The sequence below is a fragment of the Phodopus roborovskii genome, unplaced genomic scaffold, assembly GCF_943737965.1.
Source record: "Phodopus roborovskii unplaced genomic scaffold, PHOROB, whole genome shotgun sequence".
NCBI classification, from domain to species: domain Eukaryota; kingdom Metazoa; phylum Chordata; class Mammalia; order Rodentia; family Cricetidae; genus Phodopus; species Phodopus roborovskii.
Window position 1 is genome coordinate 4,425,737 of NW_026125506.1, and position 114,745 is coordinate 4,540,481.

Consider the following 114,745-nt stretch of genomic DNA (forward strand, 5'->3'; position numbering starts at 1 on the left):
TCCTGCTCTGTTTTATTCAGGGTTCAGTGGGAGCAAAACCGTTGGTGGGAGAGCCTCAATAATTCCGTGGGTCATCCCTGTCACCAGGGCTCACACCACGACCCAGAGCTCCCTAGCGCCCCATCTAAGACATAAAAGACACACTGGGCAGGGTGGCACATGCCTTTAGTCCCAGCACTTGGGATGCAGAGGCAGGCCAGCTCGAGCTACACAAAGAAATCCCATCTCGAAAAAAGGAAAAAGAAGGAAAAAAAAAAAAAAAAAGAAAAAAAAGAAATTAAGAGGAAATAGTGGTTCATTTCAAGAGCCTGGAGTCAGCGTCAGTTCAGGACGAACGCAGAGAGAGCACCAGACCGCTGGCTAACGCCTCCTAGTCCAGCTGCCTCCACCTAGACTACAGTGAAGAGAGATTCACAGCCCAGCTTACCTAATGACCTGCAGATGTGGCAGAACCGTGTGTCTGCAAAGCTTAAAATAAACAAGATTGTATGACGCAGAGATGAGCACACGAATGGTCAATGTTGACAAACAGCACCCTTGACCCTCCATCCTCCGCCTCCCACGTGTTGAAATTATGCGCATTCTCCACCGTGAGCTCTTTTGTTTTGTAGTCTTAGCTATCCTGGAACTCTCAGTAGACCAGGCCAGCCTTGAACTCACAGAGATCCGCCTGCCTCTGCCTCCCGAGGACTGGGATTAGAGGCGTGTGCCACCAGGGCCTGGCTCACGACTACTTTGATGACGTGGAATGGGACCCAGGGCTGTGTGCGTGCCGGGCAAATGCTCTGCCAGGAACCACATCCCCATGCCTCAAGACCATCTCAGGTCTTGGACTCAGTGTGTCACAAGTTCAAGGCTACATACTGAGTTTGAGGCCAACCTGGGACACATGAAACCCTGTCCCCAAAACATAACCCTTGGAGAGAGAGAGAGAGAGAGAGAGAGAGAGAGAGAGAGAGAGAGAGAGTGAAGAGCCAGAGTAATGGTTCACACCGGTGATCCCAGCCCTTGGAAAACAGATAGGATAATCATGAGTTCAAACCAAGACTGGATTAGACCTAGACGTTGTCTGAAGACGAGGGAGGGAGGGAGTCTGCACTTAGGGTTAGCCAGAAGCATCAGATCCTGTATGATCTCCCTCTCTCTCTCCCTCTCTCTCCTCCCTCTCTCTGAATAATTGCCTTTAATCCCAGGGAGGCAGGCTGGCCAGGTCTCCATAGTGAGAACCCGTTTCATAAAAAGGGGGTGAGAAACTAACAAGTTTCAGCAGATTTAAACACCCGAGGCCACAACACAAGCAAGGTGAAGTCAGTGACAATGGGGATTTCCTTTCTGGAATAACTGACTCTCCAAACACTGCCAGTGTCCTTAATGGCCACTAAAATGGTTAAAATAGTAATATTCCCTTCTAAAAAAAAAACTATTTTTGTGTGCGCGCCACATGAGCGCTGGTGCCCAAGCAGTCCCCTGGCGGACCCCTGGTGCTGGGAACCGAACTCGGGTCCTCTGGAAGAGCAGCAAGTGCTCTCCACCCGCCCCACACACAGACACGCAGTTTTAAAACACAATACTGACAGTCAGTCAATAAAGCCAACAGCTCTTTGGAACGACGAATATAATTAATAAAACAGAGGCACTCAGTCGCACCTGACTCCAGGCAGGCGTTAATACCGCACCTGAGTCGAATCAGGACAAAGTCATCAGACTGAACAACCCTGGAGGATCGTCCACTGAGCCACCAGCCCGGATGCTTCAAAAAGATCAGAGCCACAAAAGCCAGCTGCAGGCTGACGTGCCGTCCCGTGTGACCCTGAAGCCAGAATCAGTGCTTAGTCTCAGGCCAGCAGCAACATGTAACCCTGAGAAAAGTGGCCGAGCTGAACCGAGCCCCCCACTCCTCCCCCCCCCCCCCGGAGGCTGAGTTTCCCATCTTGCACCTGCTCAAAAACTCGGACCAGGGTGTCTGCAATTGGCTGCACAGCAGTTCAGGTTCAAATGTACCCAAGGGGAGAACTCAGAACTCAAGTTCTCTAGGGAGGCAGAGGCAGGCGCATCTCCAAGTTCGAGGCCAGCCTGGTCTATAGAGCAAGTTCCAGGACAGCCAGGGCTGCACAGAGAAAACCTTTTTCTCGAAAACCCGAAAAAGAAAAAAAAAAAAAGAAAAAAAAAAAAAAAAAAAAAAGAACTCAAGCTCTAAGTGAACAAACAAGCTATGCCCTTGTGGATGCCGAGCCGCTGCCACCACCTAGGAGAGCGACAGACTATGAACTCAGGACAGCCCTTTGCAACAGCCCCGTAGTGCACACCAGAGCTTGGCTCGGTGCTAAGTTTCTTCGCCGTGGAAAAAGACACTTCATGGCCCTCCTGAGCTGCCCTGCACCCTGAGGCTGGGCACGAGTCCGGAGATGTAGAAATCCATGCTGGCCAGCTCTTGCTGGGCACAGCTCACAGCCATGACAACGCTCGGATGCAGGAGTGGCAGCTCGGGCTGCCAGGGGCCCTTGTTGCTCTGCTGACCACACACCCCATCCCTTCCTGCCCCGCCCTGACAGGAGCCCTGCCCAGTGCTAGTATGAGCTAAACTTGACCCATAACCCACTCTGCTGTCTCCAAGTCTGGCTGGTACTTGAGCCCAGGGCAGTAGGACAAGCTTCAGGGAGCCTAGGGACAGCGGAGAGAAACCTTCTGGTACTCACCTGGAGCCAGGAGGAAAGGAGAAACAGGCCTGCATGCTGCGTGGCCTCCTCCTGGAGATGCTTTCTGAGAGACAGCTGCGCCTCCTTCCCGGAAGGCACTGCGGCTGCCCGGCCCGCCCTCACCCCAGCCCACCTGCCCATCAGAGCCTGAAGTCCCAGGTGAAGCTCCTGTGTCACTCAAGGCCAGCAAAGCTCACAGCAGTCTGTATGCAACAGCTCCTGTCCCCTGCCCAGCTGTTCTGTGGGACACTGGGACTTAGATGAACCCTCCAGTCCAAGCCCCCGGTGGCCACTGAACCAGAAAACAGGCCAGCTTCCCCACACCGCACACACTGTTGCCAGGGCGCCCAGGGAAGACGGACACAGAGGCAGGGTCCAGGTGGCTTTATTGGCCACAGGCAGTTACAGCTGCCCAGCACAGCACACACCCGCATTCGCTTTGACCTCTGACGACGGCCCCAGCCATCCCAAGTCGACTCTGGGGACTCAACACTGAAATTCCTGCCGTGGAGGCCTGCTCATTCGCCCCCCCCCCCCGCCCCTACCCTGTTCCTTGTGTTCTGGCTGCTGGGCAGCAGGGCTCATGGGGACAGCGCTGTGAGTGCCAGAGTCCTTTAGCCCCGCCTGCAGCAGGCCGCTCGCTCGGATGAAAACAGGCGCTGTGCAGGGCTGTAAAAAACTAGCCAAGTTCCGAGGTGACAACTCACAGGTCACAGGTCACGGCGGCTGGCCTTTCCTCCCAGTCTGGCTGGGAGGGTACCGTCGGGGACAGGTCCCTTCATGGTCTGACCGGTCATGAGGCCCCGCCCTTGGCCGCAGGCGGGCAAGCCCCGACCCAGGGGCTCAGCTGCGGTAGCTGCGGAGCACGTGCCCGGCAATCACCAGTCTCTGGATTTCGCTGGTGCCCTCGTAGATCTCTGTGATGCGGGCGTCTCGGTAGTACCGCTCGGCTGGCATCTCTGTCACGTAACCCATGCCGCCCAGGATCTGGATGGCCTAGGAGGGAAGGCAGGCAGGCACTCACTCACACTGGGACACAGGCAGGGGCTGGGTCACAGAAGCATGGCTGGGAGAGGGGCTCCGGGCGCTCACCTGATGGCTAATGGCGGTCGCAGCCTCAGACGCAGCCAGCTTGGCCATGGCCGACTCCTGCCCACCAAGAATGGCAGTCAACACCTTCACTTTCAGAGACCTTCTGCTCAAGACCTTGGACAGCAGTGTGCACAGCCCCCTCCCCGCTTAGCACAGCAGACCTGCAGGCCTGCATCCATTTCTCCTTCAAAGGCCGGGGTGCCCCTCCCCCCACCTCAGGGTGTGCCTTGGGGGCCCCCCGCACCCCCCCAGGCACCTTGCTGAACGGCTTCTTGTTGTCCTTCAGCATGGCAGCACGCCAGGTCAGCAGGCGGGCACTCTCCAGGGCCACGGCCATGTCTGCCAGCTTGAACTGCAAGGACCCAGCCCCACCCATCGGTCAGGGGTCGGGGTGGGAGTGTTAAGGGTAAGAGAGGTAGGAGTAAGGTTGTGCAAGTCAAAAAGCAAGGCTTCCCTCCCGCAGCCCAGGCCCAGCCCCTGAAGCACCATCCCGCAGCCCTACCTGGATGTTTTGGAGCTTGGTAAGGGGTGCCCCAAAGGCAATGCGGTTCTCAGCGTATTTCACAGCGCAGTCGAGGGAGGCCTGGGCAATGCCCAGGGCCTGGGAGGCGATGCCGATGCGGCCCATGTCCAGGGTTTGCTGTGGGGACCGCCCTGTTAGCTGCAGGCTGGGCCCAGGGCCTGGCCCCAGGGAGCTGCCCTGCAGCCAGGCTCACCATGGCGATCTTGAAGCCCATCCCTGGCTGGCCCAGCAGGTTCTCCTTGGGGATGCGACAGTCCTCAAAGATGAGGTTAGCCGTGGATGAGGCCCGGATGCCCAGCTTATCTTCCTTCTTGCCCAGTGTGAGCCCGGGTGTTGGCATGGGCACCAGGAAGGCACTGATACCCTGTAAGGTCCCAAAAGTTAGGGTGACTCCCCAGAGCTGCAGCTAGAGCCCCACACAGACACCTGAGCTCAAGCCCTACCCCCCCCCCCACCTCCTCCATCCCCAGTGCCCTCTGCTGGCTTTGGGGAGGAGTATCAACTCCACTGCAGAAAGAAAAGCCCTACCTCAGCCTGAGCAGGAAGGTTCTGGAAGAACCATCCCAGGGGTGTGCTGGCCCACTCTGGGCTCCCACCTTGTTCTTTTGGGACCGGTCTGTGCTGGCAAACACCACTGTGGCCGAAGCCTCCCAGGAGTTGGTGATCCAGGCTTTGGTGCCGTTGAGGACCCACGAGTCACCCTCTTCCCGGGCCGTGGTGGAGGCAGCCCCTGCGTCACTGCCATTCCCTGCCAGGGACACAGACTCAGGAGCCAGCACACACACAGCCCTCAAGGCACAGGGCATCCAGCTGTGAGCCCTGCTGCCAAGCAGAGACCCTGACACTTGGGCTCCACAGCTCAGACCTGGCCCCCAGCGCTTTAGAGACTCATCCACGAGGATGTGGGGTCAGAACAGGCATGGGACACATTCCTGCCACCCCAAGTGCACACTGCTTCCCGGTGTGTCCAGGCCCCTCCACGGGTGCAGGCCCCGGGCTGCCTCTCCCTCTGGGGACATCTGGCTTCCGCCTGTCACCCTGAATCTGAGGTGGGGGGCCCTGCTCGAGCAGTACCTGGCTCACTGAGAGCAAAGCAGCCGATTTTGTCTCCACTGGTGAAAGGGGTTATCCACCGCTGCTTCTGCTCTGGGGATCCAAACTTCAGGATGGGCCCCAAGTAGAGAGACTGGGGGAGGGCGGAGAGTTGGAGGCAGCCCAAGACTCACTATCCCCGCAAGCCCTCCCAGGGGACCAAAGCCCCGGTGACTACAAGATGAGTCCAGGAGCCCAAGCTGGCTGTGCGCACAGGCCAGCGCCCACACATAGCCCAGGCAGCTTCCCCAACTGTGCCCAGGACCCAGGGGGGCTCACATTGTTGACACTCATGATAACCCCAGTGGAGGCACAGCCGCGGCTGATCTCCTCCAGGGCAATGGAGTAGGCCAGGTAATCCAGGCCGGCTCCGCTCAGCTCCTCCGGGACATCCATAGCCAGCAGCCCAAGCTCACCCATCTTCTTCACCTGGACCAAGGGAGATAGATCACACCAGCGGCAGCTGCACCCCCCCCACTTCCCCGCAAACAACCCCACCGTGACTCTTAGATGATGTCCCTGCCTCTGACTGTGGTCTCCCAACTCCAACCCTCCAGCGGGAGCCGGAGCCAGGCCACAGACGCTGACATTCACACGGTGATAGCATCCCCCAGGGGAGATTCAATGACAGTACCGTCCACCCCAGCCACGCAGCCTCCACACTTAGCAATGCCTGCATCTCTGCCCACAGGGAACAGGCAGAGGGTGCCCACTGGAGGACTTGGGGTAAGGAGAAGCAATATGCCACACTGACTTCTTCAGCCCCTACATGAGTGCATGCGCGAGCATTCCATTTTACTGTTTCTCCTGCTGGGAATCCTCCCTGCTTGCACCTGCTGAACCCCAGGACAAATGGCTCAGGTGCCTATGAAACGTATCTAAGCTGGACCTGGCCACCAGGTTCTCCCAGCATCCCTCAGTCCCTGCCTGTTACAGGGTATGTAGGGCTCGCATACCCGGCCCTCTACACTGAACTAGGACAGCCTGGCCCCCAGAGGCTCTTCCCATGTAACCCAGACATTTGGTTCCCTGCCCTTCTTGTGTCTCTGTCTTCCTGGCTGCACAAGGTTCCCCTCATGGCCCAGCTCAGCCTGGTCATGCCCACTGCGGCTCTTAGATGATGTCCCTGCCTCTGACTGTGGTCTGGCACACAGCTACAATAAACTTTCCCCTCCACCACACCCGGGGCAGCCATGGCCTTCTCTTCCCTCCTGCTTTCTTTCATCCTCTGGGCATCTGCAGGGCCCAGGGCTCTTAAGTGTAGCACAGCACCCCACCCTACCCCACCCCACCCCAAACAACTACCATCTCAAGGTTAAGAATGGAAGCTGTAAACACTGGCATTGTAAACTCAGATTTCTCCCCTTTGTTAGTTTAGGCATAAAAAGACTAAAGTCCAATTTGGTTGTGAAACAGCAGCCAACAAGACAGAAACTAACCCCCACCCCCAAGTCTTGCCCACTGCTCACGGAGACCCCTCGGCCCCTTGGCAAACCTGCCAGTATTATTCTGGGGAATAAAACCATTCCCCAGCAAAGAGCTCAGGAATGTCCACGCCCTGGGCTTCACTCCCGCTATAGTCCCGGAACTCACCCTCAAATTCCCAGAGCTCTAGGCGTCTCTGGGATTAAGGGTGTGTGCCACCACGCCCAGCCTGGCTCTCCCCATTTGCCTCTAGGTGAGAGAGTCTGTGCCACCTGAGCCGGGCACAGGCAGGGTTTCCTCTGTGTGTCCTGTCCTGGAACTCGCTCTGTAGACCAGGCTGGCCTCGAACTCACAGAGATCCGCCTGCCTCTGCCTCCCAGTGCTGGATCAAAGGCGTGCACCACCACCACCCAGTTACACCTGGTGCTCTTGCACAGGGCCAGGGTTCAATTCCCAGGACCCACATGGTAGCTGAAACTGCCTGTTAACTCCAGTTTCAGGAGACACCCTCTTCTGGCCTTGACGGGTATTACACACACATGATACACAGGCTGAAAAGCAGGCACGCACACAGGCATTAAATTAATAAATGTTTTAAAACCTTCTGAGCATGTACTGAGCTTCCTGCCTGAGGTCTCGGGGCCTCTGGCCACTGCCACTCTTACAAGGACAAGTGGCTGAGGCTGCTGTCCTCACCTGAGCCGTGGGGAAGAGATGCTCCTTGTCCAGCTGGGCTGCAATGGGGACCAGCTCCTTCTCGGCAAAGTCACGGCACGTCTGACGCAACATCTGATGCGTCTCGGGCAGTTCCACAGATTGGTAAACAGTATGTAACCTGCGCCACTCTCGAGGCTGGAGCACTATGAGAGGTGAACAAGATGTCTTAAGAGTTATTTCTTTTTCCGTTACGTGTGTGTGTGTGTGTGTGTGTGTGTGTGTGTGCACGTGCGCGTGCATGTAGGGGCCCATGGAGGCCACGAGAGGGCGTCAGATCCCGTGGACCTGGAGTTCCAGGCTGCCCAACATGGGTGCTGGAATGTGAACTCAGGTCCCCAGCAAATGCTGAGGTAGGGTGTCGGTTAAGCCTGGAGTTCAGGCTAGCCTAGGCAATAGATCAAGATTCCGTCCCAGGGGCTGGAGAGCAGGCTCAGCAGCTAAGAGCACTTGCTGCTCACAGAGGAAGTAACACAGTTCCCACTACCCTCGGGGTGGCTTAGGATTGTCTGTAACTAAAGTTCCAGGGGATCTGATAATGCTCTGGCCTCTGGGCACACGTGTGTGGCACACTTACACGAAAGCAAAAACACTTGTATGTACTCATAAAATAAACTTATAAACTTTTAAGATGAAAATAGAGCACTACTCCCAGGGTCCCTACCCCCTTCTCAAAAAACAAAACAAAACAAAAACAAAAAAAGAAAAAACACTTTATTGATACAATGTCAATGTCAATAGGGTTGTTACTGAAAAGCCCAGGCTAACGGAAAGCTTAACTGCTGGCCACACACTGAACCCTCAGGATAATCCCAATTACAACACCTCGGAAAAGGGTTTTAAGTTTCACTGGGACTGGAGTTCTATAAAGTGTGGAAAGCAACAGAACGAAGCTCCCAGGAGCTGATTTAGCACACATTGATTGTGACTGTGAACCTGGTTCAGGGTTGCTACAAATAAGACAAAATAGTATTAAAAATAACTTAAGGCGCCTGGCGCCTTTAATCCCAGCACTCGGGAGGCAGATGCAGGTGGATCTCTGTGACTTCGAGGCCAGACTGGTCCACAAAGCTACACAGAGAAACACTGTCTCGAAAAAAAAAAATGTAAAAAATAAACAAACAAGTAAATAAGGCTATCGTTATGGGACACCTGTTAGATGCCAACCGCGCTTATTTTATTCGTATCCTGTGACTTAAGACAACTCCGGGGACAGTAACAGTTCCCACTTGGACCGACTGATGCTGCGAGTTGCGTCCAAGGTCACAGGTCGGAGTTCAAAGCCAGGCCTCGAAACAGAGGACCAACTCACCCAGGACCTCTGCTGGAGCTGGAATGGGGATGCATGGGTGTGGATGCGGCGGTGCAAAGAGGAACTGGCGATGGGGTTCGCACAAGAAGGGAGCCGAGCAGGAGCCGGGGTCCCTGCAGAGCCTGGGCCGGGCACGCGCCAGAGGCCACCGAACTAGGGCAAAGGGCGCGCGCAGCCAAGGGTGGCGCCGTCCCGCCCGCCCGCGCGCGGCAGGAGCCGCCGCCAGCATCTCGGCCGTGCGAGCGGCCCTGGGGCTCCGCGGACGCGGCCCGAGCGCACTCACCTCGGCGGAGCGGGCCACCGGCCCGGGCGAGCAGCGCGGCGGCCATGGACGCGGACCTCCCGGACCTCAGCAGCGTCTGCGCTGCGACCGCAGGGGCGGGGCTGGCCACGCCCATCTGCCTTAGAGGGAGGGGCCCGACACACGCTTGCGCCCTAGGGACCTCAACTCCCGCCAATCCGCGGAGTGAAAAAAGTCTGTCAAAGCTCCTTTGTCAAAGTGCAAAGCTCCTTTTCCAGCCCTCATCGTTAGCAAGGGCTGCTTACAACGCAGAGGCATAAAAACCAAACAACAACAACAAGGGGCTGGAGAGATGGCTCAGCGGTTGAGAGCATTGGGATGCTCTTCCAGAGGACCTGGGTTCAATTCCTAGAACTCATATAGCGGCTCACATCTGTCTGTAACTTCAGTTACAGGGGACCCGACACCCCTTGGCAAAACACCAATGTACATAAAATAAAAACGAGCAATCAATCCTCGGTCCGCGAACCCATCCCCTAAATCCAGTTCTATACAAATAGCGCATGAACACGCGAGGGCACACACACACACACACACACACACACACACACACACACACAAAATCACCCCAGTCCAAGCCTGTAATCCTAGCGACTTGTGAGTCTGAGGCAGGAGGATTTTGAGTCCCAAGCCTCCCTGTGTTCCAAAGTAAATTCAAGGTCAGCGTGGGCAACTTTGTGGTTATCTGGAGACTACAGCTCAGTGGTAGAGCCCTTACCTAGAGACATAAGGTACTGGATTCCAGTATTAGGAGAAGAAAAGAGCTAGTCCCTACCTCTGCCCACCCACTTCTACATCCTGATAGCATAATCCCTGGCTCCCTGAGCCGCCATCTTTGCTCCAGCCATACAAGGCAGGCGGCTTTTCTCCTTCTGGATGCTCTTCATAAAGGCCATCTCACCGGGCAGATCTGCCGGCCTTCATCCTCCTCTGGGATTAAAGACCCTCCTCCAGCTCCGTCTACATCTACACGTTGCCCCCCAAAGCACTGGATTAAAGTAGTGTTGACACCACGTCTAACTCAGAAGTGTACTCACAAATGAGGTCAATTTTACTGGCACATACACTTTATTGAGCCTTCCTTTAGGGCTGGGACACAGCTCGATGGAAGAGCGCTTGTGATAGTGTACATAAAGCATGAGGTTTGACCCCCAGTACCACCACAACCCAAATACCAAGAAAACAGGCTTTAAAAATAAATATATGTGGGTTTGTATGTCTTTTCCCTGTGTGTATGTCTGGGTGCCGTGTGTGCGCCTGTTGCCCTTGGAGGCCAGAGGACAATGATCAGCTTGGTGCTGGGTCAAAATCCAGGTCCTCTGGGAGAGCAACCAGTGCTCTTACCCACCTGACCATGGCCCATCCCTCCATACCTCACCCGTCCCTCCCTGTCCCCTCCAGCCCCCATCCCATCCCTTCATCCCTCCAGCAGGCAAACATTCGAGAGTCCCTGAGTAAAACATGCAGCAGAAAAAAATGGTGAAGCCTAATTCTGTTCCGCAGCTAGAAACGAGGGAGGGTCACCAGAGTCACCAGAAATGCAATTTCTGGGAGAGGAACTGGGAGCCACCACCACCGTGGCCCAATCAGGAGACGAGACAGAGTAGACATGTTACCATTAAAAAATAAAAACCCAGAGGCAGGTTGGGTAAGCTGAGGGTCAGATAAGCAAAGCAGCCAGCCACTAGCTCTTACCTCTACCTCAGACCGAAAGAGTAATCCAGCTAGCTCCATGAATCCTGAGACAAATGCCTTCCCTGTCTGGAAATTAAATCTCCTTCTCCAATAAGTTGATCTTGGGAGATAGCCACACCTTTGGCTTTAGCCCATTGGTCAATACTCTTAGCCTCTTCTGTGAACCAGGAAGCCCATTGTAATTGTGGACCAGGCTCTAGAATAGCTTTAATCAAGTTTATCCAGTCTACAGGGATAACCCTATTATAAATGAACGTGTGTTTAACACCTGCTTCACAAATGGTGACTGCAAGCCGTGAGACTACAGCTTCCTTCAATTTCCCTAAGTCTAACACTATCACAGGCGTCCAGTTAGCTTTCACAGCTCTACCATTTGGCTCTTCCTGTGTGGCTGGCTTTCTTATAGCCTTACACTGTTCATTTCTAACCTTACAATGCAATGCTGAGCTTGGTTCTCCATTAAATTCCGGTCTGGATACCAACAATTTTATGATCTGCTTTATTGTTTTTCTAAGACCTCCATCTTGGCACTCACATCAACCAACTAACTTTAGAGATAAACCAAGAATTATCAAACTTATAATTAACAATTAACATCCCAGATGATTACCCTTTTGTTTAATTTTTCCATTTTTAAATCATCCATGACGTAATCATAGAGACCTAACTCCATTGTAATGTTTCTCAATTTCTCTAAAATTGATTTTCTTCCTTTTTATTTATATATTGTGTGAGGGTGTGCTCAACGAAGTTATGAATAGTTGTGAGCTCTGCTTCCTCTGGAACTGGGGTCTCAGACAGTTGTGAGCTTTCATGAGGATGTTGGGAACTGAACCTGGGTCCTCCGGAAGAGCAGCCAGTGCTCTTAGCCACTGAGCCATCTCTCTAGTGCCCGTTTCCCACTTTCTAATGTGGGAAAACTTTTTTAACTAAGCCCGTCCTTTAAGAGTCCTCAATAGTCTTACCAAGTCTGCAGACAGTGAGGTGGAGCACATCTCAATCGGAGCACTAGCTTGTGGCCATGAGCTGAGTTCTCAACACAAGCAGAGGGGCTGTAGGGAAAGGTCCACAACCTGGAGTGTCGGTGGGGGGGGGGGGGAATAAAAAAAAATGCACGTGGGATTGTTAGAAATGGGAGTGCCTGAAGGCAAACCTCCCAAGTTTGGGAGGCAGCTGCAGACTGCTGAGAAAGACAACAGGAAAATCCCAAGCTTGCTCAAAGATGTGGGGGGAAAAGAAAACCTAGGCAGTCTGGTAAGGATACCAGCAGGGGCTCAGACCCAGGCCCGGGCCAGCGGCTTCAAAGTGGCCTTTTCAGTGAATTTGTGTGTATGTATCTATGTATGTATGTAACAAAAATAATAAAAACCCAGGTGCAGTTGTTGGTGTTCAAGCTTCAAGCTGAAGATCAGAGAAGCAGACACTAGCTCTTACCTCCACCTCAGGCTGGAAGAGCTGTCCTGTCCTCAGTGTGGCTGGAGAACAAATATGTATAATATTGATTTTGCTTCTTCTTTTTGTATCTCTCAAATCCTGGGATTAAAGGTGTGATCCAAGTGCTGAGACACCTTAGTGTGAGCTGCTTCTCTTTAGGACTGGATTCATTTCATGTAGTTCCCTGAGGCCTTGAACTAACCATGTGCCTGTCTCCTGAGCCCTGGGATTAAGGGTGCATCACCACTGCTCTGTGACTGAGGCTGGCTTTGCTTTCTCTATCCTCAGGCAAACTTCAATAAATCATAAATAACATATCATCACAGATGTATTGTGAAAATCTTTATTACTGTCTCTTGTGGTAAAATAGCATCTTATACAAATAGTCACCAGGTTTGTTCTGGAGTGAGGGTCTTGAGTCAAGTGGAAAGGACAGAGATGTTTCTTATATTCTGTGAAAAATAGATTTATAGGGAAAATAGACTTTCACAACTTATATGACATCATGATCCTTTGTGAAACACGGGGCACCTGCCCCAACCCTCCTTTTGGCTACAAAGCTCTGGACACGGAATGTGGACATTTTCATAATCTATGACCAGTCCCAGACACTGTAAATCAGTCCCTGGAACGGGAAATACCCAGAGCCTGGAGAAGATTCACAAAGTCCGTGCAGGAGAGCGCCAAGCTAACCCGAGACAGCAGCCAATCCCAGCCTCGGGTACTGGCCGTCTTTACTCCCATGTTTGTGGCTTAGAACAGAATAAAAGCAGATAAGCTTCAACCTCCAAGAAGCAGAAAGGCAGCTCAGCCCAAGGCAGAGGGTGGGATGGAGACCAAGCAGCACCCTGTCTCTTGGCAGGCAGGGTTCTTCTGCCTGGGAGATGACAGGAGCTGCCATCTGCTCAGCTTCTGGCTCTTGACACCGGACATGGCCTCCAGACACTGGAGCAGCTCTTCTCTCCCGCCGTCACAGGAAGCCACTGTGGATGGGTGACATTCCTGAACAGTGTGACTTCTCACTGGTTACTTTCAAAGTGTGAATTCCAGTTTACATAAGTCAGGTACAAAGGCAGAAACAAGATGCTTGCAGACCTTGCAGAGGCGACCACTGACCTTCACAGCAGAGGACCGATCATCCCACCAACAACCACCGAGCCCGGCCTGAGTGCTCAACATGACCTCATGGCCCTTCTCAAGCCAGTGTGCCCAGGCCCTCCATCCTCTGGGCTCTCCAAGAGAAAGGCAGCGCTACAGCATAGCAGAATACAGGAGCAGCCCTAGCTAGGCTTCACTGAGCTAAGACCAGGCAGCTCCAGGCAGCTCATCCTAGGTAGTATTTATTTAAATACTGGAAACCAAATCACTCCTCCCCTGACTGTATCAGAGCAAGGGGCGCCCCGAAGCCGAGCTTGTCAAGAGCACACACAGCCCACCACAGAGCCCAGCAGAGGAACCACACAGAAAAAGAAGGAAGAGGAGGCGCTCATGTCTGCAGGTGAGGAGCGATGGCAGGCAGCTCCCCTGCAGAGTAGGCAGAGCACACTGAAGGCACCTGGATTTGGAGTGGTCCAGCTCCGAGGTTCACTAGAATGGTGAACCCAGAGGGCACCTGGGCTCTCCCGTCTCAGTGGGTAGATCCAGTGCAGCATCATTGGTAATTAGGGCTAGCATGTGCAGCTGTCAGAACATAGGCCCCGCCCACACTCCAGGGTGCTGACGCTCTAGAACCACACAGAGAGCACGTGGGGAGCCTGCTCTCATCACAGGTGACCTGTGACACTTGCTGATGACACTTCCACAATGCTAGATGGACCTGCACCACAGAGGAGTCCTGAAGCCACACACCTGACCTGGGCAGCCGCAGAGGTGGCAGCCAGCCAGTGAGGCTCTGAGCCTGACGCCCACAAGAGGGAGCTGTCTGACGACACAGTGCTCTGGCAGGCAACCTGGGCAGATGCTGCCCGTTCCAACAAACACCAGCGGCTTAAAGGAAGGAAGATGAGACTATGCACGGCTCAGGGCATCTGCCAGGTGGCTCCACGGAACGACTTCAGTAGAGAGGCAAACAGACAGGACGATACTCCTGAGCAGTAGACTAGAGTTCCAGAGGCAAATCCCAACCGAGGCCCGTCTTCCAGGCTCACTGTGCAGACAAGCAGGCTCTCTCCCTGAAGGATTAAGCGGGCTACAAGCATGTCTCTCCTACCGTGAGCCAGGTCAACCCTATCAGAGATCTAGCCACACCGCAGGTGCTAGAACACTGACTGTGTGAGACACAGGGCCACAAGTCTGAGAACACAGAACCCACAGCACAGCAGCCCTGCACTGAACTCAGAGACAAGTGTTCCGTGAACAAAACTGACACGGTCCACTGCAGCAGTCATGGCCGGGAGAGCAGAGCACATCCGCTCACCAGGCCTCCAGAGTAAGAACAGGAAGGTACCACCAGGCTGAGACCACGGTCTCCCCAGGACTGGCTGCGGGTCCCCGAAGGCAGGAGTAGTAACCTAAAACCCTTGTACCACCTCCCATCGCTCCCTCCATCTTCTCAAGTCTATTCCCGGCAGCTTCAGACTGTGCACAGGCTGAGGGCAGGCTGTGCCAACGCAACACCGTGGCGAGGGAGGGAGCGAGGGTCTTTCAGCTGCCCACGGCACCCAGGAACCTGCAGAAGGACTGGTAACCATCAGGCCTGCCGGGGTAACCAGAGCATAGCTAAGACTACACAGGAATAAATGGTTTTATCTGGGCCCCAGGAACCTTATCCTAATCTTTTACTTCACTATAATACCTCTTGGAACTAGGGGGCAGGAAAATACTGGGAAAAGGAACTGCTGGCCAGCATCTCCTGGGAGCACAGGCCACCACCCCAGCTGCAGCTCGCTGGACTACGTTCCGGTGCTGAGAAGCAGTAGCTGCAATTCCCCTGAGTGCCTCGTGGTGGCAGCAAAGGACCTTCGCTGTCCAATCCTGGAGCAGTTACTGGCCTCCATTATAGGCATAGTCAGCCTTGTTGTGCATTATCAGCTTGTTGTCAACAAAGTAGAAGCTGTCCGAGCGGGTCTCATACGGGTTTTCGATCATCAGACGAACTGCAAGTCGGGGAAAGGGAAGAAAGGGCAAAGACTGTGAATATGGCTCACACCCGGGTGTACAAACGGCATCCCCACCATTGATAAATCAGCCCTTGGCAAAGCCTGACTGCTCTGCCAGGACAGCAAGACATAAAACAGAAGAATCAGAGAGAGGGAGGGCTCCACACAACAGGAGGTCAGCTTCAATACAAGGGTGCAATCAGCTCTTCGGCCACCCTGCTCAGTCACAGCCGCTTGCTCGGTGCTCTTGCTGGCCCAGCAAGGCCTGGCTTCTGGCGGCTGCCCACCTCTAGGCATTCCAGTAAAAACTCAGTCCTGCCTCTCTGTATCTGTTTCTCTGGTTTGTTTTGTTTGTGGAGACAGGATCTCACTGTAACGCTCTAGCTGGCCTCAAACTCACAGAGTTCTGCCTGTCAGCCCAAGTGCTGGAGTAAAGGGAGGCGCCACTGTGCCCAAATCCCTTCTTTGGTTTTAGTTTTGATAATTTTTAAAAAAGTATTTCTTGGGCTGGAGAGAGGCTCAGAGGTTAAGAGCACTGGCTGCTCTTGAAGAGGTTCTGAGTTCAATGCCCAGCAACCACATGGCAGCTCCCAGCTGTCTGTCACTCCAGTTCCATGGGATTTAATACCTTCACACCAATGCACATAAAATGAATTTAAATAAAAACTATTAAAAATGCATTTATTTTATGTGTAAGGGTGTTTTTTGTTTTGTTTTTTGCCTGCATGTATGTCTGTGCACCATGTGTGTTATACTTTCAGAGGCCACAAGAGGGCATCAGATTCCCCTGGAACTGGAGTTAGAGACTAATGAGCTGCCTTGTGGGTACTGGAAACTGCGCCCAGGTCCTCTGGAAGGGCAGCCAGGGCTCTTACTCATCTCTCAAGCCCTTCCACTTTTTATGAGCCTGCTGAAAGCCAAAAGAATCCTAGGTGTGTGTTCAGGGGAATAACAGGGAAGCCATTCTCTAGAGAGGGCTCTGGTAGTTATTTACCTGTGAGACCCAAACAAGGCATTGAACTAAAGCCTTTGTCTGTCTGTCTGTCTGTCTGTCTGAATTCTGGACTTGACCTCCTTCCACGCTGGAAGGTAAATTAATTACGGTCACCCCCTGTCAGTTCTGATTTAATAGGCTCTTGCCATCTCCAGTGTCCTTGGGAAAGGCATCGAAGGTGTCATTTTAAGGTCTCTGAGCTCACCCAGGCCAAAGCGATTCCCTTCACATTCAGAACCTGCAAACCCTCTGGCCTATCTGGCTTCCCAGGTTAATCTATTCTTCCAAGTGTTTGCACATTCCAGGCCAGCTCAAGCCAGAGTGAGATGTCACAAAGCCCCCATATCTCAGTAGACTTCTCACCCGGGCAGTGTTTTCGTGAGTGGGGTGCGCACTGCAGAGCGCACTCTTTAAGGGCATGGGACACAATGCATCAGCCCCGAAAGATGCGAGAGTGAGGAGGAAGCTGTCCTCTCTACTCAGGCCCGAGTCACTACACTCTTCCTGAATCCCACAGGAGCAGTCAGAGTATGAAACACAAGACTGAGGTCGGACGACACCAGCTCCGCACTTCTGCAAGAGGAGCTGCTGGACCAGACGCATGGTTCGCTCCTTGCAGACCCCAGAATCTCCAGCCCTGAAGAGAGACTGAGGGATACCTACTGACATCCTCAGAGAGCTGCGGGAACTCGTAGATGTGCTCACACGTGTTCCTACTGCTGGGGATGCAGAAACCGAAATCAAAGTCAAAATTCTTCAACAAACGCTCCCGGAAATAGTGCCGCTCAATCATCCGGAAGTTTGACACAGGCCTGTCCCCCACGGTGAACTCTACCCTGTAAAACAGATCCCTATTAGCCTTCGCTTCTTCCTTGCACTGAAGCCAACCTCAACCCCACTGAGCACATCTTCCCCGAGAACAAGTGCCATGTTCTGCCTTCATACAAACAATAGCACTCACGTGGCACCGACTGTCCGGAGGCGGAGAAACGCTGGCGTGAACTGATAGCGGACAAAGCGCCCTACGCTGATATCCACGTCCACACTCTCCTCCTCTGCCCCCTGGTCTTGGTCTGGAAGAACAGTCTTGCCTTAGCATGCCACCATCCACCCGGCACTGTGACTCAGGCTCACACTAGTTACGATAGCCCATTTGCTACACACTCGCTGGGCCCACGTTTCAGTGGCCCTGCAGGGAGGGATCACGTGTGTCTCTACTTCACAGACAAGGAAACACATTCAAAAGGCTGTCCTGCCTGACTTCCCAAACACTTAAAGAAGGCAGCAAGTTCTGAGTGCTGCCCACCCGCCTCAGCCTCCATCACCCAGGGAGTGGGCATGTCTTGGGTGAAGCCAGAACCACACAGGCTGGATAGTCTGTGACACGACCCTCAACACAGACTAGGTCAGCCCTGACCACTAACCAGGAGACCGGGTCACAGAGGGCCAACAGGTCCCATGCCCCTTCAAACAATACAAATAGGAAGTCACTGGAATTTCAATAAAGACACCGACCTACGGCCTTGAGGCAGGCCTGTCTGTCCCAGGCCACCCCAGGGTGGGAGGGTGGAAACAGATTGGCCAGGAACCTGACATGTGGACCCTCATGGGGTCAACGCTCGCCTCTGTCTAGACTGCTGTTGAGTGCACATAAAGACCCAACTGTTGAAATATGAACATGGGGGGGGACTTTCTATTGTTCATACATGGGCGCCGTCAGCACCAAACATCTGTGCCTGTGACAGCCCGGCACAATGGGAAACTGCCCTCCCACCGACAGGCCAAGGGCTCTGGACCCACTGTGGTCTCTGGTCATCGGGCATGCCTCACAGAAGGACGCTCTGCCGCTGAGAGCACAGAAGAACAGACTGGGAGGGAGGCAGAGCGTTCACTCGCAGCATCTGCAACGAGTCTTCACAGGGTTCCGCGCCTTGGTCAGGCCTGGCCTCTGACAGTGGAGATGTAGGCAAGGGTGAGCCAGGGCTGGGTAAGCCTTTCCTAGGATAGTCTGTCTGTCCATCTCAGCGCTGCAGACCAAGCCATCTGCTGACCGAGTGCTCCGCTCCTGAGAGGCAGCCCCAGCCCCAGCTCGGGAAAGTCTTTTCGATTTCTCTGAGATCCCAACACCTATCTTCACAGAGATGTAAGCTTATGCTGAGTAGCAAATCAAATGAGAAGAACTTTGCAAAATGAGTTTCATTAGAAATCACAGTTGAGGATGGAGAGATGGCTCAGAGGTTAAGAGCACTGGCTGCTCTTCCTGAAGACCGGAGTTCAATTCCCAGCAATCACATGAAGGCTCACAACCATCCATAATGAGATCTGGTGCCCTCTTCTGGCCTGCATGCAGACAGATCACTAGATCACTGTATACATTATAATTATAAATCAAAAAAAAAAAAAAAATTAGAGTTGAGCCAGGCATTGGTGGAGCACACCTTTAATCCTAGCACTCAGGAGGCAGAGGCATTCGAATCTCTGTGAGTTCCAGGACAGCCAGGGCTACACAGAGAAACCCTTTCTCAAAAAGCCAACATAAGTAGTAATGAGATCACAGTTGAGGGGCCAGGAAGATAGCTCAGCCAGTGAAGTGCTGTGGGATAGCCCTTCTGTACACTGTGTGAAGTGCTGTGGGATAACCCTTCTGTACACTGTGTGAAGTGCTGTGGGATAGCCCTTCTGTACACTGTGTGAAGTGCTGTGGGATAGCCCTTCTGTACACTGTGTGAAGTGCTGTGGGATAGCCCTTCTGTACACTGTGTGAAGTGCTGTGGGATAGCCCTTCTGTACACTGTGTGAAGTGCTGTGGGATAGCCCTTCTGTACACTGTGTGAAGTGCTGTGGGATAACCCTTCTGTACACTGTGTGAATATATGTTGCTCTGATTGGTTCAATAAACAAAGTGACTGGCCAAGAGCTGAACAGGAGCAGCTAGGCAGGAGAGTCAAACTGAGGGTACCGGGCCCAGGGAGGGTGGAGAAGAGTCGCCAGACACTGAGGAGGAGGACATGCGGGGGGACAGGTAAAGCCTGTGGAGATGCATAGACAAACAGAAATGGGTTAGGGTGTAAGAGCTGTGACCCAGGGAGGGAGGGAAGGGGGGGCCAACGCGCACAAACTGTCCCCTGACTGCAAAGATGATGTCTCAAGACAAAACCAAAACAAAGAAACCCAAACAACAGAGCAAAAGTGACAGGTGCCCTGTCCTTGCACCTGAGGGCTCGGTGACTTCAACTCTGAACTCATCTTTGTCGCCACAGCCAGAAAGGAATGTTGTCCTGGAGTCTGTTGCATATTTGAATGAATGAATGAATGAATGAATGAATGAATGAATGAATGAAAGCCATGGGGCTTGAAAGCTGGCTCAGCAGTTGGTCCTTCTTGCAGAGGACTCAAGTTCAGTTCCCAGCAACCCTGTGTACAACTCACAGCTGCCGGTAACTATAGTTCCGGTGATCCAACACCCTCTTCTGACCTCCAGAGGGAAGTGTACTCATGTGCACAAACCCATAATGGACACATACTGTGGCACACATATAATTTTCTTTGGGGGTGGGGTTCAAGACAGGGTTTCTCTGTATAGCCCTTGCTATCCTGAAACTCACTCTGTAGACGAGGCTGCCCTTGAACTCACAGAGATCCACCTGCTTCTGCCTCCTGAGTGCTGGGACTAAAAGCATGCGTCACCACACCCAGCTAAAGTTTTTGCAGTTGTTGTGGTTTTTAATGTGTTTTTAAGCCTTCAAAACAAAAACAAAACTGCTAAGCCAGGCCTGGGTAGGAAGCCTAACGCAGTATTAAAGGTAAGCAAGAGCCCGAGAGGCTGCCCGGCCCGCAGGACTCGGGAGGGCTTTCCTCAGCAGAGTTTTCCTGCAAGGGTTGATTTTGCCACTGCAGGCAGTGTGACTCACTCCACAAGCCCAGGGCCTTAGGGAAGTGTCCCCTGTGAATTCTGGGTCTCAGCTCCCTCAGTAAAAAGAGGCTGAGCCACTCACAGGGACATGATAAGCACCCGGACAGTGCCCCCAAACAATAAATGTCAGCTTCCCATGCTGGCTGTGATGACATGAGCCTGTAACCCCAGCACACGGTGTGTGTGGAGGGTGGGTGTCAGGCTACACTGCAAGTTCTGGGCCAACCTGGGCTACATAACCTATCCCAAAAACAAAGCCAGGCCAGTGGGTAGCTCAGGTGTAAAGGAGCCTGCCTGCCTGCCACACAAGCCAGGCGCCCTGAATCAATGCCTGGACCCCACATATATGTGAAAATGGATAACTGACCCCACCAAGCTGTGCACATAGGTATTTACACGCAAAAATAAATGAACAAATAAAAAATTTAAAGAACCAGTCTTTTAACAAAGCTCCAAAGTAGTACAGGCAGCAGGCGAGGCCACAGGAAGTGATCTCAGTCATGGAATGGGGACACAGTGGAACCCAGAAACACATGTGCTGGCATAGGCACACAGACTTTCCAAAGACCTTTCCTTCCCCAGGCGGTGGGTGAGTCCACAATGCCCAGGCCTACCTGAGATGCAAGGCTTGGCGATCTCAAAGAGCACCGTCCCCGTCTCCAGATCTCGAATTTTGAAGCGTGTAAAATCGATACTGTAGACATTGTCTTCAGGCTTACATAAATAATCTGAAAAGGAGAGACCAATGATTGCTATTAGGTACTCTTCCAAAATGACCATCTGTTTCATCCCCTGGTTTTGAAGCAAATGTATTCTTCCCTGATACAATTCACTGAAAATGTCCCCCATTCTTTTTGCTTTTTATTTAAGATTTATGTTTATTTCCTATGTATGGTGTTTTGCCTGCATGTAAGCACCCCATTCGTGCCGTGTTGGAAGAGACAGGAAGACGGTGTCAGACCCCTAGAATCATAATTACTGGTAGTTATTATGCCAAGTCCCCTGGTTGAGTGCTCTCAACCACTAAGCATGTCTCAAGGTCCAAACACTCTCTTTCAGAGCTAAGTCTGCTATGATCATGGCGGGAACATGGCGGGAGCAATAGCTGGGAGTCACATGTTGATCTGTGGGCAGTACACAGAGCCGCTGGACCTCCTGTGAGCAGTACACAGAGCCGCTGGACCTCCTGTGGGCAGTACACAGAGCCGCTGGACCTCCTGTGGGCAGTACACAGAGCCGCAGGACCTCCTGTGGGCAGTACACAGAGCCGCAGGACCTCCTGTGGGCAGTACACAGAGCCGCAGGACCTTCTGTGGGCAGTACACAGAGCCGCAGGACCTTCTGTGGGCAGTACACAGAGCCGCAGGACCTTCTGTGGGCAGTACACAGAGCCGCTGGACCTTCTGTGGGCAGTACACAGAGCCGCAGGACCTCCTGTGGGCAGTACACAGAGCCGCTGGACCTCCTGTGGGCAGTACACAGAGCCGCTGGACCTCCTGTGGGCAGTACAGAGCCGCAGGACCTTCTGTGGGCAGTACACAGAGCCGCAGGACCTTCTGTGGGCAGTACACAGAGCCGCAGGACCTTCTGTGGGCAGTACACAGAGCCGCAGGACCTCCTGTGAGCAGTACACAGAGCCGCAGGACCTTCTGTGGGCAGTACACAGAGCCGCAGGACCTCCTGTGGGCTTGCTGAAACCTCCTAGCCCACTCCAGTGACATGCTTCCTCCCACACCACCACACCCAATTCTTCTAATGGTTTCAAAGAGTGCCACCCCTGCTGATCAAGCATACAAACACACCAGCCTATGGGGACCATTCTATGGTGTGTTCGCCTGTATCACACGGGTGCAGAGGCCAGAAGATGCCATAGCCCCAGGACTGGAGTTATAGGTAGTTGTGAGCCGTCATGAGGGTGCTGGTCATTGAGCTCAAGTCCTCTGAGAGAGCAAGCAGCACTTTGTACATTAAGCCATCTCCCCAACCCCCAAAATCCTCTTGTATAATCAACATTGGAAGATTCAAGCAAGATGGCTCAGAGAAATAAAAGATTTAAAAAAATATTTCATACTGGCTAACAAGTAATAATGGGGTTCTTTGCCAACTGTATCAGAAAACAGATCAGCAGACGTTTCTGGAAAAGGCCAGGTTTAAATAGCTCAGACTATGCATCCACACAGGGTGTGACTTTCTCACGGCCTGTGGACAGGAAGTGAACGAGCAGCTGTACAGAAAGGGAGAAAGCTGTTGGTGCAGATGGCGGGCAAGTTCAGTACCCACACGCAACACGAGTTTAACCACATGGCGGGCAAGTTCAGTACCCACACGCAACACGAGTTTAACCACATGGCGGGCAAGTTCAGTACCCACACGCAACACGAGTTTAACATCTACTTCAACCACTTAAAAGGCTAGAGCCACACTTAGTCTGCGGGCTGCACAAAAGTATGGATGCACTCACAGGGTAGCAGGGCAAACGTGCCAGTGAGGATACCAAGCCTAAACAGCACCCACGGCAAGCCGGGAGAGACGCCAGCCAAAGCTGCCCGGCACAGGAAGGCACAGGAAGGCTGTCGCCCATCTGACGCCCACCCACCCTCTCCCGCTCCAGCACTCCCTCTGCATGCTTGTTTGTGTCTGGCGTTTCACGTTTCACAAGCCGGCCGGTCTCCACTGAGATAGCAAACTTGAAAGCTACTGTAAGTCCAAAACCCTGTGGGGTGAGTTGAGAGTCTTGAGGAGGTGCTCAAGAAATAACTCACAGAAGAACTGAGTGACAAAGTCCAAAGGTCACTAAGCTCTGGTAGCAGCTTTTCTCTAAGGACGTGCAGGGTGGGCAGAGCCTTCTTCAGAGGAGGCCTGAGGGCTGTTAGTATGTCTACAGGACCAGACACATGAAATCCTAACTCACCCTTGACACCAGCAGCCGGCAAGGCCGACACATAGGATGCTGGTAGTCAGATGCTGACCATGTCTGTGCTTTCAAGTCCCCAAATGGAAATCGAGAACTGAAACAGCTTTGCACTGTTAACTATCTAAAGTTGCTTTCAGACAGGCAACCCGGAGTCCCAACCCAAACAGCGTCAGAAAACTGGGTCACCAAAGCATGCAAACGAAAATGAAAATGTTTTAGGAGATGGAGGTTCCCTTTTGCACGCACTGGACCAGCGGTAGCCACTTCCCTTGGAACTCCATTTTCCAAGTCGCCAGAGCTACCACCACCAACCTGAACTCCATCTTACAGAAGCCATCCGGCAGACACTCTGGCATCCTTCAGGGAGGCGGGTTAAGAAGTCTCAAGGGCAGGGGAGGGAAGGAGGGCAAGCCGAGGCTAACCAGGTGACTGCCAACTCCTGGGGGGCAACTAATGGCAAGGAAAAGGGTGTCAGGTCAGGGGCGGGCTTGGCAGTTCCCAAAAGACAAGAGATCATCAGGAAACAGACACGTATTTCTCCTCGCCCTTCCTTGCACAGCTAAGAAGGCAGGAAAGTGGCTTTTTATGCAAAAAAAAAAAAAAAAAAAAAAAAAAAGCCACACTTCTGAAACCCTGACACAGCTGTAAATTCTAGAAAAAAAAAATAATAACGCCAAGAGCAAGACCCGCGTGCCAGCGTGTAGGTAACGCTGGAACTTTAAAGTTTATCTTGTTTTTGCGGCACAGCTTTTTACGCCTGTAAGCAATGGCACGGCCACGTGTTTGCGGGCAGCACCAGCCCCACCTGCACACAAAGGGGCGCCGCCCGGGGACGCGGTGGGGACCCGAGCTCGGCCTGCGGGGGAGGGGCCGTCGCGAGCCCGAGCCGGGCGAAGGCGGGGCCGGCAGGTGCGGCCCGGGCCGGGCCGGGCCGGGCAGGCGGGATCTGCAGCGGCCCGGGCCGGGCCAGCCGCGCCGCGGGGCCCCGGAAGCCCAGCCCGCCGAGCCGGGGAAGGGCGGGGCCGGCCGGGGCGGCCTCAGGCCCGGGCCCGGGCCCCCACCCCCGCGGCCCGCCCGCCCGCCCGGCACTCACTCTCGGTGACCCGGTCCAGGCGCAGGACGTGCTCGGGGCGGATCGCGTCCAGCGCCAGCAGCTCCTGCTCGGTGACCGCGGCCCCGGGGCCGCCGTCGGCCGTGTGTGTGGGCGCCTGGCGCCGCGCCTTGAGCCGGTTCAGGACGCCGCCGCCCGCCTTCTTCTTCTCCTCCTTGCCAGCCGCCAGCCCGCCCGGCCCAGCCGCCGGCGCCGCGCTCGCTGCCTTCGGGTTCGACCCGCTCATCGCTCCACAGCCAAGATGGCCGCCACCTCACGGCGCCGTAACTATGGAGAGCGGGGGCGGGGCCCGGGCTGGGGGCGGGGCCGGGGAGGGGCGGGGCCTGCGGGGAGCCTCCACCAAGCCCAGCTTGGGTCCCATCAGGTGGCAGAGGGCTGCCCTGAGACCTCAGGACTCTCGCCCCTCACTGTCAGGTCCTCAGTCACCGTCGCCCTTGATATTTTGAATATATCCTTAAAGAGTAAGTAAAGGAAAACAAAAAGTGAAATATACTTTGAGTCCAGTGAAGCTCTGTAGCACAAAGTGTGGGCAGACGTTTAAAGAACGGTACTGCTTGCCGTGCAAAGATAAACTTTTCAATTGGATGGCTATCTCTCGAGGCTGGCTCAGCAGTTAGGAGCATTGGATGCCCTTCTTGAGGACCCGGGTTCAATTCCCAGCACCCATGTGCCAGTTCACAACCCAGACGTCTGTAATCCCCGTTCCAGGGGATTTGATACCCTGTACAACTGGTGTGCAGATCATGCAGGCAGAACACGCAAACCTATAAAGTAAAATTAAACAAGTACACTGCTAGTGTTAGGTCCCTGCTACGTCAGCCACTGGGCTAAGACACTGGGCCTAGGTGGGCTTCGGGAAATAAGGACAGCAATTGCATCTGCCTAGTTTTCCAGAAATGGTTGGCTGAGAGAAAGCCTTTGTTAGTTCTCTGGAACCCTCCATGGAGGAGCTCCCACTTCGCCAGGAAAGATTCAAGTCTGCCAGATATGCTGTGACTCCTCGGGAGAGGTGGGTAAGTGGAAAGGAGCAGACAGACAGACTGACTCTCGCTCCTTAGCTTAGCCAGGGCACGAGAAGTCACTGAAGTTTTCACAGACAATGGTGCCAGCAGGCTGGGGGGAAGGTATGCTCTTCTACCACAGGTGGCTCCCCCAGGGTCCTGTGTGTGTGTGTGTGTGTGTGTGTGTGTGTGTGTGTGTACACTCAAGTGTGTGTGTGTGTGTACACTCAAGAGTGTGTGTGTGTGTTCACTCAAGTGTGTGTGTGTGTACACTCAAGAGTGTGTGTGTGTGTGTGTGTGTAGAAGTTAAAAGACAACTCTGTGGAGTCGCTTCTCTCCCCCAGCCTTTGAGTAGGTTCTGGGACTTGAACTTGGGTCTGTGTGCAGGCCTGGTGGTCTCTGATCTGATCAGTGTGAAATCCAAGCCTCCCGCTGATGGTCAGCCTCCAGACATAACCACCTCACCAGACACCAAGGGTTTGGGGGTGGCCATTAGGCCTCACATTGTTCAAGGATAGAAGAAGCCTTACCTGATCCTATCCCAGCTGCCAAGTTCCTGCCGAGAATCCAGGGTGTATACCCAACGCTCAGGGAGAGTTTAATGTTTGAGAAGGACTCAAAAGTCTTTTCGTTCAGAAACAGCTCTTAAAGAACTATTTATTTATATATGACTTTATGTATATGAGTGTTCTCTCTGCATGTACTCCTTCAGGCCAGGCCAGGGAACAGGATCCCATTATACATGGTTGTGAGCCACCATGTGGTTCCTGGGAATTGAACTCAGGGCCTCTGGTAGAACAGCCAGTGCTCTTACCCTCTGAGCCATCTCTCCAGTCCTGGAACAACTCTACCTGAAAGCATACAACAGCAAGTGGCTATTGAACATCTTCCAGAATGCTATTTGATTTTGCTTTGCCAAGTAGGTAGTTTAGCATGCTGTCATTTCCCAGAAACTCACTCGGAACACTGAGGCTAGAATTATCTAGACTCTAGTTTTGGTTTCTTTTCAAGGGATCTTGACGAATGTATTCAATCCATCCCTAATTCCACACCTGAGGATTTGGATCCCTGGGACTCACACGTTGGAAGGAGACAACTGAATCCCATGAGAAAGAAAGAAAGAAAGAAAGAAAGAAAGGAAGGAAGGAAGGAAGGAAGAAAGGAAGGAAGAGACAGTGCAGTGCAGTGTACCGTGTCCGCCCAGGTGTAAGTATGAGTATGGAAGTCTAAGGTCCAGGTCTCACAGCAGCATTTTAAACAAACAAAAAACAAAAACCTCACATTTTTTTAAAATCACATTTTCGACTCAGAAAAGTGAAGGATTGTCATATAAAGAAGGTGGGACCTGTTCTGTGGCCACTGCCTACGGACTGTAGTTAAAAGGAATAGACTATGTCTTTAGGAATGTGCACATGTATAACCACAAGGAAATTAGTAAAGCAAAGCACAAATAAAAAGAAGGGAAAACACACTATTTTCTCCTCCCCCAGCCCATCAGGGTCTCTCACTATGTAACCCTGGCGGAACTAAAATAAAATCGCTCTGTAGACCAGGCTGGCTTCAAACTCACAGAGATCGGCCTGCCTCTGCCTGCCGAGTGCTGGGTTAACAGTGCGGACCACACCCAGCCCTACAGTTGCATCTTTAACAAGGTTGGGAAACTAGAGTCATGACCCCCAACCTGACTTTCCTCACTACTTTCTTAGAGTTATGAAAGGCTCTCTTGCAAAGGAAGAGTAAAAGGAAGGAAGGACAGATGGACTGACGGACCTTTGGAAATACATACACTAACAGTTTGAAAAAGGAAAGTCAGTATTACTGCACTAAATAGTAAAACTGGCCCCCTTTGGCCCCAGCACTGTGCCCCTGAGTCTTGCCAGCCACCGTAAGAGGCGTGACTGTTTTCCAATGCAGTTCCACCCACGGTAGCCGGGCAGTCTGCCTTAGCCGGGCCAGGAAGGCGCCCAGAGCTGGTGCAGCCAAGGTGAGCTAGCCATCCTAGGGCTTTTCTCTACGGGTCAGGGGCGGGCAGTCCCTCCTAAGAGCGGCTGGCCTCAAACCAGCAAGCTCTGGCTGGATGGCAGGCACACCTTGTGGTCTGGGACCCAAGACTAGTAATTACCCTGGGTTCCAAGTCACTTCACTCCCAGGCTGAGGACTGTTTTTTATTTTTTCTAAAGACACCAATTCATTATTTATATCCTACCTGTTCCCCCCAAGAAAAGATTTCAAGCATATTTCCAAGCCATATGGTACATGATTGGTTAATACAGCTTTGCGTAGCCTTGTGGAGGGATAGTATGTGTCATTGATGGGTAATTCCGGGAGAGTGTGTTACTTTGAACAATGTGTCATGTCACCCCCACCCCCATCCCCACCCTCCCCAGGCTCATATATCTGGATACTTTGATTCCTAGTTCCTAGTAAATGAAACTGTTTGGGAAGGATGGGACACCTGCCTCTGCCTCCAGATTAAAGACATGTGCCTCCGGATTAAAGACATGTGCCACCACTGCTCAGCATGGGATCTTGTCACAGCCATAGAAAAGTAACTGAGAGAGTTCTCAAGAAACACTTGCACATGTGGTGTGTAGTACAATCTGTACTGGCAAAAAAAAAAAAAAAATCTCTGAATGTTTACTGTTCAATGGGGGGGTTGGTGGCTACAATATGATCATAGCCACTGTGCAGCCCTTCAGACTGAAGGTCTCTTTGCACTAAACTATCTCTACATATCTAAGACATATTTAGAAAAAAAAAAAAAAAAACAAGGTCCAGAATGGTGTGCATACTACATTTGTTTAGTACATTATGACGGGCTGGCAAGATAGCTCAGTGTGTAAAGATGGCTACCTAACCTGACGATCTGAATTTAATACGGTAGGGAGGGGTAGCCATCTCCTGTATGTTGTTCTCTGACTACTACACAGATGCCATGGCAAGTGTAAGTGTGCAAGTGCACGCACGCACACACACACACACACACAATGCAATTAAAAATTAAAAATAGTACATGTGTACATTTGCAAATACATATCAAATAGATACAAACCAAACTGCCATCTGTGCTTTCCTGTGTAAATTGGAGGGACGGAGATAGGCATTATTTTCTGGGGGTCAGGTGTTGGATAGTGCCATGGTAAATTGCTTGCCTAGTGTGTGAGACTCTAGCTCTAACCACTAGTACTACTAAAAGTTCTATTTTTTAAATGTTTACTTGTGTATCTCTGTCTGTGGAGACCAGAGGCTGCTGCCAGGCTACCTTCCTTAATCCTGCTTTACCTTATTTTCTGAGACAGGGTCTTCCACTGAACCTAGAACTCACTGTTCCAGCTAGACTGGCTGGCCAGCAACCCCACCTGCCTGCACCACCAGCACCCCTGCATGTGAAGGCTGGGGAACCCCGTGCCTTCAAACAAGTACTGAACCCACTGAGCCATCTCCTCAGCCCCTGGATTATATGTTCTTATACCACTAAGTCCTAAAAGGTTACTTCCTTTTCAGTCTTCTGTTTTCTATATGTGGGTATTTGCCTGCATGCATGTCTGGGGCCCACAGAAGCCGAAGGAGGAACCAGTTCCCATGGACCTCGACTTACAAATGGCTGTGAGTGCTGAGAACCACGCCTGTGCCCTCTGGCAAAGCAGCAGACACCCTTAACCTCTGAGCCATCTCCCCAGCCAAGGTTACCATTTTTTTTTTTTTTTTTTTTCCACACGGGGTTTATCTGTGTAGCCCTGGCTGTCCTGGAACTTGTTCCGTAGACCAGGCTGTGCTGGGATTAAAGGCCTGCACCACCACAGCCTGGCCCAAGGTTACTTTTATATGATGAAAAAGAACGTATTTCTCTGGTCTCCTGAGCAAGTTCTAGGGCAGCCTCCAAAGCTACAGGGAAACCCTGTTTCAGGAAAAAGAAAAAAAGTGTATTTCCCTGTAATTAGGAGGTTGCAGCAGGGCTGCTGAGAACTTGAGGCTAGCCATGGGTATACAGTGAATTCCAGGCTAGCCTGGACTACAGAGTACAGCTCTCAACAAAACAAAACATACATACACATGCCACACACACACACACATACACATCTCCATGTGACCAAGGCTTCATGTTTTAAAAATTATATCAGTACGTTGGGGAGTGGTGGCGCACACCTTTAACCCCAGCACGTGGAAGGCAAAAGCCTGAGTTTGAGATCAGCCTGAGCTACAGGCTGAGTTCCAGGATAGTCAGGGCTGTACACAGAGAACCGTCTTGAAAAACAAAAACACAAAACAGAAATTGTGTGTGCATGTGTGATGGGAGATGTCATTATGTATATTTGTTTCTCATACTGGTTAATGAATAAAGCACTGTTGGCCAATAGGAAAGCAAAATAGGAGGGACTAGGAGACAAGGAAAGAGGAAGTAGGAAGGAGAGCCAAGATGGAGAGTCTAGAGAAAGCAGTATGCCGGCTGGCTCCCCGGTAAGAGAAATACATAGATCAGCAGAAATGGGTTAATACTTAAGACAGAGCTAGCCGATAAGGAACTAGCACCTGGCCAACAGCATTGTATCAAATACAGAGTCTCTGTGCATTATCTGGGGCTGGTGCAGCGGCGGGACAAGACCAGGAGGCGGGCAGAAAAACCTATACTCCTTACACATGTGTGTGTGCACATCTCACAGCATGCACACAGAGATAAACGGGAATATACTAGGGAAAGTTGGCTCTCTCCTATCTTGTGAGTCCCAGGGAGGATTTTCATACTTGGAGGCACGCACTTTTATTCTGGCATTAAAAAATACAGGCTTGAGCTGGGCATTGGTGGCATACACTTTTGGTCCCAGCATTCAGGAAGCAGAGGTTTGTGGATCTCTGTGATTTCAAGGCCAGCCTGGTCTACAGAGCGAGTTCCAGGACAGGCTCCAAAAGCAATACAGAGAAACCCTGTCTCAAAAAACCAAAAAATAAAAAAATACAGGTTTGGGGTGGGTACTTGGGAGGTGAAGGCATGAAGATCACAGGTTCAAAGCCAGCCTAGGCTGCAGAGCTAGACTTTTTTTTTTTGTCTCAAAAACTAAGAAAGTTTGGATCCTAGGGTCAGTTAGGACCAGCTAGGAGCTGTGGGACTTTTGGGTAAGCTACCCTGAATCTGGGTCCTCGGTTCTGTCGGTCAGCAGAGCCTCAAAGTTATGAGGACAAAATGTAAGACAGCAGCTAAGGGTGCAGATGCCAGGGAGGACACGGGCTCATCAGTTATAGGTAGGCAGAGCCAGCTGGGGCCAGGCCTCGAAGGCACCACAGACTCAAAGGGAGGCAGCAGGCAGCTCAGGACAGCAGTGTTTTTTCGTTTTCAAAAAATTCCTAATTTATTTCGCTTATTTATTGAGGTCTCCTTATATATCCCTAATTGGCCTGGAATTTGCTACATAGACCAGGCTGACCTCGAACCTCCTACTTACAGAGACCCACCCACTTGCCTCTGCTGCCCTAGTGCTGGGATGAAAGGCTTGAGGCACCACTCCACCTCAAACCATTTTTAGTACAAGGCCTGAGCCAAAAAGGAAGGGGGTTACCTTTTCCCACTGCATGTGGCTAAGAACAAACAAAAGTAAGACTCTTAGGATTGCCAACTCAACAGTCTCCATACTCCACCCCCTTTGTCTTGACTCTCCATTGTTGCTTCAAGAAACTTTCCAGTAACTGTTGTGTGTGTCCCCCCCCCCCCCCCCCCCGTGGAGGATGAGGTGGTGTGTGTGAGGATGAGGTGGTGTGTGTGTGTGTGTGTGTGTGTGTGGTGAAGTAAGGAAGAAGCTCTGACACACAGGCTCCAGCCAACCTGGAACCTCATTTCCTAAGTAAGATTAGTATCTAGACCCATAGAGTGGTCCAACCCCAGTTAAGTCCCTAGAGCAGTGATTTTTCAGGTCCCCATGTGGCAGGTCACTCCCATTGTGGCACTTACAAAGTAATACCTACCTGTGAATTAGTGGGTGGGCTCAGCGGAGTCTCTCTGGGCCCTGGGAACAGACTCCATCAACACTAGCTTTATTCTTAGAGCGGAGTACTGAATTCTGCCATTGAAAGATAACCCAGCAGGCGTGACAAACTCCCCCTCACCACACAAGGCGGAAACTTCCATTCCCGTTGGAGAAACAACAGGTATGTTCTGGAGACATGCCACAGCATTCTGGGGAGATGGAAAGCCGTGCAGAGTCCAGGGCTAGGCATGGTAGCCACATGTGTCCCCACCCCCTCCCTACCCACACTGGTTTGGTTTTTTTTTTTTTTTTCCCTCTCTTTTTGAGACAGGGTTTCTCTGTAGCTTTGGAGCCTGTCCTGGAACTCAACTCTGTAGACCAGGCTGGCCTTGAACTCAGAGATCTGCCTGCCTCTACCTCCCCAGTGCTGGGACTATAATGGTGTACACCACCAACACCCGGCCCCCACGTTGGTTTTTTGAGACAGGGTTTCTCTGTTTAGCCCTGGTTGTCCTGAAACTCACTTTGTAGACCAGGCTGGCCTCAAACTCCTGGTGGTCACACTTTTAAATCCCAGCACTCGGGAGGCAGAGGCCAGCAGAGCTCTGAGTTGAGTTCCAGGCCAGCCAGGGTACATGGTGACATCTGACACAAAGTAAATAAACTAATCAAGAGTCCTGTTGGGTTTCTGTTGCCATTATCTTGCAGTGCTTGGCACTGTGCCCCGCCCATTTCACAGGCTCACTCGGGACAGCTATAATTAGTCCAACCCAAGAAGGAGTATGGGGTTAGTGGTACATAAGCCTGGGTCTAAGTCATGGCTTGACCATTTGCTGACCAGCCTCAGGCGAATCATTGACACTTTGTGCTTTCCTGGACCACAGCTGGAAAAAGAGTTGATAGATTTTAGGGAGAGAAAAAAAAAAAATCCTCCCTGCATTCTATTTTTGTACCTGCCAGGAAGGGGGAAAGTAAGAGGAATATCCTATGGCTTCGTGTGTAGGTCACCTCCCAAGAAATGGTACAGGCCTAAAAGATACGGCAGAAGGTCTGAGTGCCAAGTCAGGGCTGGGCATTGCAGTCAGATTGGAAACTGCTGGTTGAGGTGGTCAGGCACGAGTAACCCTGACCTTCTCACCTTCCCAAACAGGGCTCCAGGGCCCCAGTCAAGCATTAGGCTTGGGGGCAGGGACCTTTACTTGCTGAGCAATCTTGCCAGTCCCAGGCCAGAATACCATCCACTCCCTTAACCGTCCTTGGCCACCGTCCCGTCCCGTATTACCTTGTCTACGGGGAGGAACCACAGCATGTGTGCAGAGCTCAGGTCTCTCCCTCCACACTTTGGGGACCAAACTCAGGCCATCGCTTCTCATGGCAGCCGAACCATCTGACTGTCTGGGGTTAGGGTGGGGAGTCCTCACTCACTGTTCAGGTGGGTATGGTCTTCAATCCCTGACCCTCTCAAGGGTTGGGGGATGACAGGGGTATGCTGCCACAGCCATTAAAATTCAACCTCAACACAAGAGTATCACTGCGAATTGTTTATTAAAACACAAAGCAATGGACAGTGAAAAACATCCTGATTTTTTTACTTTTTGGTGGGAGTGGGCGGGGCACGGGAAGGGTGGAAACAGATGGAGATGGCCCAGAAAGAAAGACAGCTCTATCCACCCCTACTGCTTCCCTGGCCAGCAGGTTCCAAGCCCCTTGAGTATACCTTGCCACGCACTGCTGTGAATGCACGGTGTGGCCAGTCAGCCTGGCCTCGCAGGGGAAGATGGGAAAGAACAGGAGCTACAGGAACTAACTGCTAAAGATCTCCAACACTTGGTTCCACACAAAGCAGCCAGGATCAATGCTGAGTGGCGGGGTTGGTTTCCTAAGAAGCCAGATTTGGCCAACAGAGGTTGAAGAGGCTGCCCTGAGTTCAGAGTGACAGCCGCCCTGTCCCAGGGGAACCTTGTGCAGAGGTAATATTCCTTAAACTCCAACAAAGGGACTAGTCCAGGGTCAAATTTCTTTTCATTCCCTGGGTCATGGTTCACCAGGGAAGAGAAGAGGCCATGAGTCTCTTGTGACTCTGCCACGACGTCTCTCCGTGCCAAGTGTCCCCTCCCACCCTGCACCTCGTCTCTCCTTTCCTGAAAGTCCTCAGCAAGGACGGAAAGCACACTTCAGTATGTTGTTGTTTTCCCTCATACCGAAGTAAAGCACTAAGCTCAAAATAGAGGTGAGGATGGAGCTCTGCTTTTCCCGATGCTATGTGCTCCCATCGCATAAGACTGCCTGGATGCAAGCGTGCCAAGGCCTCTCTGCCAACTTCAGCAGGCACTACCGTTCCCCTGGCTGCCAGCACAATCACGGCCCCTTGTTTTTACACTCCTGGGAAGAACCCATCCCAAGAGATCCACTCTGTTCTTTTCCTGCCAACCCAGCCAGCCCCCAAATCTGCTCTTATCAAGATGATCTCCCGCCCCGGCCGAGCAAATGAGGCAAAAGCAGGTGCGGAAGGACAGAGCAGATCAGCAGCAAGCCTCAAAGAACCCAGGCCCCCTGGGCAGCTGACCCAAGCTAGTCTTCTACGGTTGTGAAGAACACCAGCCCGCACCCCGGAAGTCCACAGAGTTTTAGCTCTACCTGGAAGAGAAAGCCAGCGTGAGCCTTCTGGTATGGGCAGTAAAGCTTCTTTGCAACTTTGATCCCTAATTACACCTTCCCCAGAGGAGAGACTGAGCCCTTCTTCAGTCTCTGAGCAGGTCCTGCGTGTCTGTGGTTTTGCTGCTGTGTAGTCTCAGCCTTACCTGAGAGCTGCCTTCCTCAGCAGGAGGCCCCAAATGAGCCCCTAAGTGTGTCTTTCGACAGCAGGGGCATTTGTTAGTGCCTCACCTGAGGAAGCTCACCTGCTCTCTTAAGTCCTTACAGTCACAGGAAAGTGTCACATGTGTTGGCCATGATTACATTAAGGTCCCTCAAGGCAAGAAGACACTTGAATTATGCCAGAGTAGGCCAGCAAGAGAGGGAAGCAGTCCCATAGCAGGCTGCAGGGCCCCTGCCCAGGCCTCAATCTAGAGGGTTAGGGATGCCCACCTGACTCAGAGCAGGGGAGGAAAAGGCACTGTGCTGACCAGGGTGGACCCTTCCCCAGTTCCCCGGGAGGGGGAGGGCCTCCTGACACCTCCCTAGACTCCGCAAGGTGAGCCGTCTCTAAGGAGAGGGGGCTGAGTGCTAAAAGGGACTCTGCTGCCATTTTCTCAGATTCTTAGCTAAGCGTCTAGACCAGGCCTTCACAGAACAAACAAGAGAAATTCCTTAAAACAGAAGCTTCTCAACAAAACCAAAGGAGCCAATGCACAGCTCTTAGAGTGTCCCAGGCACAGATGGGAATCAACACAACACTGACTTTGCCCCTCCTCATCCAGGCTCAGCAGGAGCAAGAAAAGAAGGCCACATTTCTCATGGATAGGTGACTCCTCTGACACCAAGGGTACTTGAAAACTACCTTTTAAGTCATCAGAACAGTGGGTGTCCACTGAGCAGCGTCTCCTTGGTAGTGGAGACTCTCCAAAAATATAGATTTGGTTTAGGAGACATGGATACCACAAATCACGTATTGGCACAATGTTTAAGATAGCTTGAATAAAACCCAAAGCAAACCAGTCAGAGGCCAGCTGGCCGGACGTAAATCACACTGGGCCGCAGACTCAACCCAGCCGCCTTGCCTGCTCCTCCCACAAACTTTAAGAGGAGCACCCTCAGGCAAAAAGGAGCAGTCTGCCCTTACCTGCCTGCCTGCCTCTGCCAGCTGGATCAGGGGGCTCTGGAACCCCGGGTCAGACTGTAGCTCGGACAGAAAAGCGGGCTCGCCTCCCCACGCCTAACTCTTTGCACTGGCTCAAAACCGAGAGGGAACAAGCTGGGCAAAAGGCAAGGGGGGCAATGAAGTAACTCTCCATACACACAACACAAAAATAAAAATAACGTGTGCCCCACCCGACCCTTTCAACCCACTCCTCATGTACCTACGTCTTCTTGGAGTAGGGGGAAGCTTTCAAGTTCAACATTGTGAGCTGGCTGTCGCCAGCCTTGAGCAGCTCTGACTAGCTGGGCAGGCTTGGCTCAGGGGAGTCCACCCCAGCCCCCACCACTCCTTCCGTGCCCTTCCTCTCTTCCCTTTCACTACAGAAAGATGTCCCTTCCGCCTGGACACAACTAGAGAGGAAGGCACCCGTCCCTATCCCTACGGGGAGGGCTGGGCTTGGAAACAGAGGCAGGGCAGAGGCGCTTGGCTCACAGTACCATTGGAAAGGCCCCGCCCCGGGAGGCAGCTCTTCTTATCTTGTTTACTCCGCCCACAGGTCTGTACATAGTGATGCCGGGGACCAAAGCCACTGTCAGGAGCCCAATGAGTCAGGAGTCCCTTGCCCGAGGCAGATGGTCCCCAAGGCCATGGCAGTACCTTATCCTGAAGGAGCAGGAGCTTTAGGAGCACTCCAGGGAGTGCTCCTGAGAGCAACCTCAGGCCACAGCCATCTGGCTGCCAACTCAGTACCCTAGGCTAGCCTAAGTCATAGAGAAAATAAAGGACAGTTCTCAGTGACTACATGCTGGCCTGCAGTCACCATTAGGAGACAAAATCAGGACAAGAGCCCAGAGCTACTTACTCTGTCACATAGTTCAAATATTGGATAAGGCAAAATCAAAATTTAAACACATTCCAGAAATACAGGCCTGGCCTGAGATTCTATACTGCTCCAACTCAAGCTGAAGCAAATCCTGCTGCCTCTCTCCTGGAAAATCCCGTTTAGCTTAGCTGAGTTGTACCCCACTGCTGTCTTAACTGACAATGGGATGGAGGTGACCAAAAGTTGGGGAACAAGGAGACATCATCCCCGACAAAGTCTTACTGAGAACCTGAAAGACACTTGGATGCAAAAGTTAGGTGACATTCAGAGCCTCCACACTACAGCTGATTAGGGGTCTTTCAGGCCCAGGGTAAGGAGAACTCGACCGCTTCTTGCTAGGGGCTGAGAGGGGAGGGTACAGCATCTGATGATGGTCAATAAGGAGAATGGGCTGGTGCAGCCAGGCTCAGTTCTCTGGGGTGACTCTGGGCATAAACCCAAACTAGCTGAAGTAGGACAGAGGACATGGGGATAAATGAACATCAAAGTCTGGACCCACAGTGGTCAAGTCACCTCCAGGGCCCGAGTCTCTGAGGTTGCTAACATAAGCCTTTTCTAATCCAAAGACCAGAAGAGACTTTTAAGGTCAAGGGCTCTGTTGCTGCAGGCTGGAAAGCATCCCTGCCCCGGCAGCAGGGCCCCATGGAGGGGCCAGTGAGAGCTGCCGGGGCAGGCCCTCCTGGCTGCTGGCTCAGGGATCCAGGGAGGGAGGTACCAACAAGGTGAGGAGGTGGAGGGGCAGACACTCTCTTCTCTGGTCTCCTGCCCATTTTGACAATAACTTAGCTCTATGGTTGAGAGTGAGGATTGAGAAGAGATTTCAAATGAACCAGATTAAGAGAAAAATCAACAAGAAATCAAGTCCTCAACAGGCACTGAAATCAAAATGTTTGTTGTGGCAACAAGCGGTAGGCGGCCAGAGGGCCTGATGTAGCCGTCCCGGGTACCAGACAGTCCTCGAACTGCACAGACGTCAAGGAGACAGAGGACAATGAAGAGGCTCGCGGTGGAAGCATGGGCAGACTAACCCAGAAGGGCTTCCCAGCACAGAAGCACGGCCTTCCTTTCCCCAGTTCCCCCTTGTCTTTACCACACACCCACACACACCCACACACGCACGCACGCACGCACACACTCACACACACACACCCACACACACACACACACACGCACGCACCCTGAATACCACGGCTTCTGAAATCCTATCTCACATGAATTTAGAACACAACAAACTCCCAGTGTGGGTCGTCACAGGTTATACGACATTTCCCTGCCCTTAACGCCTGACCTAGAAACAACCGCTGTCCCTACTGAGTCCAGAGTCCTCCTGCTAGGTCTGCAATACGGATCCTTGGAGAAGGACGCACTCACCTCCACAGCCCAGCGGAGGGACTGGGGGCCAGTCACAGGGACAGAGCAGGGCCCAGCAGCCCCAGGAGCAGAGGTGGAGGGCTGCCCACCATTCCGCTTTTCTCCTCTCTTCACTCGTGTGTGTGTGTTGTTTGATTTGATTTGTTTTGTTTTGTTTTGCTAAACACTGTCAAGAATACAGAAACCAATACGTTTGGTGCCCCCTCCCTCCACCCTGCTGAGCATGGCCATTTGTTCTCACAGCCGGCAGAGGCAGAAGAGGGTCGGAATGAACACTCCGAAGGCCACCAGGATGGGGAACATGAGGCTGCTGTTGTCCGAGGCGTAGGGGTTGGGCGTCCGGGGGCCCGACTGCACCCTGTTCTTATTGCTCTGTCTTCTGGGGTTAGACCCCTCATCATACTCTTCTTCCTCCTCCTCCTCTTCTTTCTTCTCCAGTCCTGGATGAGGCTGCAGCTTTGGTACATCTCAAAGAAGAAAATGCCTTTTAGGTACACGGAGGCCCACAGCGCTTCCGCGCTCCCCAGAGACCATGCAGAGCAGTGAATGAGCCCCGGGCCAGCGATCCCTGGGACCTTGCCAGGGAGGAGCAGAAACTGTCTCAAACCTGAACAGCAGAGCAGAATATGACCATAGTCATATTCAGATTTAACTAAAGTAAAACAGGATCTTCTCCAGAGGGGAGCTATTACCCTCTCCTGTCTCACTTCTCAGCCCCAGAAGGCCCGCCTCAGGCAGGTCCAGTGAACTGCATCTGAAACTTACTTCAAACCTCTTCTTCCTTCTCTGAGCCCGCATCACAGTCCTTTTGGTTCAGACCCCAAGGGCCGATCCACAAGGCTCTGGCTCCAGCCTCATTACACCTGTCCTGGCTCCTCCTAAGAAATCACGTGGGGCTGGGGTAGAGTCTCACCTTCCTAGAAGTCACGGCAACACTGAGCTGGGGTTGGGGAACTAAAGGGACAGCTTCATAATTAAGAGCACTGGTTCATCTTGGAGAAGACCAGGATTTAGTTCCCAGCACCACATGGTAGCCCACAGCTATGCATGCATAGCCACAGTTCCAGTTTCTTTTCTGAGCTCTGCCAACATTGCACACATGTGATACATACATAACACACACAGAGAAAAAAACATACATGAAATAAGCCTAAAAAGAGGGGTTGATTTCTATGCATTCAAGATGAGAAATTACACAGAGACAAGATGGGCAAGGAACACAAGAAAGACACAAGCTTTCTCTGCAGAGATCAGCCCAAGAGGCTGGCAGCCAGGGTAACCTGAACCCAGAGCATGAAATAGACAGAGGTTGAGCTCCACAGCCAGGGGACTTTAGCAAATGAACTTTATCCATGTGTAATGTAGCAATACCCACCAACAGCCAAGGGGACTCCTACTTTTATCATTTTCTCCAAAGGACTAGGGCCCAACCCCAAATGGAACTTAGACACATTTCAGGTAATTCTAGTAGATTTATTCTCTCTCTTTCTCCCTCCCTCTCCCTCCCCCCCCTCTCTCTCTCTGTTTGTGTGTGTGTGTGTGTGTGTGTGTGTGTGCGCCATGTGTGTGTGTGCATGTCTGCGCCATGGAGGCCAGAGGACAACTTGTGGAAATCAGTTCTCTCCTACCATGTGGGTCCTGGGAACCAAACGCAGGCCACCATAGGGCAGTTAAGAATGTGTCAAAGATGGGTGTGGTGGATTATCCGGGAGACTGAGGCAGGAGGATCTCAGCATTAGGGAGACTGAGGCAGGAGAATATCAAAGTCAAGGACAGTTTAGTCTATTTAGTGAGTTCCAGGACAGTCAGTACTAGAGAGACTCAACTGAGCACGCATGCACGCGGGGGTGGGGTGTGGGGGGTTGGGAGGGTGGGGTGTGGGGGGTTGGGAGGGTGGGGTGTGGGGGTTGGGAGGGTGGGGTGTGGGGGGTTGGGAGGGTGGGGTGTGGGGGGGGTTGGGGGGTTGTCAGAGGCCAACTGTTGATTAAACAGTAGCAGGAGGTATGAACACAGATCTGACCTTACTCCTTGTAGCCAGCATTAGTTTATACCTTGACTTACCTACCTGACTGAATTCCCTATAATTTGGCTTTTAATAATGCGAAGACAGCTAAACTATGTCAAGCCTTCCTCAATCATACCCTAACTTACCATCCACTGTCCCAGCCATGATGTAGAGTGCACAGACCTTGGGGTTGTCATAGTAGCCCTAGGAAAAGGGAAACCACAGTCAGCTACGTGGCAGCGAGCATCATCCCCTCCCTCAGAGGCGAGGTGTGCTGATGGTTACCTTGACAAACTCAATGTAGAGCTTCCCTGTGAAGGTGGACACCTCCCCGTGGACGCTCAGCTTCCCCTTCCTGATGCTCATCGGGATGATCTCATCATGAGCCGTGCTGTGCCCAACACGCTCAAAAATGTCCAAGTCCTTCACCACAACATGGCCGTTCAATCGGACATCAAATACCTTCCAGGGACAGGAGAGACAACGGCAACCCTGTCAGCTTCACATCTCTGCAACAAGTTGGACATTATTCTGGATACACCCCAAGGTGGCTGGAGCCCTTCACCTCAGTCAAATGAAAAGCACGACCCTTTACTGCCTCACGGGAGAAGGGAGGCATCTGCAGGGGCATACCAGGGAAGGATGCAAGGGCGGAAGGAAGTAGGAGGTTCCCGAGAGGATCACTTCTGCTAGCAATCCAAGACAGTAACGGCCAACGGGCAAGGGGACATGGCTTCTCTAGAACGGGAGGACCCAACCCTCCCTCGGAGATCACTGTCCCTCCCTTTTGAGGAGGTTCACGGGTCTCAGAGTACCCAACTGCTCAGAAGCAGCCATGTGCCACTGGTCAGGCAGGGGCCTGAGCACGCCTCACCTTCTGCTGAGACTGTGCAAAGTAGACCTCGGCGAATTTCAACACCAGCACGTAGTCCCCCTCCTCCTTTATGGGCACTTCGTAGCCAAAGGTCTCCTCATTGTACCGCTCTGTTTGATACAGGATCTGGTCCTCAGGGTTGGAACGCAGGATTGGCAGTTTCATGCCATAGTCTGAGGCTGGAGACAAACACAAGCAGAAAGCACATCAAGAGGCAAGACATAAACAGTGCACACCCCCCAACCACCACAGCCATGCTATTTCCAGGGCAATTCCAACCAGCAACTGTCCCAGCACAAGGGCTCTCCCTCTGCACCTGGTTCACACACAGACAAGACTCAGGTGGCTACTGACATGGAAGAGTAACGCCAAAAAAACCAAACAGCAATCACATGAAAATTTTTTCCCGGGACTGCTGGGAAAAGGTGGAGGCGGATGAATCTAGTTCATGATGTGAAGGGAGTGAAATGTGTCAAAGCTCCCCAAGAAGGAGACCTTCAGAGGAAACTTCCTGAATCCAGCGACACTAGCAACGGCATCAGTTCAAGTGTGCTTTTCTCAGTGTGGAGCAAACAGGCTGTCTGTCCAGGGAAGTGGCTCTCCACTGTCACGGTCTATACTATAAATAACACACTAGCTGGACTTTTTGGTTTTTTGAGAATTTTTATTCAAGAAAGTTCCTAAGGTGGCAAAGGAAAACAGGCTCGCAGAAAGAGGGAAGGAGCTCGGCAACTGCCCCAATGTAACTCACTTCCCACAGGCTGCAGACTCCAGCTGCACCACTGTTACCCAGGAGAAAAGTCCCCCAGAGCATCAATCAGCCAGCAGCCACTTGGTGCCATTCCTAAGGAAACAAGGCTGAAGTGCTTGTACGGCAGCAGAGGCAGGCCAGCCAGGCTCACCCAGGACCACTGCATCCCGTGCAGGAGCCTGCCTCAAGGCTCGAGTCTCAAGAAGCCATCTCCCCATTTCACAGACTGACAAGGTAAGGAAAACCTCTACAGCCCTTAGTCCTCTCGTGACAAGTTACAAATGAGTGTTGTCTTTGCACAGATATACATATCACACCCCCCCCCCCAGTCCCAAGAGATGGATTCTCATGCATCCTGAGGAGAACAATTGGGTTCTTTTAGCCGAAGCACACAATAAGACTTCCCAGAATTCCATAAAACCCCCTTCCCAAACTTCTCAGCAGGAACTGAAGACGTTAGACCGCCTTCCACTTGAACACGGTGACCCTGAAGACATCTGGCACCGAGACCCTTTGACAGGCCCTTCAGCCATGGCCACACCACCCTGACCGCATCTAAAGCCCTATGACTCACTCCTAGGAGCACTATCCTCCAAGTCACCACCATTTCAAAGGAGAAGACAGGACGGAAGGTGAAAGATGAACTAAAAGCCCCAGGGGCTAAGGTCAAGCCCTCAGAAAAATAAACAGGACTCTTAACAGTTCCTGTGAGTGACATGGGCCTTGTGATCAGATGCACTCATGAGACAATGAGCAGGAAACGGGCTGTAGCTCTGTCAGACTCTTCTCCCTGTATCTCCTCAGGAAATCAAAGCACCACGGCTTACAAAGGATGTGGGGCCAGCACGCCCTAGCTCTTCCCCAGCTCAAAAGCTCCAGGATGTACACCTACCAAACCTAAATGGCCATTTCTCTTCCAACTGAGTGCTAAGAACTTCTTCCTCCCAGGAGGGCCGGGACTCTTGCAAACTTGGAACATTAGCTAGATAGATTTCATGTAGATTCACAGGAAATTCTGTGCATCTGGAGCAGCCCCCTGCACTGACTGAGAGCCCCACAAGCTAGCAGTGATGTTCTCCAGTCAGGCTCAGCTCCACAGTTCAGAAAGCAGCCATGGGGACAAGAATTAAACAACCTGGGGTGACCATTCATTGCTCTCCCTTTAAGCCCCAAGTGGTCATCCTAAGAGATCTGCCACAAAGTCCCAAGAGAGAGTAAAAAAAAGAGAGAGTTAAAAAAAAAAAAAATTCCCTCCCCTCCTTAGCCTTTGTATCTGGACAGCAGAGCGGGCTTCTTTAAGGAGAACGGAAGTACAGTCAGCACACTACTCAAGCTGGCACAAAACAGCTCACACAGTTAACCAGGAAGGAAGGAGGCAAAGGCCTACATTATACCTGCTACTGCAACTCTAGATAGTAGAACGGCTCTTTGGAAAACTCAACCCAGTTTCAGAGTAAGACAGGCCTGGATTTGAACCCTGGCCCTCTACCTACTAAGTGATGCTGAACTAACCGTCTCGTTTAGGTCCATGTCCTCATCTATAGAAGAGGGCTAACACCCTCCACAGAACGGTGGTGAGGTGGGACACCTATGAAAATCTTAACAGATGACTGCACATGGAGACAGACCAAAGGTAAATATGTAGGAATGCCAGACGGGCAGACGTGCACACAGTAAGCATGGAACAGAATAGTCACCACGATGGAGTGCATGCCAGCAGTTCATGCCTGCGACCCCAGCACTGTGGACACTGGGGTCAGTTCACACCTGCGACCCCAGCACTGAGGGCACCGGGGTCAGCTCACACCTGCGATCCCAGCACTGAGGGCACTGGGGTCAGTTCACACCTGCGATCCCAGCACTAGGGACACCGGGGTCAGTTCACACCTGCGATCCCAGCACTGAGGGCACTGGGGTCAGTTCACACCTACGACCCCAGCACTGGGGACACTGGGGTCAGCTCACACCTGCGATCCCAGCCCTTAGGAGCTGAGGTAGGAGGGTTGCCACAAGTTCAGGCCAGTCTGGACCACACAGTGAGAGACCCTGTTTCAAAACAAATAAACAGATTGCTTCTTCTACCTCCCCCCACCCCCCCATGGCTCCATCCTTTTTCTAGTGAGGTTAGTTTCTAATGAAATATCCTCAATAATGGAGGTAAGGAGGCTTAACGTAAACTCCACTTGTGCTTGGGAGACCCACAGAAGAAACACTTCTGTTAAGATGGTATAGGAACCAGATTCTGAACAAACCTCACAGCCAAGAGCAAAGCAGAGCAGCGGTGGCCAATGGACTCTCCTGCTTTCCTCTCCCTCCCTCACACCCTGCACCAAGTTCTTACCTCCTTAGGGCCACACCCTCTGCCAGAAGGCAGCCTAAGAAAGGTCTGCTTTAGGGTTAAATGAAAGTCACTAGACAAGCTCAGGTCTCCTTGACAGCATTTACCCCTGGAGACACACTCTGACCTATTTTTAATTCCGTGTGAAAGGTCATCAGGCAGGGGAAGGAGATGGTGGCCCTTCCCTCTGGACAGCAGTCCCATCAGAGGAAGCTAACACACAGGGCGCACTGTGCGGGAGGAAGACAAGCCTCAGGGCACTCACTTCCAGCAGGGAGGGCTCTACCAAAGAAAGGAGGTTCCCCTAAACCATGCAAGCTCCAAGCTCCGTGCCCTTAGCTAAACAGTAAGGTCTTGTCACCAAAGATAACCAAACCAAGAACCTGGAAAGCCAGGCCTGATGGTACAAGCCTGGGATCCCAGCACCTGGGAGGCAAAGGCAGGCTAATCAAGAGTTCAAGGTTACCCTAGGCTACATGGTATGTTTGGGGCTAACGTGGGCAACACAAAAGCCTGTCTCAAAACAAACCAACAACACAAAAGCCACTCACACGACCCAGAATGCACAATATGCCACAGCACTTTCTATCTTCCTTCCTTCTTCCCTTTTTTAAAAGGTATTTTATGTGCACTGGTGTGGAGGTGTCAGATCCCCTGGAACTGGAGTTACAGACAGCTGGGAGCCACCATGTGGGTGCTGGGAACTGAACCCAGGTCCTCTGGAAGAGCAGCCGGTGCTCTTAACCACTAAGCCATCTCTCTAGACCCACAGCACTTTCTATAGTGGTGTTTCCATCTGTTGAGCAGAAGCACACTTTCCCAGGCTGTGAACACTAGCTATCCCAAGGCAGAAATGAAATTCCATAGGCATTATGAAGTATCTTTGGAAGCGTAAGCCACCACCGGGTACCCTACCCGGGTTCAAAATCAGGCCAGACCCTCACCTGGACTAAGCTGGTAACAAACACCTGGACTCACTCAGCAGAGAAACAGCTTCCCTCGGTGTGCTGCACACACGACGACAAGCATTTGGAGAAAGAAACGAGGCGTCCAGTGCCTCTGGCAATGGGCATAAATAGCTGCATGAGACAAGGGTCTCTGAATACCTGGCATGCCCTGACCCACAGGGAGAAGGAAGGGCATGTGGACAGCTGCTCTTCCCCTGGCAGGCCTATCCCCTCGCAGCACAGACCGCTGACTGCTGGGAGGAGCCTAAACTTATCTGGTCCCAGACTGAATGCCAGGAACCTAGTGAGCACTGAAACCCACTGGCCCCACCCAGACGAGCAGACAGCCCCAGACAGCAGGGGGTCTTCATTTCTACATTGCCCCAAATGCTAGTATCCAAAAATCACACACCACTACGGAGTCTCGTGGGCCTCATGTAGCTGTATTTGCTACACTTACTCCCCAAGCCCCATCCCTGAGCGCTCCGTCCTCCAAGGACAAGAGAGCCTGGCTGGCTGCTGACCAGGCCAGACAACTAAACCACCTGCAGCAGCAGCAGCTTAAAAGCAGAGCTTGAGGAAGGGCACTACCTGAGGGCTGAACCTAAGTCTTAGCCAGCCTTACCCTCTGTACTGGACACCTCTCAGACAATGCGGCCAGTTTAAAGGCGGGTATCTGAATGTAGGAGCCACCTGCATGAAGCTCTTACCACACCATTATCTCAAGAGGCAAAGTCCACCAACTGTCAAGTTTCGTCAGGGGCTCCTTCCTCTCTGCCCACAGCCATGAAGAAAGAGGAACAGCCAGTAATAGAGGCCGTGAAGTCCTGCTGCTACCGAGTCTGGCCTTGGCTGCCACAACTTGGAGCCCTGACTCAGCTGAAACCCGGCTCCTGGGACCCTCACGCCAGGGTTAAACAAATTCCAGGACACACAACTTCATAAGGCAGCCATGTGTGCCAAGCCCCGCTCATGTATGAAAGTAGTAAGTCCTGGTCTGTTGTGTTAACCGAGACGGATCTCACAATGTAGCGCTGGGTTTCTGGACCACCTGGGACTCCCTGCGTAAACCAGGCTGGCCTTCAGTGCTCAGGGGCCCGCCCGCTGCTGCCTCCGAGCGCTGGTATTACCTGCCTAACACACTCACAATAGAACTACCTGACACAGAGATCGGGAGGAAACCAGTTGAACCCTTCAGTAAGTTCAAGAGCCACAGAGGGACACTGGAAAAACTGTCTCCTAGTTGTCTCGTAAGGCACATTCCAACTTGGTAGCCTTTGGACCCAACATATAGCGTGAGTTTTCCAGAACATGATACAAGGAAATCCCCAACCCCTTTTTTTAAAAGCTCTACATATGTGGGTATTTTGCTGTACATCCATAGCCTGGGTGCTGGTTCTCAAACTCGGATCCTTGGGAAGAGGGATCAGTGCTCATAACCTCTGAGCCATCTCTCCAGCCCCGGGGTTGCCTTCTTAAAGCTGTTTTTCAATGCTGCCTATTGGAGAATTTAGAGCAGATATCTCCAAAGAAAGGATTGGGGTGACCTATAACAGGAGCGCCTGGTGTAGAAATCTGAGCCCCAGCTAGTACGGGAGAGTGTCCAGAGTCGGGCCCTGGAACCTGTATTTCCAACCACCTGCCCAGGGAATCAAGTCTCACACGCTGCCAGCGTAAACCGTCCAACCATAAAAGCCACTGCTGCTACATCGGTTCAGCCTCGACCACCCTGCCCGCTAAGCTGCGATGGCACTCAGGATCACCTGAGGGGCACTGGGACACAGAGTGGCCTCCTGAACACACGGCGCTACCATCAGCCGCACGCGCAGGGCAGGCTTCAACGTGCCAACACCCGACCGGTGCCTTTTACTTTTAAGCGCACAGACTCCAAAGGAAGGCAGGGGAGGAGGAGGGTGCCGCCGTCAAACTTTCCCGGCCCATCCCCTTCGAAGCCGCCCCGCTGTGCCGGCTAACAAGCAGGCCGCACTCTTGGGAGAGAGGGCCCCGGAAAGCGGCCGTCGGGCAGGGGAGTCGGCGACCTGTGACCTGCGAGGCCTCCGGGCGCCGGGCCGAAGGCCAGTCTGGACCTTCACTTCCCCAGCTCGGGGCGGGATGGTGAGGGGCCGAGGGAAGGCAGGAGGAGGACCTCAACCTAACTTCTCGCCAACTCTCTGCCCCGATGGCTCTTGGCCGCTCCCAGCCAGGGCTGGGCCCGGGGCTCTGCCCAGGCCCCCGGGGGCCCCGCGCGGGGACCTCGCTGCAGGGACGTGGTCTGCCGGCCGGGGCGGGAGGAAGGGGCTCGGGCGGGGCGGGGCGGGGCGGGGCGGGGGCCGGCCCTGGCTGCGCCCCGCAGCGCTCGCAGGCCCCGGACCCCACGGCTCGGCCGACGGGCTCTCACCTCGGCCCACCCGGCCCTCCAGAGGGTCCTTGCGGAAGTGGATGCCGTGCACGTCCACATGCGCCTCGCCGCCCGCGTTGACGGCCCAGATGACGCTGTCGGGCAGCCCGGCCCCGGCGGCTGCCACCACGCCGAGCCCGGGATCGCGGAGCCCCGGCGGCGGCGGCGGCAGCAGCAGCAGCAGCAGCGGCAGCGGCAGTCGGAGAAGCGCCACGGCGGCCGCCCGGGGCCCCAGCATGGCGGCCGGCACTGCGGGGGCAGCCCCCGCCGACCCTCGTCCCCGGCCGGGCGCAGGCCGCCCCGGCTCAGCACAAGCGCGCGGCGGGCCGCTCGGCCTCAGCAGCCCGGGACATCGCTCTCGGGCCTCCTGCGCCTCCGCCTCCTCCGCCGCCGCCGCCGCCTCCTCCTCGGCCGCGGGTGCCGCCTCCCACCTCGCGAACAACCTACCCCGCCGCCCCGCCCTCCGCCCGCGCGCCCCAGCCAATCGGAGCGCGGCCCTCATTAACTACCCACCACCCCGCCGAGAGCGGCCCTCCTATTGGCCACCGTGCCCGGGCGGGGGCGTGGCCGCGCCCAGGCCCCGGCCCAACCACCGGGCGCGAGAAGGAGCGCGCGCCGAGGGAGGCAGGCGGGGAGGGAGTTCGGTTGAAGCGGCGGCCCCACGCGGAAGTGGCGGGTGCGGCGCCCGGGCCGCCCCGGAGTCCACACACCGCGATGGGCAAGGCGGCCTGGGGCGGGGAAGGCTCAGCGAAGGGCGCACTGACACGTCGCCAGCACTTCCGGTGCCCTAGATCTCGGGACCGGGTCGGCCCCGGAGGGGGCGTGGCCGTCCTCTCGGTCGCCCCCGCCGATGGCTCGGGAGGGCGGCAGGGGCAGCAGCGCGGCTCGCGGCCCCGGGCCGGCCCCTGCCCGAGGTGCCACATGTACAGGTGGCCCGACCCGAGCCGCACGAGGACGCGTGGTCGCGTCCGCGGGCCCGGCCAATCAGGACGCTCCAGCGCAGCGGAAACGCGTGGCCTTTAGGGGCGGGGCCCCAGGCTGCGGCGTCTCCATGGCGACGGTGTCCGGCGGAGCTCGGCCTCCCTCCTCCCGCCCCCGGTGGCGACCGCTGTCGGGTGCCCTGGGCCACCCGGCCCAGGCTGGGCCCCAGCTCCCAGCGCTCCCTGCGCTAGCGGCCCTGCCCCTGCCTATCTGCCCAAACTCCCGTTTCTACGCTGGGAAAACGGGAGGAGAGAGCCTCGCGTTCCACCGCGAGTCTCCCCTAACAGCCAAGTTGTCAGAGGAAGTTAATCCTTTGTTCCCTCCGTTACTACCAGTCATGACCCGGGTTGTCAGGCTGTGCCGACGAAGTGTAGAAGGCCAGGTTTGAACTCGCTTTTGTGCTTAAGAGAAAAAGGGACATATTTTAAACAATTCTCCTGGGCTTGGAAGACACCAGGTGACACATTGCTGTATCTATCCCCAGTACTGGTTCGGTCCCTCTCTTGGCTTCCCAGCGCTGTCACCCTTTCCATCTTCCAGCCTCTGCAGACCCAAAATGCAAAAGACACCATCCACTCACAAAAGGCCTTTGTGTGTGTTTCGAGACAGGACTTCTCTGTGTGACAGCACTAGCTGTTCTGGGACTCGCTCTTTAGACCACGCTGGCCTCAACCTCACGCAGATCGGCCTGCCTCTCTGCCTGCCTGTACTGGGACTAAAGGCTTGGGCCGCCACTGCCCAGCCAATGAGAAAATTCTCTCCTCACCCTGCCACTCTCTGAGATTCCCCAGAGGTTGAGCTGAGCACTGTGAGTGCGCTACCCTTGAGGTTCATCCCAGACTTCGTTGTTTTCTTTGAGCCTGCCTCTTGCCAAGTTGTCTAGGCAAGCCTCGAATTTGTGATCCTTCTATGTCAGCCTTCTGGATTCGTATCGGGATAAAAACAGGCCTGTGCTACCTTGCCCAGCTGCAAAATATGCTTCTCATGGAAAAAAAAAAAAAGGAAGGGAACTTGAAAAAGATCATACACCCATCCAAAGCCAAGATTAGGACTGTAGCCAAGAGAGGCCCTGACAGCCGCCCGTTCCCACAAGTTTGAATCTCTCAGCCACCTCAAGAAGCTGAAAAACAGGAAATGTCCCCCACTTTTATGGATGAGAAACTAAAAAAGTTGAGGAAGGTAAAGTAATTTGGGTAAAACCTACAACCATGTTTAGCCTCTAATCTACTCTTGCTGTGATCCCAGTTACCTATGAGGCCATGTTTGATGCAAATTACAGCTCTACCCGGTATCCAATGTTACTTGGGAAAGGAATTCACCTGGCTGTACCTCAGTTTCACCCTTTGTGATACAGAATAATTGTACACATCTGTTAAGACTGTGAGACTCAGAGGAGAAGTTTTAAGTGATAGGGATAAAAGGCGCTTTTAGAAAAATCCTATTTGTTAATGGCAGGTGGAGCACACAGATGCATGCCACAGTGTGGGCATGCAGGTCAAAGGACAACTTGGAAGAACCAGTTCTCTCCTCTAGCCTGTGGACCCCAGAGATGGAACTCCGGTTGGCAGGCTTGGCAGCAAATGCCTTTACCCCCTGAGCGAGCTTGCTGTCCTCTTCTTTTTGTTTGATTTTCACTCAAACCCCCCACCAAAACCAGGACAGCCTCAAACTCGATATATAGTTGTAGGTGGCACCAAGTGCCTGGACCTCCCGAGCTACCTCGCCAGCCCAGCAGCACACTTTTAAAGCTAGTATTGTGGGACCATTGAGTGGGCAGATGAGTGTCAATAAAGAATCCGTCTTGAGTGTTTGGGGCCACAGAGACCAGGATTGAAAGCATGCCTCTACTTTCTGGAGCTACATGGAACCAGGAGGCCCAGCCTCCTCATCTAATGGATGTAATTAGAATAGCCTCACTCAAGACTTTCAGAAACCCTTAGCAGAGGGCCTGGATCATAAATGGTATTTAGTGCACAGTAACTATTAATCATACAAGAAGAAGTAATTATAACATGTCCTGCCGACAGTCTAATAGTAGAAAAGGCCCTGGCGAGCAGACCAGGCTAACGAGTTGGGAAAAACCCTTCTACCCAAGGGAGCGAAAAGCCAACAGGAGCTAGAGTTCAAAAGTGGAAAACTGAGTAGCTGTTTATAAACCCCTAGAGGCAACTTCACCTTGACCCACAAAACCGAAAAGAGGTGTGTCTTCCGGTACAGATAAGAATCCTGAGAACAAAGCATGCTATTAATTAAGTCTAGTCTATTTTAAGTTAATGGGATATTTCCCCACTTAAGAATAAGCTCACAACAAAACTCAAGAGGAAAACACAGAGGGTGGGTGGGGACCACTTTGCCGGCTGCTCTGCAGTCCACCGATGCTGAGGTGGGTGGTCTGCTCTCAAAGCTAACTTTGCTTACCTTAGGCCTCTTGGAAGTCAGATGGAAGAGGGATCGGAGCCACCCAGAGAGGCAGAGGACCTGCACATAGTACTTCTGCCTCAGCCCCAGCCAGCAGGAAACCTGACCAGGTCACCACCTGCAGGGGAAGGAGGCTGAATTGGCATGCCTTAGCTTCCCTGTGGAGGCTATGACTCAGAAGGAGCTGGAGGACAGAAAGGGCCAGTATGTGAGTGGCCTTGGGCAAGTCACTTTCCACTGTGACTGATGGCTCCTCCCTGGAGAAGACCGTGGTCTTTAGCCAGACTGCAAAACTTCAGACAACAGCTCTTTCCCTGTTAGATGACAAAATGATTGGGTTGGGGACGCCAAGGACATTTTTCTTTCTTTTCTTAAAGAAAGGATCCCATGTATCCCAGGTTGAGCTCAACTTATTCTGTAGCTGAGGATAACTTTACAAGCATACTCCACCATGCCTTGTTTCCGGTCCTGGGGATTGAACCCAAGGCTTGTGAATGTTAAGTAAACACTCTTAAGTAAAACGTCCTGAGCACCAAGGGCAACCTTGTTTCATTTGCAAGGGCAATCTTGTTTCATTTGTATTTTGGTACAGTCTTGCCATGCAGCCCAGGCTGGCATAGAACCCTGACCCTCCTATCTCACAGCCTCCTGAGTGCCGGAGTACAGGGGCTGACCGGTACAGCTTGCCTTTTGCTGTACTTCTAAGGTGGCATATGATGCTCCAGCTGGGAGAGGTAAAAGCTGTGTTGCCAAGTCCTTCCAAGTCAAGAGAAAGGCCTTTAAGCTTAGCTCAGAGAAAATTCCAGAAGAGAGGACTGTATGTGTGAAGGGCTTGAACCACACCTCCACTAAGCACCAGGAACTCACAGAGATCTGCCAGCCTCAGCCTCCTTAGCTCTTCTTCCCTCCCTCCTTCCTCGAGTGTAGTGTAGGCATGCCCGATGCTCTCAGAAGTCAGAAGAGGGTTCTGGAGTCCCTGGACTGAGCGCATGTGTGGGTGCTGGGAACTGACTGTGGAGTGGTCTCTCTAGCCCCCAGGGGAGCTATTTCCCTGTAACCACCTACAAGTTCCTTTGGCATAGTTGTGACCACAATGCCAGACATAACTCCAAGAGTTTGAAAAAGGCTTAGTCTACCTTGTGGTTTGAGAGGGTTCAGCGCATGCTTACACAGCCCCACAAACTACCCCAAACATCAACACCGGGAACATGTTCTTGACAAGCTTCCTCACCGTGTGGAGGGAGCTGGAGGCAGAGAGAATACACAGCAGCTAGGGCCTCCACTGAACGTCTTCCTATTGCCCCAAAGTTCCCGCCACTTCCGACAGTAGAGCCGCCAAGTAGGGCCAGGACCAAATGTTGTATCCAGTGGGGAATATTTTATATTTCAACCAAAACTCAGAACTCTGTCCTCTCTCTAGAAGTGAAAGCAGGAGAAGATGACAGACACCTCAAGGAATGAGGGACAGTCTGAGTCTGCAATCTGAGGCTGCCAGGTACAACAGGCCCACAAGGCAGAGGCAGCCATTTCCAGATAACCAAGCCGGATTCCACATCTGGGCTGATGGTGGTGTCACCATGGACGGGAGCTTCCTGTACAGATGTTAATTCCACTGGGGCTGGAGAGGTGGGCCAGCAGTGAAGACCACAGACCGGTCCTTAGCACCCAGCTAGGTCAGGCAGCTCACAACCAACCAACTCTAACTCCAGCTCCAGGGGATCCGATGCCCTCTCTGGCCCCTGTAGGCACAGCACACACACACATGCATGGATATCTCTACCCACTCCCCCACCACACACACACACACACACACACACACACACACACACACATAAAATTTAAAAATTTTAAAAGTTGGGGCTGGAGAGGGTGGCTCACAACCCTCTATAACTCCAGTCCCAGGGGACCCAATGCCCTCATTTGGCCTCTGAGGGTACCAAACATACATATATTGCACATACATGCAGCCAAACACTCATACACAAAGTAAAATCTTTGGGGGAGGCATTCTGAGGCAGGGCTTCTCGGTGCAGCCCTGGCTGTCCTGGAAGTTGGGTTACCAGGCTCTATGGCAGGCACCCCTTTTCATTGTTCAGGAACTGGTAAGGAGGTGCTCTAACCACTAAGCCGCACCCCAGCAGCTCCTTGTTAACTTGAAATTACGTGTATTCATTTATTGAGAGTGTGTATGGCAGAGGTGTTTGTGTGTGCAATTCTATTGCTCAGGCTGACCTTCATATCACCCCCCCCATCTCCATCTCTCCATCTCCTGAGTGCCCAGCTCTCTGAGGTACCACTTGGAGCTCCCGCCAGGAGACTATCAAAGGACTACTCTGGGTGGCTGAAGGAACCCTTGCCTAGGGAAATGCATCTTGCTTCTAGAAGTCCTGGAACCCTAATCTTTAAAGATCCTATGGGTAGGAGGAGCTAAGATGCCAGGGAGGGGCCGTCCCCACCCCTTGTATCCCAGTACTCAGGACTTTCAACAGAAGCCTGACTGCGCCTGAGTCCCGGTACCGCAGCTGCTGGTCTGTGGCCGCCACACTGGGTCCGTGGGTCCCAGGTTGCTGTCTGCTCCATTTTCTCGGGTTTCTGGGGCCTCTCCCCCCCACCCCTGCCAGTTGACAGAGCCCTTTTCTCTTCAAATTGAGCTACAAGCCATTGCCTTTCCGAAAAGCATAGATCTGGAGTCCGCGCGCGCAGAGCTAAGCCAGTATAGGAACACGCAGGGCCTGCCTAGTGGGGCACAGAGCCAAGGGCTTAGTCTCAGAATTGGATTATCAGAATTCGGAGCTCTCAGCCCTGCTGGCCTCTGGGACACGCGGATTACCCAGGCGTCTGGCTGGAGCCCACAGGCCTTCCCACATTGCCTGCCAAGCCTGAGAACAAGTATCCTCCCTCTGTGTGACACCTGGGGGCACAGAATGCTCCCTCTACCTCCCTACTCTGGCCTTCGGCCCCCCAGCTTGCCGCAGATGTCCCCAAGCACATCACACACATGTATCGGGGCTCACCATGGAGTTCTGTGGTCCACGGACTGTCAGCATCAGACTCTTCCCAGATCTTGTTACAGGTGGAGAATCATGGACCTTACCTGAAACACGGCATTAGAATCAGAGAGGTATCCAGACCTGTGACTAGCAAGTCTTCAGGGAGGCCGGTGACATGGTTCAGTGGAAGAGCCTCTTGCTCTTGCTGTCAAGCCCAACAGCTCGAGTTCGAAGGCCAGGAACCATATGGTATAAGAGAACTCACTCCCAAAGTCATCTTCTGACTTCATACATATGCCCACACACATACACACAAAATACATTAAGAAACGCAATTTTTAAAAAGAGTTTTTGCTTTTTGAGTTTTTGGTTTGTTGTTTGTTTTATGACAGGGTTTCTCTGCGTGGCCCTGGCTGTCCTGGAACTCACTCTGTAGACAGGCTGGCCTCTAACTCACAGAGATTCACCTGTGTCTGCCTCCCAAGTGCTGGGATCAAAGGTGTGTGCCACCACCCCCAGCTTGAGGCGACTGTTTAGCACTGAAGGAGGAGAACAAAGCTTATCCCCAATGCCCACCCAAGTATGCTCCAAATCTTCCCAAGATTCCACACAATGCCGCCTCCCAAACCTCCTTCCAGATCCATCAACTGTGGAAACTGACCCAGTGACCTCAGTGGCTCTGTTCCACATCGTCAGGTGGCGCGATCCCATGGCAGTCTGCAACTGACAGTCCCTAAAGAGGCCAAGCTTGTTCTGTATTATCCCACATTACACTCCAGGAAACAGGTTCCCAGAGGGCACCCTACCCAACAAGGCCAGGCCCCCAGTGCTACACAGCTGCGGTCCATCTCAGGGTCTTATCTAGCTATTCACACACCATGGGATTTCCTCCAGAGCAAAGCTCTTGACACCGCTTCCTAAGGAGAGCATTTCTCACCTCTCTAGAGCAGGCCAGGCTTCCTCATGCCCTGCTTAGGGTCCTTCATTGCAGGATCATGACCTGTAATCATATAAACGCGTTTCCACAACATCCGGCTACCTGAGCGGCCTGAACCCAGGAGGTGGTGCTCTACAGGGGTCTCCTCCCCCTCCCCCACCCCCACCCCGCACTCACCCTCTGCTTACATGGCCTTGTTTCTCCTGTCCCCTATGTCAGAAGGGGGTAAGGGGCTGGAGATTTGCGTCAGCTGGAAGGATGCTTGCTTTGCCTGGGTGAAGCCCTCCCTGGTTTGAGCCTCGGCCCTGCCCGTACTAGGGGCTGTAATGCGCTCCAGTAACAACAGGACAGCACTCCTGAGGTGGGTCGGGGTGAAGGAGCAGAAAGTTAGGGTCACAGCTGGAGAGATTAAGAGTGCTGATTGTAAAATTGTTTGGTAACTCCAGTTCCAGGGGATCTGACCCCCTCTTCCGGTTCCACGGACACCAGGAACGCGCACAGGGCACAGCGTACATGCTGGCAAGACACCTGTACCCACAATAATAAAGTAATTTTTAAAAGTTCAAGGTTATTCTTGGGTTAGTGAGAGAGGCCAGCTGGGGAGTCTGTCAAGGAACCTCAGGCAGATCTCTGCGAGTTCGAGGCCAGCCTGATCTACAAGGCGAGTTCCAGGACAGCTAGAGCTACACACAGAGAAACCCTGTCTCAAAAAACAAAACTCAAAAAAAAAAAAAAAAAAAAAAAGAAAAAAAGAAAAAAAGAAAAAAAGAAAAAAGAAAGAAAGAAAGAAAGAAAGAAAAAGAAAAGACCACATTATATAATATATGTGAACGGAAATTGCTGGGTACAGAATAGTTACTCGATGTACGCGGCAGGCAAGTAATTCCATCCTATACTGGGCGCGTGGGGGGCAAGGTGAATATCCTCTACCCAGGCCCACAGCAAAGAACACCCTGGCTGTCATTCTCGTTTTTGTTTTTTATTGGTTCTTAGATCAAAGGGCTAGGCGAGCTGGGACGGGCATAGAGCTCAGGAGTGCGCTGGAAGGCTCTGCCCCGGGGCAGACATGCTGTGTGGGGTCTGCTGGCGGGCTCCCTGGCCCACCCAGCCAGCAGCGGCTGGGCACATGGCACTCGGCGCCGTGCATGTCCTCCACCGGCTTGGCACTGCGGCCTCCTCGCCGGCGGGCGCCCCCGTTTCCAGTTGCAGGAGTTGGTGAGTCTTTCACAGTGCGGAGGGGTGGGGGTCCGGGGTGGGCACCTCCCCGGGGTGCAGGCAGGCCCCATCCGCCAGTACATCCTGGGCTCTCGGCAGCTACTGCGGGGTGAGGCGAGCTCGGCTCTTCTCCCCGCCTGTGGGAGTTGGCAGTCCTGGAGGAGCCCTGGCGGCCTCAGCGGGACATCATCCGGACGAACTCTGGGGAGGGGGGGGACACCAGGGTGGAGTCAGTGGGAGCCAGCGCAGAGCACCGCCCAAGGCACCGCCCTCCTTGATGCCCCCTTCCCCCCCTCGAGGCTGCACTCACTGTCCCCCAACTCCACTCTGCCTCTGTGAGCTTCTGGTCCCCAAGTCTGGCCTCTGGGGACATTCCCACAGCTCCCCACTCACTGGTCGGGTGGCCTCACAGCTGGTCTGACCCATCCTCATCCTGATAGTTCCAGGCCCCTCTATGGGTATAACGCATGCACACAGGTTTGTGGTGTGTTGTTTGCTTGCTTATTTGGTTTTTAATCCATTCGCCTAATGAGGGACCTCTCTGCTGTGTCCACATTTTGGCAATTGTGCACCAAGCAGCTATAAATATTCATATTCAGGATTCTGCCTTGACATACACCTTCAACTCACTGGGATAAATACCCTCTGCTCAATTTTTAAAAGCTTATCTTTATTTTTAATTGTGAGTGTGTGTGTGTGTGTGTGTACATGTAGGTATGTGTGTGATCTGAGTACAGAAGAGACTATTAGGTACCCTGGACTTGGAGTGATAGGCAGGCTGTGAGCCACCGAATGTGAGTCCTGGCAAGGGAACTTGGATCCTCTGCCAGAGCCTGCAGAGCCAGGAATTCTTTTTTTTTTTTTTTTTTTTTTTTTTTTTTTTTTTTGGCTTTTGGAGGCAGGATTTCTCTGTGTAGTTTTGAAGCCTGTCCTGGAACTAGCTCTGTAGACCAGGCTGGCTTCTAACTCACAAAAATCTGCCTGCCTCTGCCTCCCAAGTGCTGGAACTATAGGTGTGCACCACCAATGCCCAGCTAGCCTGGAGTTGTCTTAATCCCTGAGCCATCTCTCCAGCCCTTAGCTGAGACCTAAGATCTGACCATAATGCTTTCTCTCAGTCCTCTCTTCCTCTCTCTTCCCTCGAAGGCAGACTCTTCCCAGAAAAGACCTCCTGACCCTTATGTTCTGGGCACACGCCAGCATACATTCATCTTGGCTTTCTACACAGAAGGCAAGTCCCTAGACACATATGATGCTTCTTCCCTCCATCGCCCACAGTGCCAAGAATGGGGCCGTGCACAGGGTTAGGCGGCCGCTGAGACTCCCAGTCTGGGTCCGTATCCCAAATCAATTGTTTATTTTTCTGTTTGTTCTGAGACAGAGTCTTTCTACATAGTCTTAGCTGTCCTGGAAATCTCTACGCAGACCAGGTGGGCCTTGAACTCAGAGATCCTCCTGCCTCTGCCTCTGGAGTGCTGGCCTTAAAGGCAGGAAACACTGTGCAATTTTGACCAAACTTTATTACTTCTCTGAGCCTCAGTTTTCTCACGTTTAACATGAGGCAACACATTGCATCATGAAAATAAAGAGATAAATTAATAAAGCTACTCAGGACAATGACAAGCACACAGTATGTAGATGATAAAGGATTGACATGAATTCTGTTGACTCCTTTAAAAATATTTGCTGAGGAGCCAGGTGTGGTGGCTCATGTATTTGATCTCAGCACTTGGGGAAGCAGAGGCAGATGGATCTCTGTAAGTTCAAGACCAGGTTGGTATACAAACCGAGTTCCAGGAGAGTCAGGGCTGTTACACAGAAACCCTGTCTCAAAAAGAAAAGGAAAGGAAACTGTTTAGTGACTTTATCTATATGTGAGGTGTTTTGTGCGTAGGTAATGTTGAGGGTTGCTCCTTCTTTCAAATTTCAAAGCAGGAAAACTGTTGGGTAGTGTGAGAAACAGGGATGGACCTGCAGTACTACCAAGGTCAGAAAAGAGGCCCAGTCTTCAGAGGAGGGAAGAGGCGATCTAGATGGATAGAAGGATGAATGGATAGATAGATGGGTAGGCGGATGGACGCATATGGATAGATAGATGGATGGATGGATAGAAGGATGAATGGATAGATGGATGGATGGATAGGTGGATGGACACATGGATAGCTAGATAGACGGATGGATAGAAGGATGAATGGATAGATAGATGGGTAGGCGGATGGACGCATATGGATAGATAATAGATGGATAGAAGGATGAATGGATAGATAGATGGGTAGGCGGATGGACGCATATGGATAGATAGATGGATGGATAGAAGGATGAATGGATAGATAGATGGATAGGCGGATGGACACATATGGATTGATAGATAATAGATATGGATGGCTGGATATATGGATAAATAATAGATGGATAGAAGGATGGATGAATATGGATAGACAGATATGGATGGATAGAAGGATGAATGGATGGGTGGATGGATGGATATAGATAGATAGATAGACAGATAATACATGGTGTGGTCCGGTGTCTCAGGCCTGCCAGGGTCAGGCCGAGGAGTGTGGTCTTCAGAAAATAGCATGACTGGGTGAACAGCAGACAGAAGGGGCAGATGGACCCAAGGATAGATAAATGAATGAACAGATGGATATAGAATCGGAGGGGAAATGACTAAAGAGACTGAGAGATCCGTGGAAAGACGGGCAGAAGTACAGGAAGTGTTGACTTCGGGAACACTGCGCAGAGGGATGGGTGGACGGAGAGATGTGGGCAGGGACAGAGATGCGGAGACGTACGGCATGGGCGGACGTATAGCAGAATGAGTGGATGCATGAATGGATGGACCAATGGTCCATCTGGACAGGTGAAGAAATGAGTGGGTGAGAGGTACGGATGATGGCCAAGTAGATGGGTGCACGGTGGGGGTGGGAGGTGGGTCAGCGCGCGCACAAGCTGGGAGAGAGGCATGGAGGAAGGGTGAAGCACAAAAAAACGAATCCGATTGGTGATGGCACGGGCGCACGCGCAGTTAGAGGGATCCGCCGCAGGCTCGGTTCACACCCGTTTTCAAGCCCCGCCTACCTTCGAAGTCCACTCGTCCATCTCCATTGAGGTCCACATCTCGGATAATCTCCTCTATGTCTCGGTGTCCCACCTGATGACCCAGGAGCTTCCTCATGGCCTCTCGAAGCTCACTGGTGCTTATCTCCCCGTCACCGTTGGCGTCGAACTGTAGAGAGTGAAGGGCGCTTCATGGGTGCGCAGCGTCCCCCATCCTTGGGTTCCTTTTCTAGCCAAGTCCCCACCCCCCACCCCCGTGGTCTGGACCCGGGGATTTAGAACCCGTAATAGTCATCCCGAGATTGGGATTCAGCCTGCCCAGCCCTGCCTGTCAACAGCTATCACTCACCTCCCGAAAGGCGTCTCTCAGTTCCTTTACACCAATCATATCTGCTGTCTCCGCCAGGAGTTTAGGTCCCATTAGCTCCACAAAGTCATCGAAATCCACATGGCCACCCACTGGAGCAAACGGAAGGGAGCAGGTCATCCCCAACCCACCCGCTGCACGCTCCTTGGTGTCCCCCATCTCCAGGCCACCGAGCCCAGACCACAGATGCTTCAAAGAATGGCACGCAGGGCGGCGCGGGAGCGGGGAAGGGAACAGCCACAAGGTGGCCGAAAAGGAAACAGACAGGGAGAAGAAGCATTGGGCCCCACAGCTGGGTGAAGAATCGCAGAGATGGAGAAACCAAGATGCTCTTGGAGGAAGGCTGAAAGTAGACAAACGTTACGGGCACCTGGTCCAAGTGGGTACCTGGTACCCTCCCTCCCCTTCCCACGCCTCTGTTCCCTCCTGCACATCCCTTCCCTTCTGTCCAGATAAAGGACCTCGTAATGCTAACAGCATCCTCTGACTTCTGCTGTGAGTCCGGTTTTAGGCTGTTACTCTCTCCTAACTTACTTCTATTGTCTCATTACAACCCCGCTTTACGTGGGAGGAAACAGGCTCAGAGTGGTTTGAACCTGGCCCCGGAGCTGGATACAAAAGTTGATCCCTGGGGCTGGGGAGATGGCAGCCGTGAAGAGCACTGGCTGCTCTTCCAGAGGAGCTGGGTTCAGCTCCCAGCACCCACATGGTGGCTCACACCCATCTACCCCTTATGCCCTGCAGCCATGCGTGCAGAAACCCTGACCCCAGGCCTGGGGGAGCGGGCGGACAGGGACTCACAGTTCATGTTAATCTGCTGGGACAGCTCAATGAGCTCCATCTCGGTGGGCATGTAGCCCATGGTCCGCATGCAATTCCCCAGGTCCCTGCAGTTGATGTAGCCATCCTTGTCCTTGTCAAATTCTCTGAAGGCCTCTCTGAGCTCTGGGGAGGTGAAAGGGGGCAGATGTGGTTGGAGAAAGGACCCAAGTAAAGACAGCCCAGGGGACAGCTCAGAGAGGTACACCTAGAGGCAGGCGGGCCTCTGAGTTGAGTTCAAGGCTGCTCCATTATTCTACATAATGAGATACGGCACAAGCCAGGACAATGTAGAGAAACCCTGTCTCAAAACACCAAACTAGTCGAGCGTGGTGGCGCATGCCTTTAGTCCCACTACTCAGGAGGCAGAGGCAGGCAGAGTTTTGTGAGTTCGAGGCCAGCCTGGTCTACAGGGTGAGTTCTAGAACAGCCAGGGCACACAGAGAAACCCTGTCTCAGAAAAACAAACACCCACCCACACCTCTCTGCAGAGCTAAGCAGCCATTCCCCACTCCACCTCCCGAGACCTGTGACTTTACCTTCAATCTCCTCTGGTCGTAACGATCTGTCCTGAAACAAGAGAACATGTCACATTAGTAGCAGCAAGGGACCTAGAACTCACAACATGCCCATCCGATGGGGCCGTCCAAGTGGCAGCAGGGTGTAGGTGGGAAGTGAGCGGAGATCTCTCTGGACCTTGAGGGGAAAAGATGCAGGCTCCAAGCCTTAGAGCTGCAGGAGAGCCTGCACAGAGGAGTCCCAAACCCAACAGTCCCCACAGAGACTAGGCCACCAAAGTGCAGTGCTCTTATCCAGACACAAGAATGAGTTGGGAACAAAGCTGGTCCAGAGGCAAAAACCTGTAAATAAAAGAAGGCCAGGGGAAGTCACCACCTAAGGCCTCCAGGAGGAGCCAGGCATCAGAAGCTGGCAGGACAATGGGAAATGGGGGGACCACAGGAGGAGAGCAGGTAAGGGTCACGCAGGCAGCCCCAGACAGAGGAGGGGGATTCAGGCTATATGATGGAGAACAGGAGCTGTGTCCAACATCCTTGGTACTGTCCCCCTGTTCCACCCTGCCCATTATGGGACACAGCGTAGGACCTGCGGCTGCCAGTGTCCAAAGCACATTCTGAAGCCTCCAGCAGGGCCCACACCTCCATAGGGAACCACAGGAACATGGCATTAAAACTGGTCCCAGAAAAGTATCCAAAAATCACACTTAAGGGAACATGGGAAAGGGCCCTGATGGTGATAGCCACCACCCCAGGCCTGCTCAGGAAGGAGACAGACCGGTACAGGAAAGATATGGATGCCGGTGTTCCAGCTCTCTGCCCTTGGATGACAGGAATGAGCCGGGTCTGCGATCCTAAGTAGGCTCACAGCAGGAACGCTATAGTGAGCCGGGCGGTGGTGGCCAGGCAGGGATGGCACACGTCTTTAATCCCAGCACTCGGGAGGCAAAGGCAGGCAGATTTCTGAGTTCAAGGCCAGCCTGTTCTGCAGAGCGAATTCCAGGACAGGCTTCAAAGCTACAGAGAAACTCTGTCTCGAAAAACAAAACAAAATGGAATGCTGTAGTGAGCATGAGTCACCTCAGCTGCTCACAAAGGCTGTTCAGCCAGTGGGGCCAAGGAGGGTGGAGACAATGGCGGACCCAGACAATGGCAGACCCAGACAATGGCGGACCCAGACAATGGCTCCCGGATACAGGCACCCAGTCTTGAGGATCCTGTCCAAAAAGAAAGGGTTGTGTTGTTCAAAGCATGTGTAAGTTTGGAATGAGCAGGCTGCAGACTTCCCCCGTCCTCCCAGGGGACTTTTCTATCTGAGGGGTGTTGTCTCCATGACAGTAATGCAAGGATTTTCCCTTAAAAGGCTGGCAGGGCGTATGTGGTGCAAGGATCACTCCTGCTCAGACGGAATTCCATGTCCCTGGACATTCCTGGGTGGCCAAAAAGATTTATGTCCATGTATTCTATTATGTCAGCAGTATGTGAAAATAAGTTGAGTATATGCCTTACTATGAGTGGGGGGGGGTTGATTCCAGAAACTCCAGGCATGCCAGAATGCAAAGATGTCCAAGTCCTCTACATAAAAGGGCATGCTATTTGCATATAATTTACATACCTCCTCTGGTATACTTCAAATCCTCTGGAGATGACCTATTCTGTTTACATGATGCAAATGCTATGCAAATAGGTGCTATGTTATATTGTTTAGAAAGTGAGGACAACAAATAATAATAATCTGTGGCTGGGCGGTGGTGGCGCACGCCTTTAATCCCAGCACTCAGGAGGCAGAGGCAGGTGGATCTTTGTGAGTTCTAGACCAGCCTGGTCTACAGAGCTAGTTCTAAGACAGGCTCCAATGCCACAGAGAAGCCCTGTCTCAAAAAAAAAAAAAAAAAAAAAAAAAAAAATCTGTGTCACAGGGACAGGGTTACAGGCTTTTGTCTTCTACTTAAAATTCTTTACAGACTTATTTTTATTTGATGTGTATGGGTGTTTTTCCCGCACGCGCATGTGTATATGTGTGTGTGTGTGTGTGTGTGTGTGCTCCACCTGCAGGCCAGGTGCCCTAAGGACCCCAAAGAGGACATCAGATCCCTGGAAACTGGAGTTACAGACAGTTGTGAGTCTCAGGTGAGTTTTGGGAACTGAACTCAGGTCCTGTGCAGGAAGAGAACAGTGTGTGTTGTTAACTGCTGAGCCATCTCTCCAGCCCCAGATGGAAGGCATTTAACAATTTATTTGTGGGGTGTGTGTGTGTGTGTGTGTGTGTGTGTGTGTGTGTGTGTGTGAGTGTGTGTAGGTCAGAAGACAACTTGCAGGAATCAATTCTTGCCTTCGACCATGTGAGATCTGAGGAACGACCTCAGGTCATCAGACTTGGCAGCAAGCACCTTTACCTGCCAAGCCATCTCACCAGACTCAGATTGCCAGTTTTAAAAATATTATTTCTTGCCAGGAGTTGGTGGTGCACACCTTTAATCCCAGCACTTGGGAGGCAGACACAGGTGGATCTCTGTGAGTTCAAGGCCGGCCTGGTCTACAGAGTGAGTTCCAGGACAGCCAGGGCTACACAGAGAAACCCTGTCTGGAAAATAAATAAAATTATTTCTTGAATCCCCAAATGTTGGGACCCAAGGAAATGGGGAGCTGACTGTATGCAAAGGATACTCAGTGGAACAAGCTACTTAACGGGAATTAGGCCTTTCCCATCCCCAGACCCTATGCATCTCATTGTTCTTCCAGGGCTGAGTTCTGCAGGTCTGGGGCGGAAGTACACACTGCAGAGTTTTCCATGTGTTTGCATCCCCAGATTCCAAGGAGAGGCAAAGTGAGGCATTTCCTCACAGTGAGCCTGCAACAGCAGCCCTGGTGGATGTTCCCAGCTCTCCTAAGGGCCCCCTCCCCATGCAGGGCAGTGGAGGAACCTGTGTTATGTCTGGAGTGGTTACACACTAATTTATGCTCTAATCTGGGGGGGGGGCAAGGGGTGGGGAGGCAGCATTGGAACATACACAGTTCCTTCCCAGTTTGTACAATCAGAGAGAAGCCCCAGAACCTAGAGTCAGACAGACCCAGGTGCAAAGCTTGTAACTGCTACCTCCTAGCTGAGGTCACTCCTGTTCACCAAGCCGGCCCCGTCAGCTGTCACATGGCTCCATGCCAGGGCCTACCTCATAGGGTCTTTGTGTGTAATCCTCAAGGCAAGTATTCTACAACGCAATCTACAAATGTTTGTATCCGTAACATCCTCATCACCTGCTTCCCTGTGACAGCTCAGACACCTGTGGTAGGCTGCTCAGTACGGCAGCCACAAACCACAAGTGGCTACTTACATTTGAATTGGACGGTAGGGGTATAGTTCAAGACAGAGCATGTGCTTAACTTATACAGGACCCCCAGCTCAATCCTCAGCAAAAACAGAGCTTTCGATTAAAGTAAAAATAAAAATAATTCCATTCATTAGCTACAAGCTACATCCCAGGTCAGTAGCCACACATGCTCAGCGGCTTCTATACTGGATATCACAGGGTAGAATACCAGGAGGCCACCTGAGTACATAGAATTTCTGGTAAGAGCTCAGACACTGCAGAATTGGGCGATCTGAGTTGGAATCACATCTCTGAGTCCTGCTAGTTTGACCTGAAATCAGACTCAGTCTCCCTACCTGTGAAATGGGGGTGATAAAGCACCTGCCTCTGAGAGTCGGGGCTTTTGTGAGGCAATTCTCCAAGACACTTAGCATAGTATTGGTTTCCTCAGCATACTGTAGGCATGTTGTAGGTGTGTACAGATGTGTGTGTTCAGGGATGTATGTGCAGGGGTGTGTGTGTGCAGGAATGTGTATGCAGGGGTATGTGTGCAGGGTATGTGTGTACAGGGATGTGCATGCAGTGATGTGTATGTAGGGATGTGTGCTTGTGCAGGGGTGTGTATGCAATGGTGTGTGTGTGCAGGAATGTGTATGTAGGGGTATGTGTGCAGGGTGTGTGTGTACAGGGATGTGCGTGCAGTGATGTGTATGTAGGGATGTGTGCTTGTGCAGGGGTGTGTATGCAATGGTGTGTGTGTGCAGGTATGTATATGCAGGGGTATGTGTGTTTCCATATGTAGGCGTGTGCCTGTGGAGGACAGGGTGGACCCTGGATGTTATTCCTCAGGCTCCTCCCACTTTTTTAATGGGCTGTCTGCATACACATGAGTGCAGGTACCTTTGCAGGCCAGAAGATGGCATCAGATTCCCACAGAGCTGGAGTCAGTTGTGAGCTGCCTGAGGTGGGAACTGAGCACACCCCTGCCCCATCCCCTCATGCTTTGAAACAAGGAGGTAAGGTCTCTCCCTGGGCCCGAGGCTCACTGGGTTCAGGCTGGTGAGTTAGCCCCAGGGTTCTCCCCAGCACTGGATGTGCAAGGACCATCACCATACTCAGCTTTTCAGTGGGCCCTGGGGACTGGCTCAGGTCCTTTACCATCTCCCCAGCCTCTGCTTCTGTTACTGTTTAAGAAACTTCATTCAGATTTAATTTATTTTGCCTGCATGGATACATGTGTGTGGTGTGCGTGCCTGGTGCCCATGGAGGTCAGAAGGGGGCATCAGATCCCCCGGAAATGGAGTCACAGATGATTGTGAGCCACCAAGTGCGTGCTGGGAACCAAAATCAGTTCCTTCGGGAGAACAGCCAGTGCTCTTAACCATTAAGGCATCTTTCCAGCCCCATGCTCGCCTCTAATTATTCCTTGCTGGTCAGTACAGACTCAGATATATAAATTGGGGGTTTGACGCTAGGGGCTGCTGCATACAGAAGAAACCCTTTTCTTCCCAGCACCTCCTCATGCTCTATGAAGCCGGGTTCGGCCGGCTGCACTTGACATAACTTACGTACAGGCTGTCTGTTCTCAGCAAAACCCTTCCGAAGAAAGATGCAGGCAGGACCCAGCAGGTTGTGCATGACGGCGCAGTTCTGGGCCAGCATCATGAGCGGTCCGGGAAGCTCACCGCCAGCCGCCAGCCCCTCCTCACTTGTCTGCATCACCATGACGCTGGTCTTCTCCTCCGGGTGCATCTTCAGCCAACACCAAGCAAATAAAAAGAGAGGTGAGGTGTCCCCTCCCTGTTCATCTGGGCACCCCCAGCCCCAGCCTGGCTGCTGATTCTAGGAGGTTGTTGAGAGTCATGTGGTGAAAGTTGAGAGCTTTAGCGTGTACAATACGGTATATAATCGATCCAACAGATGGAGACTCCAGTCCTTGGCTGAAATAGTTGTCTCACGGAGAGTTAGATGTGAGGCTTTCAGTAGGGTGCTCTCCAGGGCGCGTGTACACACACACGCACACACGCACATGCACACACACAAGCACACGAGTATATCCAGGGAATCACACACATGTGCACGCAGTTCAGAGAGTGGAGGAGACAGAAGGAGGCTGCTGCCACAACTCAAAGTGCCACACAGATCCATGCCCTGTCCCCAAGTGTCCCCAGTGTCTCAGCTCAGCCCACAGACCTGCACCCTCGTCCTCCAGCTACACAGAGCAAACAGGCTCCACGAGCCTGCCGACTGGAAGTCACAAACACAGGTCCCATTGCTGACAGAGGAGGCGGGTAGGCTGTGGGAGGTGGGACAAACGGGTGCCCACTGTAACCAGGCCGCTGTACTCGCCACATTCCAGCCCACAGGTGCCGAAGCTGGTTCAAAACACCAGGGGAAGGGAAGACAAGACCCACCTGGACCCAGATTCCACCTGCTTGTGACGGCACGGCTGGGCAGCCGCCCAGCAATTTTCCCTGCCTACCCTCCCTCTCTCCCTGGCTCCCTGCCCAGGCTGCCTTGGCCTGCTTGGCCTCCAGAGGCTGAGGCTGGGGCCTCGCCAGCTGACCGAATATAGCTGCGCTCTCAGGGCCTGGGCAGCCTTTCGTCCTCCCTGTAGATTCCCACACGTTATGAGAAGTCGGCAGGGCCACACAGACCCTCCCCTTAGGACAACAGCAGCGTCCAGACACAACATATAACTGGACCCAGGGTTCCCAGCATGCCCGAGTTTCCTCTCAAGAACCCAGGTCTCAGCCCCCTGTGCCCTGCAAGGGGCAGCCTGGCTTCAGCGTGGGGGTCAGCAGCAGAGCCTCCCCCAAGGACAGGCAGGGTAGCTGGACTCCCGGGAGGACTGTCCGTCTGAGACACACAGCTCAGTTCTCTCTGCCCTATCCAGTCTCTTCCAACTGGCTGTCTCAAGCTGAGCAAAGATCACAGGCAGCCCAGGCCGGAGGGCCTCTTTGTCCTGTCCTCTGCTGCTCCCCTAAGCCCTCCTCCAGAGGGGCTGTTGATGGAGACCCAACGCCAACCCCTTCTAGCACCCCAAGCCCCTTCCAGACCTAGAGAGGGAGGAACAGCCCCTCAGAGCAGACACAGTGTCTCAGACCAAGGCTCAAGGGCAGACCAAGGCCCACTCCAGCTTGAATCCTCGGAACCTGTGCAGGGACTGGTAAAGAGCAGAGGGTCTTCACCTCTAAGAAGGGGTCCTAGAGAAGCCCAGGACTAGATGGGGGTGGAGGGTGTAACTCCAGGAAGCAATCTGATTGGAGATGTTTGTGGAAAAGCAGGCGTTCTGTTTCCAGCTGAATCTCACACATGTTGTCTCCTCAAGAAGGAGGCAGCAGTGGATACAGGATCCTGTCTGGGGAAAAGCTCTGGTCTGCCACTTGCTTGCTGTGTGATCTTGTGCCCCAGCACCCTCCACACACTGGGGGCAACCGTCTGCGTCCACAAGGTCCTTCCTGCCTATAAAGAGCTCTGCATTACCGTGTGAGGAACACGGTAAGAGCCAAATAAATGAAGTTGCCGTAGTTACAGCAACGATGATGCTGACGACGGCGATGTTGGTAGACAGAGCAAGTTAAGAGATGTTGGGTACCAGAAGGCATTTACTTCTGGCTCCAGAGGAAGTGGGGGGACATCTGCCAATCAGCAAAGAAATGGGAAGGGATGGAGAGGAATTCGCTCCCACGGAGAAGGAACCAGCGGTGGCTGGGGAATTTCCACTGCATCTCTTGATTATAAGTCTGCCTGGCACCAAGTTGCCCCAGGAGGCAGCTACTCTTCCCCAGCCAGCGATGATGGCACCCGACAGGCTGGTCCTGGCTAGTTCAGGGCCTGAAGCAGGCTACTTATCACCATGTCCAGCTCCCTACTTCTACTCAAGAAGCTGAGCCAGAGGCCAATAATGTCTGGCCTGGGGCCAGGAGAGGCTAGCATATCAGAGAACATCATGACCTCTGGCTCTCTAACAATGCAAGCTGTCCGAGGGCACACGGGTCAAACCCCTCCACCCCCTGCTCATGCTCAAGGGGAGCTAGAAGGGCGGGTGCTTAAGGAGATGGGAGAGGACATTTTGCTGTACAGAGTAGGGAGTTGGACTAGACCATCTCGAAGGTCATATTTGGCAAATTATGAATAACATTTCTGGCATCGGGAGGAAGAAAAAGCACACGTAAAACACCGGCTCTGACTTTACACAGTGCAGGCTCTGAATCCCAGCTCTGCTTGCTAGCAGCTGAGTGAGTGACCTCGGAAACCCTTATCTCTGAATCCAGCCCCCTTCCCTGCAAAGCAGCCAAGAGGACCATTTGATGGAGACGAGCAAGTGAGATGGCAGATGTCTGATCTGTTGCTGCAAATAATCCAGAAAGAGAAATAACTCCTAAGGTTCAAGATCGCTTATCCAGTGGACCCGGCACCTTTCCAGCTGCACCATGGCTCAGTGGTAGAGGCGCAGGCTTAGCATGCATGAAGTTCTGTGGAGTAACCTCTACCCGGGTGTGGTGGCTCATGCCTATGCTATATTTCTAACTTGCAGAAGCTAAGGCAGGAGGATCCAGAGTTCCAGGACAGCCTGGACTACCAACAGAGGCCTCTCCTCCAAAACAAAACAAACAACAACAAAACAAACACCTGAAAGCAGGTGTAACCACCCCACCTTCCTGCTTTCCTACTCCACCCTTTATCTCTGGTAGTGATGAAATCCTAACACAGGTCTGGTACAGTACACTCGGCAGTGCACGTAGCAGACCTCCGTTTTGAGAGTCCACATACTACAGACTGGCTGTGGTGATGCAAACCTTTGATTCTAGCACTCTGCAGGCAGAGTCAGGAGATCTTTGCCTTTGAGGCCAGCCTGGTCTATCTAGTGAATTCCAGGCCAGTCACAGCTACACAACGAGACCTTGTCTTTAAAAAAAAGGAAAAAAAAAAGAAGAGCTAAGAATTAGGAGCCAGCGGTACTGGCTCACGCCTGTAATCCCAATACGCCAGATGCGGAGGTGTAGGCTCCAGTGGAAGCCCTTGTTTCTAAAAAGTGGAACAAAACAAAAAGCTACACATCAGGCCTGAGGGATGTGTGAGGCTCTGGGCTTGATCCCCGTTAATACACAAGCGATGGATGAGGTAGGTAGACATTAGGCAATTGATTGATGGGTGAAGGGACTAAGTCACAGAAAGTCAAGTAATTTGTCAAGCTCACACGGCCAGAAAGAGGATACCTGTGTGGTCTGGAGAGGAAAGGGCTCACTCACTAATTCACCTCCTCAAGCTTTAGGAGGATGTCAGCCTTGGATCCGCTCTGATTCGGATCAGCTTCTGCCTCTGCAGATCACCTCCCAGGCAGACGCCTCCCCTAAGAGAATGACAGATCATGAGGCACTGGGGATATACAATAGAAACATCAGCCCTCTGAGCAATCCAAGAAGCCTCGAAGATTAAATGGAATTTGATGTGAGCAGCTTAGCCAAAAGAGGAAGGCGACAGGCTAAAAAGCCCCAAATGTCCTAAATTGAGAGGTCAGAAACCTAAAGGGAAAGATGGGATGGGACCTGAGTGAAGGCTCCATCAGCCAATCCAAGACCTTACACGAGCCCTCCAATCCCCGCCCCCTCAATTGGCAATCATTTCTTTTTTTTGGAAAATGAAAATACGGGAGGCAAATATCTTTATCAGTCCCATCTTCTTTAACATGAGTCTCTGACCTGACTAAGGCGGGTTAGCAACGCGGGCAATGCCCACCTAGGACAAACAGGCTGCAGAGGGGACTCAGACTTTTCGAAAGACGCCCGAGGGGAACACTTGCTTTTCCAAAGGAATTCTTGCAAAAGAATATTGTCCTGGCATATAAGCAATACATCCACTCAGGAAAGTGACACGCATGTACACTCCCGACCCACATAGCTCTTGGGCACCGTTTCCCAAAAGAAACAGGGCTCTAAGACCTGGTCCTTTGATACTCCCACACCCGACTCCAGAATTATTGTGGGTAGAAGCAAAAGGAGAAATTTATATGCAAGGTGCACTGCTCCCCTAAGAGCTCTCAGGCCCGCCCCTGAACGGCACCTGATTCTTGAAGGTTCTAGGGTAGTTCACCGACAGCCCAGGATTCCACATTTTTCATGTTACACCCCACAAGTCCCAAAGTCACATGATTTCTGTCTTAGCTCTTGTGTGACTCCCAAATATGGCCTTCCTGGACCCGTTGCCCCTGTACCGTCACCCAAAGCAGCCTTGAGCCCTAACTTTATTTCAGAGCCTGCCTACGACAAAAGAACGTAAGGAAAGGTACCCTGAAGTTGGAACAGGGACACAGCTTTGGGCAGACACCCGGGGAAGGGTAGCGAGTATCAGATGCCCACCCACTCTGTGCCCTCTGGGGCAGGCAGCAAGATGCCCCAAACCCCAGCAACTGGGACTTGGGGGCTCCAAAAACATACCTTTCTCGCGAGGTTTCTTAGTGGTGACTTGACACAGTTGCCCATGCTACACTAATACAGCCCCTCTGGTGATCTCTGGGTCCATGAAGGAGGCTCCTGGGGGACCAGGAGACCTCAGTGTGGGTCACCGCCAACCCCCGCAGTCTCTGTGCAGCTCTTCCTCCAGGACAGAGCTGGGCCCCGTGCGCGCGTGCTCCTCTGCCTGCTCCGGCTGATTTTTTTTTCCTGGTGGTTTGTATGTGTGTTTGTGTGTCTAGGTTTAACTTTCTTAAGGAGACAAATGCAGAAGTGAAGAGTGCACGCCACCGGAAAAAAATCCCCTGGAGAGTTGACGGCAGAGGGCATTGGCGCTGGGAAGCCTTTGGGATCATCAGCTTCAGATTAGAGCCGAATCCCTTCTCTGTTTCTCTCCCCTTCCCTCAGCCCCTCCTTCCCATGCTGCCAAATATGCAGGGAGATTGCCTTGGGGACGGGGACCTAAGGTGGCAGCTGTAGCTGGGAATTAGGCCAGCAGATCCAGAAGGCAAAGCTGCCTAGTTTGGTCCCCCAAAGACAGGGTGCCTTTCTCTCTCTCTCTCTCTCTCTCTCTCTCTCTCTCTCTCTCTCACACACACACACACACACACACACACACCACATGCGTGCACACGCAGGACCCCAGGGAGATGTATGTCTCTTATGAAGAGCAGTGAGCCGGATGAGCATGCTTCATCAGCCACTGGCAATTCCAGCTGGATGGACAGCAAGGCGGTTCTCAGTCGAGGGCCTGGGAGATCTTGTGACGTCTCCATTACGCTCCATTTTTCACACTTGCCTCATCACTGACATGGGATGAGGCCCCGGGGCTGGCAGCACAGCTGAACCCTTAGCTGTAATCAGCTCCTTCCTTCTGCTCCCTTTGCTCTGCAAAAGCTCTTTGACCCCTGGGAAGTCAAGAGATGGCCCTGATGGGGGGCAGGATGGAGGCGGCACTGGCACAAAGGATGTGACCAAGATCTCTGGTCCTCCTCGTCCTCTGCCTACTCCGGAACGAAGGTCTTAACACCGGCTTCGTTGGAGTGCGGAACAGGGAGGCTGTCTTTTTTTAAATGGTCCTCGAAGTCCCGCAGGTGGAACTTCAGAGTTGACTGGATGGTTCTTGTCCCTCTTCCCTTGGCAAGAGAATTCTTCCAAGCCTCAATGTCCCTGCTTGAGAGCTGCAATTGGAGTCCTGTTTCCTTGCATCCAGCTTTTCCCCAGCAGGGGGCGCCAGAGATAGACCAGGCGGTTGACCCACGCCCAGGCCCCTGATGCAATCGGCCTTCAGCCCAGACCGCTTCCTCTCCGGGGGGCACTTTTGTCCCGTTTGGGTGTCTGGTCAGAAACCTCATTAGGGAAGATGGCTGGATGCATTGCCCAGTGGGTGGCACAGGCTCCCTCCTAGGAGGCTAAAAAGGAGATCGCGGGCAGCTTCACCACGGCTGTGGTGCTGTGTGCCGTTGCTCACTAGGAACCGTTTAGCCATGGCAGTTTCTTGATGCCTTGTTTGGGCCATTCTCCAGGAGGAGGGGAAAAAGGGAGAGACCACTCCCTGAGGACAGAAGGAGGAGCCTGAGCGGTAACAGCTAAGGACTGGGCAGGAAAGGGGGTAAAGAAGCCATGGGGCTGGGGAGGGAAGAACAGACAGCTAACAGCAATGCAAACCAGCACGGAGGAGCTGGGCCAGGGGTCAGGTTCAGCGGCCTCCGACGAGAGGGAACGGACCTGGTCTGCGGTTGAGGCTCGGCTCTGCCTGCGATTGCCTTGCATTCCTGAGCTTCGGTTTCCTCCGTGAGAAAATGGGACTTTCCCTGCCTGGCTAATAAAGTGCATACAGGAAAGCCTGTGGTACATAATAGGCACTGATAAGTAATTATTCAAGTGGAAGAGGGAAGTATCGTTTGCCCAGCGTGTATGTGCCGGGCGCCCGCCGAGCTTGGCTCCGGGAACAATGGAGAGGGACGACAGGAGTTTACATCCCAGCCGCTGAGGGAGAGAGTGAGGGGCACGCGTGTTTATCGTGTTTAAGATAAACGCTAAGAAGGAGACACCAACACTCTGATAATGACAGGGGAGGGTATAACAGTCTATAGACATGGGGCAGGCTTACAATCTAAAAAGGAGCCACGGGCTCTACGAGGTAATAGATAACGCGCGTTTCCTGTAAAACCAAGGAAACAGATTGTCTGGACTACTCTGTAGCTCTGGCTAGCCTTGAACTTGTGGAGGAGACCCTGCCTCTGGGGTTTATTTCGTGTGTGTGTGTGTGTGTGTGTGTGTGTGTGTGTTTGAGGCAGGGCTTCTCTGTGTAGCCCTGGCTGTCTTGGAACTCACTCTGTAGAGCAGGCTGGCCTAGAACTCGCAGAGATCCACCTGCCTCTGCCTCCCGAGTGCTGGGATTAAAGGCGATTATTGATTCGTATGAGGGGAGGCGGTGTGTGGGAGGCACAGGATAACTTTTTGGAGTCAGCTTTCTCTTTCTACCATGGGGGTCCTGAGGTTTGAACTCAGGCAGCCACACTTGGTGGTAGGCACCTTTACCAGCTGAGACCCACACTGGCCTGGAGCTCATTATGTAGTTGATTAGGACCTTGGACCCTGGGTCCTCCTCCTGCTCCCTCTCTGTGCTGTGTGGTGTGTCAGGCCTCCGGTCTAAGTAGATAGAGAGAAAAGCATCCACTAGCGGGTTCCCAGCCCTGCTGTTGGAACCTGCTCTGAAATCCCTGTTCGGTGAGTGTAGTGGCTCTCTGAGGCTGTCTACCCTACTCCGAGGAACTCCAGCCTGCAGTTGGCACTAAGACCCACTGAGGGGGCTGGAGAAAGGACTTGCTGTTCTTGCTGAGGACTGAGTTTGGTTCCCAGCGCCCTCTGGGCTGCACACAACCTTCTGAAACTCCAGATCCAGAGGATCCAATGTCCTTCATCTGAGCTCTGAAGGCACCAGGCACACGTGTGCTACACATACTTTATGCAGGGAAAACACTCACACACAGAAAATAAAAATAAATAAATCTTAAAAAAAAAAGAAAAGAAAAGAAAGCAAAATATAAAAGATGCACCGTGGAAGGGGTCAGAGCTTGGAATGCAGAAGCAGAGTGACCTTCGGAGGATGGGATCCACACTGAACTTTCGGAGTCTGGGCCTCTTAGATTCTCAGAGCACCTCTCTCAGGGTTTTACGGGTGGTGAGTGAAACAATTCATTCGCCCCTACTGAATGAATTCACTCCTACCAGGCCAGACAAGTGCCCCTCCACCCCCAAGCCGGCCACCTAAAAACTGTCCCCTTCCTCTGCTTAGCATCTGTCTTAAAGGGCTAGGCGCAGCAGCCACACGTTATCCACTTAACCCTGGTGACTCCTGCCCCCTGCAGGCCAGTCCCAGCCATAGCAGGTGCCTGTTGACCTTGGGTAATGCCTCTGTCCTTGGAAACAGGAGACAGAAGACAGCAAAACCAATCAAATACTTAAGCAAAGCCCATTCTGGGGGGGGGGTGCTGGTGGGCCAAAGTGCTTACTGCTGAGCCTCACAACTCAAGCTGGATTCCTGGGACCCACACAGAGGAAGAAGGGAAACATTTCAAAGTTGTCCCCTGACCTATGCACACACTGAAGCATGCACATGTGTGCACACATGCATGCACACAAAAAACACATACACACACACGCAAGCACACACACAACACACACATACATGCACACACATATATAAATACACACATACATGTACACATAATACATGCACACATACATAAACACACATGTATGCACATGCAAAACACACATACATGCGCACACTAACATGCACATACATACATATATGCAAACGTGTGCACACACAACACACACACACAGTAGCACACATAAATGCACACATTATTTACTCAGTTTTGGTTTTTGTCCAGTCACAGTTTCACTGTGTAGCTCAGGCTGGCCTCAGGTCCACACAGATTCAACTACCTTTGCCTAAAGGTGTGCGCCACCGCACCTGGCACATGCACATTTTAAATAAAGAAGTGTAAAAAAATTTGAAGTCCATTCTGCTTTGGGGTAAGAGTAAGGTTGACACTAGCTTGAGATGTAAGGTCAGCGGTCAGCTGGGGGCCTGGGCGGGGTGGGGAGTGGGGGGGGGCAGAGCTGGGTTTTTAGAGCCTTCTTAAACCGAACTGGGCTGGGCAGGAGGCACAGCATGACTGAAGGTTAGGGGAGCACCCTCAGAACCAAAGAGCACCTTGTATCCCGTTTTTTCAGTCCACTGAGAGGAACTCTGGGATGAAATAATGGGATCACAGGCTGTGAGGATGAGCTCATCACTGGTTATCCCTGATTAGCGGGAGGCACATGAGCCTGGGTGACAACCTAGTGCCACAATGCTCAGGGTGGAGCTCTGTGGATACCTGTGACAACTTCCCTTCCTGGCCAGCGCTCAGGTGGCAGGTGTTACCGTTTATTTACTATGTGGCCTCTGGAAGCACCACCCTCTCCAGAGCCTGTGTCCTCATTTCTAAAATGGTTAACTCCAACCCTCCCAGGCTGCTGTGGAGATAAGGAGGACAGACTCTGGCAATTCTGTCATGGGCTCTGGACTGAGGTCTTGAGTACCCTCACTGATCGTCAGGAACAGCTTGGGGGGGGCACAAATGCAGACATCCCAGAAGATGCTCATCCAACAGACTCAGCTGCTTCTATCATCCATGATCGATGAAAACCACACGCTCATCTTCCCTCATTCCCAGGCCCCAGAGGAGAGCTGGCGCAGGGATGAATATTCACAGGTCTTCAAAACACAGGCTCAGAGCGCCTGGACACAAAGGACCCAAACCGTCATGACCTTGGCCTACCTCTCCATCCACACCACAAGAACTAGGAACCCTACATAACCCAGACACAGGTGACATCAGTTCCTTATTCATTTATGAGCGCTGTGACCCTCTTACATGCTGTATGGACATTGGGGGACACTGGGCTGCTCCCCCCCAGGTCAAGAGAGATGTTTCTCTAGGGTGGGACCAGAGCTGTGGGCTTTGTTGTTTGCGTTTGCCCAGAGCCCCACACCTGCTTACTGGAGGTCCTTTCCCACAGCACATAGTCAGGCAGCTGGGTGACACGTCCTTAGCTGGTGGCACTGGGGACAGATCACTGACATTGAGCTCTGAGCCCTCTAAAGTCCTCTTCACGCAGCATGGATGCGGCTTCCCTTACACAGCACTTATTCAGACAACGCTCTTTTAATGACTATTCATGAAAGCAGCCGCAGTAATGCAGGCTGCCCTTGGCCAAGTGCTCACCGGGAGCCAGGCTTCTGGGAGCCTTAGTTTTGTGTGAGCCTTGGCAAAACCCTGCAAGGTGCTTCTTCCTCGGTCTCATCTCTGGATGAAGAGACCAAGGCCATACGGAGAAAATGATGCCAAGGTCACAAGCGAGGGCTCTTCTCTTCCCAGGCACACCCCAGCCTCAAAGCCATGCTGACTCCCCGCAGGCAGCAAAGAAGCCCCCACCTACCCAAGTGGGGAGGGTCTATCGGGACACCTCTAGTGTGCCTAATCCTGGCTCTGCCTGCTGCTGTTACCAACAGAGAATGCATCCTTAGAGTTGATCATCGATAACAACAACAATAATAATAACAAACAAGGCACGGTTTAGGTCTGTGCCACGCAGTGGACTGAGTCCCACACACACGTTTGCATAAATCGCTTAACCTCACCATTCCCCTTGAGACGCCATGATTGACTTCTATTTCTCTAGTAAACAGAAGCCTTGACGAGATAAAGTGATTCACCTAAGGCCAAAGAGAAGAAAAAGTAAAAAATACACAAGTTGAGAGGCATGAACAAAATATGTTTTGCCTAAGGAGATCCATCTGAAAGTGTCTGTGTTCAGGGGCCCATTTTGCATCCTCTTAGTCCCTACCCTGTTCCTGGGACAGGACGTTCGATGCTGGGAAGAAATGGTAAGGGAAGATTAATTCCTTTATGTCACAGGAGACTGGAAGGTCTAACACAAAACCTCCAGCCTGGTTTTGCTGTCCTAGGCTGCTGTTGCTTGCTGTTCACAGGAATGCCTTGGAGATGTCACCAGGAAACTCAAATCCAATGTGCTGGGGGGGTGGGAGCCTGCAGCTCTGAGAGGCAGGAGCTTCCAGAGGGAGGTAGTAAATATTTCATGGGACCTTCCAGCTCCTCCTGACTCAAGTGACCCTGTGACATTTCAGAACATGGGGCTGGAGAACAGTCTCCACTTAATGACTGGGAAGTCGGAAGAACTGAGTAGCAGATTGCTAAAAGGCCCTGAGCCCAGACAGGGCCTGTACAGGCAAACTCAAACTGCGGGGGTGGGGAGCAGCAAGGATCCTTTCCCCAGGTCACCGGCATACTGGGGGATCAACCTGCGGCTGGGTATCTTCCAAACTGCTAAGTCACGGGCGGGGTCCCAAACAGCCCAAATCTTGGCTATCTTTTCCACAGCTTCCTTCCTAATGTGCACCACCAATGCCCCACAAGGAGGTAGTCAAGAAATGCTTGGTAACCAGGTGAATCGCAATCACCCACTACCATCATAGCTCTTGGGTCACAACCCGGCCCAGACCCACACATCAGTCGCAATGCGGTGGACATCTCCCCTCATCTCCCCTCGGCGGACGGCCAGGCTAACGCTCTACATCCAAACCTCTACTCCGGAGCACCGGTTCCAGCTCTCTCAGTGAACCGCTAACAGGGCTCCCTGCAGGAACAAAGCCATATGCTGCTGGCTTGTCACACCGTCACAGCAGTCCGTGCAACCCGAGTCCACGTGCAGCTGCCTTCATGACAGAGCCCCACCTGCATAAGCCACTGCAGAGTAGTATTTTGAAAAGAAACAGAAGCAGATCTGAAGCGGAACACACACAGCCTCCTTCCTTGTAGTGCTGATCCCTCCCGCACAGCCAGTCGGGAGCTCGAGCTGGTTTCTTTGCACTAGATCCTGCCGCAGACACGCTTAGACCCCTGCCTGCCTCTGAAACCATGCCAGCCAGCCTTCTGATTGCGCCTCTGCAGAATTGACTGACTCTGCGAGTTCGATTCAGTTACAGACTGGGGACCCGAGGAAATCATGGCTTTGCTCAGAAAGAAGTTCACAGGTCCCTGTGAAACAATCCCACACTGTGGCCTTGAACTGCAGGGTGAAGCTGTTTGGTAAATGCTGGCTGGGATGCTTGCAGGCAAAGGTGTGGGAGAAGCAGAGGAAGTCGCTGGTGACCGCTCAGTGGCCTCCCTGACCCTGGAATGCGCACCAACTCGGGCTTGTGTGGGTGTTTTTTTTTTTTTTTTTTTTTTTTTTTTGGTCTTATCCCACTACTGCCTCACTGACATCCAGATGGCATCCTTGGAATACCATCTTCCTTAAAACACTCCAAAGTTCCAGATGGAGCCGGATCTCTGGACAGACCCTCCATGCCTGCCCAGACAGCTCTCCTCCCCATTTTTTTTTTAAACCCCTAACTTTTCTCAGGCCTTCGAGGACATTCTAGGTAACGGCTAGTGGGCTAGTGTCACACATCTACAAGCCAAGTCCGCGTACTCCCAGGCCCTCCCCTTTGCCTCCCCGACCCCAAGCCCTCCGCTCTCTTGGGTTGCCAGAGGCCAGAGGAGCGGGTTGGTACCGCCTGCTGCAAACTCGGCTCACGACCCGGGGAAATCTCCTGGGAGGACCGCGGGGGTCGCTCCTGCAGGAGCGGGGCAGGCTGGGCTGAGCGATGGCCCGCAAGAGGCCGGGAGTGTGGACAGCGCATAGGGTGCTGAATCAGACACGGGGGTGGAGGCGCACCGGGGCCGCGGGAGGACAGCATGAGTCGTGGAGCACCCCGACCCGGCAGAGCGAGCAGAGCCGGGGACGCGCCGCCGCCGTAGGGTCCCGAGCGCCGGTGCCCTGAGCGCGGGCGAGGGGCGCGGCCCTTACCTGGCCAAAGGCGGAGCTGAGCATGGGGCGCAGCCGGTGGAGGAACGGGTCCGCCTCGGGGGCACCGGTGGGAGCCGGGTCCCTGCGACCCCGCGATCGCAGGGAGCCTCGTAGACCGAGCGCCGGCGCCAGCCCCCGTTCCTCCCCATCGCTCCCGCGGGCCGGCGGCCGCGTCTCCCGGGGCCTGCAGTGCGCCTGGGGCAGCCCACGCCGGCTCCCGCGCGCGCCCTCGTCGCGCGGCACGGGCCGGCACAGGGGCCTCCGGGAGCTGGGGTCCCCGCACTGCGGCGGCGAGCCGGGGCAGGGACCGGTCAGCCGGCGGCCGCGCAGCGCGGGGTCCCGTGCGGAGCCGTGGCGGGGAGCCCGGCTGCCCCCGCTCGCCGCCGCCGCCTTGAGCAGCGACGTCTTGGACTCGCTCTTGGCGATGTGCGAGCTCATCGCGGCGGGGCCGGCGCTCGCATGGCCCGGCGGGGGTGGTGCGGGGCCCCCGGAGGGCAGGGAGCGGGGCGCCCGGCGGGAGCCGAGCCCGAGGACGCGCTGCAGGCGGGCGCCGTCCCCCGGCCGCTTAAATGCGGCCCCGTCGCCGCCGCCCATGTGACAGCGCAGCCTCTGCGCCCGGAGCCCGGAGCTCCCGGCGGCCGGCGCTGCGGATCTGGGGGGGCAGCCTGCTGTCCCCCGAGAGCCCACCCCCGGCTCTCCCGCGGCCCAGGTGCCGCCGCGCCCCGCCCCTCGCCCCGCCCCGCGCTCGGGGAGTCCCGCTTCCGGGCGCCTCTGGTGGCCGAGGGGGCGCTGCGGCACTGCACGCGCGAGCGCTGGGGAAGGGGCGGGCGAGCGTCCCCAAAGACACCGGCGGAGCCCCTTGTCGTGCCCGCAGGACCCCACGGCGCCTGCGATCGGCCAGTCGCCCCCAAACGCAAGCAAGGGTGCACTCTTCTAAGGGAGCAACTTTGGCAATAGGACCAAAGGGGTACAGGACACCAGAGCCTCCGTCAGGATGCGGGCACTCTGTGACACCACCCCGACAAACCAGATGACCTGGAAGGAAAATGCTAGAAGGGACGCATCGATGCATCCTGTCATCCACCGCCCTCCCCCACCCCCGAGAGCGCAGTGGGGCTATAATTGCCCCGGCAACTCAGCCACAGAATTTACAGTTTGTCACAACAGAAGAGCAGCCAGGTGGCATCTGGCTGCCATTTACCTGTCCCGGAAGTGCCTGGTTGTGACAAAGTTCCAGATAGGACCCATTTGCCGCACAAGTCTCTCCACCCAACCACCTCCTGCCCTTCTAGCTGTGGAGAGACTCCTTGCCCTTGGTAGGCAGCCAGGAAGTCACACTGGGCTGGTTTCAATCTCAAATCCCAGCAGCTTGCCATCTGGGTAGCTTGGGCAAGTGTCGCCAGCTTCCCCGAGGCTGTCTCCCCTCTTCTGTGAAATGCAAATGATTCTTCCAAACTACTTTCTCGGTGACGTCAGAAGACACAGGAAGGCTGGCCCCGAGCTTGGACAGGGCACACATGCTGTGAGCATCTCTGAGGCCCTTCTTCCCGAGGTGTTCGGTAGTGGGAGAGTTGTTCCCATTCTGGACTCTGTCCCTGTTCTATCACTACCACTGCCCACTGCCAAACCTCATTAGGATAGATGGGCAGACTCCCACTATTACACAGACTTGGAGGAGGCCCCCCTTTATGCATTTTTATTTATGTGCATGCAATAAAGAAAAATGGATCTGGATGTGGGGGTGTATTCCTGTAATCCAGCGCTAAGAGAGCTGAGGCAGGAGGATTACTGTAAACTTGAGGCCAGCTTGGGCTTAAAGAACAGTACCGGTCCACCTCCTACCCCTGGGGGAAAAAAGCTGGGTGTGGTGGCACATGCCTGTAATGTCTTGGGAGATGCAAGCAGGAGGATTAGACGCTTTCAAGAGTGAGAAGAGGTTAGCCTGGGCTACATGAGACCCTGCCATTAAAAAAAAAAAAAAGGAGGAGGAGGAGAGGAAGAGGAAGCAGGCATGGTGGCCCACACCTTTAATCCCAGCACTCAGAAGACAGAGGCAGGCAGATCTCTGCGAGGCTATCCTGGTCTATATAGTGGGTTATAGGCCAGCCAGGGCTACATAATGAGGCCCTGTCTCAAAACAAGCAGGCAAGCAAAACACAGAGCACTGAGTGGAATCCCTTAGCAGCCAGTCAGCAGCCCTGTTGTAAATCCCTTTCTGAAACCTAAACACCCCTGAGAAAGACCTGTGTCCCCTAAGAACCTGGTTATTAACGCAAATGAAATAAATCAGAAGTAAGCTCCGAGAATAAATAGCTGAGACATCTGTATTCACATCTCAGATAATCCTGGATGCGGGCTGGAATTCCCTTTCATTTGTAAAATTTGTGAATTTGCTCAGTACCCAACACGTATGTATGCAACCAGGTGTCTGCCGTACAAAGAGGCACCCATTCAACAAAACCAAAACCTTGTTTGTTTAAGCCATGCAAGGGTTAGAAGTTGGGCCTAGCATGTGCTGGGCAAGCACCAGCCAATGCACTATGCCCCAGTTTAGACGGCTCAATGTTTTATTTTATCAGAAGACAAAATGAAGTTAGAAAAAAAAAAAGCAAGTCATGTTTCCATCTGGGGAAAGTTTTCACAGAGGGGAGATTCAAATATTGTGAGGAGAAAAGAGCTTGTGTCCAAGATCTAGAGGACCGCAGTGAGCAAGAAAGGGAAGGAAGGCAGGCAGGAGCCAGAGACTTACGACCACAGCACAGCCTCATCACTGGACGATGTCACTGTGGGTGGTGAGTGTGGAGATACACGGCGGCGGCAGGCAGGTGCTGTCTCAAAGCACAGGTGAGAGGCAATGGCGGCCGGGACTGGGCTGGCAGTTGGCGGAGCCGTTTAAAGGATGGTAAGACCCAGCCAGGCCTGTAAGCCCAGCACTCTGGTCGCTGCTGACCATGAAGGGCCACAAGTTCAAGACCAGCCTTGGCCACATTGACAGTTCAAGACAAGCCTTGGCCACATAGAGAGTTCAAGACCAGCCTGGGTTAAAATAAACCATGACTCACAGCCAGACAAACAGAATGTAGCATCCAGTCCTATAATCTGTGCTCCAGGAACTTGCACAAAAGAACCCCAAACACAACAAAACAAACAGAGAGAGGAAAAAGCTGTACTAGAACAAACTGGAAGTGGGCAATTAGGAAATTACAGGCTGGGTTCTGTGGAAGCCCAAAACAGAGGAGGCTGCAGAGGAAGTGGCATTTGAGGTGTATGTGTGTGTGCGCGTGTGTGAGTGTGCAAATGTGTGTGCATGAGAGTGAGTTGAGTATGTGTGTGCATTTGTGTGTAAGAGTGAGTGTGTGAGTGTGTGTATGTGCATGTGTGTGTGACTGTGTGTGATTGTGCGTGTGTAAGAGTGTGTGTGTGTATGTGCCTGTGTGTGCATCTGTGCGTGTGACTGTGTGTGTGTGTGACTGTGTGTGTGTGTGACTGTGTGTGTGTGTGTGTGTGTGTGTGTTTTGAAGGGCGAGTGAATTATATCCACTGAGTAAAGAGGGTCAGGGAAGGCCGTTCCACACAGCGGGAGCCGTGTACATGGATGGCTGAGCGCTCCTGGGAAAGTATCTGCAGTTGAGGAGGAGGGAGAGTAAAGGCTGTGACATGGGCCGGTTGGTTTGGAACCAGAAGGGGAAAGACCTGGAATGTGACATTGGAGAGTTCGTACTTCATCTCCCAAGCAATGGAGAATTCTTCCAGAAACTGATGTGGGGGATGCTAGCGGAGCTGCACGGTTTTTTTTTTTTTTTCATAAGAAAATGCAGCTATTTTTGGAAAGTGACTAAAAAGACAAGGGATCAGATCAATTAGATTCCTTCATCTAACAGGAGTTAATGAGCAATGCTTCCTGGTCTCCGTCAGGGCAGGTCAAGGTCTGTGGAGGACAGTGCAGGCAGACAGCTCACAGCGGCCCCCCCCCCGCCCCGCCCCACCCAGCCCGCCCCGCCCCACCCACCCCACCCCGCCCCACCCACCCCACCCCCACCCCACGTTCTCCACAGCTAGGTACACCGGTATCAGATGAAAGACTACTGTTCATACTGCAAAGCAGGGGCGTGGGGTAAGGAACCCTAGAGAAGTGTCCAAACGCTTAGCAAAGAATCCGCTTTGCTTCGGGGACCCAGTTAGAGGTCACCTCAACATCAGATACGACCCCAGGGTTGGCGTCTGCGACCTGGACTTACTTCCACGTGGCTTCATCAATGCGGACTGACCGGAAGCACAGACAAGCTACACCGAGGCCAAGCAGAGTCAACAGAGAGAGAGCAAGGCGATGGTTCCAGTGATAGGCCGATCTCAGGGAGGGAGACGTATATTCCAAAAGGCCACGGAAGGGCTGGAGAAGCAACTGGCAGTAAAGGCCGGTTCACAGTCTAAATGTCAAGAGTTTGGTTCCCAAAAGGCCAACAAATGTTTTCATGGAGACGTGCAACAACAAAGCATTAATGAGGTGTGCCAAGTGCCCATGGAAAGACAGCCCGTGGACATCGTGAATTCCCTCCTAGACTCTGTTTATTATGTTAAACACCATTTGTTTACTGTATGTGTGCCTGCGTGTCTGTGTGTGCACCACAAGCCTTGCAGGAGGCTGTGGGGCTCAGGAGCCCTTCAGGGTCTCCCAGAACGGCAGTTACAGGCAGCCATCAGCCACAGTCAGTCCGTGTGGGGGCTGGGAATCAAACCCGGGCCCTCTGCAATGCTGAGTCAGCTTTCCAGACCCCACATTTTACTTAAATATATAACGGGGAGTGCACACCCCTAGGGTCAAAGGTCAAACTGAAGGATCTCTCTCTCTCTCCACCACGTGAGCCCAGGCCGGTGAACTCAGTTTGTGAGGCTTGGGGGCAAGAGCCTTTATTCATCTAGCATCTTCATCTTACCCACTGTTTTGTTTTGAGGCAGTGTCTCATAGTGTAGGCCAAGCTGACCCAGAATTCCCTGAACTGTAGCCCAAGCTGGTCTCAGACATGTAGCAATCCCCCTGCCTCAGCCTCCCGAGAGCTGGGATTACAGTCATGGACCACACCTCAGTTACCTCCATGGATTTTTAAAAGTCTGACGGGGAGCTAAGGTGAACTGAATGAAGAATTCGCTTCAGATTTAGGGATGCTGAAGACATAGCATTAAGATACCAGACAGTGTGGATGTGGGGGACGGAAATGGCTTCCCTCACCACCAGTGAGATGTAATGTCGGTGCCATTACTGTGAAATACCCCGCCATGTAGAAACCATTTTAAGATAACCCTTCGGGTTATGCATACCTCTATAGGTTCCAGGGGCTTCCACGGGAAGCCCTGTGCGCACCCTTGGGTGCTGCCTATATGCCGTCTTATGACTCAAGAGAACCCACAAGTGTGGTAGGGAGAAGAGCCATACTCCCGATATGTTCATGGGTCCATCTCTCAAGGAACGATGCACCGATGGCAGACTCTTCCAGAAGCTGCTGGTGGCTGCTGGGGTCTTGCAAGGCTGCCCAGCATTTACACAGTGGCGCCTGGATTAATCCTCTGGGGATGGGCCTCACCTACGCCTGGCTGTCAGCATCAAAGTCTGCCTTAATCTCCCCTTGTTTTCAGATCACATAAATCTCTCTGTTAGGTTTCAGAAATCTGGGATTACAAACTGTTCCCCGGGCTCTGAGTTGATTGGTGAGCACTGGAGAATTGTCTCTTGGGAGGCGGAGGGGACAGTCGGTGTGCTAAATAGAGTATTCCTCCTGAAAATCTGCCTTTGGTCGTGAATGTTCATCACCTAAGAGGATTTCAAGATTTTTCAAGTAAAATGAAAAAGAACGTGGGCTATAAGAATGCGTATTTGGGTCAGAACCAAGTGGCACACTTAAAGCTAAGCACCTCGCTGTAGGTAAATAATTCAATAAAAATCACCAAACAAGCAGGAGAGACTGAGCAAAAATAATTAATACCGACAAGAACAAACTATTGGGACAGCCTAAGGGGATGAACCATGGTTTTCCAAGTGGTGGCATCAGAACTCATATGTTACACAGGGGAACGAGAGAAAAGCCTGTTTTTATGTTTAGGCAAAAAGTCTTATCAAATGAGAGTTCTGTCCCATACAGATTCCTGCCTCTCTTTTACTGAGCTGTGTGTGTAGCTGGATGGTAGACAGACTGCACTGTTGATCTCCACCTCTGAGGAAGATGACCACCATCATTTCCCTGTTTCCACTGTTCCCCGCCCCTTTCGGTTCCCAGTGCCACCCCCTCCCCCAGCCCTTTTGAGACATCCCATTGCCTGGGCTGGCCTGGGACTTTCCATGTACAGACCTGGCTAGCCTCAGACCTACGGCTCTCATCTTAGCCTCCCGAGAGCAGGAATTCCAGATGTACTCCACCACGCCCAGCTCTTCAGTCCTTCAAACCTGATGTCGTGTGCCCCAGTACTCTAGCGGTGACGCAAACAGGACAGCTAAGCACAACACACACGTCACCTCTACGCCATTTCCAAATGGACAAATTGCAGCCCCAGTTCAAAGAGCCCACTGACCCGAATCACAGTGGCCCCTTTACTGTCTGTCACCCCTCTCGTCACACTGGGTACTCAGCTCCTAGCACAAGGATGAAACCCTCGCAGCATCAGACGGGCTCATCTAATATCTATTTATTCATTTTTAGAAGAAGTTTGTTATGTATAGTGTTCTGCCTGCATGCATGCCTTTATGCCAGAAGAGGGCGCCAGATCTCATTACAGATGGCTGTGAGCCTCCATGTGGTTGCTGGGAATTGAACTCAGGACCTCTGGAAGAACAGACAGTTTTCTCAACCGCTGAGCCATCTCTCCAGCCCTAACATTTACTTCTTCAATTTATTACATTTATTTATCTAGTGCATACGTGTGCGCATGAGAACACACCATGGCGACCCATATAAAGGTTAGAGGTCAACTTCCCTTCCAAGGGTCCGTTTTCTCCACCATGTAAGTCTTGGGAATCAGACTCAGGTAGTGTAGCTTGGTGGCCGACGTGTTTTTCCTTTGAGCTACCTCACCAGCTCTCACTTTAGTCTCCTGCAACGCCAGCCAACATCTGGGAGGTGGAGGCAGGATGATCAGAAGTCCAAGGTCATCCTTGGCTGTATAATAAGTTCAAAGCCAGCCTGAGCTACCTGTGAGGCCCCCGTCTCAAAAAAGAAAAAAACTGCAGAAAATTGTAATTCGATTTAGGGGTTGAGGTGCAGCTCACCAGGTGGAGAGATTGCGTGGCCCGGGTTCAGCCCCAGAATAAGTAAATGTGGGCGTGGTAGTATATGGGTACAACCTCAACATCCCTTAGATAGAGGCAGCAGGGGTCCCAGGTCACCCTGGACTATATGGCAAGTTCCAGGCCAGCCTGGGATACCGGAAAGCCTGTCTCTAAAGGAAAGGAAAATTAGCCTCCTGTGCTTGGATTCAGTAGAGCAGGACCAAAACCTAAAGACAATCCTCCGTGGCTGTTTTCCTCCGGCCGTCATTTCCTCTGGACACACACCGGGACCCTGAGTGGCCTGCAAGCGTGGAGCACAGGTGACCTTCAAGGACCGGCCATGTTTGTGCCACAGGCACAATCGTCTGGAGGTTCCATCCAAACTCAGAGCCAGCTGTCAGTGCGGGCTGGAAGAGCTTGACATTTCCTACCACTGGAACCTCTCAGCAGACTGAAGTGTCACTCAAAGGTGTGTCTACCTCTGGGCAGGGAGGGAAGCGTCCCCTCTGTACAAAGCTGCGCCCTTGCTTTGGAGGTGGGGGCGGTGGCGGGTAGGAATCCAACATACTATTCTCTGCCCTTTCAACTTCACTCTACCTTCTCTACATTTCTGTGGGCTTTCAGCATTTTCAATTAACCTTGAAACGGTCGCCCAAGGCAAGAAGCCAGCCCAGCGGCGCCTAAGGAAGGGAGAGCGCAGCTGATCCGGAGAAACCAAAGCCAGCGAGGGCCGCGCAGACACTGTGAGCCACTCTTGGAGGCTGGCGAGGCGTGTGCGCAGGTCCCTGCATCGGCACCATCTGCCGATTCCTCGGGAGGACGGAACAAACCAGCGAGCCATGAAGATTCGATTATGTAACGCTGGAGGATTGCTTGTTCTCAAAAAAGGAAACAAATGGAACGAATTGATTTGTTTGTCAAAGTCACTAGAGGAGACCAGTCCCTTCCTCGTCCTAGAGGACCTCACGGAAGAGGGGGCTGGTGCTAGACACCCAGAAAATGGGAGACCAGGACAGGGCCCAGAGGGTGAAGGCGCTCTGCGCTGGGGCCTGGTTACCTGAGTTGGACCCCTAAGGCCCACATGGTGGAAGGAAAAAACCTGACTTCAGCAATCCGACCTCTGAACACCACATGTGAACAGAGTGGCAAATGCTTACGCCTCCCCCTACCAAATAAATAAATGCATGGGGGAAAAAAAAAGTAAGACTAATTCATTCCATTCATCAAGGCAAGGCTATTTCCAAGGCTGTGCTGGCAAATCCTTTTCTGGGGTTTCTCTGCTTGAAAAATGACTGTTCCCCTGCACCTAAAGGGCACAGCCATAGCAAGGAATAGAATTGCCACTGGTCCCCTGCTGCTTTGCCTGGCCCCTCTTGCTTTCAGGGAAGGGACATCTAATCTTGGGACCAATGGGGTCATATTACTGTTCAGAGCTCTAAACAAATGCCTTGAGAGAATGGGAAGCTTTCTATTTTAAAGATTTATCTTTGTGTGTCTGTGTGTGTGTCTGTGTGTGTGTCTGTGTGTGTCTGTGTGTGTGTCTGTGTGTATCTGTATCTGTGTGTGTGTTGTGTGTTTGTGTGTCTGTGTGTGTCTGTGTCTGTGTGTGTCTGTGTGTGTGTGTCTGTGTGTATCTGTATCTCTGTGTGTGTTGTGTGTTTGTGTTTGTGTGTCTGTATGTGTCTATGTGTGTGTGTGTCTGTGTGTATCTGTATCTGTGTGTATCTGTGTGTGTGTGTAGGTCAAAGGACAACTTGGTAAAGTCGGTCTGTCCTACCCTGGTGTATCAGGGTACCAGCAATACAGTAGGCACTTTACCTACGGCGGCGCCATCACAGTGCCTCCATCTTTATTCAACATGGAAGTTAACCCTGCAGTGTCCTATCTTTTCCCTGCGCCCTCCAGCCCCACTTTCCCGCTCCTCCCCACATGCTTCATGCCCTAGGCTTCCTCTGCTCACCCTCCAGCTCTTGGGAGCAGCAGGAGAGGACCCAGTGTGAAGGTTCAATCCCCAGGCTCCCTCCCTGACTCAGTGCCTCACATGGGTGGGCGGTGTCTTTCCGACCTCCTTTCACAGGTCACTTCCGCCCATGGCTCCACCCCAATGGGCGTGGTCAGTGCCACAGAAGGACTATCTCACTACAGGTCACCCCTCTTCAAAGGAGCCTGGGGAGTTCTGGGGAGAACCCTCTCTTTCTGGGCTCTATAACTTCCTAGACTTCTCATGTGAGAGTAAGGTATGTCTAGCTCCTCGGGCTCTGTCCCCATTCTATGGTTCCCTTGTACTCTGCCCAAACCTTGTAAACCACCCCTTTACTAAACCTCCTTCTAGTTACCTAATTTGAGCATGCCATCTGCTTCTTATGTAGACCCTGTCTGCACCCTACCACACCACATCACCCTGTCCTAGGCCCTATGCCATAATAAAATAAAAAAATAAAAAAAATGAACATTAATAACGCAGCACGCTACAGCTTTGTGTGGTCTATGCGTTCGCCTTTTCCTCAAAGCTACAATAACAACGTAAAGAGAAAGCCTAATTCCTCTTTACAACATAATTGTGCGGTACAGTTTGTATGAGCTAAATATAATTCAGAGAACAAGCTTTTTCGTGCTATCAAAATTCATGTTAACTATAAAGAGAAAACTCAAGAACCAATGCCCCAGAGTCAAGATTTAACGGAAAATATATTCCAGTGTTTAATCCACCAATATCCACCAACATCCGAGTCTGTGTGGCCAGTTAGTTGGGGTGTGTGTATGTGTGGAAAAACGATGGACACAAGCTGGGTGGACTTGGGTCTTCTTTTCATTAATAAATATACTTTCAAAGAGGTGAATTTGGGCTGGTGAGGTGGCTCAGTGGGTGGAGGCATTTGCCACGGAGCCTGACTCCTACCCTGAGTTCAGTACAGGGTAGGAGGCGGGAAGCGCACCAACTCCAAGTTGTCCTTTGGCCTCCACAGGCATGCACAGCACCCCAACCCATACACACAGAGGAATGTGGAAATCAAGCGAGCAAACAGCCTCAAAAGGTCAAATGCAGCAGGTTGGAGTGCCAACAGGTGCACCCCACCCCACCCCACCCCACCCCCAGGAGGCTGAATCCCCAAGAGTGAAGATCAGAGAGGCCTGTCTTTCGAAAACAAAAATAAAAACCAACCAGCAAACGGAAGGTTGGGGCTAGAGGGTTGGCTCAAGAGGTCCGAAGCCTTCAGAAGGTCCAAGCTCAGTTCCCAGCACTTGGGATGGATGGTTCACAACGCCAGCTCCAGCCGAGCCGATACCTCTGGCCTCCTCTGACACCCGCAATCATGTGCATGAACCCCGCCAACAGGCACGTAATTTTAAAATGATATATTGAGTGCTGAGGGCTGCAGAGATGGCTCAGCCGTTAAAGGCTAGGCTCACAACCAAAAACATAAAATAATATATTGAAAAGTTAGCTGCAAATTTCATTTCTGTAAATCAAACTGTATGTTTCACGATCATGAGGAAGCTTGCTATTTGCATAATTAGTTAGTAAAATAACCACCTTTTGACGTTTTGAACCAATCAGATTGCGAGGCACATCGACTCAGGGTCCTTCCAGCGGAATTTGTCTTCAGTCTGCAACGAGGCTTGCTTGCCTCCCATGCTCCTGAAATAGCAGAGATTATGGAATGGAATTGAGAGGGAAGGTAAGGGAATTGCCATTTATAGGCCACACAGAAAACTCGAGGCAATTTGCATGTTAGGCACATTTAACCCTGAAAATAAACACGTATTCCATCGCTTTCTTATTTTCTACGTCTGAAACACACACACCACACACACCACACATACACACAGAGAAAAACCAGCATGGCAAGTATAGAAATCAAAATCCGCTTTTTTCAAAGCAGAAAGCCAAGAGAAACATTCGTCAGTGATTCAGTGCAGGGTTTGAAAGCTCACATCCCAGTGGCTCCCACTGCTATTGGGATCTGATCCAGATCCCTGCACACAGCCTGGCGTCCCCAAGCGTCCTTACTCTCAACCCCCTTGCCGCTTCTGCCTCGAAGGCGGCCTGAGCAGTCCCTGGTCCTGCTATGCGCTCTCCCCTACATAAAACTCAGATCCACCCGCGCCATCTCCATGCGGTTTCCACTCCCCAGGGAATGCCTGTGTCCCCAGCTGGGCCCTCGCACTGCCAAACACCAGAAAGGGCCTGCTGCTCTGCACCCGTTCCCTGTCTCCAAAAAATTAAATAAATAAACAGATAAAATAAAAATATAACATGGGGAAGTCAACAAAGCTTTCCTGGAAGATTTATAAGTTCTTTCCCTCATTGTATTAGCTTCCCTTCATATCACGCGCGCGCGCACACACACACACACACATACACACAACACACACACAACACAGATACACCACACAGACACACACAACATAGATACACACACATACACACACCACAAAAACACACACACCACACACACACACCACAGAAACACATGCACACCCCCACACACACAACATAGAAACACAGACACACACACACACACACACACTCACACACACACACACAGAGTGACCCCAGGAAGGGGTTTCCTGTGAGGTCCCCTGGCAGTAGGAAGTCTCTCAGGTCTGCACGTGCACACAGACTGTGGAGACGTGGTCACGTGACTATGACTCTGGCGGCTTTGCATGCACAGGACACAGATGCACTGAGATTGTTTTGCCTGCTCCAGGATGTGGCAGCTGCACAGCTGACCTGGGCCAGCTCAGGAGCAGGAAGAGGTTGAGGCCTTGGTGAGAATGAGGATGCAGTTTTGAACACTGCCCACTGGGGGGCATAGTCCTGCACTATCCCAGTCCCACAGTTACAGTCCTAACAATTTGAGTAGTAGGGGTTGGTGAGCCCATTTTACAGAGGGGAAAACTGAGTGGGTTTTTTTTGGGGTTTTTTTTGGTTCTTGTTTTTAGGATTTATCCAAAGGTTCAGGTCATAGTGTTGGGATAGCAATTCAAATTTCTCTGCTTTTCAAATGTCTTTATAACTTCAAAAGTTATGTTCTGAGCTGGGTGGTGGCACACTCCTTTAACCCCAGCACTTGGGAGGAACAGGCAGGCGGATCTCCGGTCCACAAATGCGTTCCAGGACAGCCACATCAACAGAAAAACCATCTTAAAAAAAAAAGTAATGTACTGGTCCAGGGTGATGGCTCCGTTGGTAAAAGTGTTTGCACAAAAGCCCAAGGGCCTGAGTTAATCCCCTGAATCCCTGTAAAAGCAAAACAAACCAAAGCAGCAACCAAAACCCTGGGCCCTGTGCACCCCTATCACCCCAGGTCTGGGAGGTGGAGTCAGGCACTAGCTCTGCCAGTCAGGCGGCCAAATCAGTGAGCTCCAGGTCCCCTCAGGAAGCAAGGCTGCTGTCACCTGAGGAGTGACCCCCAGGGAAAAGGAACTCTGTTTTCAACAAGCACACTCACACCTGTGTACACACACACACACACACACACACACACACCTGCCTTTTAAAACAAGAAAGAGATAAAAACCATTGACTGACTCCCGTTACTTATAAAAATCAACTTTTAAAAATTATTTTAATTTTGTTATGCAGTGGTGGTGCACGCTTTTAATCCCAACACTCGGGAGGCAGAGGCAGGAGGATCTCTGTGAGTTCGAGGCCAGCCTGGTCTACAGAGCGAGTTCCAGGACAGCCAGGGCCACGCAGAGAAGCCCTATCTTGGAAAACCAAGAAGGAACTAAAGGAATAAAGAGCAAATCTTTACTTTATGTCTGTACCACGTGCTTGCTTGGTGCCTGTGGAGGGCAGAGTAGGCCATCAGGTACTGGAGGGCAGAGTAGGCCATCAGGTACTGGAGGGCAGAGTAGGCCATCAGGTACTGGAGGGCAGAGTAGGCCATCAGGTACTGGAGGGCAGAGTAGGCCATCAGGTACTGGAGGGCCGAAGTTAAGATGCCTGCCAGCTGCTCTGTTGGCGATGGGAATTGAACCCAGGTCCTCTGAACGAGCAGCCAGTGCTTTTAATCCCTGGGAAGATGGCTACATTTCCAGCCCCTGAAAATTAACTTTTCCCAACAAAAAATGTAGTGTTGTCTAAATAAATGCCAAGAACAGTGTTAGGCCTTGAGCTTTGCCGAAACACCGTGGACCCCTTCATGAACTAATCACGGAAAAAGTCCTACCGGCTTGCTTACAGCCAGAGGAACGGAGACATTTTCTCAACCCAGGCTCCTTCTCCAGCCACTCTAGCTGGCGTCAAGTTGACGTGAACCTGGCCAGCACAACTGACCCCTTGTCAGCTTGACACACGATCACATCACCGTCGAGCCATAACCTTTCCTTTCTTATTCATCCCCAAGATCTCACATTAAAAACACAAATAACTTCAAAGGTCCCACAGTCTTTACAAATCCAGACACATTAAACGTTCAGTTATTTAAAAAAAAAAAGTCTCTTTTAAAATTCAAAAGCTTTTTTTTTTAAATAGAAAGTATCTCAAGTTTAAATATTTTCAAGAGGGAAGAACCGGACACAGACACATCAATTCAATGCAGAACCAAACTCCAACCGTGTAAGTAACTCAATGTCCAACAATGTCTGGGATCCACTCACCGGCTTCCAGGCTCCTCCTAGAGTCCTGGGTCACTTCTCGGCTCCGCCCTCTGCGGCACACACAGCTGTCCTCTGGGCTCTGGTGGGCTCACTCCTCTGCCACTGTTCTTGGTGGTCATCCCATGGTGCTGGATCTCCAAAATGCAAAGGTCTCTGCTGCAAAGGGGCTCTGGTCAGGGTGCCCAGCTTCAATTTTCCTGCATGAGCCCTTCAGTCCTGGACCTTCAGCTGCCACTGAGGCTGCACGCTCACCAATGGCCTCTCCCGGCCTCTCGCAGTGCCCAGCCTCTGCTGCCACCCAGGACCCCTTCAGGCCTGCAAAACCAGCACCACCTGGGTGACCTTACCCGACCAAGTTCAGCTGCCAGCTCTGTGCTGGCCCTGAGGACACGCTTCCTGGAGGACTCCAGTGACTCGGGGCTCAGTCACAGCGGAGCTCAGTCACCGCTACATTCTCAGTCCCAGCTGACCAGCAGCCGTTGTCCTGGCAAAGCAAAGGTTCAGTTCAGCGATGCTGGCCTCTTGTTCCTCAGCTGACTCCTCAGCCCCAGCTGACGGGAACCACTGGCTCTAGGTGGACGGCCCCAGCAGCCTCTCAATGCTCCCTTCCTTCAAGCTTTCACGGAGCTGCCCAGTACACAATGAGCACGCAATGGCTTTTCTCACCCAAATTTCCAAAGTCCTTCCACAACCCCCCCCCAAAGACACATGGCCAGGTCTGTCAGAGCAGCACCTCACTATCCTGGTGCTGAGTTTTGTCCTAATAAGGTATACAGTGCCGTGATCAAACGCCATGGTGAAAGTAACTTGGGGAGGAAAGGGTTTATTTGGCTCACACTTCCACACCACTGTCCATCACTGAAGGACGGGAACTCACGCAGGGCAGGAACCTGGAGGCAGGGGCTGATGCAGAGGCCATGGAGGGAGCTGCTCACTGGCTTGCTCCTCATGGCTTGCTCAGCCTGCCTTGTTGTTGTTTTTGAGACAGGGTTTCTCTGTGTACCTCTCACTGTCCTGGAACTCCCTCTGTAGACCAGGCTGACCTCAAGCTCAGAGATCCACCCGCCTCTGCCTCCTGAGTGCTGGGATTAAAGATGAGCACCACCGCCTGGCTAGTTTGCCTTTTTATAGAACTCAGGACCACCAGCGCAGCGTGGCAATGCCTGGGCCCTCCCCCATCAATCACTAAGAAAATGCCCCACACGCTTGCCCACAGCCTGCTCCTACAGAGGTGTTCTCAATTGAGGCTCCATATTTATGTCTGCGTCCATGTGGACAACGGCAGAGGGATGCTGAGAGCTAACTGGCCCTGCAGCCTAGCCAAACAGTGAGCTCCAAGTACAGCGAGAAACCTTGACTCAAAAAATAAAGAAATAAAAACTAAGCTGAGGAACCCTATCAAGGAAGACAGCAGATACTGACCTCATGAGCACATGCATGTATCAGTGTGCATGTGCACACACACACACACACATGCACACACAGATATATACACACATGCACACACATATATGTACACAGACACACACGCACACATGCACACACACGCACGCAGACACACACGCATGCACAGACACAGATACACACATACATATGTACACAGACACACACACACACATGCACACACACGCACGCAGACACACACACATGCACAGACACAGATACACACATACATATGTACATAGACACACACATGCACACACACATGCACACAGACACATACATGCACACACATGCACAAAGACACAGATACACGCACACATGTACACAGACATAGATATACACACATGTACACATATATACACACAGATACACACATGCACAAATATGTACACACATCACATATACATACATAGATATAAAAAAATTTTAAATTAGATAAATTAGGGGCTGGCATGATGGCTGTGAGGTTAAGAGCACTGGCTGCTCTTCCAGAGAACCTTATTCCATTCTCAGCACCCACAGGGTGGCTGACAACTATCTGTTTCTCCAGTCTCAGGAATCTGATGCCCTCTTCTGGCCACTGGGGGAACTGCATGCAGGTGGGACCCCCCCCCCCCCCACACACACACAGGATATAGGATGCCGAAGGTGAATGGAGAGGTTGAGGGGATGATGCGTGCTTTGTGTGGTGGGATGTGGTGTAGAAGGATCAGGGAAGGCCTCATGGAGAAGCTGCTGACTGAGGGAAAACCTGAAGGAGGATTGGAAGGGAAACATCCCAGTCTCTGGAGGGAGAGCGTGCTTGAATGAGGAGGAAACAGATAAAAGTGAGGCCAAAATGTGTTCCTAGGAGGAAAAGAGAGGATGCGAGAGCAGAGGGGGAGGAGAGGGAGGTCAGTGGACAGAGAGAGGGCAACTAGGCACCCTGGAGGCGCCGCAAAGACTGGGTCTGTGGTTGGACGTGGAGGTGGCACACGCCTTTCTTCCCAGCACTGGGAGGCAGAGGCAGACAGATCTCTGTGAGTTCAAGGCCAGCCTGCTCTACAGAGTGAGTTCCAGGACAGCCAGAGCTGTTACACAGGGAACCCCTGTCTCAAAACAAAAACAAAAACAAACAGGAAAGAATTAGAAAATTCATGCCTGAAATCCAGGCAGCACTGCAGACCCTGAGCTGGAAAATTATCCAACCCTGTGCCCCACCCAGATCTAAGGACACAGTGGGCTTCCTGTTGCTCCTGGGGGCAGGATCTCCGGGGAGAAGGACGAAGTGGTGAGGAGGGGTGGCCATGGTTAGAAGCAGAGTCCCCACCAGGGTTACGTGGGAAGGAGGGGGTGTCTGAGAGTAGGGAGCAGCTCTGCAGCTGGGGGTGGGGGCTGTGGCTCTGAGGCACTGACTCAGAGCATCTCAATTCCCTTCCCTGCTACAGGGGAGGCTATTTATAACCTGCAGGTTCCCAAAGCCTCCCGAGTGGAGTGCACAGAGCCCTGCAGCTACCTGGGGCCATTCTCCAGCCTGCAGGAGGTGTGGGCAAGGTCGAGGCTGAGAATCCTTCCACTCCGCTCTGTCATCAGCACAGAAAGCACACCCAAATGCCCAGGGTCAGTCTAGGGGTGTCCAACCTACCTGGACAGGTGGCTTCCAAATGGCATGGATGGATGGATGGATGATGGGTGTGTGGGTGGGTGGGAATAGCATCTGCCTTTTTTACTTGGTTATATCTGTTTTCTAACCTAGCTTGCTCTGTGGTTTTCCTATCTTTGAAGCCAAAGACCATTTTCTGTTTTAGACAAGGTCTCACTGTGTAGACCAGGCTGGCCTCAGACTCACAGAGATCCGCCTGCCTCTGCCTCCAGAGTGCTGGGACTAAAGGCGTGTGTGCCAAGCCTGGCCCATAGGCGTTATTTAAGGAGAAGTGTTTTGGTGAGAGTTTGGTTTCTCTGATCCCGGCACCCGATGCTATTCCAGGGTTCTGTCTGCTTGCGGTCCCTTTTCTTCCCCACATCCCTAACTGAGCCCCTTCAATTCTCTCCGCCATATTGGAGGCCTGACAGAGTAGAAAGGTGCGCATTTGGGGTGTCAGGCAAATCGAATCTGGGTTGTCATCTGGCTCTGTCATTTTGTGTGACCTTGGGCAAGTGTGACCTCCACCTCTCTGAGCAATGTGCAAGTAGATATTAAGTAATCTCTCTTCTGTGCCACGGGAGCTGGCGCTGTGCAGTAGATGACCACAGCCTCTGTCTTTGGGAACTTTTAAGTAGATGACCACAGCCTCTGTCTTTGGGAACTTTTATTTTGGCGAGGGGACACATAAAGACATAGTAAGCAAGCAAGTAATTTCAGAAGGGCTTTGTGAATGAAAACCATGGGACAAGGGACTGCGCCTCACACTGCAGGAGAGAAGGGGGCTTCTTTTTCAATAAGACAGTCTGGATGAAAGTGACATTTGAGCCAGGGTGTGGTGGTGCACACCTTCAAACCCAGCCCTAGAGGCAGAAGTGGGTGGATCCCTGTGAGGCAGGCCAGCCTGGTCTACAGGGAGTGTTCTGGGACAGCCAGGGCTACATGGAGAGTCCCTGCCTCAAAAAACAAACAAACGGACCAAAAGTGCGGTTAATTTTTGAGTAGCGGGTGCTAAGAGGCGGCTGTGAGGTGGGAGCCTGGAGAGCAGTTTGGTGTTGTGGAGCCTGGTGCAGGGAGCCAGGGGGGAGGGGGAGGGGAGGGGAGGGGAGAGGAGGGGAGGGGAGGGGAGGGCGAGGGTGGCTGGGGCCGCTCGCACAGCTCCGGATGCCCAGAGCCTTTGGCGCAGGGGCCCAGGCGGAGCTAGCGCAGGACTTGGCATCCAGCAGGCGCTCAGCACACAGTGGTTAGGGCCGGTGATCGCCCCCCCCCCCGCGCTCCCCCAGCCTCCCTGGCCCTCTCCTCACCACCGCCCCTCCCCGGTGGCAGGAAAGGGATGGATCCCAGCAGCATGGAAGCAGCATCCCCCACTCTCCCCGCCCTCCTCCGAACCCTCCCGCCGCAGCCCAGTGATTTTCCTGCCTCTTCACAAGGCGATTTTATTAAACATCTCGAAAAAATATTCTCTCACTCCCTCTCTCTTTATTTATAAAAATCAACTTAACACCCTGCTCCTTTGTTCTATTTGGATTCTAGAACAGCCTGGTGTATATTTAGCCGAAATCCTGCTCCTTTCCCCACAGATTCCGGCTCAGCCCCGACTGCAGGGGCTGTGGGAGGAGGGGAGGAGGCAGGGGGCTCGCAGGGTCCGGCTCCTGCAGGCCAGGAGAGCGACTTCCCCGGTATCCAGAGATCGCGAGTGCAGGCGTGGCCGCCCATCTTGTCACTACTGTATTCCATACAGATGTCCCCCAAGAGAGACCAGGCAGAGAGCAGATGGAGTGGAGACGGAGCCCTGATCCGGAGCCAGGCTCTGAGCGGCAGTAAGTAGAAGGTGGGCCTGGGTTCAAGTCCAGCCCCTCCTCAGCCCTCCCTATTCGGATGCTGAGGAGCCACAGTGGGTGTCAACATGCTTAGGACACTTGAGAGGGCCAACCAGGGATGGGGCTAGCGCCAGGAGCCACCGCACCCTGGGGCTCTGGAGGAAAACACGATCAAGGGTTCCCCGGGGCCCTAAGGAGAATCAGGAAATCCGGAAGCGAACAAAACTGAGCTTGATTTCATGGATACTCAAGGCCTGTCGTCTCTTTCCCCAGAGCCAAACATGCACTTTGCCCATGGGAGCCCACACAGAATAGAGCTTAGGGCTGTATCTGGGGGTCGGGGTATATATAGCTCAGAGTTAGTTACATGTTTGTTTTGTAAAGCCACGGGCTCCATCACTAGCACGAAGGTGGGCAAATACATTGGACTCAGTCATAAAACGGAAGGGGATGTGTTTTGGGAGAGGCCGTAGGGAGTGGAGTGAAATCAAGACAAGTTATATTTGTCTTATCAAGTTGTCAAAGAGTCAATTAAAAGCAAATTGAATAGAAATTCACAAAAGACTTGCAAATAGCCACGTTCACAGGCAAAGCTGCCCAAATGTCGAGACCATGAAGTCCAAACTAAAGTCACAAGAAACTAGAGACGAACTGGAGTGGCTGAGCAAATGGGAAAACCAGTTTTGGTATGTCCATACAGCGGTGGAATAGTATTCAGCTATGAAAAGGAATCAAATGCTGCTGTATGTTAAAATGGGAATGAACCTCAGAAACATTATGTTTTTACCAGGTGTACTGACACATACCTGTAATCCCAGCACTTGGGGGCTGAGGCAGAAGGATCAGGAATTGAAAGCTAGGCCTGCCGTATAGCGCGACCCTGTCTCAAGGGGGGAAATGAAAATTAGGGTCTGAGACAGTTCAGCAGTTAAGAGCACATACTGCCCCTGCAGAGGACCCGAGTTCAGGTCCCAGGTGGCTCACAACTACCTTTAACTCCAGCCCAAGGGGACCCAACATCTCTGGGTTCTATACACACCTGCACTTATGTGCACAAACACAACACAGGTACTGATGGGAGGTGCCACACAAATACATATAGTAAAAAAAAAAAAAAGGATTAATAGTAAATATTCATGATATATAGATACATACGAAAACAATGAATGTGCACTTGGAATTAAGAACCCTTGTTACTTGAGCCGGCAGTGGTGGTGGTGCACATCTTTAATCCCAACACTAGGGAGGCAGGGGCGGAGGCAGGGGGACCGCCAGGGTTACTGTCTCAAAACAAACAAACGAGAAACCTTAGCACTGAGGCAAGGAAAACAAACCCAAAGCAGCAGGGTCTACAAGATGGCTCTGAGGGGGAAGGCGTTTGCCACACAAGCCTGGCGTCCTGACTGACTCAGAATTGTCCTCCGCCTCCCAGTCGTCCTACGCTGTGATGTGTGCACGCACACGCTTGGGAATATTGCTTTCAGGGGTGTGACTTTTGTTTGTGCTGCATTTGGTTAACTCTGTGAAGCTGTGATCCTTTGCCTGCCTAAAACTCCTGATGGCCTAATGAAGAGCTGAACAGCCAATGGCGAGGCAGGGGCAAGGACAGGCGGGGCTGCCAGGCGGAGAGGATAAATATGAGGAAAAACCTGGGAGAGAGGAGATCTGGCAACGAGATAGGAAGGAGGAAGGACTTCATGGGCCAGACACCCAGACACCCAGACACCCAGACACCCAGACACCCAGACACCCAGACACCCAGACACCCAGACACCCAGACACCCAGCCACACAGTCAGACCCCAAGTAAGAAGGAAAGAAAAAGTATACAGGAATAGAGAAAAGTAAAAGTCCCAAGGCCAAAGACAGGTGGGATAATTTAAGATGGCAAAAGACTAGCCAAGGTAAGGCTGGGCATTCATAATTAAGAATAAGCCTCTGTGTGTGACTTATTTGGGAGCTGGGTGGTGGCCCTCCCAAAGAGTCCAAATAGCTAAAAGAGCAAAAACATGACATAACACACACACAATAATACACTTCTATTTTATTGCTTTATGTATGAGTGTTTGCCTGCATGTATGTATGTGTGTACCTATGTGTGGTCCACTTGCATGCCTGGTATCTTAGCAAGCCAGAAGGGGGCGTGACATCCCCTGGAGCTGGAGTCACAGATGGCCATACACCACCAGGTGGGTGCTGGGAATTGAATCTGGGTCCTCTGAAAAAGCAGCCAGTGCTCTTAACCACACAGCCATCTCTCCAGTCCAGTCTTTTTAAGTAGGCAAAATGACTTAACAAATGCTTCCACAGAAGACATGAAAATGGCCAATAAGAACAAGAAAAGATCTCAAAGCCTTTAGCTGGCAGGGAAGGACAAGTTAAAACCTAAACAAGACACCCTTGCACACGTTAGAATGAATTTCTCAGATGCACAAAACTTCTAAACGCATAGTACTGTGAGAACGTGGGGTGTAAATCAGCTCTGTTGGGGAATTCCAACAGTTCCTTATAATATAAAGCTAAACACACACACCTGTCTACAGTCTCAATTCTACTCCTAGCCAGTTCCCTGGGAGAAATGGAATGTGTATTTGTACAAAAGTCTGACACATAAATTTCATAGCTTTATTCTTTCTTAAAAATTAATGTGTGTACCTGAGTGTGTTTATATATGCCTTGCATACGCGGAGGAGCCCAGAAAGGTCAGCAGAGGGTGTCAGATCTCTTGGAACTGGGGAACAGGTGGTTGTGAGCTATCATGTGGGTTCTGGGAATTGAACCTGGATCCTCTGCAAGACGGACAAGTACTCTCACCCCTGGGCCACCTCTCTAGCCCCTCTGGCTAGTTTTTATTGTCAACTTAACACAACCCAGAGTCGCCAGGAAAGAGGGAACCTCAAGTGAATAGCTCGGCTCAGACTGGTCAGCAGGTGTCTGCAAAACTTGTCTAGGCTAGCTCAGTCTGTAGACCAGGCTGTCCCTGAACCCAGAGATCTGCCTGCCTCTGTCTCTCAAATGCTGAGGTCAAGGATGTGTGCCGCCACACTGGCTTATAAAACAGGCTTAACTGAACATTGATAAGGGTGGTCTTGAACTCCAGGCCCCTCCTGCGGACACCTTGAGTGCAGGGACTACAGCGACACCCTGCCACCTCTGGCTTGTTCTTGTTTATATGTTGCTTGGTGTTTTGTTTGTTTGTTTAAAAGAAGACCTTACTTTGTAGCCTTGGCTGGCCTGGAACTCACAAAGAGCTGCCTGCCTCTGCCTCCTGAGTGCTGAGTTTAAAAGTGCCTATCACCATGCCCTGCCCCTGCTTTTGAGATGGGGCCTCCCTGAATTGCTCAGGTTGATCTAAACTCCAGGGCTCAAGCAAACTTCCTGTTTTAGCCTCTTGACCAGCAGGCACTACATGCAGACACTGATTGTACCTGGGTCCTCTGTGTTTCAAAGTAGGCTTGGGTGAGTCCAGCCTCTTTGCCTTCACACCCTTCTCCATGAGCGGGGCTCACCTGTGTAACTAGTAGGACCCTGTGGGGATGGCAGTCTGTAGGATTTTAGATAAGCCCACCACACACACCAAGATCTTACTCCTGGATGGATTTTTCTGTGGAAGCCAGCACCATATCCAGAGGACACATGCACAGCCCTGGGAAAAGCCTGGGCAGCCAGTGTCACCTTTCCAAGTCTTTAGAACACAGGCTGTCATGTGACCGCTCATAACCTCATGCACCATAACGCCTAGCCCAGCGACTCTTGCTTCCCAACTCCACGAAACCATGCAGAGTGCTGGGCAGTGGTAGTGCAGGCCTTTAATCCCAGCACTCGGGAGGCAGGGGCAGGGGGATCTCTGAGTTCAAGGCCAGCCTGGTCTACAGAGTGAGTTCAGAACAGCCAGAGCTACACAGAGAAACCCTGTCTTGAAAAACAAAACAAAAGCAAATAATAAAGGCTGGCCACAGGATAAACAGCAACCATGCAAGGTAATAACCGTTCTTGCTCAGGCCGGGCACAGCACCAAAGTTAGTCCCTACTGCTAGGGAGGCTGAGGCGGGAAGATCAATTTGCTGAGTTTGATACTAGCCAGTGAGGCATAGCAAAACCACGTCTCATAAATAAATGAGTAGACACTGCATTAGAAACATTACATGGGGTAATTTGTTCTGCGGGGTAATGGCATAAGCTAACACTGGCAGAGCACTTACCACGTGATCTGCCTGCTCGCCTGACTAAAACCATTTTTCCCAGGTGTGGTGGTGCACACCTGCTCTCAGCACACGGGTGGTAGAAGCAGGTGGATCCCACTCCAGGGCTATATAGTGAAATATTATTTCAAAATAAATAGGGGCTGGAGGGGGGGCAACCCTCAGCTGCTAAGAGTATGTCAGCTGACTCACAATCACGTGGGAAGGGGGGTCACAACTCCGGGGGGGGACCCATTGCCTCTGGCCCCCCCAGACACTGCACTCCTAGGGCATGCACACAGAGACCGGCAGGATGGCTCAGTGGGAAAGGGAGCTTGGCACCAAGCCTGGAGACTAGAGTTCCGAACCTGGGATCTGAGATGAAAGAAGAGAACTCACTCCTGAAAGCTGTCCTGGGACCTGCACTCTCTTGAGCATGGTGTTATGTGCTCACTCACATACCGAGACAGGTGACCTCTACGGGTTCTAGGCCAACCATGGCTACATAGTGAGACCTTGTCTCAAAATAAGTATGGGCTGGCCACACAATAAATCTTAAGAGAGGAGAGAATTCAGAACAAGTTTGAGGCCAGCCTTGGCGGTAAGATCCTGAGCGCTCAGGAGGCAGAGGCAGGGGAATGTGTGTGAGTTTGAGGCCAGCTTGGTCTTAATGAACTCTGGGTAGGGCAGAGTTACATAGTGAGACTTTGTCTCAGTGCAGGGAGGAAAAAGAAAACATAAAACCTTGGAGAGAAAGTGGAAGAAGACAAAATTAAAAAAAAAAAAAAAAAAAAAAAAAAACACCCTACTTCGGACAAGGAAGCAGATATTTAAGAGAAGCAGGAGGAAAGGCTAGCCGGACATCAAGGGCAAGTTCCTGCGCTCTGCGGGTGCCGGAGGACACCGAGGACGCCTCCTGGAGCGTTAACAGACTACAAGATCTACCCCAGCAGCCCGGGTGTTCACCAGCCAGGCCCGGGGTCAAAGCTGGTGAAGGTCTGGGCTGCGGGATTAACGCAGCCTTGGGACACCCAGGAAGCAGCCCGGGCCTCGAGAGGCTCGGGTTATTTTTGAAATGCAAGCGAGGCCTGCAGGCGGCCCTGGCAGAGCTCGGAGCTGGAAGATGGGCGAGCCAGGAGCAGAGGAAAACAGACAGCTCCTGCAAAGCCCACGCCCGGTGCCTGTGACGTCAGCCCCACGCACTGTGACGTAAGACAGTGGGGTGGCGGCCGGGGATGGGGGAGGCACCCTTGCACCCCCTTGGGTGCCCTTTTATAAATTGTGGTAAGATATTCATAACCTAAAATTCATCCTTGTGAATTTTTAACAGCCTCCTCCCCCACCCGGGGCGGCGGGGAGGGGGGGCAGCGCTGAGTGACATTGAAGACGGAGCTCTTGCTGGAACTGGGAGCGTGGATGCCAGCCAAAAGTATTGGTGCACCAAATGGTGCGGCGAGGTTTTGCTCCATTTAGGAAGAATTTTGAAGTGGGCGGGCAGGTCGTTGCTCTGGGGCAAAAGCTGGGGCCAGGGATCAGGGTAGAGCTGGTCTCACTGGGGCAGCTGGGGGGGGAGGTGGGGCGCAGGAGGACAGGTGCTCGGGCTGGGAACCCGCAGCCGCAGGGGCGGAAAGCGGCAGAGCGTGTTTGCACTGGGCACGGGGATCATGGGCAGCCAGGGGGAGCCATCAAGTCCCCAAAATAACTCACCGCGTCTGCGGGAGAGGCTGGAGCCAATCAAGGTGGGAGTAATCAGAACCCCGGCCGCCGAGAGACTGCCGGGAGCATAGGGCTAAGCCCCTGGGCTCTGTCTCCCTCCTCCCCATCCCCTTTCCGATTTCTGAGGCAGGGTTTCTCCGTAGCCCTGGCTGTCCTGGAACTAACTCTCTCCCTCTCTCTCTCTCTCTCTCTCTCTCTCTCTCTCTCTCTCTCTCTCTCTCTCCTCTCTCTCTCTCTCTCCTCTCTCTCTCTCTCTCTCCTCTCTCCCCCCCTCTCTCTCTCTCTCTGTGTGTGTGTGTGTGTGTGTGTGTGTGTGTGTGTGTGTGTAAACAGGGCTGGCCTCGAACTCAGAGATCAAAGGTGTGCGTCTCTGGTTCTGGATTCCTCACTCCGAGCCTCTGTTTTCTCATCTGGAAAATGGGATACTTGCCCCACAGTGTAGTGAGAACAAGAAGTCAGTTCGGGTTTCGATGATGATGATGATGATGAAGAAGAAGAAGAATCTACCCAGTAGCTCTGGGGCAAAAGGAGTTAACTTTCTGTCTCCTCGACTATCAGGGGGAATGAACCAAGGCGAGCAGAGCCCAAGGCCAGCTACAAACAGAAATGGAGCCCCAAGTCTCCCGTTCATTTAGGCGGCTCAACGAGCAGTGGTGCGTGCTGCATCGGCTGAGCTTGATCTCCATGCAGGCTGCGCTGAACAGCGACCCCAGTTAGAATGCCAGGGAGGGCTGGGGAAATGGCTCAGACGCTGAGAGCACTTGCTGCTCTTGCAAAGGACCCGCTGAGAGCATTTGCTGCTCTTGCAAAGGACCGTTTGCAATCCCAGCACCCACAGCAAGAGCTCACAAGTCTCTCTAACTACAATTCCGGGAGATGTGGTGCCCTCTGCTGGCCCCTGGGGCATCTGCACACGTGTGGTGCACATAAACTCAGGCAGGCACAAACAAAGTACACACAAATGCACCACCCACACCTGGGTCAAGGCACTGCACACGGGAAAGTTCTGAGAACACTTGTTTGATCAACCTCGAGAGCTCGGGAGTTCTACAGCTGGGTGGGGAGAGAGCTGTAAGGGACAGGTACTTAAATTTCCAAACAGTTAAAAGAAATTTAGGTTTTGAGAAGGGAGGTGGTGGCCCACGCCTTGGGGTCTGACTTTTAAAGGGGTCTTTTGCACCTGCGTGCAGACTGTATTCATGGAGCCCTGGGCTGACCAGGGCACTGCCCGAGTGCATTCTGCCAGGTGACAGGGGCAGGCCAGCATAACGCCTGAATCCTCACACCCTCACCAGCTGGGGAAAGGGAAGGACAGTAGCCTGTAAGCAGTTTCCAGCCCCTGCAGGAAGTGCCAGTAAGGACGAAGGAACCCACCACTGAGACCTTCTGGGCTCCGTGAGGACCCTTTGCTTTGGGCTGACTATAGGGCGTTGGTCCGCCCTTTTGCTTCTTTGAGCCTTTGTAGATTTTTTTTTCTTTCAAAGGTAGTTAGCCGAGGGAGTTGGAGAGATGGCTCAGCAGTTAAGAGCACTGGCTGCACTTCCAGAGGTCTTGAGTTCAATTCCCAGCACCCACGTGGTGCCTCACAACCATCAGTAATGAGATCTGGCGCCCCCTTCTGGCCTGCAAGTGTATATGCATGCAGAACACAGTACACACACACCTCCTCCCTTCCCCTTTGGGCCAATTTAGCCAGTTGAGTCCGATCACGAAGTTGGCCTCCAATCAGTGGGATGAAACACAGTCATCACATGTATCTTTGGTTGTGAGCCTGGCCTTTAACGGCTGGGTCATCTCTCCAGCCCTGTCACCCTCCACATGTAATAAGTACGAACGACAGAGGTCAGCTTGGCCACCGGTGCTCGATAGCCCGTTTGGGGCGTGGCACAGCATTTTTACAGAGCATTCCTTTTCCTGAGCTGCTGAACCAGGGACAGAAATGGGAGACCCTAATCCCAGGGACTCCAGATTTGTGTTCCCTGGCTCTATGGATAGACAGTGGGGTCCCCTTCCTCCTCCCTCTTCCCTGGGGGACAGTTCCAGGTAGCCGGAATGGCACAGGCCAGAGGATGGGAGCAGGGGCTGTCCACTAGAGAGGCTGCAAGCAGACAGTCATAGGCTGTGTGTGCCAGGCACTGTCCCCGAGAGAGAGGATGACAGCATTGCACTAAGCAGGCCACCAGTGTCTTGCCCTCACAGGACTCTTATTCTAATCGGAGGAAACAGGAGAGCCAAATAACAACGACTCAACAGCCAGAATAATTTCAGGATGGGGAAAAAATGCTGTGTGAGCTAAACCTAACTTCTCCTTGTTGAGACAAGGTCTCATGCAGATCAGGCTAGCTTCAAACTATCTTACTACGAATGAGAATAGCCTTTGACTCCTGGTCCTTCTGCTTACATCTCTGGAGTGTTGGGGATACAGTCATATGTCACAACGTTCTGCTCAAAAAAAACAAAAACAAAAACAAAAACAAAAACAAAAAAAAACAACTCTTTCTAAAGCACGTTCTACAGGCCAGGCACCAGGCATCGCTAACAGACGTTAAACAGTGTATGTCACACACACACACCGTATGTCATTCAAGGCAATACCACCACCCCTGTCTTTCTGTTTTTTTTTTTTTTTTTTTTTTTTTTTTTTTTGAGACAGGGCTTCTCTGTAGGTTTGGAACCTGTCCTGGCACTCACTCCGTAGACCAGGCTGGCCTCGAACTCACAGGGATCCGCCTGCCTCTGCCTCCCAAGAGCTGGAATTAAAGGTGAGGGCCACCACCACCCCGCTAACCACCCGTCTTACATGTGCAGTTACCACAGCGGAGAGAGGTGGCGTCATCTTCCTAATGTCACACAGACATTGAGAGGTAGGGCTGACATTTATACCCGGGCCATCTGGCTCCGCGAGCTGGCTGGTAGGGGCGGCATTAAGTAGGGCAATTTGTCCTGAGAGACGGTGCTTCCAAGAGGCTGACGCAGGGGCTGAGGGGAAGACAAGACAAGTCCAGGAGGCAGAAGGTTCCAGACGGTGAGAACACTGAGCGCAAAGGCCCTGAAGCGGGAACGCAAGGAGACTGACTAGCTTAGCTGTAGTGGAGGCCGGAAGGGTGGGTGCCAGCGCAGACACATGGGGGCCACCTCATCCCTCCTCTAGGACATTCGGGACCTTCCTTGCTGTTCCAAGGACGCCTCAGAAGTGTGGCCTAAAACGTTCTTGACAGGAGCAAGGTCCCTTTTCCCCCACAGTCAGGCCAATTAGGCTCAGGACAAACTGATCCTCTGCCTTTGCTGGTCACTCACCCTGTTTGGCTTCTGCCCACAGCGCTCCCCCATGATGGCCTTGGTGCCCGGCAGGGTCCTCACCCAGACACAGGAACACAGAGGGACACCTGGTTCTACCCTTGCGAGTGCAAAGGCCAGAGCCCAGTTGTAGCCCAGTAAGGGGGTGCAGGCTTTCCCCAGGCTGGCTTTCAGGGGGAATGTCAGGGGGACTGGCAAGGACTCCCTCCTGCTTTAGACCGACCCTGTGTTAGTCTGCAATGTGGCTTCTTTTGTTAGTATTAGGAAAACTAATACCCTACAGGGTTGCTGTGGAAATTAAACAGAACATATGTGAGAAGGCACATTCAGGGGGCTGAGAATGTTCCAGATCTCAATTTTTGCCCCAGCATGCAAAGTCCCTGGCCCTTGATTAATACCACATAAGGTTAGCTAGCATTGGTATGAAATGTCCATAAATATTTGTTGAGTAGACCCCAGGAGCTTCCCATACAGTATTCATCGTTTATTTGATCCACTGGGCTCTTGAGGCCTCAGACTCAACGCTGTGTCTGGGATTGAGTTCTTTGCTCATCTACCTCCTCCTCCTCCCCAGGCTTCCCTAGCTGCCATGGCTTCATCTCAGACAGGATGGCTCCCAGCAGTCAGGAGGCAGACAAAAGTGGATTTCTGTGAGTCTGCAGCCAGTCTGGTCTATAGAATTCCAGGCCGGTCAAGCCAGCCAGCCCTACGGAGAGACCCTCAAGAAGAGAGGAAAAAGACATGAAATGGATGCCTGTCTGATTCAAGCCCTTGGAAGACTGAAGAGGCCGCCTGCCTCTGCTTCCCAAATGCTGGGATTAAAGGCGTGCGCCACCCCACTCAGCCCTAGCTCTGGAGCCGGGCATTGGTGGTGCATGCCTTTAGTCCCAGCACTAGGGAGGCAGAGGCAGGTGAAACTCTGTGAGTTCAAGGCCAGCCTGGTCTAGAGTGAGTTCCAGGACAGCCAAGGCTACACAGAAAAACCCTGCTTCAAAAAAAAAAAAAACAAAAAAATTAAAGAAGGGGCTGGAAAAATGGCTCAGTGCTGTAAGGAGTATGGTTTTTCCGCCTGCCGCCGCTGGTCTTGTCCAGCCGCCATGCCACCAGCCCCAAATACTACACAGAGACTCTGTATTCGATACAATACTGTTGGCCTGGTTACTTGTTTCTTATTGGCTAGCTCTGTCTTAATTATTAACCCATTTCTGCTGATCTATGTATTTCTCTTACCGGGGAGCCTGCGGCATACTGCTTTCTTCAGACTCTCCATCTTGACTCTCCTTACTACTTCCTATTTCCTCCTTGTCTCCTAGTCCCTCCTATCTTCCAACAGTGCTTTATTATTAACCAGTATGAGAAACATATACAGAATGACATCTCCCATCATCTCCTCTTTTCTGTCTAAATAAAAACAAGGGTTTTAACCTTAACATAGCAAAGTATATCACATAACAATTATCAAATAAGAATCACAGTTAACACTATTTAGTCCATTAACATTTAGCAAGATTTGAAAAAATATTCCATCATCTATCCTATCTTTGTGTGTCTAAAGTCTATGTAACTTATCTTTAATACTAAGGAAAACTATAACCATAACTATCAGTCTTCAACTCCTTCAAAGACCACAGAAGGATAATATATAAACTCTACAAATGACAGAGACATCTTGCCTTTGTCAGTCACCTGACGTTCTTCTGTAATCTATCTTCAGCCCATAGGCCATAGTGTGTCTGCCAGACTCTTCAGCAAAGCAGGAAACTTTAAACTGTCTTCTTGAATTGGCAGTTTGTCAGTCACTTTCCTCTGTGTCCTGCAGACTGTCTGGCAGACTCTTCCATGAAGCAGGAACTCTATAGCAATGTCCATCTTGAATCAGCAATCACTTTTCTATGGGTACTGCATGTCCAGTTTATATAGCACAAAGTCAAACAGTCCAGACAAGAGCAGTATCTTGTCCACATGGCTAGTTTTGCCATATTGAAAGCAAACTCCATAACGAGTTTCTTCAATGTCCATCTTCCTTTCTGTTGCAGGTGGTATTGCCAAGAGCAATTATGTCTCCCTGTCACGAAAACCCTAATCCATTTTAAATGCCATATTCTGTAGGTCTTTGAAAGGTTTGAAGAATGCCTACCTATCTCAAATACATCTCTGTGTATCTTGAAAAACCTAACTAACTTAACTCTAAGCTTTGACTATCATAGGTAATTATCTATAATCTGTAGTACATTATACAATATGTTTCTGAATGAACTATATAAACACAATACCTAAACAAAAGGAGAAATATATACATCACAAAATTGACCTTAAATTGTATCAATAAATGAAAATCCATTCCAATACAAAGTATCCATATCTATACCATAATTCCCCTTTTACCTTTAAAAAGAATATTGGTTGTGATCATTACCCATTTATAACCAAGTCCATTTAAATGAAACCAAACATTTATAAACAATATTTGGGAATTTGGGCGTCGTTCTTTCCAAACTACTTCCTGCTGACAGGGGGCACTGTCATGGGGGATCATGAGAAGACACAGAAATCTTGGCTGTAGTCTGCAAGGCTGCTTTGTTCAGCTATTTTGCATGTAGGATCACCTGGTCCTCTGTTTCAGGGGGTCTGGCTTGATCAAACCACACAAGTCTGGAAGGAATCCACAGCTTTTTATTTTCTGTGGAAACAAAAATAGAAATCCTTTTCCCCAGTAACTTGTCCTTAAACTTAAATGTTGGAGTCAAAGCATTTTTAAAATATATAAATTTAATTAATCCAGCAGCATTTCCTTTATCAGTTGTTGTTATTTTCTCAGCAGTCAAACAATGTAGAGACAACACAATAGCATACAGTAACCAGATTCTCTCTGAGCTTTTCATCTTTACGTGGCTTTATTATTACTCCATTTCTTTTACTTTTTATTCTTTTATTTTTTGACATAGGGTTTCACTGTGTAACTCTTATCTGTCCTGGAATTTACTCTGCATTCCAGGTTTACTTTGCAAATCACAGAGATCTGCTTGCCTCTGTCTCCTGAGTGCTGGGATTAAAGGCGTGTGCCACCACACCCAGTTCCTCTTTGTCTATTTAAAACCATTTTATTTTTGTCTCCCAAGCCTATGTATTTTTTTAAAACACACTGTAAACTTTTAGCACCTTTTCTTAATGTGAATCTGTCTCTACTGTAAATCTTTATCTTTTTATGGCCATGAGTCTTTATCTGTTAAACAACAACATTGTTAAAATGAAAGTCTTTGTTTCTGCCGTGGTTTACCAAAGATGGTGGCGGGTACTTTTACCGCCAGCACTGAGAGCTGTGCTCACCACCTTGGTCTGCGCTGCCACCCAGAAAGTATGCTGCCGGCTTGGAGATGTGGTCACTGCCATTGCCATCTCTCATACACACCAATAAATTGTTAGCAAAGTTTCTTGAAAGCCTTGCGGTTTTTTGCCGCATATGCTGAGTCAGGAATCTTCCCTTAAGGAGCCAAGCGAATATCTGCTTGTCTCTAGCAAAGCAGAGTTCAACTGAGAAAAATGATGTTACCAAGAAACCTTGCTTGTCTCTGTTCTTTTGTTTGTAAAACCCTTTCTTAAGCTTTTGTTAAATTTTAAGTGTAAGTTCTTATTAGCCACGTTGGGCGCCATCTGTAACGAGTATGGTTTTTTCCTCCCGCCGCCCGGTCTTGTCCCGCCACCACGCCGCCAGGCCCAAATAATGCACAGAGACTCTGTATTTGATATTATCCTGTTGGCCTGGTTACTTGTTTCTTATTGGCTAGCTCTGTCTTAATTATTAACCCATTTCTGCTGATCTATGTATTTCTCTTACCGGGGAGCCTGCGGCATACTGCTTTCTTCAGACTCTCCATCTTGACTCTCCTTACTACTTCCTATTTCCTCCTTGTCTCCTAGTCCCTCCTATCTTCCAACAGTGCTTTATTATTAACCAGTATGAGAAACATATACAGAATGACATCTCCCATCACAGTGCTTAGGATACTTTCATGTGACTTCTAGGGGCACCCTCACCCCACCCAGAGACACATGTATATGGTCTTTTTTTTTTTTTTTTTTTTGGTTGTTTAATTAAAAGAGGGCTGGCAAGATGGCTCAGTGGGTCAAAGCCCCGTGACCAAGCCGAGTGACCAGGGCTAAATCCTTGCGACCTGCATGGCTGAGACAACTGACCCCTGCAGGTTGTCCTCGGCCTGCACATGCATGCATGCAAGGTCATGCAAGGTCACACAAGCCCTCCCTCCCCCAAACGCAGTACACACTTAAAAAAATAAAATGTTTAAAAACTAGTTCGGGGCTGGAGAGATGGCTCAGCCGTTAAGAGCACTGGTTGCTCTTCTAGAGGACCTCGGTTCAATTCCCAGCACCCACGTGACAGCTCACAACCGTCCATAACTGCAGTTCCAAGGGACCTGACATCCTCACACAGTCATACATGCAGGCAAAAACCCAATGCACATAAAATAAAAATAATGTAAAAATAGTGCAGTGTGACTCTTAGTTAATCTCACTAGTTGAAATGTGGGAGAGGGTGGTAGGTACATGTCAGCAAGGAGGTGTTATTTAACCAATTACAACAGCTCTAATAAGCACCATGGACCGAGTGGGGGTGGCCTCTGGGCAATTGCTGCTCTGAAAGCAAGAAGTCTGAGGTGAAAGTGTGAGCTCAGCCTGCTTCTGGTGAGGGCTGGCTCCCGGGATGGACCACCGTCCTCAGGCAGGGAGACAGGGAAGAGCTCTCAGCTGCTTTCATCAGGGTTTCCATTGCTACAGCACCGCGACACAAAGCCATCTATGGGAAAAAGGGTTTGTTCACCCTACAGTTTAGAGCTCATGATGCAGGGAAGGCAGGGCAGGGACCTGGAGGCAGGGGCTGATGCAGAGGCCATGGAGGGAGCTGCTCACTGGCTTGTTCCCCATGGCTTGCTCAGCCTGCTCTCTTATAGAACCCAGGGCCACCAGCCCAGGGATGGCCGGCCCCACCCACCATGGGTGTGGCTCTCCCCCATCAATCACTAATTAAGAAATCGTCCTACAAACTTGCTTACAGCCCCATCATATGGAGGCACTGACCGGCTGACTCAGGGGGTCAGTATGATGACTTCCTTTTATTTCATTTATATTTTTTGGGGGGGTTTGGTTTTTCGAGACAGGGCTTCTGAGGCTTTAGAGGCTGTCCTGGAACTAGCTCTTGTAGACCAGGCTGGTTTCGAACTCACAGGGATCTGCCTGCCTCTGCCTCCTGAGTGCTGGGACTAAAGGTGTGCACCACTGCAGCTGGGCTTGTGACTCCTTTTTTTTTTTTTTTTAACTATTATTAATGGTGTGTGTGTGTGCATGAATGAAGACGTGCATGCCACAGCATGTCTGTAGAGGGCACAGAACAATTCTGTGTAATTAGTTCTTTCCTTCAATCTTTACATGGGTTCCAGGGATCAAACTCAGCATGCCGGGCTTGCATAGCAAGCACTTCCACCCTCGGAACCAGCCCTGGGCTCTCTCAATTTGCAGATTTTATTTTGTGTGTGTGGGTGTGTTTGCATGCATGCCTGTCTGTGTACCACTTGTGTGCCTGGTGCCTGTGGAGGCCGCAAGAGGGCCCCAGAGTCTCTGGAATTAGAGTCATAGAACTGTGAGCTGCCACGTGGGAATCGAACCTGGGTCCTTTGCAACAGAAACAAGAGGTCTTAAGCGCACTGGGCCACCTCTCCAGGCCCACTGAGGTCTTTTTGTTAGAGACAGGGTTTCACTGTGTAGCTCTGGCTGTCCTGGAACTCACTATGCAAACCAGGCTGGGCTTCAACTCACAGAGATCCATCTGCCATGGAAGTCTTTCCTTAAGGGTACTTATCCCACTCAAGAAGGCTGGAGATCATCTTATTCTCCTAAGTCCCTCACGGTATCAAGCTGGGTGTTCAGAACTTAATACGTGAATTCAGTCCACTACATTCGAATGTTGTCCGTGGGCGTATAAAATGGTTCGGCCACTTTGAAAACGTCTGGCGTTGCCTCAAAAAGTTAAACATAGAATTACTATAAAACAGTAATTCCATCCCTAAAAGAATTGAAACAGGGACTCAGACTATCCACAACAGCCAATCATTTACAGGTGGATGTGTAAAGAAGTTCCGTTAGGAACCCGTAGTGTGGCACACGCCTTCAATCCCAGTGCGCAGGAGCACAGGCAGTTAGGTCTCTGGGAGGTTTTCTGTGCTTAGTTTTGTTTTGTTTGTGAGACAGGGTCTCACCATGTAGCTCTGGCTGTCCCAGAACTAGCTCTATAGAGCAGGCTGGCCTTGAACTCAGAGATCCACCTGCCTCTGCCTCCCAAGTGCTGGGATAAAAGGCGTGCACCACCACAGCAAGATGATCTGTGGGAGTGTGAAGCTGTTACGTAGCCCTGGCTGTCCTGCTGGGACTTGCTATGTAGATATGCAGCAAGCACCTTTGCCCACCGAGCCACCTCGATGTGACTTCTGAACACTTTTATCCCCCCCCCCCAAATACCATCCACTGTCATCGTACTCCCCTGGTCTTTCTTCTCCACAGGCAGCCAAACTTCCTACCAGGTCCCCACTGTTCCCTCCTGAGCTCCACCCTGCCGGCCAACTAGATGGAACCTTCTAGACTCTTTCTCAGCAAGCTCCTTATTCGGGCAGCAAGGCCCCGAAGCACCACCCTCTGCCCTCTCTGATGTCACAGGTTGATTCGGTTCATCATCTGGCCACACACTTGTCTCAAGCGCCTGGGTTTCTCCAGCCTTCTTAGCAGCCGTCTATTCCGCCACAGACAGGCCAGGCAAGGAAGCCTGAGCTTCTGGCTGCAGCTACCTCACCTCAGGCTGCTGTGAGAGACACTGGCCTGGAGCTTCCCCTGGTTCCCTCTTCCCAAGAGACCCTGCCAGTCACAGACCTGGGGCAGAGGTGTGGGGGGCTGGGGGAAGCATGTCAAAGAGGCAGGGAGTGTATTCCCTCTCCATGCACCCGCCAGGGGCCCAGCCCAGAGCTAAGAACTGAGCCAGCCGTTTGTCCACCTCCCCACGAAGAGCACTGGAGGGGCTCACATCCTGCCTCTTCTGCCTTCTGGTGTGTGGCCTGAGGTAAGGGGTCACAACCACTATAGGAGGTTATGGCTGGGCGGTGGTGGCGCACGCCTTTAATCTCAGCACGTGGGAGGCAGAGGCAGGTGGATCTCTGGGAGTTTGAGGCCAACATGGTCTACAAAGTTTCTTCCAAGACAGCTAGAACTGTTACAGAGAAACCCTGTCTCAAAAAAAAAAACAAGGACAAAAGGAGGTTGGTGTTTATTTTAAAATATTGTTTGGTATGACGGGGATCAGGGCCTTGATATGTATTCTCCTGCCTGAGCCTCCCACCATGTGCCGGGATTACAGCCATCCATCACCACCATCCAGTTTATTCTATTCACTTTATAGATGAGAAAACCGAGGCCCAAGGGCGTGCAGGGCATGGGACGAGGAGGCTACAGACCAGGCAGGCTGACTTCTCAGTGGTCACCCTGGCTCCCACCTCTCTGAAGCTGCTCCCTCACTGTTACTCCGGCCTCTGCCTGATCGTGTGACCTCAGTCACGTGACTAATAGTCCTCCGTGGGCTACAAGAGGACTGCGGAGTCAGTGGTAAAGGGAATGTTGTCCTCAGGCCACTCGAACCATGGCCGGTGCTAGCGACTGCCCAGGTGAGACGGAGGAACACCTCAGATGCCTGGGCTGTCACAGACAGGTGACCACATCTCCATACAAACCTCCTTTGTGGGGGGGTGGCCTCTGCCACATTCCCAGCCCCCAAAGGCCCTGAGGGAGGCTGAGGCAGCCACCCCCAGATGTCTATTCCTGTCTCTGGCCTAGCGCCGGGCTGGGGAAGCGACAGCTATTTTGAGGCCCTTCTCCCTCGGAGCGTGAGCAGCAGGAAGGTGCTGGGAACATCCCGAACCGGGAGGCTGTCCATCACACACATGCCCTGGATGTTGGCCACCCCAGGCTCCTGTGACTCTGCCCCTTTTCAGCTGAGGCAATGGACAGGGCGAACACAGCCTTCATGCTGGGGTAAGCAGAGAAGACCCATTCCAGGGGAGTTCTGCCTTTGTCTGGAGCAGGGTGACTGACTGGCCCTGCCATTTGGAGCAGGTCTCAAGAGGCTGCTCTGAGCTTACACTGAGAAGAGATGGGATGGTGAGCAAGCAAGGCTCCTTCTCAGCACGGACAGGAAGAGAGTGAGATTCGATTTGGGGAAGTCTTGGCTCCTCTATACCCAGCATTCCCTCTGCCAAATCCATCAGATCACCTCAGTGAGCTCAGCTCTAATTCCACAGCCGAGGTGAACATTGGTAGTAATACACTTTGGGGTCCCGGGTCCAGTAACTTCTTTAACTCATGAAACCACCTATGCGTGTGTGTAGTCATCTGTTCAGACGGTAGTGACAAAACACGGCCGTGTGGTTTAGACAATCAACATTTTTTTGTTCACAATTCTGGCAAAGCCCACACTCGGTGTCCGATTAGGGCCCACTTCCTGGTTTATCCGCAGCTGTCCTCTTGGGGTGTCCCCTGCAGGAGGTGAGAGCTTTCTGGGGCTCCTCTCATAGGGACACTATTTCCATTCATGAGGGTCCCAACCTCATAACGGTCATGTCCCAGTCACCTCCAAAGTCCCCCTCTGGCATCATGTGGGGGTTAGGATTTTAACAGCTACACAGTGAGACCCTGTTCCAATCGAAGGGGGAGTTGGGAGGCACGCAATTGGGCGTAGGGTTCTTGGCTAGTTTGCAGGAAGCCTGGGTTCAATCCCCAGCCCTTTATGAAACACACCTGTGATCCCTTCACTCAGGTGGAGTAGGAAGCTCCGCACTATCCTGGGCTACACAGAAAGTCAAGGACAGCCTGGGCTACAGGGGACTCTTAAAAAAAAAAAAAAAAAAAGAAAAGGAAAGAAAAAAAAATCAGGATAAGAAGTGAATCTCTCTTCCTACTTAACACTTCTAATTTCTCTCCCCAGAGGCAGCCACCATCAACAGCTTCTGGTGTTACCTCCTGGAAATTTCCCGTGCAAATAAAGACAGAAAAGCTATGTGCATTGAAGTTAAATATGCTATCCACAGTTGGATATGTCTGTACAGGGCTTTGATCC

The 114,745-nt window shown here is 52.2% G+C and overlaps 4 protein-coding genes across 4 annotated transcripts; all 4 read right to left on the reverse strand.

The window, feature by feature from the left end:
• Positions 1 to 3,517: 3,517 nt before the first annotated feature.
• Acads (acyl-CoA dehydrogenase short chain) lies at positions 3,518 to 9,252 on the reverse strand. The gene is made up of 10 exons (XM_051176367.1): positions 8,862 to 9,252; positions 7,525 to 7,688; positions 5,683 to 5,832; positions 5,386 to 5,497; positions 4,908 to 5,059; positions 4,505 to 4,675; positions 4,291 to 4,428; positions 4,045 to 4,140; positions 3,789 to 3,845; positions 3,518 to 3,692 (listed from the first exon to the last, which is right to left on the reverse strand). The coding sequence occupies exons 1-10, from the start codon at positions 9,250 to 9,252 to the stop codon at positions 3,540 to 3,542; spliced, it is 1,584 nt and encodes a 527-aa protein (XP_051032324.1). The 3' UTR covers positions 3,518 to 3,539.
• Positions 9,253 to 12,613: 3,361 nt separating this feature from the next.
• Positions 12,614 to 24,559, reverse strand: Unc119b (unc-119 lipid binding chaperone B). Its single transcript, XM_051176496.1, has 5 exons — positions 24,297 to 24,559; positions 20,904 to 21,017; positions 17,338 to 17,449; positions 17,040 to 17,212; positions 12,614 to 15,379 (listed from the first exon to the last, which is right to left on the reverse strand). The coding sequence occupies exons 1-5, from the start codon at positions 24,538 to 24,540 to the stop codon at positions 15,267 to 15,269; spliced, it is 756 nt and encodes a 251-aa protein (XP_051032453.1). The 5' UTR covers positions 24,541 to 24,559; the 3' UTR covers positions 12,614 to 15,266.
• Positions 24,560 to 37,540: 12,981 nt separating this feature from the next.
• Positions 37,541 to 46,939, reverse strand: Mlec (malectin). The gene is made up of 5 exons (XM_051176493.1): positions 46,639 to 46,939; positions 40,205 to 40,383; positions 39,616 to 39,792; positions 39,477 to 39,534; positions 37,541 to 37,792 (listed from the first exon to the last, which is right to left on the reverse strand). The coding sequence occupies exons 1-5, from the start codon at positions 46,874 to 46,876 to the stop codon at positions 37,563 to 37,565; spliced, it is 882 nt and encodes a 293-aa protein (XP_051032450.1). The 5' UTR covers positions 46,877 to 46,939; the 3' UTR covers positions 37,541 to 37,562.
• Positions 46,940 to 54,927: 7,988 nt separating this feature from the next.
• Positions 54,928 to 78,361, reverse strand: Cabp1 (calcium binding protein 1). Its single transcript, XM_051176489.1, has 6 exons — positions 77,639 to 78,361; positions 59,965 to 59,995; positions 59,408 to 59,551; positions 58,589 to 58,698; positions 58,261 to 58,408; positions 54,928 to 55,380 (listed from the first exon to the last, which is right to left on the reverse strand). The coding sequence occupies exons 1-6, from the start codon at positions 78,230 to 78,232 to the stop codon at positions 55,355 to 55,357; spliced, it is 1,053 nt and encodes a 350-aa protein (XP_051032446.1). The 5' UTR covers positions 78,233 to 78,361; the 3' UTR covers positions 54,928 to 55,354.
• Between the last annotated feature and the right edge of the window lie 36,384 nt (positions 78,362 to 114,745).

Bases quoted from the DNA above. Each gene is read 5' to 3' on its own strand.
- Acads (XM_051176367.1), bottom strand. From the start codon at position 9,252: ATGGGCGTGGCCAGCCCCGCCCCTGCGGTCGCAGCGCAGACGCTGCTG. The intron at 4,141-4,290 runs GTAGGGCTGCGG...GGGTCCTTGCAG, and splicing joins CCAAGCTCCAAAACATCCAG to TTCAAGCTGGCAGACATGGC. The intron at 3,846-4,044 runs GTGCCTGGGGGG...CTTGGTGGGCAG, and splicing joins ACAAGAAGCCGTTCAGCAAG to GAGTCGGCCATGGCCAAGCT.
- Unc119b (XM_051176496.1), bottom strand. From the start codon at position 24,540: ATGAGCGGGTCGAACCCGAAGGCAGCGAGCGCGGCGCCGGCGGCTGGG. The intron at 21,018-24,296 runs GTGAGTGCCGGG...TCTCCTTTTCAG, and splicing joins CCTGGACCGGGTCACCGAGA to ATTATTTATGTAAGCCTGAA. The intron at 15,380-17,039 runs GTAGGTATCCCT...CCCGACTTGCAG, and splicing joins GCAGCTCTCTGAGGATGTCA to TTCGTCTGATGATCGAAAAC.
- Mlec (XM_051176493.1), bottom strand. From the start codon at position 46,876: ATGCTGGGGCCCCGGGCGGCCGCCGTGGCGCTTCTCCGACTGCCGCTG. The intron at 40,384-46,638 runs GTGAGAGCCCGT...GTTTGTCTCCAG, and splicing joins GGAGGGCCGGGTGGGCCGAG to CCTCAGACTATGGCATGAAA. The intron at 39,793-40,204 runs GTGAGGCGTGCT...TGTCCCTGGAAG, and splicing joins TTGCACAGTCTCAGCAGAAG to GTATTTGATGTCCGATTGAA.
- Cabp1 (XM_051176489.1), bottom strand. From the start codon at position 78,232: ATGGGCGGCGGCGACGGGGCCGCATTTAAGCGGCCGGGGGACGGCGCC. The intron at 58,699-59,407 runs GTGAGTCCCTGT...CGTTTGCTCCAG, and splicing joins CCAGCAGATTAACATGAACT to TGGGTGGCCATGTGGATTTC. The intron at 55,381-58,260 runs GTAGGCGGGGCT...CCCCCTCCCCAG, and splicing joins TGGACGAGTGGACTTCGAAG to AGTTCGTCCGGATGATGTCC.